Source organism: Schistocerca piceifrons, chromosome 9 (genome assembly GCF_021461385.2).
Source record: "Schistocerca piceifrons isolate TAMUIC-IGC-003096 chromosome 9, iqSchPice1.1, whole genome shotgun sequence".
NCBI lineage: Eukaryota > Metazoa > Arthropoda > Insecta > Orthoptera > Acrididae > Schistocerca > Schistocerca piceifrons.
The window spans coordinates 207,976,234-208,120,412 of record NC_060146.1 but is presented as its reverse complement, the minus strand read 5'-3'; the positions used below and the strand labels follow the sequence as shown (position 1 = coordinate 208,120,412).

Genomic DNA, 144,179 nt, shown 5'->3' with positions numbered 1-144,179 from the left:
AGAAGAACGAATTAAACAGCACGAACTTAACACGCGGTGAAGACAAAGTGTGAAATCTGCATTAGCGGACCAGTAGACCTGCGGTCGACACAGTGATTTCGAGACGTGGTTGTGCTGACAAAGTATGCAACATTTACAGAAGGAAAGTCCGAGAAGAGATTCAGATTTCCAAAAAGGAATGTAACTTCAATAGAGAAGACGGATACAGGCTTCCGGCTTCGTGGTTTCCCGCCATCAGGGAAGTAAACACGCAGCTACGGTGCTCGAGGAACACAAAAAACGAGCAGGAAGTCGCCTCTGCAGCACGAAAATAATATTTCGGTAAACAAAAAATGGTTCAAATGGCTCTGAGCTCTATGGGACTTCACTGCTGTGGTCATCAGTCCCCTGTAACTTAGAACTACTTAAACTTAACCAACCTAAGGACATCACACACATCCATGCCCGAGGCAGGATTCGAACCTGCGACCGTAGCGGTCGCGCGGTTCCAGGCTGAAGCGCCTAGAACCGCTCGACCACAGCGGCTAAGGAATACTAACAGACAGGGAAATCACATCCTCACACTTGTTGTTGTTGTTGTTGTTGTTGTTGTCTTCAGTCCAGAGACTGGTTTGATGCAGCTCTCCATGCTACTCTATCCTGTGCAAGCTTCTTCATCTCCCAGTACGTACTGCAGCCTACATCCTTCTGAATCTGCTTAGTGTATTCATCTCTTGGTCACCCTCTACGATTTTTACCCTCCACGCTGCCCTCCAATACTAAATTTGTGATCCCTTGATGCCTCAGAAGATGTCCTACCAACCGATCCCTTTTTCTGGTCAAGTTGTGCCACAAACTCCTCTTCCTCCCAACCCTGTTCAATACCTCCTCATTAGTTATGTGCCGGCCGGGGTGGCCGAGCGGTTCCAGGCGCTACAGCCCGGAACCGCGCGACCGCTACGGTCGCAGGTTCGAATCCTGCCTCGGGCACTGATTTGTCTGATGTCCTTAGGTTATTTAGGTTTAAGTAGTTCTAAGTTCTAGGGGACTGATGACCTCAGCAGTTAAGTCCCATAGTGCTCAGAGCCATTTGAACCATTAGTTATGTGATCTACCCATCTAATCTTCAGCATTCTTCTGTAGCACCACATTTCGAAAGCTTCTATTCTCTTCTTGTCCAAACTATTTATCGTCCATGTTTCACTTCCATACATGGCTACACTCCATACAAATACTTTCAGAAACGACTTCCTGACACTTAAATCTATACTTGATGTTAACAAATTTCTCTTCTTCAGAAACGCTTTATTTGCCATTGCTAGTCTGCATTTTATATCCCCACTACTTCGACCATCATCAGTTACTTTGCTCCCCAAGTAGCAAAACTCCTTTACTCCTTTAAGTGTCTTATTTCCTAATCTAATTCCCTCAGCATCACCCGATTTAATTCGACTACATTCTTTTACCCTCGTTTTGTTTTTGTTGATGTTCATCTTATTCCCTCCTTTCAAGACACTGTCCATTCCGTTCAACTGCTCTTCCAAGTCCTTTACTGTCTCTGACAGAATCACAATGTCATCGGCGATCCTTGAAGTTTTTGTTTCTACTCACACTAAAGATTGTAAAAATTATCTGGATCGTTCTGAAACACACATGACACAGTGGAATGATAAAATAAAATTTGAACAGTTTTGCTACGTTCAATCTGTAAATTACTTCTGAAGCAAATGAAAAGAGTTCACTAATCTGTGAAAATCTATGCTAGAATAAATTACGCTTTCTTTAATAACAGTTATAAGACTAACGTAGATTTTAGGATTCGGGTTAGGATGTTATCAGACGTAACGTGACTTGTATCAGCGATAGTGTGGATCACACGTAAGTTGTGTCAATATTTCACAAAAAACTTGCATAAAATCGACACTTAGCCCACGTCGTTTTACAGTTCTAGTGAAAACAGTTTACTGGAGGTTACGACGGGAAGTGCTGTGTCGGTGTAGGCAAGTACTGCGTGAACATAGCTTCCACCCTTGCACCGCTCACAAATGGCCCTCCTTCCACTTAACAATTGTCATAGAGCATAATACATGCACTGTATGTGTTTAAACACAGAATCAACATTCAATAGAAGTTCTAATTCTTTGGAAGCGAAGATACATTAGCCTAGAATGCGAGCTGTTCCACTTCACTTCAGACAGCAGGAAACCTTGCATTTTCTTTAGGGGTTGAATTTTCAGTCCTCTAAAGTAGATGTTGAGTTAATATCTTTTGCATTCTCGTAGCTGTGACCAACAAGTGAGTTCGAGTTTAAGGGCCACGCGATTATGAGACTGCCTACCTAAGAGGCGAGCGGTTCTAGGCGCAACATTCTGGAACCGCGCGACCGCTACGGTCGCAGGTTCGAATCCTGCCTCGGGCATGAATTTGTGTGATGTCCTTAGGTTAGTTAAGTTTAAGTAGTTCTAGGGGACTGATGACCTCAGAAGTTAAGTCCCATAGTGGTCAGAGCCATTTGAACCATTCTTTTGATTATGAGACTCGTAGCTCAGAAACTTTACAAAGTAAAAGTATCAAATAAAAGCTCAGTGATTATTCTATGGTTTCAAGTAATATTCACTCGATATCTTAGAACTTAAATTTAATGTACTTTTCATCATGTTTCATATTTTTCCTGCAAAACAATATTTTAAATACACTCCTGGAAATTGAAATAAGAACACCGTGAATTCATTGTCCCAGGAAGGGGAAACTTTATTGACACATTCCTGGGGTCAGATACATCACATGTTCACACTGACAGAACCACAGGCACATAGACACAGGCAACAGAGCATGCACAATGTCGGCACTAGTACAGTGTATATCCACCTTTCGCAGCAATGCAGGCTGCTATACTCCCATGGAGACGATCGTAGAGATGCTGGATGTAGTCCTGTGGAACGGCTTGCCATGCCATTTCCACCTGGCGCCTCAGTTGGACCAGCGTTCGTGCTGGACGTGCAGACCGCGTGAGACGACGCTTCATCCAGTCCCAAACATGCTCAATGGGGGACAGATCCGGAGATCTTGCTGGCCAGGGTAGTTGACTTACACCTTCTAGAGCACGTTGGGTGGCACGGGATACATGCGGACGTGCATTGTCCTGTTGGAACAGCAAGTTCCTTTGCCGGTCTAGGAATGGTAGAACGATGGGTTCGATGACGGTTTGGATGTACCGTGCACTATTCAGTGTCCCCTCGACGATCACCAGTGGTGTACGGCCAGTGTAGGAGATCGCTCCCCACACCATGATGCCGGGTGTTGGCCCTGTGTGCCTCGGTCGTATGCAGTCCTGATTGTGGCGCTCACCTGCACGGCGCCAAACACGCATACGACCATCATTGGCACCAAGGCAGAAGCGGCTCTCATCGCTGAAGACGACACGTCTCCATTCGTCCCTCCATTCACGCCTGTCGCGACACCACTGGAGGCGGGCTGCACGATGTTGGGGCGTGAGCGGAAGACGGCCTAACGGTGTGCGGGACCGTAGCCCAGCTTCATGGAGACGGTTGCGAATGGTCCTCGCCGATACCCCAGGAGCAACAGTGTCCCTAATTTGCTGGGAAGTGGCGGTGCGGTCCCCTACGGCACTGCGTAGGATCCTACGGTCTTGGCGTGCATCCGTGCGTCGCTGCGGTCCGGTCCCAGGTCGACGGGCACGTGCACTTTCCGCCGACCACTGGCGACAACATCGATGTACTGTGGAGACCTCACGCCCCACGTGTTGAGCAATTCGGCGGTACGTCCACCCGGCCTCCCGCATGCCCACTATACGCCCTCGCTCAAAGTCCGTCAACTGCACATACGGTTCACGTCCACGCTGTCGCGGCATGCTACCAATGTTAAAGACTGCGATGGAGCTCCGTATGCCACGGCAAACTGGCTGACACTGACGGCGGCGGTGCACAAATGCTGCGCAGCTAGCGCCATTCGACGGCCAACACCGCGGTTCCTGGTGTGTCCGCTGTGCCGTGCGTGTGATCATTGCTTGTACAGCCCTCTCGCAGTGTCCGGAGCACTTATGGTGGGTCTGACACACCGGTGTCAATGTGTTCTTTTTTCCATTTCCAGGAGTGTAGAATAAAAATTACACTATATTGTCCAGAAATTGCTTTATAAACAATATTAGGTAACATTTTTATGATAGTTTTAACGGAGAGCGCTAGAAAATAAAGTAAATTGAAATGGCTGTAACATCCGTAGATCCTGACGAGGAAGATATCGGTCGTATGCTGTCAATGTTTCAAGGCAGCCCATCACAATCTAAGTATAGCACGAGCTTGAATATTTATAATTTTTTTCCATATTACAGACAAGGATCTCCATAAAACTCAAATCTGGAATCAATGTGTAATAAAAAGAGGTTCAAGCCCATGTAAGGTTAATGTTTATGAAATTTTTGTTCATGCTTAATGGATGAATAAAGTTTTTTTAAATTGGATTAGTAATTGTTATGTTATTGTTATATATCCCCATCAACAACAGAAATTTAGCTTCAAAATGAATCGTAGTTCGCTGAAAGCCGATATAACGTTCTTGAGTCACATGGCAGACAAATCGTCGCGTTCGGAAAATTACGCAAATTTTAGCGAATTTTAATTCGAAAACTAGAAAAATTTTAAAACAAAACTTTTTGAAAGTTGTATTCTTTTACAGTAACTGGCATTTGTAAAAATTATTTAGGACTTAAAAAAAAAAATACGACGTCCATTTTCTCATCTTTCGTGCGGTTTTAAATGTAATACGCCGTCCACACATGGATGTGCACGGTCTGCCTCAGCTGGCGCGTCCTCTTTGTGCCTTCTACGTCGCCTTTGGCGCGCTTTTGCCTCTCTAGCGAAGAGGCACTTCCTTCCCACTCTCCCTACTCCACCGTTACAATTCTACTGGCTCTGTGAATGGATCAGTAAATTATACACTCATTAAAAAAAGAAAAACCCCATTCAGTCAATCGTGATTTTATTTTAATGCACAATGCATTTCGAGTCCTAGGGGCTTATTTTCAAGTGCTTTGACAATCTAGATCAATGTTTTTCTCAGATTTAGTTTAATTTTGGTCCTGGTAAGATTACAGGCGGGTATTATAAAGTGACGTATTGTGAATATATGTTTACAAATCTAAGACAAATTGAAGAATAGCTTACTGTTTCCAGTAGCGAATACACGGTTTTGTAGCACAGTAATGAGTAAACATGTTATTGCAAATACACTGACGCGTCAAATAAACTGGTACACCTACCTAAGATCGTGTGGGGCTCCTGCGAGCACGCAGAAGTGTAACAGAACGACGTGGCATGGACTCGACTAATGTGTGAAGTAGTGCTGGAGGGAACTGACACCATGAATCCTGCATGGCTGTCCATGTGTCCGTAAAAGTACGAGGTGGTGGAGACCTCTTCCGAACAGCACGTTGCAAGGTTTCACAGATATGCTTAATAATATGCATGTCTGGGGAGTTTGGTGACCGGTGGAAGTGTTTTACAGCAGAAGAGTGTTCATGGAGCGACTCTGTAGCAATTCTGGACGTGAGGGGTGTCGCATTGTCCTGCTGGAATTGCTCAAGTTCTTCGGAAAGCACAATGGACATGAATGGATGCAGGTGATCAGACCGGATGCTTACGTACGTGCCACCCGTCAGAATCGTATCTAGACGTACCACGAGTCCCATGTCACTCCAGCTGCACACGCCCCACATCATTACAGAGCCTCCACCAGCTTGAACAGTCAAAAGTGTTCAAATTGCTAAGGTCATCGGTCCCTGTACGTACACACTACTTAAACTAACTTATGCTAAGAACAACACACACACGACCCATGCTCGAGGAAGGACTCGAACCTCCGGCGGGAGGGGCTTGAACAGTCGATGGCTCACATGCAGGGTCCATGGATTAATGAGGTTGTCCCCATACCAGTACACGTTCATCCGCTCGATAAAATTTGAAACGAAGCTCTTCCGATTGGGCGACACGTTTCCAGTCATCAACAGTCCACTGTTGGTGTTGACGGGCCCAGGCCAGGAGTAAGGCTTTGTGTCGTGCAATCATCAAAGGTACAAGAGTGGGCCTTTGTCTAAGAAAGCTCATATCGATGATGTTTCGTTGAATTGTTCGCACGCTGACACTTGTTGATGGCCCAACAATGAAATCTGCAGAAAGTTGCGGAAGTGTTGCACTTCTGTCACGTTGAAAGATTCTCTTCAGTCGTCGTCGGTCCCGTTCTTGCAGGATCATTTTCCGGCCGCATTGATGTAGGAGATTTGATGTTTAACTGGATTCCTAATATTCACGGTACACTCGTGAAATGGTTATACGGGAAAATACCCACTTGATTGCTACCTCGAAGATGCTGTGTCCATCGTCCGTGCGGCGACGATATCCCCACGTTCAAACTCAACTAAATTTCGATAACCTGCCATGTAGCAGCAGTAATGGATCTAACTACTGCGCCAGACACTTTTTGTCTTGTATAGGCGTTGCCGACCGAAGGGCCGTATTCTGCCTCTTAACATAGTGTATCTCTATATTTGAATACACAAGCCTACACCTGTCTCTTGTAATTAAAAGCCAAAACAAGGCAAACAATTTTAAATGCAAAGCTGCTGCATTTCTGCAAACACATATGTGTTATCAGAAATAAAAACAGTTGCTGCGTCAGTCACTTGTTTATTTTGGTACTACGCGTTTCCATGGTTCACATCTCCATCTTCAGGTATATATTTGTTTAATTACATGGCTGGTGTTCGTGAAGAGTACTGACGTCTTTTCACAGACGCAGACCACGGGAGGTGTAGGTTATTTTGCGCCTGTTACTAATGATAAAAATGGTTGATTAAGAAAAGGCACTGCAGAGGTTAATAACATGTATTTCCGACAGTGAATTGTACTTACAGTGACGGTACTGTTGCCTGATGTGTGTCCTCTCAACTGCACATTACATTCACGCTGTCGTTTCAGAGAAGTTATGCATCTTAACGATATGTTTGTTTACATTGGCTATAGAGATGTGAGATCAAATGGTTTCTGCAAAAATATGTTTTTTTCTAAATAGACGTATGGGCTGCACCAAAATACTAACTGAACTTATTTATTATTTTAAGTAGCTATATATACATTCAATTTTATGTGAATGTGCTGCAGCATTGGATACGAAAAATAATGATTAAATATTTAAGTACAGAAATATCTTCTCATTTTGTTTAAAAAAAAATTTAATGGGCTGCTGTTGAATACAGATTGTAAGATGGCAAGAACTATGCCCCTTTCCTGAAGTCATTAAAGATCACCCAACTCACGTTGAGCGAACAGTAGGGCTGAACAAAAATGACTGACAAGGCACAATCCATCTTGTAGAGGGTATAGTATGGAATAATTAATATTGGATGATGGTTTTAAAGTAATTCACACGACATGAAGACTTTGTGGAAATGCATCGATTTACTGGAGGCTAGTTTATCTCAGGGAAGTATTCAGAATTGACTGTGGCCAGCTGGGGAGCGGCGAAGGGAAGCGACAATAGGCAGCTTAGGGCGGCTCCAGCTCTGAGAAAGCGGCAATGGGGCGCGGCCTCCAGCTGCCTTAAGATGAGTGACAGTGAGTGGGTGGTTGACCCCATGCTGGTGTACCGGGAAGCAGATGGAGAACTTGTACGCCTGTTGATTAATGTCCGTCGTCCAGTTTTCTGTGAAACATGCGAGAAAGCCGCGCAAAGCTATGGTGGAGCGGTCAACAGAGGCCAAAATATGCGTGTTCGTGACTATAGCAACTTCACGCTGAATTCATGGTCTGCAGAGTCTGAAGTAAACCAGTTGAAGAGCGACAGAATGAAATAAGCCGGCCTCCGATGGGAACGTAGGACTAAGGAATTTGAAGTACTCTCCTGGAAGTCAGAATTCCGGAAAAATTGGTTTGGTGCAGATGCTAACCTTGATGGATGGCCTGGGAGGAGCTAAATAGCTGAAGTTGAGAGGAAGGGAAATTTTGTGGGAATTTGTTCACTTCCCAGAGCAGGCACTGCTTTGCGCTGGGAAGCGATGCATAATTAACACGACTTGCACTGCAATTGGAGTAAGTGATTTTGCTGGAGGGGAAACCGAGGCGAAGAGCGGACTGGGAGAAGTCTCCGTAGTGGTCTTCCATTCCCAACTTGCCTAGAGTTCGGACGAAGCGTTCTTTACTCAGCTTGCCTGAGACAGAGTGAGCATCTCTGCAGTTTAGGACTTAGCAAGCGGAACGATTGAGCTTGGAGTGAGAAAGTTTTCGTTCAGTTATGTACTGAGCAAGATAGCTAGGAGTGAATAGACGACTGCAACCTTTCAGCACCACGAGGCCGGCCGACGTCCTCACAACCATGACGCCCCGCCATGCTGAATTTAGTGATATTGCGCCCGCTCCAGCTTGAATTAGGCCACTGATTAATTTGTTGGATCATGTCGGCAAAGTTTCCATGAGGCTTTCATGGGCCGTGTGTTGTGGAATTCTTCTCGCACTTCGCATTACGCCGGGGTCAGTCAATAGGAATTAAGTTTGATTATCGCGCTTTACTCCACGTGAATGCAATTTATTACCACTGCCTGTTAGGAGAGTCATGTAATGTGATGACTGAAGTTCGGGAATTAAAATAAATTTGTGCTAATCGACTGCATCTGTTTTCAATCAAGTAGTTGAAATCCCAAGTCACTTTCTTAATTAATTTTATGTTCAACATTTGCATCTGGTGTTCAATAGCTGAACATAACATCAATGTGCACCCCTTTTTAATTAAAAGGGATCAATTCTGAATCAATTAATGTCAACAGTGCCCCAGAGTTCAATCAGGAGTCACAGGGCCTTATTACTTTCTTTGCGTTATCCGACATTGCGGCAGTTTTGCACCCTCTGTTGATCTGTTAGTCAATTACCTGGGGTGAACACACGCCAAAACCAGATAAGTGACGGGTGGGGTGTTACAAGATATACGTACACTTCAATTATATTAACTTCTTACCTATATAACAATTACAAGAGATCATACATATGTACAGTACGTTGAAATTATTGAGGGACGACTAGGAGTATTACATTAATTGCTGTGCAGTGAAACTGTAAATTATGGAAATGCATTAAGTATTGTGAACGCTTTTGAAAAAGTTGATTAATCCTGTTTTTCAGTATTGAGACTGGATAGATGTTCCCCAAGGTTTTTTTCGGTGTATGTGGATTTCTAGTTCTTCATACCTTTGTGTCCTTTGCTCACTGTATGTAGTGTTTCAAGGTTGCTTTCTACATTGATAAATGAATATCCTGTATCTTTTGTATTGGGGGATTCTGCAGATTTGTGTGGTGTGTTTTACCGGAAGGCATTGATGTGTTCTTTGAATATAGTTGTAAGTACATTTCAGTGTCAGAAATTCATGTTTTCCAACATCTAAAGCGCCTTTCTAAATCAATAATTTCTGTCATTAGCAATCTTGAAGAGATTGGCAATCTGCTGAGAAATCTTCCCTAGGAAAGGCAGGCTTATGAATGTGGTCTTTTTCTTTGTGGATGGTTGTTCAGCAGTTCTCACCAAATTTTCAACCTCTTCAAGACATACAACATAAAAATAACCTTCTTCACCGACAACAAAACACAAAATAAATTTACACACTGCACCAAAATACTAAACAACAGTATCAAAAGTCAAGTGTACAGACGCTCGTTTGCAACTAATGTCCAAGCTGCTACATTGGAAAAACTGGTAGAAGCTTCACAACAAGATTTAAAGAACACATAGATGCACTTCGTTTTAACAACCTGAACAAATCCAGCTTTGCCTCACATCTTGCCCAACACAATCATTATGCAAAAAACATAGAACAAAATCTCCAAATACTCCATTTTGCCAACATAGCCATTATACTTGACCTTCTTGAAGAAATTGAAATATTTATCTACACAAAGACAGCATCTGACTACCTACTCATTGACGCAACTGAGCCGGCCGCTGTGGCCGAGCGGTTCTAGGCGCTTCAGTCTGGAACCGCGCGACCACTACGGTCGCAGGTTCGAATCCTGCCTCGGGTATGGATGTGTGTGATGACGTTAGGTTAGTTATGTTTAAGTAGTTCTACGTTATAGGGGACTGATGACCTCAGATGTTAAGTCTCATAGTGCTCAGAGCCATTTGAACCATTCTGACCAAACTGAACTGAAAAAGAAAAAATTATCCTTCAGAACTTTGAAGATTTACTAGTTCAAAACCAGTAATCACTCAACCAACCCTACACTGCCTCCCCAACCCCTCCTCCCATCACCCCTCTACCTCTCTCCTTACATCCAACTTCAATGGTGTCAATGTAAATATCCTACCACGGAATAAAACCTGTAGTAGTCAATTCAAAAAAAGGTTTTGCATCAACTCGGTTCAGAGAGTTCCGAAATCTGTACAGAAAATTGGAATAGAGATCAACATAAACATCATTTCCGCCCTTTTTATTGCTCATGAAAAACAAACATTGCATGTTGTACCACGATACAGGTAGACCCTCAGTGGTGGTGGTCCAGATTGGTGTACACACCGGTACCTCTGATACCCAGTAACACGTCCTCTTGCATTCATGCATGCCTGTAATCGTCGTGGCATACTGTCCACAAGTCTATCAAGGTACTATTGGTCCATACTGTAACATTCCTCAACAGCGATTCGGCGTAGATCCCTCAGAGTGGTTGGTAGGTAACGTCGTTCACAAACAGCCCTTTTCAATCAATTCCAGGCATGTTCGATGGGCTTCATGTCTAGAGAACATGCTGGCCTTTCTAGTCGACGATGTCGTTATCCTGCAGGAAGTCATTCACAAGGTGTGCTGGATGGGGCGAGAATTGTCGTCCATGAAGACGAATACCTTGCCAATACGCTGCCGATAGGGTTGCACTGTCGGTCTGAGGATGGCATTCACGTATCTTACAGCCATTACGGCGCCCTGCATGACCACCAGCGGCGTACGTCGGCCCCACATAATGCCACCCCAAAACAGCAGGGAACCTCCACCTTGCTGCACTCGCTGGACAGTGTGCCTAAGGCGTTCATGCTGACCGGATTGCCTCCAAATCCGATGGTTGTCTGGTTGAAGGCATATGCGACACTCATCATGATGCCATTCGGCATGTTGTTGGGCCCATCTGTACCGCACTGCATGGTGCCGTGGTTGCAAAGATGGACCTCGCCATGGAGGTCGGGAGTGAAGTTGCGCATCATGCGGCCTATTGCACGCAGTTTGAGCCGTAACACGACGTCCATTGGCTGCACGGAAAGCATTATTCAACAAGGTGGCGTTGCAGTCAGGGTTCCTCCGAGCCATAATCCGTAGGTAGCGATCATCCACTGCAGCAGCAGCCCTTGGGCGGCCTGAGCGAGGCATGTCATCGACAGTTCCTGTCTCTCTGTATCTCCTCCATGTCCGAAGAACATCACTTTGGTTCACTCCGAGACGCTGGACACTTCCCTTGATGAGAGCCCTTCCTGGCACAAAATAACAATGAGGATGCGATCGAACCCCGATATTGACCGTCTAGGCGTGGTTGAACTACAGACGACACGATACTTGTACCTCCTTCCTGGTGGAATGACTGGAACTGATCGGCTATCGGACCCCCTCCGTCTAATAGCCACTGCTCATGCATGGTTGTTTGCATCTTTGGGCGGCTTTAGTGTCATTTCTGAACAGCCAAAGGGACTGTGTCTGTGATACAATATCCTCAGTCAATGTCTGTTTTCAGGAGTTCTGGGTACCCGGGTTATACGAAAACTTTTGATGTGTGTATATTTCTAAGTGGTAAAGCCCTCTACTATCAACATTAATCAGTACTTTTATACATATTACTTCTAGCTGGAACAATCAGAATCTGCCTTTACCAATATTTCAGATCACGTTAATGTCAGAACAAAAATAAGTCAACAGTTCGCTTGAACTTTTGTTCTTGGTTTTTAAATATAAAGTGCATGGTCATACAAGCAGCTATTGTCCATTACAAACACTATAATATTTATACCTAGTACCTTCAGCTAAAATAAACACAAGCTACTCTTACTAATATTCCACATGATGTTAACGTAAGAACATTATTTAAAATTTAAATTTACATATAAAGGTGGTGGTCATACAAACAGCTGTTTCTCATTTCAAATACAATAACTCTGTATTATTAACTCCTGGGCATTCATGTTAAGGCCAATCTTGATTAAAATATTTGCTATAAACTGACTGTATTCTACGTTAATATACGAATAGAAATAAGATATCAGGTCACTTGAATTTTGTTCTTGTAGTAATTTACTTATTTATTTTATCTCGTGCTCTCATGTTATCGCCAGTCTGGTTAAAATATTTGCCTTTATATTGACTTTAATAAATGTAAAAAAGAACAAATTACATCTGTGAGCAAACTATGCATACGCCATATCGTTTTGTCAAGATTTTTGTTACAAACAACAGTTGTATAGCACTTGCTAGATGCTGGCAAAATTTCGTTGTCTGAGTGTACATTAATATAGACCGTGTAAAAGTGTGTGAAGTGATATACCAACTGGCCATCAAAATGGAAGTAGAGAGACGGACACTAACGAAAAAAGCCGCCCATACTGTCGCAATAAGTAAAAAACTAGATTTAAATCCATATCGACAGATAAACAATAGTCATGGCGATACATTAAAGCGTGTTCCATCTTATTATTACAGAGCCAGCACCCAGCATTATGCCAGAAATAATGATGTAACTTCCAGAAACCATCTGAAGATGAACCTGAAAAGGTTCGAAAACTGGTTCAGGGAATAAAACATAATTATTCAAAAAAGTTACTGGTTGCGGTTTTATGTAACTTATTTACCGTAAACAATTCTCCACCTGAAGATGATGGCGTGAACCATCGAAACGTGTAGGAGCAAAATAAACAAGTGACTGTTGCAGAATCTGTTTTATTTGTATTGATAAACAGTCAAAGACCTCATGATGGACGAAATATTCACATGAGTTATTATTTGAAAGAAGATACAACGTTATTACAATATTAGTTGTTACGAGACATCATTTACAAAACAAATATTTGTGAACTTGTCAAATGTGGTGAATGTTATCAAATGGTTTGCAGTGTTAAATATTTGTTTAATTAGGGAAAAATGAGCTTTTAAATTTACTGAGAAAACTGTATCTGCTAAACTCTGTTTATTCATTCAACATGTTTTCAGAAGATTTTTCTTTATGTAACATTATTTATGTTTGTTCTTGTAGACCAAGTTTTTAGCATGGTTTTCTGTCTAGAGTGCTGTTAGGCTGTAGTGGATGTCACTTACTCTTTTTTCTATTAAGGTACACTCTTTGACATAAAACTTGACCGGCGGCCGGCCGCTTCAGAGGCGAAGTCCGCGCCGATCGCGACATGGGACAAAAAAACTGGCCAACTCGCTAATTCTCTAAGTCCGGTTATCTGCACAATCTGGCAACACTGTAGACTGCGGCACTTCCTGGAGGAAAACTTGTCCCATGATAGAGAAACTCTAGGCTGATTACGCCTGTGGTCTAGCGGTAGCGTGCGTTGTTTCTGTTCATAATGTCAGTGGATCGAGAGCAGCTGGTATAAAATATTTTTATAGCCTCTTCTGTCTGAATGCTGAAGACGTGAATGTAATGGTAGCGCAGATTCAATCTATTTCGCTTTGTGACACACCGATATCAAAATTTTATCCAGTAACGATTTTGCGGCAGATTTCCTGCAGACTGTCCTCCTCTGGACGCCGTATGCGGCAAAGCTCCGGGATCCATTTGCTGGCTACTGGCAGCGGCCGTGGCGACAGCAGCGGCGCTGCACTCCCCCGTTCTTTATCGAAAGCGCCTGCTACCGCTCATCGCTTTTGATGATTTAAAACGCTTTATTATTAAATGTTGCTCCACAGAAAATTTCTACAATTTCCATTCACGCTCAAAAGCAACGCAGACAGACGCCCTGATTAGTAGGCGGGTAATCGGCACGAGCTGAGTATGGCCCGAAATTAATTTTATAGACTGGGACGAAATTAAACCACCTCACTACAGTCGATGAATTTATAAATGCTTCATACATCGTTTCTTTTCCTTTCTAACTCAATTATTTGTGCAACGTTTGGTCAATGTTTGGATGTTTTCGTCAAGCCAGAGTGAGCGTCTGTGGTGTAAAGTGTATTACAGTTCTTGTTTTATTCCTTATGGTAAGTCTATGCGATAAACTGTGTGAATACCTTGCAATGCATGCTCTGTAGCAGTGCAGGAACACTGCACATTTGGAGTTCCATGTATGGGTTCATGAAGTATTTATTGTTGATCGGAAGTGATAGTTAAGGTCATCAGATTTAAATCAGAAAAATTTGTCGTTTTGAAGGTTTCAGAGAACGGAAAGGAATTGCTAACGCCGGTGTTAGAAAACGTCTACAGTTAAATGCTATTGCAAAAATTTAGAAGAAGGGAACTACATTAATGAGCATGTGCACTTCATAAACAACCTTCTGACATGTTAGACCTATATGACGAACAAAGCTCAAATTTATATCGTTGACAGTCGGTTTGAATCTTTTCAGGGTCTATTTTACAGTGAAGCACCTTGGAATTCGCAAAGCAGAAATCCATGATATTAACTTAATTTACTAAGTCGAAATCGGACGAAGATTGATGTTTAAAGGCATTCTTCAGATTTCGCATAAGAAATTTTTACTAGCTGTTTGCAACTCCATTAATTAAAATGGAAAATAAAAGGTTGTACTCAGCGGCTTCTACCGTGATTCGAACTGCTATGTCTTATAGTACAAGCACTGCAACGCACAAGGGAACCTCTGAGCTAACGACACACTGGCGGCCAGAGGCGGAATATAGTCACTGCGATGTTGCCTGAGCCTCAAAACGCAACCTTAAACACACGAACAGAGGAGGTGGAGATTACTGTTTTAACGTCCCGTCGACAACGATGTCATTAGAGACGGAGCACAAGCTCGGATTAGGGAAGGATGGGGAAGGAAATCGGCCGTGCCCTTCCTAAGGAACCATCCCGGCATTTGCCTGAAGCGATTTAGGGAAATCATTGAAAACCTAAATCAGGATGGCCGGGCGCGCGATTGCACCGTCGTCCTCCCGAATGCACACACAAACAGGTGTTACTTATGTGAAGAACGCCATTCTTGGAGTCCAGAAATTAAATATACTTTCTAATTGTGTCATCTTGTAGTGGATTATATCGTACGAGTCTTCGATGTGGAAAACGAATGTCAAGTGAATTTAGCGAGGTAACGCCGACCTACACCCGGGAGTAAATGCACTATCAGAGTGTTGACAAATACTTGCTACGACGCTGCCATTTCTCGGCTCTCTGACGAGGCAGCTCTTCAGCGAAATGCTTGCCGTGATTCTCCGATACGGTTCTTCAGAGTGGAGACGCGCGCGCACGTTTGGTTTTTATGCAGCGTTCTCCCCTGATGGTTTCTGACGTCGCCTTCTGGGCTATGTATACATATGAGACATTCAATTATCATTAATCCAGAATGATACAAGTTTCAGCTTCCGGTGTGGAAGAAGGCTGTTGACGCCGACATTATATCATTTCAACGTAGGGAAAGCAAAACGGATCATTCAATGTTTCTCATTCAACATAAAGCATGTGAGATAATTTTCCGTAACGTTCATAATCATCTAAAAATACAAACGAAGTAAAAATACACCGGAAGCTTATTCGAATTGAATATAACGCTTTGCACCTCGATGTCGAATTTGTCCACTTGCAATCTTTTGCAGCATACACATAGAATGTCATGATTACCACGAGAATGAAGAAATATGTTGGTAAGGATGGAAGCAAGAAGAGACGCAGTCAACAAATATTCTATTCCTCATGGCATTCATTTCATTTGACACGTAAGAAGAGGTAAAGCGGGAATTTACTTTCGTTAACACGAAAGATATGCCGCACATATTGATAACGAGGAAGTCTGCGTCTTCATACGTTTCCTCCTTGAAATCTGTATGCTCTATTATATACTAAGTAGCCCGATCATTGTTTCAGTAATGTTACCCTCTTGTTTGACCCCGTAACGATGAACAGATTCCAAATGCATGTCTCCCTTCCTGGGTTGTTTTTTGTGTTTTATTGCTTGGAATTCCTGAAGCAGACCACTGTGCCTTCCCCCCTCGTGGGTTAGGTCTCAAAACTAAACCGCTTTGTATCCAATGGCATAATTTATTCAGACAGCATCAGCATAAGACTATCAAACAAAGCCTTCCATTTACAGTTGCAGCACTCTAACCAGCACTGACCAAAGTGTAATCCACGGTCATGGTCCTAAATTACCAGCTGTCTGCTACTGTGGCAAAGTCCGTACTACACTGTCGATTCCGCAGCACCATTTTATCTGGTAACACTGTGTAGTTGCACAGTTGTGCTACCAGGTCTGTCCTCACACTGTCAACTTTATGTATCTCACTTCTCCTGTAGCGTAGATCACGAGGAGCCGAAGTAAATGAGTGTATTCTGCATGACGTAACATTCAGTATTCCCTTCTTTCATAGCCACTCTTCATGTGCATCGATACCAAATAGGAATGCGAAAACTCTTGCGAGTGAGAGAATGACAATAACAATCGTAACAAGAACAAGCAAATAATGAATGATGTTTATTCCAACGCAGAACGAGAATGGCTTTAAATATAAAAATCTGTATCTATATCTATATCCATATCTATTGATCTTTGAGTTGGCACAATGCAAATATATTCTTAGCATTTAGTTACTGAATTTAGTTCTGGATGTTTGCAGAGAAAAGCAAAAGTCGGTACTTCTCGCTAGTGTAATATAATGTGAACCAGCAACTACCCTTTCCTTAGAACACGACTCAAGCAGGTCCTCAAGTAGGTAGCAAGGCACTGCTACATTCTGTTCCCTGACATTGCTCTGATGACGGTTAATGCAGATAGTTCCGATTATGAAATACAAAACGTATTGCAGGTTAGTTCCTAGGATAGTAACATTAAATTTGCGTTGTAGACGGCACATGAACGTGACGACTATCCATATTTACTCATCAATATAAAAAGACAATATTTAGGGAATTTAGCAGGATTACTCAAAATGAATTCTGAAATTGGGTGACTGACTGCACAGGTGCTAAACGTCGTCAAGAGTATACGATGTCCTAATCGCATTAGGAATATGAAGATCGTCTTCGACAGCTCGCAACTTTCACATTGCTATCTCCACCCTACTCCAGACAGCCCTCGGTGGAGTTGCACGACGTTGCCGATGTTATGGAAGGCCTTCAAACGACAACAGACCACATATTGAAAAATACAAGCGAATTCTCTTGCAGCGTAAGCTTATTGTAACTAATCTAAAAATTATTGGAGAGGAACATTGTCCTATTCAAAAAAAGTAAAATGTTATACACTGTTGACGTCAAACGGACATTATCTATGTCCTGTCTTGTGTCCTACTCATCTATAATATCAAGTGTACTATGAAAATGATTATATATAATGGATGATAGGGTAATGCATTGATACCAGATGGTGGGGGCCGGCCGGTGTGGCCGTGCGGTTCTAGGCGCTTCAGTCTGGAACCGCGTGACCGCTACGGTCGCAGGTTCGAATCCTGCCTCGGGCATGGATGTGAGTGATGTCCTTAGGTTAGTTAGGTTTAAGTAGTTCTAAGTTCTAGGGGACTGATGACCTTAGAAGTTAAGTCCCATAGTGCTCAGAGCCATTTGAACCATTTGAAGTATTTAACACAAAATGACATTAAAAATTAAAGTTATTCACGAGCAGCTAGTTGAGAATATGTATGAACATTAAATGACACGACGAACTGAAATAATATGACGAAGAGTTCAGCGCTCACTGGGAATAGAGCCCCACACAAATCGTTGTTGACTACACACAAAGAGACGTCAGCTACCGAATTTTTCTCCACCAGCTGCTCAGAATAGCATCTTGAACTTACAGTCATCTCGCAAATAGTTCTGTGTCTCACTGGGAGTTAAAAACGTCAGATATCGTTAGTGTTGACAACGAATGAAAATACATTAAAAATCAAAATTATGATCCACCAGCAGATAGGTGTTCTCATGATAGAGCTTGATAATACATAATTAAATCTTTAGTGCCGGGCCAGGATTCGATCCCATTCACGCGTAATATGTGAAGGTGTTGAGGAATTTGCAGTTTTGAACAAACAACAAATTGTAGCCGAGCTGTATTGCCACGAAGGGATCAAATTCCGCGTTAAGGGCGGTCTGAGTTGCATTCCCAGTTTAGAACCAATTTTATCGACATACAGAGGCTCAAATAAAAGATGGAATAAGTGTCCTGTGACCATACATAGCGTTTGTGTCGTCACTTGAAATAAATAACTAGTATAAGAAAGGTTACTGGTGATAGAGTTTCTACATGTCGCCACTCCAGACTTTATTGTGGTTCAACCTACCGCCTACTTGGTAAAGAAGGAATATCATCTTTAATGTGAATTTTCAGACCACGCAGCCATTATATCTCCTCACTTGGTGTAGCCAGGAGAGAATGGAATCTGTCTCTCCCTATCTAAAATCATTGACGGAAGTGGGAATCGAACCCAGACCATAGGTATAACAACCTACCATCCGTCCAACAGACCACGAAATCCTCTTCTCTGCGAGTCATTTTTCTATCGTAACGCAGTTGCGCCACACTGGATGAGAATTCTGACACACAGGCTCCCTGTAGTAATTTGCAGCATGTTCAGTAAATTCATTTACTTGGTTGACCGAATCACTATGAACTAGCTGCCTCGGCTACCCAGTGCATACATTCGACTATTTTGTAATCACAGAAATAAAATCACGTAACTGCCACCTACACATAACTGCCAACAGTGTAGGATGCAGAAGTTTAAATAGGTAGTGTTCCTTTCCACTTGAGCTATTCTATTGCGCTATCTGTTACTAGAAAACGTCGTTAAGTCCAAAAGAAAAGCTGTAACTGTTTGTCTCTCAGAAGTCAAGGCCTGGCCATATGCATAATCTCACAGTGCTGTGGAATCCAAAAGTTCTGGAGGAATAGTTACCGAGCTCTGGAGCTGCTGTAGCTACGTGTCAGCTTGTAGCATAGATAAGATGTCGCGAGTTCGAATACATTCAGTGCTACATTTTTTAAAACGCAATTCTGCTCTCTGCTGAAGGTATCAATCTAATGGAACTTTGAACATAATTCCCTTCACTTCTCAACCCAAAGTAGTCGCATGTGGAAAAAGGGCTAACTACCGTGACATTTTGTTCTATTCAGGTTTAATAGACAGCAGGCAGCAGATGCATCTCGAAGTTGTGCAGGGAGAGCGCATCGTGCCATAATATGTCAGAAAAGTAATTTCTATATTAGCCGTCGTGTGGTAGTGATATTTTGTTCTTCTTCAAACTTTGTTTGACAGCTTTAACTCAGAACAAATTTTCTACATGCATGTAATCAATAAACTGCATGTGCATTGTCAGACTGTCATAGGTAACATCTGAGAATTCGTATATATCGTTGATGATTAATTTCTCTCTCATGTTTACTATTGTTTTAACAACACTAAAGGAAACCTTACGAAAATTGTGCACTGTATTATAAGAAATGAAATAAAACTAACCATGGTAACCTTACGACGAAAGTATCTGTAAACAAGCATGCCTCTATCGACACGAATTAGTAAAATACTACTCACTTAGATTTTGATTGGGTCTGTGTTTAATTGGTATGCTTACTCAAGAGGTATGCAAATGTGGCATTTCATAAATATAGTTACGTATTCCTAGAAACCCAAAATTCGCTTGTCAGCAGCGGAAAGAGGCCTTACCTGTTGTGCAGCATTGTAAGTTTTTCAACATTGCACTATGAGCTGAAAGCATTTTCTTGCGATTTCCTTATTGATGTTTGATCTGACTGCTTGTAGCTCTTTCACAGAAGGGATAAAAACGTTACAGTCAGCGAGACTGGAACTGCGAACCGTAACAGACGCTTTTTCACAGCTCAGCACGTTACCACAGAGCTGGCGAGTAGGTATGGGTCTTAGCTTCCTATTACGAGGGCAATAGTAACTAGAACTCGTAAACCGGTATTTGAATGACGAGATTAGTTGCGGTTTCCACCTGCAACGACTTTCCTGGACTGGAAACCGTAAATTTTCAATCTTTTGTTACCCTGCAAGCGATAATAACTCGGATTATTCAATGGAAATGACAGGTAAAATCAAGTGAACTTTGAGGCTTAATTCCGTGCACACCAGGAAGTAACTCGTCGATCACAGAGTTGCCAAACATACGTTGCCTTGTTGCCAAATCTCAGTTACAGTACTAGCAGGAAGAAGACGAACCCATGTGATCCTACAGCGGTCTGGGAAGTGACCATAGCTGGTGTCTCCAAGTCACGGCTGCTACGGCCTGGAATACGTAATGCGTCTGATTCGCTTTCTGTAACTAGGTTTAGGGACTGGAGCGTAGTTACTAATAATACTCAGAACTGACTGCCAACTGAGCATCATAAATCAGTAACTCTCATTGTTGTTTTTATATTTCTTTCGTAAGTGTACTCAAAACTAAGAAAGTCATTCACAGGCGTTTTCGTGCCTTGCCGATAGTCGAGCACAACATACAAATAAAAATAAAAAAGAATGTGTGTGTGTGTGTGTGTGTGTTTGTGTGTGTGTGAGAGAGAGAGAGAGAGAGAGAGAGAGAGAGAGAGAAATAGAAAGCAATGAGAGAGAGTGTAAAAAATTGTTGTAAAGAAATTGAATCATGGTATTTAAAGAAATCTTTCATTAAAATGACACGTTCCATATCATGACCGAGCGAGGTGGCGCAGTGGTTAGACACTGGACTCGCATTCGGGAGGACGATGGTTCAATCCCGCGTCCGGCCATCCTGATTTAGGTTTTCCGTGATTTCCCTAAATCGCTCCAGGCAAATGCCGGGATGGTTCCTTTCAAAGGGCACGGCCGACTTCCTTCCCCGTCCTTCCCTAATCCGGTGAGACCGATGACCTCGCTGTCTGGTCTCCATCCTCAAACCGACCAACCGACGACGACCATATCATTACGAAATGTCGTATTCATGATCTATGGAACAAGAGTTAATCTAATGTAATCTAATCTAATCTAATCACATCATATTGATGATTAGCCATGAAGAGTCATGAATTACCGAAATTTTGGCCAATACCAGTAACCAAATCTAAACTTGAAAATAAAAGACGACAATTTTTGTAATAAACCGTGACTCCTATCAAGACCCTTTCGTCCCTGTTATCGAACCACGAAAGATGTCTGATATACCTCCATTCTGAAGTAACAAAGTGTGCATGCATTTAAAGATGAAGTGCATGATGTGAAGTTCTGTGACGGAGATACGAACCCAACACGTAATCCGATTGTTAACTAAGAAAAATCAAATGTTACGTATCGGTTTTTCTTACGAGCCGCTAGGTGTCTGAATCTAAAATAAGGATACAAACTTTGGTGCCTAAGCGACAATCGAACTGCACACCTACCGTGCATCCACGAATATAGCTTAAGTTTCAGTTGCTTACTCATGAACAGTAAGATGTGTGCGTGTTTGACCAGAAATAACGACACCTGTTGCCATTGTTGGAAACACATGAACAGACATTGAAATTGCGCGTTAATTTTCACTAGCAGGTGGGTGTGCACTTGATAAAGCTAGAAATGAAATTATGAATATTTTTGTACTGGATCAGGTTTCAGACCCACATACTTACCTTTGGAGGAGACCTAGAGAAGATTGCAGTCTTGGGAAAAGGAACGAAATGACTGAACTATACTGTTCCGAGAGATTCAGATCCTCGAAAGAGGAGATACGAATTCGAATCACAGTCCAGCACCAAATTTTTAAACGTCTCAAGTTCAATCAAGTACAAGTAAAATAAGAGCCCAGTCCCTTTAAATGGCTATCGGTTCATCAAATAAAATAAAATTTTCTAATGTAAGTAAGCTTACTGGCGACCGTATTTCTGTTTACCATGACTTCCGCTGTGTCATTTCCCAACGTAAACCGGCTCTGCCCAGTTGGTAATGAAGGAACGTGATGTTTAATGCGGATTCTGGATTATAATGTCTTTCTCTTGAGGTTACCAGAGGTAAAATAAATCAGTTTGTGCCTCTTAAAAGTAAATGCCTGAACCCACGCATTGCACCTGTGATAGCTCGTTCCACCATACCATTGTGGCCACATTACCCAGCCCCAAGAGTGTGCTGTAGCGGATGATGTGCTTAGCTTACAAAATTAGTCACGGTGGAAAAAATGCGAGTCTATTAAATGGTCGAGTAGAAGCAAGCTTCTGACGCAGAGATTATGCTATTCTCATGTCATCAGGATGTAAAGACTCTTCTAGGCATCATAGGCTGGATGTGAAGCCATTTTGATTTTTCACGAATTCAGCAAATTTCATAGTTCGAGAAAATCCACTGGGAAGTGTGAAGTTGCCGGATAATTCGATTATTACTGTTATTATTACTATCATTTTATTCAAACCGCTGCTGGAACACGACCGTAGTCTTCAGGTAAAACGCGAGACCAGCTAATATGACGTCTGGCGACCGAAAGCACATATCGACAGAATATTTATCGCCCCTTTCCTCTCGGTGCTGAAGCTATGAGTGTAATTCAAGCGAATCTACAATATCATGTTACCTGGTCTCGCGTTTTACCTCAAGACTACGGTCGTAGTCAAGAGTAATGTACTAAGACTGGAGTCAAGACTTCCTCTGGGAAGTGCCGCAGTCTACATGTTGCTAGATCGAGCATATTGCCAGACATACACTCCTGGAAATTGAAATAAGAACACCGTGAATTCATTGTCCCAGAAAGGGGAAACTTTATTGACACATTCCTGGGGTCAGATACATCACATGATCACACTGACAGAACCACAGGCACATAGACACAGGCAACAGAGCATGCACAATGTCGGCACTAGTACAGTGTATATCCACCTTTCGCAGCAATGCAGGCTGCTATTCTCCCATGGAGCCGATCGTAGAGATGCTGGATGTAGTCCTGTGGAACGGCTTGCCATGCCATTTCCACCTGGCGCCTCAGTTGGACCAGCGTTCGTGCTGGACGTGCAGACCGCGTGAGACGACGCTTCATCCAGTCCCAAACATGCTCAATGGGGGACAAATCCGGAGATCTTGCTGGCCAGGGTACTTGACTTACACCTTCTAGAGCACGTTGGGTGGCACGGGATACATGCGGACGTGCATTGTCCTGTTGGAACAGCAAGTTCCCTTGCCGGTCTAGGAATGATAGAACGATGGGTTCGATGACGGTTTGGATGTACCGTGCACTATTCAGTGTCCCCTCGACGATCACCAGTGGTGTACGGCCAGTGTAGGAGATCGCTCCCCACACCATGATGCCGGGTGTTGGCCCTGTGTGCCTCGGTCGTATGCAGTCCTGATTGTGGCGCTCACCTGCACGGCGCCAAACACGCATACGACCATCATTGGCACCAAGGCAGAAGCGACTCTCATCGCTGAAGACGACACGTCTCCATTCGTCCCTCCATTGACGCCTGTCGCGACACCACTGGAGGCGGGCTGCACGATGTTGGGGCGTGAGCGGAAGACGGCCTAACGGTGTGCGGGACCGTAGCCCAGCTTCATGGAGACGCTTGCGAATGGTCCTCGCCGATACCCCAGGAGCAACAGTGTCCCTAATTTGCTGGGAAGTGGCGGTGCGGTCCCCTACGGCACTGCGTAGGATCCTACGGTCTTGGCGCGCATCCGTGCGTCGCTGTGGTCCGGTCCCAGGTCGACGGGCACGTGCACCTTCCGCCGACCACTGGCGACAACATCGATGTACTGTGGAGACCTCACGCCCCACGTGTTGAGCAATTCGGCGGTACGTCCACCCGGCCTCCCGCATGCCCACTATACGCCCTCGCTCAAAGTCCGTCAACTGCACATACGGTTCACGTCCACGCTGTCGCGGCATGCTACCAGTGTTAAAGACTGCGATGGAGCTCCGTATGCCACGGCAAACTGGCTGACACTGACGGCGGCGGTGCACAAATGCTGCGCAGCTAGCGCCATTCGACGGCCAACACCGCGGTTCCTGGTGTGTCCGCTGTGCCGTGCGTGTGATCATTGCTTGTACAGCCCTCTGGCAGTGTCCGGAGCAAGTATGGTGGGTCTGACACACCGGTGTCAATGTGTTCTTTTTTCCATTTCCAGGAGTGTAGAATTCTGAGAGGAGCACGACTGTATTGTCCACCTTACGTGAACGACTCGGTGGTCAATTTTTTGATCTGAGACTGTATCTACAACACATATTGCACGCTGAAGACCCAGAAGAATTAAAAGAAAAAGTAGTTTATGAGAGCAACGTTAACCATAGCGTTCGAAGTATTCATAGTATTGTATACGTGTATGTAAACGCCTTCCAATGACCACTCAAGAAAGACAAGGATACACAGTCTAGCTCCAATATTATAAATATGCCTCAGTTTGTGGATGAACTCAGACTTAGGTTGATAATAATTGTGAAAATTTAGCAGCACTGTACCCATTGGTGTTAAACTCGTTTTCAACCAATGATTCCCACAGCTACAAGGATACTACTTGTGATACCTCTTAGACAAAATACTTAAGCAGTGTTATCAGACGAAAAGATCAACCTGACACAAACTGTGGGAAGTTTGTTTTACAACCTTCGTACCTGGATATTCAGCTTTTTCCTATTTGAGATATCTGTGATTGTTGCTGCTTAAGACGATTTAAGCAGAAACTAAATTCCCTCAGCTTCGACAATGTTTAAAGAAATCGTCTTATTGGCACTAAATCGTGGTTTGTGAATTGTTTACCGGCCGTACTCTGCCGTATTTTGCCGGTTGGAAGGCAAAAGCTTACTGACAAATTTCACACAGAAATTACTGTTACAGTGTACTTATGGAGCCAAATGAGTGAATTGCGTATTTTCCGGTGAGAAAGAGCACTGGCTAACAGTCTTCACTACATTAGGTTATTTAAACTGGTGTCACTCTGAGCTGGAATTTATGGTCAGCGACTAAGTGTAAGGTCAACGTTTCGGATGCGAGTTTTGCGACTGTGAAATACTTTCCTACATTATAGAAGCGAATATTAAATTTGAACTAATATTGCGAAAATTTTGTACTTGGGCAGCTTAGAATGAAAATACTTCTGTTTATTTCAAAGGGAAACAATAGATTTTCTAAAACACTGTCTGTCATACACAACTTGAAACAGGTCATGTCGACCAAATCATGTGGAAGAACTAACAGCAACGTATATCGGAAGGCAGTAAGATCTCTTGCCTTTTGGTTTGTCAGTACTCGATAGCCATTTCTAGGCGAAAGTAAGTGAAGAAAGGCAGTGCGTTTTGTTACCAAGTAACGTCTTCGTCAATTACTTTAGTTTTAAAGTAATCTACGAGTAATTGCTGGTGTTTGATATTAACATGAAAAGGATTCCGTAGACAGGGAAAGAACCTGTTCATGGGAAACTACATCTATAGTGACCAAAAGGCATTAAATGATGTTCAAGCACTTGTGTTACAGCAGCGGTATGAATAAAATGATATTAATAATAACAGCAATAATCGAATTATCCGGCAACTTCACACTTCACAGTGAATTTTCTCGAACTAAGAAATTTGCTGAATTTGTGAAAAATCAAAATGGCTTCACATCCAGCCTATGATGCCTAGAAGAGTCTTTACATCCTGTGACATGAGAATAGCATAATCTCTGCGTCAGAAGCTTGCTTCTACTCGACCATTTAATAGACTCGCATTTTTTCCACCATGACTAATTTTGTAAGCTAAGCACATCATCCGTTACAGCACACTCTTGGGGCTGGGTAATGTGGCCACAATGGTATGGTGGAACGAGCTATCACAGGTGCAATGCGTGGGTTCAGGCATTTACTTTTAGGAGGCACAAACTGATTTATTTTACCTCTGGTAACCTCAAGAGAAAGACGTTATAATCCAGAATCCGCATTAAACATCACGTTCCTTCATTACCAACTGGGCAGAGCCGGTTTACGTTGGGAAATAACACAGCGGAAGTCATGGTAAACAGAAATACAGTCGCCAGTAAGCTTACTTACATTAGAAAATTTTATTTTATTTGATGAACCGATAGCCGTTTAAAGGGACAGGGCTCTTATTTTACTTGTACTTGATTGAACTTGAGACGTTTAAAAATTTGGTGCTGGACTGTGATTCGAATTCGTATCTCCTCTTTCGAGGATCTGAATCTCTCGGAACAGTATAGTTCAGTCATTTCGTTCCTTTTCCCAAGACTGCAATCTTCTCTAGGTCTCCTCCAAAGGTAAGTATGTGGGTCTGAAACCTGATCCAGTACAAAAATATTCATAATTTCATTTCTAGCTTTATCAAGTGCACACCCACCTGCTAGTGAAAATTAACGCGCAATTTCAATGTCTGTTCATGTGTTTCCAACAATGGCAACAGGTGTCGTTATTTCTGGTCAAACACGCACACATCTTACTGTTCATGAGTAAGCAACTGAAACTTAAGCTATATTCGTGGATGCACGGTAGGTGTGCAGTTCGATTGTCGCTTAGGCACCAAAGTTTGTATCCTTATTTTAGATTCAGACACCTAGCGGCTCGTAAGAAAAACCGATACGTAACATTTGATTTTTCTTAGTTAACAATCGGATTACGTGTTGGGTTCGTATCTCCGTCACAGAACTTCACATCATGCACTTCATCTTTAAATGCATGCACACTTTGTTACTTCAGAATGGAGGTATATCAGACATCTTTCGTGGTTCGATAACAGGGACGAAAGGGTCTTGATAGGAGTCACGGTTTATTACAAAAATTGTCGTCTTTTATTTTCAAGTTTAGATTTGGTTACTGGTATTGGCCAAAATTTCGGTAATTCATGACTCTTCATGGCTAATCATCAATATGATGTGATTAGATTAGATTAGATTACATTAGATTAACTCTTGTTCCATAGATCATGAATACGACATTTCGTAATGATATGGTCGTCGTCGGTTGGTCGGTTTGAGGATGGAGACCAGACAGCGAGGTCATCGGTCTCACCGGATTAGGGAAGGACGGGGAAGGAAGTCGGCCGTGCCCTTTGAAAGGAACCATCCCGGCATTTGCCTGGAGCGATTTAGGGAAATCACGGAAAACCTAAATCAGGATGGCCGGACGCGGGATTGAACCATCGTCCTCCCGAATGCGAGTCCAGTGTCTAACCACTGCGCCACCTCGCTCGGTCATGATATGGAACGTGTCATTTTAATGAAAGATTTCTTTAAATACCATGATTCAATTTCTTTACAACAATTTTTTACACTCTCTCTCATTGCTTTCTATTTCTCTCTCTCTCTCTCTCTCTCTCTCTCTCTCTCTCACACACACAAACACACACACACACACACACACATTCTTTTTTATTTTTATTTGTATGTTGTGCTCGACTATCGGCAAGGCACGAAAACGCCTGTGAATGACTTTCTTAGTTTTGAGTACACTTACGAAAGAAATATAAAAACAACAATGAGAGTTACTGATTTATGATGCTCAGTTGGCAGTCAGTTCTGAGTATTATTAGTAACTACGCTCCAGTCCCTAAACCTAGTTACAGAAAGCGAATCAGACGCATTACGTATTCCAGGCCGTAGCAGCCGTGACTTGGAGACACCAGCTATGGTCACTTCCCAGACCGCTGTAGGATCACATGGGTTCGTCTTCTTCCTGCTAGTACTGTAACTGAGATTTGGCAACAAGGCAACGTATGTTTGGCAACTCTGTGATCGACGAGTTACTTCCTGGTGTGCACGGAATTAAGCCTCAAAGTTCACTTGATTTTACCTGTCATTTCCATTGAATAATCCGAGTTATTATCGCTTGCAGGGTAACAAAAGATTGAAAATTTACGGTTTCCAGTCCAGGAAAGTCGTTGCAGGTGGAAACCGCAACTAATCTCGACATTCAAATAGCGGTTTACGAGTTCTAGTTACTATTGCCCTTGTAATAGGAAGCTAAAACCCATACCTCCTCGCCAGCTCTGTGGTAACGTGCTGAGCTTTGAAAAAGCGTCTGTTACGGTTCGCAGTTCCAGTCTCGCTGACTGTAACGTTTTTATCCCTTCTGTGAAAGAGCTACAAGCAGTCAGATCAAACATCAATAAGGAAATCGCAAGAAAATGCTTTCAGCTCATAGTGCAATGTTGAAAAACTTACAATGCTGCACAACAGGTAAGGCCTCTTTCCGCTGCTGACAAGCGAATTTTGGGTTTCTAGGAATACGTAACTATATTTATGAAATGCCACATTTGCATACCTCTTGAGTAAGCATACCAATTAAACACAGACCCAATCAAAATCTAAGTGAGTAGTATTTTACTAATTCGTGTCGATAGAGGCATGCTTGTTTACAGATACTTTCGTCGTAAGGTTACCATGGTTAGTTTTATTTCATTTCTTATAATACAGTGCACAATTTTCGTAAGGTTTCCTTTAGTGTTGTTAAAACAATAGTAAACATGAGAGAGAAATTAATCATCAACGATATATACGAATTCTCAGATGTTACCTATGACAGTCTGACAATGCACATGCAGTTTATTGATTACATGCATGTAGAAAATTTGTTCTGAGTTAAAGCTGTCAAACAAAGTTTGAAGAAGAACAAAATATCACTACCACACGACGGCTAATATAGAAATTACTTTTCTGACATATTATGGCACGATGCGCTCTCCCTGCACAACTTCGAGATGCATCTGCTGCCTGCTGTCTATTAAACCTGAATAGAACAAAATGTCACGGTAGTTAGCCCTTTTTCCACATGCGACTACTTTGGGTTGAGAAGTGAAGGGAATTATGTTCAAAGTTCCATTAGATTGATACCTTCAGCAGAGAGCAGAATTGCGTTTTAAAAAATGTAGCACTGAATGTATTCGAACTCGCGACATCTTATCTATGCTACAAGCTGACACGTAGCTACAGCAGCTCCAGAGCTCGGTAACTATTCCTCCAGAACTTTTGGATTCCACAGCACTGTGAGATTATGCATATGGCCAGGCCTTGACTTCTGAGAGACAAACAGTTACAGCTTTTCTTTTGGACTTAACGACGTTTTCTAGTAACAGATAGCGCAATAGAATAGCTCAAGTGGAAAGGAACACTTCCTATTTAAACTTCTGCATCCTACACTGTTGGCAGTTATGTGTAGGTGGCAGTTACGTGATTTTATTTCTGTGATTACAAAATAGTCGAATGTATGCACTGGGTAGCCGAGGCAGCTAGTTCATAGTGATTCGGTCAACCAAGTAAATGAATTTACTGAACATGCTGCAAATTACTACAGGGAGCCTGTGTGTCAGAATTCTCATCCAGTGTGGCGCAACTGCGTTACGATAGAAAAATGACTCGCAGAGAAGAGGATTTCGTGGTCTGTTGGACGGATGGTAGGTTGTTATACCTATGGTCTGGGTTCGATTCCCACTTCCGTCAATGATTTTAGATAGGGAGAGACAGATTCCATTCTCTCCTGGCTACACCAAGTGAGGAGATATAATGGCTGCGTGGTCTGAAAATTCACATTAAAGATGATATTCCTTCTTTACCAAGTAGGCGGTAGGTTGAACCACAATAAAGTCTGGAGTGGCGACATGTAGAAACTCTATCACCAGTAACCTTTCTTATACTAGTTATTTATTTCAAGTGACGACACAAACGCTATGTATGGTCACAGGACACTTATTCCATCTTTTATTTGAGCCTCTGTATGTCGATAAAATTGGTTCTAAACTGGGAATGCAACTCAGACCGCCCTTAACGCGGAATTTGATCCCTTCGTGGCAATACAGCTCGGCTACAATTTGTTGTTTGTTCAAAACTGCAAATTCCTCAACACCTTCACATATTACGCGTGAATGGGATCGAATCCTGGCCCGGCACTAAAGATTTAATTATGTATTATCAAGCTCTATCATGAGAACACCTATCTGCTGGTGGATCATAATTTTGATTTTTAATGTATTTTCATTCGTTGTCAACACTAACGATATCTGACGTTTTTAACTCCCAGTGAGACACAGAACTATTTGCGAGATGACTGTAAGTTCAAGATGCTATTCTGAGCAGCTGGTGGAGAAAAATTCGGTAGCTGACGTCTCTTTGTGTGTAGTCAACAACGATTTGTGTGGGGCTCTATTCCCAGTGAGCGCTGAACTCTTCGTCATATTATTTCAGTTCGTCGTGTCATTTAATGTTCATACATATTCTCAACTAGCTGCTCGTGAATAACTTTAATTTTTAATGTCATTTTGTGTTAAATACTTCAAATGGTTCAAATGGCTCTGAGCACTATGGGACTTAACTTCTAAGGTCATCAGTCCCCTAGAACTTAGAACTACTTAAACCTAACTAACCTAAGGACATCACTCACATCCATGCCCGAGGCAGGATTCGAACCTGCGACCGTAGCGGTCACGCGGTTCCAGACTGAAGCGCCTAGAACCGCACGGCCACACCGGCCGGCCCCCACCATCTGGTATCAATGCATTACCCTATCATCCATTATATATAATCATTTTCATAGTACACTTGATATTATAGATGAGTAGGACACAAGACAGGACATAGATAATGTCCGTTTGACGTCAACAGTGTATAACATTTTACTTTTTTTGAATAGGACAATGTTCCTCTCCAATAATTTTTAGATTAGTTACAATAAGCTTACGCTGCAAGAGAATTCGCTTGTATTTTTCAATATGTGGTCTGTTGTCGTTTGAAGGCCTTCCATAACATCGGCAACGTCGTGCAACTCCACCGAGGGCTGTCTGGAGTAGGGTGGAGATAGCAATGTGAAAGTTGCGAGCTGTCGAAGACGATCTTCATATTCCTAATGCGATTAGGACATCGTATACTCTTGACGACGTTTAGCACCTGTGCAGTCAGTCACCCAATTTCAGAATTCATTTTGAGTAATCCTGCTAAATTCCCTAAATATTGTCTTTTTATATTGATGAGTAAATATGGATAGTCGTCACGTTCATGTGCCGTCTACAACGCAAATTTAATGTTACTATCCTAGGAACTAACCTGCAATACGTTTTGTATTTCATAATCGGAACTATCTGCATTAACCGTCATCAGAGCAATGTCAGGGAACAGAATGTAGCAGTGCCTTGCTACCTACTTGAGGACCTGCTTGAGTCGTGTTCTAAGGAAAGGGTAGTTGCTGGTTCACATTATATTACACTAGCGAGAAGTACCGACTTTTGCTTTTCTCTGCAAACATCCAGAACTAAATTCAGTAACTAAATGCTAAGAATATATTTGCATTGTGCCAACTCAAAGATCAATAGATATGGATATAGATATAGATACAGATTTTTATATTTAAAGCCATTCTCGTTCTGCGTTGGAATAAACATCATTCATTATTTGCTTGTTCTTGTTACGATTGTTATTGTCATTCTCTCACTCGCAAGAGTTTTCGCATTCCTATTTGGTATCGATGCACATGAAGAGTGGCTATGAAAGAAGGGAATACTGAATGTTACGTCATGCAGAATACACTCATTTACTTCGGCTCCTCGTGATCTACGCTACAGGAGAAGTGAGATACATAAAGTTGACAGTGTGAGGACAGACCTGGTAGCACAACTGTGCAACTACACAGTGTTACCAGATAAAATGGTGCTGCGGAATCGACAGTGTAGTACGGACTTTGCCACAGTAGCAGACAGCTGGTAATTTAGGACCATGACCGTGGATTACACTTTGGTCAGTGCTGGTTAGAGTGCTGCAACTGTAAATGGAAGGCTTTGTTTGATAGTCTTATGCTGATGCTGTCTGAATAAATTATGCCATTGGATACAAAGCGGTTTAGTTTTGAGACCTAACCCACGAGGGGGGAAGGCACAGTGGTCTGCTTCAGGAATTCCAAGCAATAAAACACAAAAAACAACCCAGGAAGGGAGACATGCATTTGGAATCTGTTCATCGTTACGGGGTCAAACAAGAGGGTAACATTACTGAAACAATGATCGGGCTACTTAGTATATAATAGAGCATACAGATTTCAAGGAGGAAACGTATGAAGACGCAGACTTCCTCGTTATCAATATGTGCGGCATATCTTTCGTGTTAACGAAAGTAAATTCCCGCTTTACCTCTTCTTACGTGTCAAATGAAATGAATGCCATGAGGAATAGAATATTTGTTGACTGCGTCTCTTCTTGCTTCCATCCTTACCAACATATTTCTTCATTCTCGTGGTAATCATGACATTCTATGTGTATGCTGCAAAAGATTGCAAGTGGACAAATTCGACATCGAGGTGCAAAGCGTTATATTCAATTCGAATAAGCTTCCGGTGTATTTTTACTTCGTTTGTATTTTTAGATGATTATGAACGTTACGGAAAATTATCTCACATGCTTTATGTTGAATGAGAAACATTGAATGATCCGTTTTGCTTTCCCTACGTTGAAATGATATAATGTCGGCGTCAACAGCCTTCTTCCACACCGGAAGCTGAAACTTGTATCATTCTGGATTAATGATAATTGAATGTCTCATATGTATACATAGCCCAGAAGGCGACGTCAGAAACCATCAGGGGAGAACGCTGCATAAAAACCAAACGTGCGCGCGCGTCTCCACTCTGAAGAACCGTATCGGAGAATCACGGCAAGCATTTCGCTGAAGAGCTGCCTCGTCAGAGAGCCGAGAAATGGCAGCGTCGTAGCAAGTATTTGTCAACACTCTGATAGTGCATTTACTCCCGGGTGTAGGTCGGCGTTACCTCGCTAAATTCACTTGACATTCGTTTTCCACATCGAAGACTCGTACGATATAATCCACTACAAGATGACACAATTAGAAAGTATATTTAATTTCTGGACTCCAAGAATGGCGTTCTTCACATAAGTAACACCTGTTTGTGTGTGCATTCGGGAGGACGACGGTGCAATCGCGCGCCCGGCCATCCTGATTTAGGTTTTCAATGATTTCCCTAAATCGCTTCAGGCAAATGCCGGGATGGTTCCTTAGGAAGGGCACGGCCGATTTCCTTCCCCATCCTTCCCTAATCCGAGCTTGTGCTCCGTCTCTAATGACATCGTTGTCGACGGGACGTTAAAACAGTAATCTCCACCTCCTCTGTTCGTGTGTTTAAGGTTGCGTTTTGAGGCTCAGGCAACATCGCAGTGACTATATTCCGCCTCTGGCCGCCAGTGTGTCGTTAGCTCAGAGGTTCCCTTGTGCGTTGCAGTGCTTGTACTATAAGACATAGCAGTTCGAATCACGGTAGAAGCCGCTGAGTACAACCTTTTATTTTCCATTTTAATTAATGGAGTTGCAAACAGCTAGTAAAAATTTCTTATGCGAAATCTGAAGAATGCCTTTAAACATCAATCTTCGTCCGATTTCGACTTAGTAAATTAAGTTAATATCATGGATTTCTGCTTTGCGAATTCCAAGGTGCTTCACTGTAAAATAGACCCTGAAAAGATTCAAACCGACTGTCAACGATATAAATTTGAGCTTTGTTCGTCATATAGGTCTAACATGTCAGAAGGTTGTTTATGAAGTGCACATGCTCATTAATGTAGTTCCCTTCTTCTAAATTTTTGCAATAGCATTTAACTGTAGACGTTTCCTAACACCGGCGTTAGCAATTCCTTTCCGTTCTCTGAAACCTTCAAAACGACAAATTTTTCTGGTTTAAATCTGATGACCTTAACTATCACTTCCGATCAACAATAAATACTTCATGAACCCATACATGGAACTCCAAATGTGCAGTGTTCCTGCACTGCTACAGAGCATGCATTGCAAGGTATTCACACAGTTTATCGCATAGACTTACCATAAGGAATAAAACAAGAACTGTAATACACTTTACACCACAGACGCTCACTCTGGCTTGACGAAAACATCCAAACATTGACCAAACGTTGCACAAATAATTGAGTTAGAAAGGAAAAGAAACGATGTATGAAGCATTTATAAATTCATCGACTGTAGTGAGGTGGTTTAATTTCGTCCCAGTCTATAAAATTAATTTCGGGCCATACTCAGCTCGTGCCGATTACCCGCCTATTAATCAGGGCGTCTGTCTGCGTTGCTTTTGAGCGTGAATGGAAATTGTAGAAATTTTCTGTGGAGCAACATTTAATAATAAAGCGTTTTAAATCATCAAAAGCGATGAGCGGTAGCAGGCGCTTTCGATAAAGAACGGGGGAGTGCAGCGCCGCTGCTGTCGCCACGGCCGCTGCCAGTAGCCAGCAAATGGATCCCGGAGCTTTGCCGCATACGGCGTCCAGAGGAGGACAGTCTGCAGGAAATCTGCCGCAAAATCGTTACTGGATAAAATTTTGATATCGGTGTGTCACAAAGCGAAATAGATTGAATCTGCGCTACCATTACATTCACGTCTTCAGCATTCAGACAGAAGAGGCTATAAAAATATTTTATACCAGCTGCTCTCGATCCACTGACATTATGAACAGAAACAACGCACGCTACCGCTAGACCACAGGCGTAATCAGCCTAGAGTTTCTCTATCATGGGACAAGTTTTCCTCCAGGAAGTGCCGCAGTCTACAGTGTTGCCAGATTGTGCAGATAACCGGACTTAGAGAATTAGCGAGTTGGCCAGTTTTTTTGTCCCATGTCGCGATCGGCGCGGACTTCGCCTCTGAAGCGGCCGGCCGCCGGTCAAGTTTTATGTCAAAGAGTGTACATGTGGGTGGCTATTGTGGGTTTGTCAAAGTGATTAAACATATACGCATCAGTGTGTTCTTCGTAACATGTGTAGAGAGTTCTTTCTATTTTGACTATGTAAAATGCAGGGCAGCAGTTACATTGCAATTTATATATTTCACCATCTTCTGTTACAGAGGTGTTTGTGTTTACTGTGTCCATGTTTTGTGTTTGTTGTTTGTGGAGAAGTATATTTTACCATTAATTTTTCTAAATATGTTAGCAATATTTTGTGATGCTGTGACTAAAAAGGGAATGATTGTGAAAATATATTTTGTGTAAGTTGTTATTCCTGTAGTGCATCAATTACTGGTGTTGTTCTACATTTTGTTCTATAGTTTGTCAACAAATTTTTCTGAATGCCGTTTACTTATTGCAGTTGCCCTGATCGTATCAATTTCTATTTAAAAACACCAATATTAAAATATCAAAGTTTATTTTTTCGTAAATAAACAAATATTTAATAGTGCAAACATTTGACAACATTCATCCGAATTTGAAATATTCACAAACGCTTTGTAAGTGATATGTTGTACAGCTAACGAACTAGTAGCTTTGTATCTTCTTTGAAATAACAAAAGCTTTGTATTTGTAGAACTCCAGCATCTTTGCTTCTAAAATACTTTGACTCGTATTGATTATTGTGTGCAAATGTGCTGTAGAATCGAAAGTGTATATATGTGTGTAAAGATGTTTAGTCATACTGTGCTTCGAAACTATGTATCCACTGATGGAAACAGTAAGTTATTCTTCAATTGGTCTAGTTTTGTAAACTTACATTGACAATATGCTACTTTGTAATATACCTTGTTAAGTTACCATGTCAACAGTTAACCTAAATCTGCTGAAAATCTATGGGGATTGTCAAAGCACGTGATGATAAACTCCTAGAGCTCAAAATACAGCGTGCATTGAAATGAAATCGCGGTTCTGAATGAAGGCGGTTGTTATTTATTTTACGAAAGTAATATGGTAACGCAAGTAACATTGACACCAATGGGTAAAATTATACTATACAGTATTTTACAGCTTATAATACAGATACAGAAAATGTCCATATTCAGTACAAAGTTATAAGTTTACTTAAATACTGACAGAGTATATACAAAATATAGAAAAAAATTATAAACAAGTGAAATTACGAGTGGCATGAAGTGTTGGTGTTACGCAGTCCCGTTCACTCGAAATCCTGATCATGATCAACTGTTTTAACAGCATGGAAACGAACGACACGCACTGTAATCACTTGAGTCTGCATGGAATGGTTTCGAAAAATCCTTGACGCTGCTTCGGAGCTGTGTGTCACGAGGTACGTACGCACAGGTCTCACAGTTCCCCGTAAATTGCCTGTCGGTGGTGCGTGGGAGCGCAGCTAGCGCCTGATAGCGTCTCCAATTGTAAGGTTTCTAGGTTATTTTTGTTATTCAAGAGAAGTGATGTAAGCTCTATTTTCATTCGGTGTGTCATACTTCAAATCTGTGTACTGGATATTTTTCAGACAGAGGTTTTAAACAGTTGATATTTTATATCACAGAGGCTCTGACTACAAACAATGTGATCTCTGATTGCTAGTAGCATTGTCATTGGTGTAACATTCCAGATGTTGGTCGTGCTGAGAAGTTTGGGAATAGTTTTCAGAGCTCGGAGAGAACGATACCGAGAATGATGAATTTTGGAAATACAATTTGGTGACGTTTAATTTCCGAAGTAAAGCTTTCTACCTTCCAAACTATACAGAAGCCCTCCTGCGAACCTTGCAGAACTAGCACTCCTGAAAGAAAGGATACTGCGGAGACATGGCTTAGCCACAGCCTGGGGGATGTTTCCAGAATGAGATTTTCACTCTGTAGCGCAGTGTGCGCTGATATGAAACCTCCTGGCAGATTAAAACTGTGTGCCCGACCGAGACTCGAACTCGGGACCTTTGCCTTTCGCGGGCAAGTGCTCTACCCTCTGTGTTACCGAAGCACGACTCACGCCCGGTCTTCACAGCTTTACTTCTGCCTGTATCTCGTCTCCTACCTTCCAAACGTCGGTAGCTCAGATGGTAGAGCACTTGCGTGGGTCCTTGCCGGATTTTAGAATGGCCACGACCCCCGCGTGTTTCCACGCGGAGAATCTCGTTGAAAACATCGGCAAGTTGCCGGTGCAAGCCCGGCGGAAGGTTCTTCAGCAGGAGGTTTGTGACGCCATCGCTGCCTCCAGCCTTCTCGGGGTTCAGCGAGCGAAGCTGCACAGCGACTTCCTCCTCCGCTATCGGCTCGATAACGTCGCCTTCCTCCCTTGCGGCGCAGAAGGTTGGTAGCTGCTCGTGGACCCGCCGTATGTGATCGTCGTCGATGACGTCGGCCACCGATGTGAAGTTTGCTGCAAATGCGTCAGCCAGGACGCTGGCTTTCGCGTCGGGGTCGCTGGCGAAGTCGCTCCCGACCTGTAAAGGCGTTATTCGCTGTCGCCGGCGTAGGAAGGACTTTACCACCCTCCAGGCACTGCCATCCTCAGGATTGAGGGTAGACACAAGTTCTTCCCATTCCTGGTTCCGGTGTTGCTCGACTGCTGCCTTAATTTCCCGTCTCGTGCGGTTTAAGCGGCGCTTCGTGTCTGGTTGGCGAGTGAGCTGCCATTCACGAAATGGTCGGTTCTTCTCGGTGATCGCTTCCAGGATGGGGCGCGGTAGCTGTCGCGAGAACTCTCGTGCTCCTTGGCGACGTCTCGGCGTGGCTTCCTCCGCTGCTCGGAGTGTTCTTCGGGTGAAGAACGCTAGGGCGGCGTCTGCCCCTACCACAGCGGAGTGTGGGGCGTCCTCGAGCAGTTCGAGGGCTTTCATTCGAAAGCGCTCTGCGTCGAGCCTGCGATAGCTCGGACGGCTGTCTGGAAGAGAAGCTCCGGCCACGTCGAGGCCAAATATAACCGGTACGTGGTCGGAGGAGAGGACGTTACGCGTCTCAGCAGTCGCGCTCGATGCCCTTCAGAAGAGCAATATCGAGCACGTCCGGTTGTCCCCGTGAAGGGAGAATTTTATTTTATTTTATTTATTTATTTATTTTTTTTTTTTGCACGTTTCATTCCAGTCCCTTATGGGGAGAGGCGGGCCTAATGCCATTTTGACGCCTTAGCTTATCTTATTTGATTCTGTTTGGACTGTCTTTATTTCCAACATTGGGTGAATTTCTTATATACTACTCTGACATGCTATTCCTATTTCCTATTTGTATTCTATTGATTTCTAATTCTTTACTGTCGTATTCTGCTGTCTGGTAGCCTAATGGTGGTTTTTTTTTTTTTTTTGGTCTGTCTGCTCATTGTCAGTGTTATTTATGTTCGTCAGTAGATCCCGTGGAGTGTCCTCTGCGGCCGTCGTAGAAGGGTCTTGTGTCCGCTTGTGGTGCGACTCCTTCATGGAGTTAAGTAATGGTTGCCCTGCCTCGCTCAGTTGAAAACCTGTGTCTCGGTTTATGAGATTGTCCGTTACGCGAATTTCAATGGCCTCCTTGAAGATGCTGTCCCAGTAGAAACTGGTAGGGGCAAGAATCTTGTTCTCTTCGTATTTCGCTTTGTGTCCAGTTTCCGAGCAGTGTTCTGCCAGTGCCGATTTGGTGCGCTGCCCTAGGCGCGAGTGGCGTTGGTGTCCTTTGCGGCGGTCTTCGACTGTTCGGATTGTTTGTCCCCTATATCAGTGTACTCACTCCAGGAGTATCGCTGCATTAGCAAACAGAGACAACGCACTACGACATTGGTGGACTGCAGTTGCTTACAACTGAAGAGCGTAATACCCCTATAACAACTGAAGATCGTAATACGGCCTCTAACAACTGAACAGCGTAATACGGCCTCCATCGGTTTAAATAATCCTCATAGGAAAAAATGACATTAGAGAAAAATATTTGTTTTGATGTCCCCTACAACCTCTCAGAGTTTGTCGGTTTAAATACTTTTCACCCTGTATACGCCCAATTTCTTGAGGCCAAATCTGTCTTTCACTGTCCCCAGTAGGGCCCGTATCTCTGATGGTGGTCGGAATACCGTGTCAGTTTTGTGTTGTTTTAGCAGTCTCCCAATTTTTGATGTCGCTTTGCCTGCATACGTTAGAAAGGCAAGGCTTGTTTCCTCATCTTTAGACTGTTCTTCATCTGGGGTTTCTGCAGTGTTTCCGTCGTCTGAGGGCTGTCTGAATCTGTCGTTCGCTGTATCCGTGCTTGTGAAACTCATTTTCTAGGTGTTTGAGTTCTTTGTGCAGACTTTGTTCGTCCGATATCGAGTATGCCCTATGAACCAGTTTGTTGAGCATCCCGTTGAGTTGTGCAGGATGGTGGCAACTTGAGGCATGTAGATATAGGTCCGTATGTGTAGGCTTACGGTACACGCTATGACCCGGAGTGCCATTTGATCTCCAAGTACATCAAGAAAGGGCAATTTCCCTTTCTTCTCCATCTCCATGGTGAACCGCATGTTGTCGTGGACGGAATTTAGATGTCGTAAAAACGTCAGTAGATGATCAGGTCCGTGGGGCCAGATGACAAACGTGTCGTCTACGTATCGGTAAAAACACACGGGTTTCCGTTCGTCCGCATGAGGTGTCTCCTCTTCGAAACTCTCCGTAAATATGTTGGCTACCACTGGTGAGGGAGGGCTCCCCATAGCCACACCGTAGGTTTGCTCATAGCATTGGCCGTTGAAGACGAAGTAGGTGGATGGAAGTACGTGCCTGAACAGTTGTGTGCAAAGAAGGGCAGCTCGTTTCGTGTTATCGAGCAATACGGGTGAGAGTGTCACTGATATGATACGCGAGCTGGGGTGGTAGTCACTGAAACAAAGGCGGTCTTCTTTGCGGCGTGATATATTTACGAAATTTCAATCACCAACTTTCCCTTCTGAATGCAAAAATATTTTGTTGACACCCTTCTACGAAGGGAGAAACGATCATCATAATAAAATAAGAGAAATCAGAGCTCGAATGGAAAGATTTAGGTGTTCCTTTTTCCCATGCACCATTCGAGAGTGGAATGATAGAGAAGTAGTATGAAAATAATTCGATGAACCCTCTGACAGGCACTTAAGAGTGAATTGCAGAGTAACCATGTAGATTTAGATGTAGAAAAAGTCTGTTACTGATGAAGCTTGAACGTGGCAGGGAAGACAGAAAATCTGAAAAGGGAAACGCATAGTTTCAGTCTAGATATAGTAGGGATCAGTAAAGTGAAGTGGAAAGAAGACAAGGATTTCTGGTCTGATGAGTATAGGGTAATATCAACAGCAGCAGAAAATGCTATAACGGGAGTAGGAGTCTTTATGAATAGGATGGTAGGGCAGAAAGTGTTACGGTGAACAGTTCAGTGATAGGGATATTTTTATCCGAATCGACAGTAAATCAACACCGACAACGATAGTTCAGGGATACGTGCCGACGATGAAGACGAAGATATAGAGAAAGTATATCAGGATATTGAAAGGGTAACATAGTACGTAAAGGGAGGTAAAATCTAATAGTCGTGGGAGACTGTGATGCAGATGTAGGGGAAGGAGTAGAAGAAAGGGTTATAGGAAAATATGGGCTTGGGACAAGGAATGAGAGAGGAGAAAGACTGTGTTTTGCAATAAATTTCAGCTACTTATAGCGAGTACTCTGTTCAAGAATCACAAGGAGAGGAGCGATGCTTGAAAAAGGCCGGGCGATTCGGGAAGATTTCAGTTACACTACATCATAGTCAGACAGAGATTCCGACAACAGATGCTGCATTGTAAGGCGTACCCAGGAGCAGGTATAGACTCAGATCACAGTACACTAGGGATGAAGAGTACACTGAAATTTAAGACATTAGACAAGAGGAATCAATACGCAGAGAAATGGGATACGGAAGTACTAAGGAATGACGAGATATGCTTGAAGTTCGCTAAGGTAATGCTATAGATACAGTACAATCGAAGTCGGATGGGCGTCTCTAAAAAGGGCAATCACGGAAGTTGGAAAGAAAAACATAGATAGAAAAAAGGTAACTGTGAAGAAGCCAAGGCTAACAGAAGAAATACTTCAGTTGATCGATGAAAGAAAGAAGTACAAAAATGTTCAGGGAAATTCAGGAATACAGAAACACAAGTCGCTGAAGAATGAAATTAATAGTATGTACAGGGAAGCTGAGAGGAAATGGCTGAATGAAAAATAAGAGGAAACTGAAAAAGAAATGACTGCCGGAAGGACTGACTCAGCGCATAGAAAAGTCAAATTACCTTAGGTGAAAGTAAAAGCAAGGGTGGTAAGATAGTGCAACGAGAATTCGACTGTTAAATGCAGAGGAGTGAGCGGATGGATAGAAAGAGCACATTGAAGGCCTCCATGAGGGGGAAGATTTGTCTGATGTGATAAAAGAAGAAACAGGAGTCGACTTAGAACAGATAGGAGATCCAGCACAAGAATCAAGTTTTAAAACAGCTTTGGAACTCTTTAAGATCAAATAAGGCAGGAGCTATCGATAACATTCCATTAGAATTTCTAAAATCATTGGGGAAAGTGTCAACAAAACGAGTATTCAAATTGGTGTGTAGAATGTATGAGTCTGCGACATACCATCTAACTTTCGGAAAAATATCATCGACACAATTCCGAAGACTACAAGACCGCACAAGTGCGAACACTATCGTACAATCAGCTTAACAGCTCGTGCGTCCAAGCTGCTGATGATAATAATAATACAGAAGATAGGGAAAGAAAATTGAGGATGTGTTGCATGACGATCAGTTTGGCTTTAGGAAACATAAAGACACCTGAGAGGCAATTCCGACGTTGCGGTTGACAGTGGTAGCAAGACTAAAGAAAAATCAAGACACGTTTAAAGGATATGTCGACGTGGAAAAAAACTTTGGACTGTGTAAAATGGTGCAAGGTGTTCGAAATGCTGAGAAAAATAGGGGTAAGCTAATGGGAGAGACGGGTAATACACAACTTGTACAAGAGCCAAGAGGGACCAATAACAGTGGACGACCAAGGATGAAGTGATCGGATTAAGAAGGCTGTAAGGCAGGGACGTAGTCTTTCCCCCCTGCTCTTCAATCTCTACATCGAGGAAGCAATGATGGAAATAAAAGAAAGGTTCAGGAGTGAAATAAAAATTCAAATTTAAAGGATACCAACGATACGACTCGCTGACGACGTTGGTACCCTGAGTGAAACTGAAGAAGAATTAGAGGATCTGCTGAATGGAATGAACAGTCTAATGAGTACAAAATTTGGATTGAGAGTAAATCGTAGCAGAAGTGGCAGAAATGAGAAAAGTGGGAAACATGACATCAGGATTGATGGCCACGAAGTAGATGGAGTTAAGGAATTACGCTAGCTAGTCAGCAAAATAACCAATGACGGACGGAGCAAGAACATCGAAAGCAGACTATCACTGACAAATAGGGCATTCCTGGCCAAAAGAAGTATACTAGTATCAAACATAGGCCTTAATTTGAGAAAGAAATTTCTTAGACTGTGCGTTTGGAGCACAGCGTTGTGCAGTAGTGAAACATGGACTGTCGGAACACCGGAACAGAAGAGATTCGAAGCATTTGAGATGTGGTGCTTCAGACGAATGTTGAAAATTAGGTGGACTGATGACGTAAGGAATGAGGAGGTTCTGCGCAAAATGGGAAACGAATTTATGGAAACACTGACAAGAAGAAGGGACAGGACAATAGGACATCTGTCAAGACATCAGGAATGACTTCCACTGTAGTAGAGGGAGCTGTAGAGGACAAAAACTGTAGACAGAGTTTGCAGTAAATCCTGAAAATAATTGCGGACGTGGGTTCCAAGTGCTGCTCTGACAAGGGCAGGCCACGACGTTTGGAACGCGGATTTACTTCAAACTTCGCACACTCTGAGTACTCCATTAGGACAACAAAATGTGTTACCAGTAGCGAGTACTTCTCAAGCGTTACTGAGAAAATCGCAAGATAATTTCGGTCGTCAAGTATATACCTGTGTGTGGCCGTTTTTACCATGAAGCGGCGGCAGCCGAGTGGGTAGCGTTCAAGCCTCGTAATCACTGGATCGCTGGATCGAGTCCCGTACGTCACTCTTTTTATTTCTAACACAATTTTCTTTACTAGGTACAAGTGATATAACGGGAAAAATACATGTAATCGGATGAACTTTTATTAAATTTACAATGTTATTTGGTAGTATACAAATTTTTATTATCACAAATAATATACTATTCGTAACTATCGACTAGTAAACGACCAAACACATAAAGTGATACTGAAAATATGTGCTTGTCCGTGTCTTCAAAACTGTTCGTATTTAATCGAAAATTGCCTCTTGAAGACGCTATTAAAATACACTCGATACTGCATGATCAGTTATCAGCGCCGATATTTGAGGAAATGCTACGTTATGCATGGTTTTCTTCCAAATTCTTGGCTGAAAGAGAGGTTTTTGAAAATTTTAACGAGGTTTGTTTTTCCACGTAAAATCTCAAAAGACCTTGCGTATGCGGAAACAGCATTTATTCAATGCAGCTGGTGCCGTTTAACTTTGTTTTTTCCATGTTTTTACGAAAAATACCATTCTGCCATTGTACTCGTAATGTCGAAAGCGACGATTAATTGTACATCTTTCGAAAGCCGTCTGTGCTGGTCAAATCTTGGAGGTAAAAAATAGTTTCGGGCTCTTTCCAGGTATAAGTGATTGCTCAAATCACGGACAAGCAGACATTTTCAGTATCACTTTATGCGTTTGGTCGTTTACTAGTCGATAGTTGTGAATATTATATTACTTGTGATAACAAACATTTGTAGACTGCCAAATAACATTGTAAATTTAATAAAAGTTCATCCGATTACACGTATTTTTCCCATTATATCAATTGTAATGTAAATAGTAAAGAAAACGACCGTGTTACAAACAAAAAAAAAAACTGACGAACGGGACTCGATCCAGCGATCAGGGGCTTGAACGCTACCCACTCGGCTGCCGCCGCTTCCTGGTAAAAACGGCCACGCACAGGTATATACATGACGACCGAAATTATCTTGGGATTGTCTCAGTAACGCTTGAGAAGTACGCGCTACTGCTTCCACACTTTGTTGTCCTAATGGAGTACTAAGAGTGTGAGAAGTTTGAAGTAAATCCGCGTTCCAAACGTCGTGGACTGCCCTTGTGAGATGAAGAGGTTGGCACGGGAGAGGAGTTCCTGTTGGGTCGCATCAAATCAGTGATAAGACTGTGACAAAAAAAAAAATCTGTGATATATGTGAATATTGCAGTCAAAATGTGCCGCGAACACAGATAGCAGTGAAGAAGTAATAAAATAAAGTGTTATGGTTTAGGCGCCAGTTTTCCTGAATTAACAACGAAAATTAAGTAAGCGACGAACATCTTTCATCTTTTTGTGGGGGATGTCAGCGAGGAAAAGTTACGTAAAGGTTTGAAATCACGTGTAAAGTCTGCAAAAAGTCACTAGTGCTCTCATTCACAGATGCTGGATGAATGAAGTATGGCTACTTCCGCGTCATGAGGTACACTTCTTTTCTTCCGCACCCGAAACCCTTTTGTTTTTAGAAATATATAAGATGGCCTGTTTTAACTCAAGGTACAAACAACCCTCATTCCAAATTTTATCTATACACTTGCAGCCGTTTCAGCGTGAAAGGGTAACAGACATACTACAACGCACAAAAACTTTCATTTTTATAATATATGTAAGATATAGAGTGACAATTGAACTATGTGAAAAAAAACTAAATTAGTTACTAACTACGGCGTACATACACTTTATTCAACATGTAAACGTCACTACCCCTTTTCGGATGTAGGTTGTGACATGTTCGATATGCGTACCATCATTGGCGATTATGTGACGCAGACGAATAGCGAAATTCTACACTAGCCGGTGAAGTGTCGGAACATCGACGCTGTCGGTGACCTCCTGAATACCTGTTTTCAGCTCAGCATTGGTTTTGGGGTTATTGCTGTACACATTGTCTTTAATATAGCCTCACAAAGATTAGTCGCATGTCTTCAGATCCAGATATGGCGGCCAATCGAGACCGATGCCAGTGGCCTCTGGGTGTCCCTGAACACGAATGCGGTCCTCAAACTGCTCCTCCAGGGCATCAAACACTCTCCTGCTTCTATGGCGGTCGAATTCCGCCTTTCATGAAGCACATATTGTCAAAATCAGGATGACTTTGGAAAATGGGGATGAAACCGTTTTCCACAACCTTCATGTACCGTTCGGTAGTTACCGTGCCATCAAGGTAAATATCGCACCGATTATTCTGTCATTGGATATTGCACACCAGACAGTCACCCGTTGAGCGTGAAGAGACTTCTCGGTCGCGAAATGCTGATTTTCAGTCCCCCAAATGCGCCAATTTTGCTTGTTGACGAACCCTCAAAAATGAAGGTGGGCTTCGTCGCTAAACCAAACTATGCCAGCGCATACTATTTCCCACAGTGCCGCGTGGCCAGCAGTTTGAACATCCTAACACGATTTTATTGCACGTATTTCAATAATATTGTCTCCCTGTATAAGATAACAGGCATAGCGTCAATCACCGGGATGAACAAATTTATTGTTACAATGAGCGGAGTTACCTACAACCTCTCTCAGTTGGGGAATTAGTGTTAAAGAAGGTCAAGCCTCGCAATCCTTATGTCGGAAACTAAACCTTCACTTCTGGGTATCACCCGTTTATCCCTTAGTGGCTCTCTCTGTCGTCCTAAAAACGTGTGGCAGATGTACGCGTAAAACGAAGGAATATCTTTCTGAAACGACTGTGTGCTTGCAGGTTGTTACTGTGACAGGAAAAAAGTATAAGCACGGAAGTCGTCGTCCTTCCTGTGGTTTTCCCATCCTGCGGAAAGACTTCCGCTACGAGAATCCTTATAGTGGGCCCGCGGTGCCTGCGATGCTCACTGCGTGTGATTCCCTCTCGGTCTCAACAACAGCTGACAATGCATCCAGTGGGGGTAGCTGCTCCGTTGCTGGTTTTGCTGGCGGCGAACGGCACTACGGTGCTCGACTGTGTCTGCAATAAGATCTCCACATACAACTTCGAGGGCTACGGTGCAGACTGGATATATAACGCCTACTGTGGAGAATTCAGTGAGTACTTTCTCGAATAGCACTGATTCACACTACTTTAATCACCGTCCAGTTTTGAAGTACTCAGACTAGGCTTTGCTTGCATACATCGTTATCAAACAAGATAAAACATTCACAGTCTGACAGCAAATGATTGTGACACTCACCACACATCAATCGACTTTGTCCAGCCTTTCGCGTGTGACCAGATGGTACGAAGCGCGGTTTGGAAGGCTGAAAATAATCAGTCTACATCTCTTCATTGAGCCCAAGACGTTTTCGAAATGTGTGAGAGTGCGTGTTAGACAGAGGTTGTGGAATGTGATGGGTAGGATGCATAATACTTTTTCGATGGTTTCCAACCATAGTTTCGTCCAACGTAATTCATTTTATGTTACCATCGACCACCTTATTCTCTTTTGGTCACCGCGTACTTACATCCTACGAATGCACTCTTATTTGCCCAGTATGTATAAGCTATTACCTTGATTCTGTTAAAGACCTTTTGGTACCATAACTTTGACCTCATAGTCCTACACATAATATACTAGCTTGTGATGCTACACTACTGGACATTAAAATTGCTACACCACGAAGCTGACGTGTTACAGACGCGAAATTTAACCGACAGGAAGAAAATGCTGTGATATGCAAATGATTAGCTTTACAGAGCATTCACACAAGGTTGGCGCCGGTGGCTACACCTACAACGTGCTGACATCAGGAAAGCTTCCAACCGATTTCTCATACACAAACAGCAGTTGATCGGCGTTGCCTGGTGAAACGTTGTAGTGATGCCTCGTGTAAGGAGGAGAAATGTGTACCATCGCGTTACCGACTTTGATAAAGGTCGGATTGTAGCCTATCGTGATTGCGGTTTATTATATCGCGACATTGCTGCTCGCTTTGGTCGAGATCTAATGACTGTTAACAGAATATGGAATCGGTGCGTTCAGGAGGGTAATACGGAACGCCTCATGGCTGTAACGGATCGTGCAGTCACGTCTCCATCCCTGAGTCAACAGACGGGGACGTTTGAAAGACAACAACCATCTGCACGAACAGTTCGACGACGTTTGAAGCAGCATGGACTATCAGCTCGGAGACCATGGCTGCGGTTACACTTGGCGCTGCATCACAGGCAGGAGCGCCTGCGATGGTGTACTCAACGACAAACCTGGGTGCACGAATGGCAAAACGTCATTTTTTCGAATGAATCCAGGTTCTGTTTACAGCATCACGATGGTCGCACCCGTGTTTGGCGACATCGCGGTGAATGCACATTGCGAGCGTGTGTTCGTCATCGCCATACTGGCGTATCATCCGGCGTGATGGTATGGAGTGCCATTGGTTACACGTCTCGGTCACCTCTTGTGCGCATTGACGACACTTTGGACAGTGGACGTTACATTTCAGATGTGTTACGACCCGTGGCTCTACCCTTCATTCGATCCTTGCGAAACCCTACATTTCAGCAGGACAATGCACGACCGCATGTAGCAGGTCCTGTACGGGCCTTTCTGGATACAGAAAATGTTCAGCTGCTGTCCTGGCCAACACATTCTCCAGATCTCTCACCAATTGAAAACGTCTGGTCATTGGTGGCCGTGCAACTGGCTCGTCATAATACGCCAGTCAGTACTCTTGATGAACTGTGGTATCGTGTTGAAGCTGCATGGGCAGCTGTACCTGTATACGGCTTCCAATCTCTGTTTGACTCAATGCCTAGGCCTATCAAGGCCGTTATTACGGCCAGAGGTGGTTGTTCTGGGTACTGATATCTCAGAATGTATGCACCCAAATTGCGTGAAAATGTAATCACATGTCAGTTCTAGTATAATATATTAGTCCAATGAATACCCGTTTATCAACTGCATTTCTTCCTGGTGTCGCAATTTTAATGGCCAGTAGTGTACTGTCATACTTAGTCCTGTTACATACAAGTTAAGTTTCCAAATCACCATATGCAACTTGGATATAGATGACTTTTGCAATACAGGTGGTCAACGTTATCCCATTCAGTGAATGATTAGTTTACGAGTAACAGTTAAGGAAGGCACTAAGCTAAAGTATCACACTAACTTTCGTGCCTCGTCACTGCGTATCTATTCCTGATACTTCGGCGCTTAAGACTTAGAAATTCACCGCGACATTTAGTGACGTTCAGTACTATGGTTTAATTAATATTCCTTACGGTATATATAGTTCTCGTTCCAACATAACTGACAATATGGTAGACAAACATACCAACGGTGCTGGCACACATTGCCTTTTCTCTCTACCCATAGGCATTAAGACTTATATCCGCCTTTAATTCAAGCTGGCCGATGCTATTTCATGAGATCTTGACGCCAATTTAAGCTAACTTTAATATTTATGGAATACATTTTAAAGCATTCTTCCCTAGGCAGATATCTTTGACCTTGTTGCTCTAAAGAATCTTTTTTACGTGAACTATAGCGTTGCCCGCTTACTCACGCTGTATACATTGTAACCTTTGAGATATTATTCCTATCAAAGGTTAGTTTGCAGACAATATCCTGTAAGTGCTTGACCAATGTCGGTCAACAGCACGTAACCGTGTTGATGAGTGCGTTGTGGGCCCAGTCAGACCCTACTTTAAATACTAGGTTCTGATTAATGCTATTAACATACGTGAGACATTTACACTTTGCTCACTATTAGACCATATCCGTAATTTATGTTCCCGTTCAATAGGGAAGAATACAGCTTATGTTCATAGTATTAGCTTGACCTTTATCGGTCAATAGTACATAAGTGTGTTGGCAGTTGCGTTGTACGTCCTGACACACCCTATGAAACTTCCTGGAAGATTAAAACTGCCGGACCGAGACTCGAACTCGGGACGTTTGCCTTTCGCGGACAAGTGCTCTCCTGCGCAGGAGAGCTTCTGTAAAGTTTGGAAGGTAGGAGACGAGGTGCTGGCAGAAGTGAAGCTGTGAGGAGGGTGCGTGAGGCGAGCTTGGGTAGCTCAGTTGGTAGAACACTTGTCCGCGAAAGGCAGAGGTCCCGAGTTCGAGTCTCGGCCCGGCACACAGTTTTAATCTGCCAGGAAGTTTCATATCAGCGCACACTCCGCTGCAGAGTGAAAAGCTCATTCTGACACACCCTACTTTAAATATTAGGTCCTTATTTCTTGGTAGTCTATGTGAGAATTCCAGGACGCTCACAATAATCCTCATCCTAAATAGTTAATAGCCTTGTAGGCAACATCCTAAATAGGTAATATCTGATACACTAGAGTGTGTATTTCGACAATTAGCGTGGCATAACCTATTTGAATACATAGGGTCTTGAACCCACTGCTAACTAATAATCAATCTTTTCCCTTAAGAGTTTTGTTCCACGTCACCCTTGTGACTACATACAGTGGACGGTCGTACATATTATATTTATAGTTAGTGTATGTTGGGTTAAGTTATTACAGATTTCCTAAACACAACGTTGACCACCTGTGTATAAAGCCATAAATGATGCCCTAAGCTTTACACACCCAGTCAGCCATAAATGCGTAGTAATGTAGTGCCATAATATAACAACCTTGGTCAAATTTCGCGTTAACAAAGTGACGTATTACTCCATGTATAATGGAAATTATTTTATTTGCACCTTCTCCTAACCCTGAGAAGTTCTCGCGCTACTGACATATAACCTTGTTCATCCCCCGCATGAGATCGTGCGGAACCATACCAACATAGAGGTGATCATATGTGGTTTTTAATCTAACAAGCTGAACGTAACGTCTAAGTAAATTTCGTACCAGTTAATAAGGTCTAGGTTTACAGTTAACGCTCATCGGGATTCTATCTACTTAGTGCCTTGTTCCCTCACAAATTTCTACATATACTTCTACTTCTACGTGATGACTGTGCTATTGACAATAAAGTGCCTGGCAGAGGGTTCAGTGAACCACCTTCAAGCTGTCTCTCTACTGTTCCACTTTCGAACGGCACGCGGGAAAAACGAGCACTTAAATTTTTCTGTGCGAGCCCTTATTTCTCGTACTTTATCGTGTTGATCATTTCTCCCTATGCAGGTGGGTGGCAACAGAATGTTTTCGCAATCGGAGGAGAAAACTGGTGATTCAAATTTCATGAGAAGATCCCGTCGCAGCGAAAAACACCTTAGTTTTAATGATTGCCACTCCAAATCATGTATCATGTCTATCGCACTATCTCCCCTATTTCACGATAATACAAAACGAGCTACCCTTCTTTGTACTTTTTCGATGTCATCAGTCAGTCCCACCTGATGCCGATCCCACACCGCACAGCACTACTCCAGAATAGGGCGGACAAGTGTGGTGTAAGCAGTCTCTTTAGTAGACCTGTTCCACCTTCTAAGTGTTCTGCCAATGAATCGCAGTCTTTGGTTTGCTCTACGCATAATATTATCTATGTGATCGTTCCAGTTTAGGTATTTGTAATTGCAATCCCAAAGTATTTAGCTGAATTTACAGCGTTCAGATTTGTGTGACTTATCCCGTAATCGAAATTTAGCTGATTTGTTCTAGTACTCATGTGAATAACTTGACACTTTTCTTTATTGAGGGTCAATTGCCACTTTTCGCACCATACAAATATTTTATCTAAATCATTTTGCAAGTTATTTTGATCATCTGATGACTTTGCAAGACGGTAAATGACAGCATCATCGGGAAACAATCTAAGACGTCTACTCAGATTGTCTCCTATGTCGTTAATAGAGATCAGGAACAATAGATCGCCTGCAACACTTCCCTTGGGGAACGCCGGATATCACTTCTGTTTTACTTGATGACTTTCCTTCTATCTACGAACTGTGACCTTTCTGAAAGGAAATCACGAATCCAGTCGCACAACTGAGGCGATATTCCATAGATAGTTGCCTTACGAGACGCTTGTGAGGAACAGTGTCGAAAACCTTTTGGAAATCTAACAATGTGGAATCAATTTGATAACCCGTGTCGATAGCACCCATTAGTTGTGTTTCGCAAGAATGGTATTTTCTAAATCAGTGCCGACTATGTGTCCATAAATCGTTTTCTTCGGTGTACTTTATGATGTTCAAATACAGTATACATTCCAAAACGCTACTGCAAATCGACATTACTGATACGGGCCTGTAATTCAGTTTATTACTCCCCCTTCCCTTTTTGGGTATTGGTGTGACTTGAGCAACTTTTCAGTCTTTAGGTACGGACCTTTCTGTGAGCGAGCGGCTGTATATAATTGCTAAATACGGAGCTATTATATGAGCATACTCTGAGAGGAACCTGACTGGTATACAATCTGGACCGAAGGCCTTTTCTTTATTAAGTGATTTAAGCTGCTTTGTTACACCGAGGATATCTACTTCTATGCTTCTCATCTTGGCAGTTGTTCGTGATTGGAATTCAGGAATATTTAGTTCGTCTTCTTCGGTGAAGGAGTTTCGGGAAACCGTTTTTAATAACTCTGCTTTAGTGGCACTGCTATCAGTGACTTGGCCGTTGTTATCGCGCAGTGAAGGTATTGATGGCGTCTTGCCACTGGTGTGGTTTATGGTTTAAGGTTATAGGTAATTTCCCAGTACATAACATAAAGGCAGCCAATGGCAGGCACCTTTGACTTTCCGTGATCCGCCATCTTGCTCGGCAGATATCCGCGTGCCACGGTCAGTTCCAACGTAGCGTCCACGGCTAATCGACTGCTTTCCACGAAGGGGCTGTTCCTCAGCTAAGTAACGTAGGTTGACCTGGTACCACGGTACTTCAGCTTTTTATGTTTGACCGTGTCTTATTCTGGCATGTATCAGCTTATTTTATGCTTCTGAGGAAGGCTAGATTAACTGAAACCTGGATAAAGACCAGTAACATTTCGCAACTGAGGCGGATTTTTGAAATATTAATTTATCACAGTTGCTGACTGGGCTGAAACATGTTAAAAATTCCTAGGTGTCTGTCACCATCGCAAAGATTTCGTGCGAATCTGTCCGATCCCCCGTGTGCGGCCCGCCCACAGTGCTGGAACGTGCGGACACTCTCACTGGAAGTGATCGGCGCGTCACACGCACCTCGCTGCTCAACTGTCCGTTTCTTTTGTTAGTGCTGGCACACTCATCTACCCGTAGGGGTACACAGATGTGTGTGCCCACTGGGATCATCTCCACTTAAGAGAAGACCATAAAGATCAACGAAGGACCATCTGTGCGGACCTGTTTGCTTGCTACAAGGCTGATAGTACCATTTCTTATCGAACATCGTCACGGGCGATAAAATGTTGGTTCACCACTTCGCACCGGAAACGCAACTGCAAGCCATGGTGTGGCGTCATATCACATCTCCTCCGTACAAAAAGCTTAAAACCGCAGCCACAGACGATAGAATCATGGTCTTCTGGGCCTCTGAAGGAGTTATTCTCTTTGATACTCTCCCTCATGGTTGCGGGCTTTCAAAGAAATTAATGGTGGCCTTCAGCTTAGAGTTGAAATATTAAAATTACAATGAAATGAACAGCCTGAGCTGCTTACAGGCGTTGACATACGTCAACGGGGACAGATGAAAATGTATACCCCGACCGGGACTCGAACCCGGGATCTCCTGCTTACATGGCAGATGCTCTATCCATCTTTTTTTTCTTTAACCACAGTTCTTTAACCACTTTTTTCCATTTTTTTGTTTTTTCTTCGCTCAAAATGGACTTTCTATTTTTCTTCCCACGGACGTATGTCGTTTTAAAGCTAAAACTTTAAAGACTAAGATACAACTAATTTTAATAGCTATAATTCATTGCTTCACCTCACAACTAAAAAAAAAGTAACAAAAAATCAAAATTTTCATTTTTTCTGTTTTAACACCACCGCCAAGTCAAAAATTGCGTTATATGGAATAATGAAAATAGTATTCCGGTAGAGAGCGTGTTTTAAGCTTCATTTACAAAAAAAAAGAAAAAAATTACACCCGTAAGTCAAACATAAGCGATGAAAGAAACCAAGGGATATCGAACCCGTACAGCGCCGCCGAATCGCTCCGCTTTGAGGAAACGCGCTCCGTCCCGAAAGGGTTAAAAGAAAAAAAAATGTGTCGCATTATTTATTGAACGCCCCTCGTAGCAGTTCCGATTATGTGTTGTGTACCAACTAACACAACGCAGTCAGTAGCCCCAGGTAATGGGCATGTACGAGGAGAGCGACGAATGTAACCTAGTCACGTTCATACTCTTCGGAGTCTCCACACATGAGCATCACGATGCTCTTATCAGAACAGGGACTCGTCTGAAAAATCGATCTGCTGGAACTCCTGTGTAGAGTGTTGTCGTCATGCACGACCACTGTCGGCGCATCTCTCTCTGCTTCCGGACCAATGCAAGCCGCCACTAAGATCCTCGTACTGACTGTCAGCTCATACGCTAATTACTTCTGTGGCGAAGGACGCAGGACACCTCCAGCCATGTTGACGTGCACTAACTGCCGTCTCAGTGACCACTGCTGACGTAGACACACTGAGCTGATAAAAGCCATATCATACCACCTAGTATGGTGTCGGAATTATTGAGCCATGGTGCTTCCATAGCCGTCCACAATTGCGAAGGTGTTGCCGGTACAAGGATTTTGTGCACGAGCTGACCTCTGGCGTCTGTCTGATAAATGTTCAATGGGATCCATGTCGGGCGATCTGGCTGGCCAAATCATTCTGTTGATCTGTCCGGGATATTCTGCAAACCAGTCGCAATCAGCTGTGGCCCCCTGACATGACTCCGTTGTTTCTAAACTTGGAGTTCATGAATGGCTGGCTGTGGTCTCCAAATACACTAACGTAACCATTTCCAGTCAATGACAGGTTCAGTTGGCTCAAAGGAGCCAATCACTCCATACAATCACAGCTCACACCATTATGGAGCAACACACTAGCTTGCACAGTACCTTGTTGACAACTGCGGTGCTTGAATAACAAAACTGGGAGCTGTATTTAGATCCAAAAGTCATCTTCAGGCCCCATACGTAAACTGCCATGCACAACCGTTTTCATGAACAATGAACAAAAATGGTTCAAATGGCTTTAAGCACTATGGGACTTAACATCTGAGGTCATCAGTCCCCTACAATTTAGAACTACACTACTGCACAATAAAATTGCAACACCAAGAAGAAATGCAGATGATAACCGTGTATTCATTGGACAAATGTATTATACTAGAACTGACATGTGCTCACATTTCCATGCCGTTTGGGTGCATAGATTCTGAGATATCAGTACCCAGAACAACCACCTCTGGCCGTAATAACGGCCTCGATACGCCTGGGCATTGAGCCAAACAGAGCTTGGATGCCGTGTACAGGTACAGCTGCCCATCCAGCATCAACACGATACCACAGTTAATCAAGAGTAGCGACTGTCGTATTGTGACGAGCCAGTTGCTCGGCCACCATTGACCAGACGTTTTCAATTGGTGAGAGATTTGGAGAATGTGCTGGCCAGGGCAGCAGTCGAACATTTTCTGTATCCAGAAAGGCCCGTACAGGACCTGCAACATGCGGTCGTGCATTATCCTGCTGAAATGTAGGGTTTCGCAGGGATCGAATGAAGGGTAGAGCCACGGGTCCTAACACATCTGAAATGTAACGTTCTCTGTGGTGAAAGGTAGTGATTGATATCTGGCATTCTCAGCACACGGTCACTGTTGATCTCTAAATACTGAATTCCCCAGCGATATCCGAAACGGGATGTCCCACACTTGGAGCCCAAACTAACATTCTACGTTCAAAGTCTGTTAATCCCCATCACGTCGGAAAGCTTCTCACGTGAGTACAAATGACAGCTCCATCAACGCACTCGCCTTTTATACCTTGTGCAAGGGGATACTGATTTAATCTGTATACAGGGTGGTCCATTGAAAGTGACCAGGCCTAATATCTCACGAAATAAGCATCAAAAGAAAAAACTACAAAGTACGAAACTCGTCTAGCTTGAAGGGGAAAACCAGATGGCGCTATGGCTGGCCCGCGCCACCATAGGTCAAAAGGATATCAACTGCGTTTTTTTTTTCAATAGGAACCCCTATTCCATATGAATTTATTACATATGAATTTTTATTACATATGAATGTTTTAGTTGGACCACTTTTTCGCTTTGTGATTGATGGCACTGTAATAGTCACAAACCCATAAGTACGTGATATCACGTAACATTCCACCAGTGCGGACGGTATTTGCTTCGTGATACATTACCTATGTTAAAATGGACCGTTTACCAATTGCGGAAAAGGTCGATATCGTGTTGATGTATGGCTTCTGTGATCAGAATGCCCGACGGGCGTGTGCTATGTATGCTGCTCGGTATCCTGGACGACATCATCCAAGTGTCCGTACCGTTCGCCGGATAGTTAGGTTATTTAAGGAAACAGGAAGTGTGCAGCCAGATGTGAAACGTCAATCACGGCCTGCAACAAATGATGATCCCCAAGTAGGTGTTTTAGCTGTTTTCGCGGCTAACTCGCACGTCAGTAGCAGACAAATTGCGCGAGAATCGGGAATCTCGGAAACGTCGGTGTTGAGAATGCTACATCAACATCGATTGCACCCGTACCATATTTCTATGCACCAGGAATTGCTTGACGACGACTTTGAACGTCGCATACAGTTCCGCCACTGGGCACAAGAGAAATTACGGGACGATGACAGATTTTTTGCACGCGTTCTATTTAGCGACGAAACGTCATTCGCCAACAGCGGTAACGTAAACCGGCACAATATGCACTATTGGGCAACGGAAAATCCACGATGGCTGCGACAAGTGGAACATCAGCGACCTTGGCGGGTTAGTGTATGGTGCGGCATTATGGGAGCAAGGATTATTTGCCCCCATTTTGTCGATGGCAAACTAAATGGTGCAATGTATGCTGATTTCCTACGTACTGTTCTACCGATGTTACTACAAGAAGTTTCACTGCATGACAGAATGGCGATGTACTTCCAACATGATGGATATCCGGCACATAGCTCGCGTGCTGTTGAAGCGGTATTGAATAGCATATTTCATGACAGGTGGATTGGTCGTCGAAGCACCATACCATGGCCCGCACGTTCACCGGATCTGACGTCCCCGGATTTCTTTCTGTGGGGAAAGTTGAAGGATATTTGCTATCGTGATCCACCGACAACGCCTGACAACATGCGTCAGCGCATTGTCAATGCATGTGCGAACATTACGGAAGGCGAACTACTCGCCGTTGAGAGGAATGTCGTTACATATACTGCCAAATGCATTGAGGTTGATGGACATCATTTTGAGCATTTATTGCATTAACGTGGTATTTATAAGTAATCACGCTGTAATAGCTTGCGTTCTCAGGAATGATAAGTGCAAAAAGGTACATTTGTCACATTGGAGAAAGTGAAATAAAACGTTCAAACGTACCTACGTTCTGTATTGTAATTTAAGAAACCTACCTGTCACCAACTGTTCGTCTAAAATTGTGAGCCACGTGTTTGTGAGTATTACAGCGCCATCTATTACAAAGCAAAAAAAGTGGTCCAACTAAAACATTCATATTTCTTTACATACTACACGAATATGTAATAAAAATGGGGGTTCCTGTTATAAAAAAACGCAGTTGATATCCGTTTGAGCTATGGCAGCGCCATCTAGCGGGCCAAACATAGCGCCATCTGGTTTCCCCCTTCAAGCTAGAGAAGTTTCGTTCTTTGTAGTTTTTTCGTTTGACGCTTATTTCGTGAGATATTTGGCCCGGTCACTGTCAATGGACCACCCTGTATATGCATATCGCCATCACCTCTGTGTAGTACTAGCTAATAAAATCTTGCCTGAATTGTGTACATGCATGAAGATGAGTGAAAACATTGAAGCATCTCTGTGAAGTCGTTTCATAAGTCGCTTGTCGAATTCTGTGCAACCTATTCATTTTACTACCTAATTTTAGCTCAATTCATGAACTCTTCCAGAAAGACTGAGCACTCAAACAAGGCCTATTGATTATTATATGTGTGTCTTAATGTGGGTTTCGGTTTTGTTTTGTGGGAATCGCTGAGTTGGTCATCGTCTGCTGGGAGCAGACGATGTTGTTTCTCGTTCAAAGTAGAGCTCAGGATGACCAACTTAGGTCTCCAATTCCTGAACAGAGAGGTTTCCCCTTCTTAGTCGACGGCTGTGTCGAAAGCTGTATTTGTGTGTGAGGTTGGAGGGCTACCCCTCTGCTAGCTTCCACTGCACGAGGAGCTAGGTAAGAGAAAGGGGCACTCTTCGGTGAAGGGTTGGTGAGCACGGATCGTAGCTGTTAAGGGGGCTTTCAAGTGATAGGAATCAGGTTGAGTTAGGACTTCGTTATGTTTAACTGGTGAAATACTTAAGAACTTTAGCTAAACTGAAGCGTGTGAAGCGAGATATTTTTTAAAATGATTTTTAGTCTTATATATTGTGGAAATTGCTTTTGTCTGTGTGTGCCGATTTTGTGCCACGTGTTTGGCAATCAATGACCCTTCTGGTTCACCACGACACCACAATAGGCTTTGTTTTAACAGTTTGCTTGTTTGATCAGCTACAATTTCTGCAAGAATATCTGTTCTTTCGTGCGCTTTTTACAAAGCAGCACAACAGTTTGAGTCAGAATGCACCACGTGCTCTAGTTCGGCCGTTTGCAAGCAGCAGACGCAGTTAGTATGTTAAATAATGATCGCACAGCCTTGTGTATTGGTTAAACCTCTGTCCAGAATAAGGCATGCGTATAATCGTAATGCAAATCTCACTTAGATATTTTTATGGTATTAATGCAAAGGAGATGATAGTATAATTGTGTCCCACCCCCGTCTGCTGTGTTTCTTCTTGCTGTAGTTAAATTATGCTCTGTTTCATTCTCACGTATTTCTTACTTAAATATCTCGAGTCAGGCACCAGTTATGTGTAGTTAGGATGTGCAACCAAATATTTAGTTACAATAAATAATCTACGTTAAAGATAAATTCTTTGGCGTCGATCTTACCCCCTTACTCTGATTGCCAATCCTGTATTAATCAAGTTGCTTCATGAAACTTCCTGGCAGATTAAAACTGTGTGCCCGACCGAGACTCGAACTCGGGACCTTTGCCTTCCGCGGGCAAGCGCTCTACCATCAATTTTTTTTATTGAAAAACGGAGAGTACATATATATATATACACAAAGCAACAGTTCTTCAAGGTACCAGTTAAACATATACAAATGAGTGTTAGGTAAACAAATTATTAGAATAACATTAAATACAACAAAATATAACATATTCTGTCTTCTTCCTTCTTTTTTTGGTCGATGCATGAGAACGTGGATAAGGGTGTTGTATCATGTGACAGGTAGGCATGGTACACCCCAACTTTGAGGGGGGTGAAGGAAGACGCTGCGGAGATAACCGGCAAAAGTTTGTCGGTAAGATGGTTTTCGGGTGAGGGTATTATGCGCGGTCACAACTTTGTACCAGAAGTCTAGGACTGTATGTGGACCACTCTGAAAGAGGTATTCTAAAGCCTGTCCTCGAAACCAGATGAGGGTATGGTGCTTAGCAAGAGGGTAGTGAAATGTCTGGGGCAACAACAAGAAATCTGGGGTTACCGTCGTTGGCGGGGCACAGAGGTAAAAGCCCACGATTCATTGGATGAGGAGCCATACGTTTTGTTTCAGGGGGCACGTAAGACGGTGCTCGTCGGTGTCTTCGAGCTGACAGTCAGGGCAGAATTGGGAGGTGGCCAGTCCTATGCGATAAAGTCGACTATTAGTCGGGAATTTTCCATATACTAAAATATACCAGAGTGCAGACACAGACGACGGTAAAAAGGGTGCATGCACACACTCCCAAACCGTGCGCCAGTGAATGTCAGGCTGCTGTAGCACCATGGGCTCGCAAGGGTTGGACAGCATAAACAAACGATAATAATCTTTTGTACGGGGAGGACGGGTGACTGGAAGATCGGCCCGAACGTAGCTGAGTTCTATGAAACAATTGGCGACGTGGTACAATAACGGAGAAATAGGTGCCACATTGATCGGTGGGTCAAGAGAAGCTGGTCGGAGGATATCTAAGAGACTGCGTGTTAAGGACGGGACCGGCCCCTGCCAGTGCCGCAACAGAGTGTGGACAAAGAGTGCAGAAGATCGTGCCAGCACGTTGACGAGTCCGAGGCCACCTTTTGCAGGAGGCAGTGTTAGAGTGTTGTAGCGGACTTTGAAAAGTGCCCCTGCTGACATGAAATATCCAAAGGCTGATTGGATGCGGCGGCCAAGGAGTAACGGCATTGGGAGGATCTGGGCGACGTGTACCAGTTTAGGGGCGACATACATGTTGACATAGGACACACGTTGGAGTTGGTTTAAGTTACGGTGCACTTGACCGCGGACATGGTGCCGAATCGAATGCAAAAGCCGCCGGTAAGCCAGGGCCACTGTGCGGTGTGTGGAGCTCGTAAATTCGGTACCCAAGTAACGAAGGGCGGCACTGACTGGGAGTGGGGTCGGCACCATGGCCGGGAGGCCGCGCCCAATGTGCATCATAGTCGATTTACGGACATTAAGAATGCTACCAGAAAGACGTCCATACTGGTGGATCCATTGGATGGCGTCATTGAGTTCCGTGGAGGAGCAGGTGAGAAAGAGGAGATCGTCCGCATAAGCCCTACAGTGAAAGGTGTAGTCACGCAAAGTGAGGCCCTGCAGTCTAGAGGTAAGTCCAGTGATGAGGGGCTCAAGTGCAATGGCATATAGTAAAGTAGACATAGGGCATCCTTGACGCACAGAGCGGCGTATAGGAATCGGTCCTACAAGCCTCCTATTGACTTGTACCATCGAGACCGCGGGAAGTAGTAACCGGCGAATGGCATCGACAAAAAGTAATGGGAACCCCATACGTGTCGCCACCATGAGGAGGAATGGGTGTCGAACGCGATCAAAGGCACTCGTGAAATCGACGGATACCAGTGCTGCACGAAGGCGACAAACCGACACCAGTGCAATGAGGTCACGACATTCTCCTAGGGCTGTTTGTAAGGTGGCCCCACAACCACGTGCAGTCTGCTCAGGTGAAAGGACCGTAGGTAAGACGGTGCGTATGCGCGCTGCTAAGAGGCGTGCATAGATTTTATAGTCTGCATTCAGTAGTGTAAGGGGGCGATATGCAGAGACATGAGACCCTCCCTTCGGTTTAGGCACAGGCAGAAGAATGCCAGTGACGAATTCAGGTGGAATTGGGAAGGACGGAGTAAAGAGTTCCTGAATCATTTCCGTCCAGCGGGGAAGCATTAACGTGGTGAACGCCCGGTAAAACTCCACTGGGAGACCATCTGGTCCGGGTGATTTGTTCTTGGCCCCCTTGCTGATCGCATCTACCACCTCTTCTGCGGTGATTGCAGACATCATGGACGTTGACTCCGCTACGGTGAGGGTCCGATTAGGGGAAGGACGGAGATCACCAGAAATGGGCGTCGCCATCGGTTCATCATCATAAAATTGGCGATAATGCTCAGCAAAGGCAGACACCACTGCCGCCTGTGTTGTGTGGTGAACACCATCGGAGGTCGTGATGATGTTGGGGACGAAAAGTCGACGTCGACGACTATGGTCGGATGCGGCATGGATTGTGGATGGGGTTTCGTCGTGGAGGAGGTCTTGTCGTCGGGAACGCACCACGACACCATGCAGTCGTGCACGTTGAAGAGAGAGGAGACGAGCTTTAGTACGTTGTCGTTCCCTGTGGGTGTCAGGTGATGGAGGGGTTGCATCGAGCTCACGGAGGACGGCGTAGTGAAAATTTGTGGTGTCTCGATGCCATGCTGCTGCTTCCTTGCCACATTGTATGAAGGCCTTTCTGATTGCAGGTTTGGCACATGTGAGCCACCAATGGAACGTGGATGTGTACTGCGGGAGGCGTCTTTCGCAAGACGCCCATGTAGTGGCAATACATTGTCGGCAGTATGGATCATTAAGGAGGGAGGTATTAAGCTTCCAGTAACCTCTGCTGCGCCACACTGACTGAGGTGGCAGAGCCAGGGAGCAAATGACGGCGCAGTGGTCCGAAAATGCAAGGGGCCATCGTTCAGCTTGGGCGACTTCATTGCCAAGGTGGGCAGAGACATAAAACCGGTCCAGTCTGCTCGCAGAATGTGCTGTATAATGGGTAAAACCGGGGGTATTGCCATGAATTTTCTCCCAAACGTCCACTAGATGAAAATCTTCGATTAAGGTGAGCAGCGCCAGGCATGGCGAATAACCAGGCATTTGGTCCTGCGGATGGAGGATACAGTTGAAATCGCCTCCCATGATAAGGCGATCATAGCGTCCAGAAAACAGGGGCGCCACGTCATGTCCGAAGAAAGTGGACCGCTGCCGTCGGTTCGTGGAGCCAGACGGAGCGCAGATACTGATGACGCGCGTGTCGAAGATGGTAACAGCCATGCCTCTTCCACAGGGAAGGATTGTCGTGTCCTTGAGTGCGATTCCTTCGCGCATGTAGAAAGCCACTCCACGCCCTGATTGATCACATGTGGACGCGTATGAGTCGTAGCAGTAGACTGGTGGTAGTGTGGCAACGCGTACTTCCTGAAGAAGGGCGACGTCGACGTCAGAGGCCCGAAGCATGTCGCATAGGAGTTGCAGCTTGGGTGCTGTGCCGATCGTGTTGATGTTCAGTGTGGCAAACCGGTACGTTAGTTTCAGTGGTGGTGGACGCGCATCTACCATCACCAAGGGGAGTAAGAGGAGGGCACCGACAGGAAGTCCCGTCCCATCAGCTGCAGTGCCTCGCTTTTGATGTTAACAGGCAGCCTTGTCCGGCGGAGGCAACTCATCCGGAGGAGGGGGCGTATCTTCGTCAATGTCGTCGGCCCATGCTCCTGTGCCGTGGGTCTGTCCAATGTCCATGGGAATTGCGTCGTGGTCAGAGAGATCTGGAGTTGTCGGCGGGGAGACAGGCGTCTCAACCGGCGCACCGTTACATTGTGCATGGCGACCTCCATAGTGGTCCCGTCCTGCGAAACGTCTTGTTCATCGTGAAAGTTGTGCGCCGACCTCTGTGTGGAAATGTCGGCTGGTTGGGTGTCGTCTTCGTCGTCGCTGGTGGCGACGCTTTGAGAGCCCGTGGGCGAACGGCGACGGCGTTTGCGCCTATGTGGCGAGCGTTGTTTGCGCACGTGTTCCTCAGTGTCGGACGACGGCAAGGAGGAGCGTCGACCTGGTTTCGAAGGCGTCGGTGGGTACAATGAAATTGTCAAACAGGTGTTGTGAAGAAGTACTGTTCTCCTCAGCGTCCGGTGAGGGAGCCTGTTCGCCGGCAAGGTTGTCAGGTGGGACGTCCGCACCGTCCATAGGTGACTGGGACGGTGGGACGTGTCGATCGGAAGGACCGGGCGACGGACTGGACGAAACTGTAGACGTGGCAAGAGCCGCTGCGTAAGTGACCGGCAGGGCGGTCATCGTGGGTGTGACGGACGCTTCCGACAACGGGAGCTGCGCGACACGTCGTTGAATGCATTCAGACCGTAGGTGACCTTCTTTCCCGCAACCGGAACAGGTCCGAGGTTGGCCGTCGTACATTATAATGGCACAGCAGCCTCAGATACGTAGATAGGAAGGCACGCGTTTCTGCAACTCGATGCGGACCCGTCGAACACCGTTTGAAACTGGATAGGTTTGAAATTGTACCCATCGTTCGGCAACATGTTCCAGAACGTTGCCATAGGGACGGAGCGCCTCGATGACGACGCCTGCAGGTAGTTCGAACGGCAGTTCGAAGATCCTTATCGTCCGTGTGCCGAGACCTGCGTGATCGACGGTTACGGGTCCGACGTTGCCGTCGTAGTGACAGAAGCGCAGTCCACGTTTTGCCTCTCGAAGCACCTTGTCGCACGCCGCATCGTTGATCATTTTGACGTAGACGGTACTGGTAACTATGGACAAGTGGATACCAATTAGATCCGTTGGTGGTATTTTAACTTCATCGCGAATAAATCGTTCTACCTCCAGGGCCTTGGGTCGGGCGAAGTCGGAACAAAAGTTGAAACGTAATGTCTTCTTCCGATAGTTGTGCGCCATGGTGGTCTAGAAGGGAAAACGGCACTGACAGCGGCCGAAGTAAACACAAACACACCGTGCGCGCCTCGCCCGCAGCGCTCTGGCGCGCGACCGCCTCGCAGCACTGCCGGCGGCAGACTATCCACCTGAGCTACCGAAGCACGACTCACGCCCCGTCCTCACACCTTTACTTCTGCCAGTACTTCGTCTCCTACCTTCCAAATTTTACAGCAGCTCTCCTGAGAATCTTGCAGAACCAGCACTCCTGAAAGAAAGGATACTGCGGAGACATGGCTTAGCCACAGCCTGGGGGATGTTTCCAGAGTGAGATTTTCACTCTGCAGCGGAGTGGGCGCTGATATGAAACTTCCTGGCAGGTTAAAACTGTGAGTTCGAGTCTCAGGCCGGCACACAGTTTTAAGCTGCCAGGAAGTTTCATATCAGCGCACTCCGCTGAAGAGTGAAAATCTCATTCTGGAAGTTGCTTCATGCACGACACGGAGTGCTATTTTTCTGACTGCTTGAAGAAATTTGCGTACTTGTAATTAAATTATTAAAGTAATTAAACTAATATTTTCGAGCTCCGTTTTATTTTGTAAATGGTTAGGAAGGGCTTGGGATGGTGGCGACCCTGAATTTCTGAATTTTTATCATTATTTGTGTGAGAAAAGCAGCTAGAAATGCAAGTAACGCATATGGCTCGACGAGAAACGTCGTAAAGATAGTAATACGTTACAACGTTTTGCAGAACACACTGACGTGTTGATAGCCTACAAGACCCTCCAGTATCGGCCCATCGCGGTGGGTGCGATGCTTCGTCTGATAACAAGCTGGACGCTGGGACGCTATAGCCTCGGCTACGAGGGCTGCGACGACGGCCTGGCTGCTCTCGCCCGCCTCACTGACGCCACGGACAACGACCAGCTCGCTATGGACCTCGCGTGCTTCGTCGCTGCCGACTGCATCGACTCCTGCTCTGCGTCGGGGTACGTACGCCACTGAAAGCCCCAACCACCAATCTTACATCTACTGCTCTTGTACTCTCCTTACATTTGTTCTTACACTGCCATTCACTTTTCCTATACCTCGAGACAACATTCCATTAGAACTACTGACGGCCTTGGGAGAGCCAGTCATGACAAAACTCTACCATCTGGTGAGCAAGATGTATGAGACAGGCAAAATTCCCTACGACTTCAATAAGAATATAATAATTTCAATCCCAAAGAAAGCAGGTGTTAACAGATGTGAAAATTACCGAACTATCAGTTTAATAAGTCACAGCTGCAAAATACTAACGCGAATTCTTTACAGACGAATGGAAAAACTGGTAGAAGCCGACCTCGGGGAAGATCAGTTTGGAGTCCGTAGAAATGTTGGAACACGTGAGGCAATACTGACCCTACGACTTATCTTAGAAGAAAGATTAAGGAAAGGCAAACCTACGTTTCTAGCATTTGTAGACTTAGAGAAAGCTTTTGACAATGTTGACTGGAATACTCTCATTCAAATTCTAAAGGTGGCAGGGGTAAAATACAGGGAGCGAAAGGCTATTTACAACTTGTACAGAAACCAGATGGCAGTTATAAGAGTCGAGGGACACGAAAGGGAAGCAGTGGTTGGGAAGGGAGTGAGACAGGGTTGTAGCCTCTCCCCGATGTTATTCAATCTGTATATTGAGCAAGCAGTGAAGGAAACAAAAGAAAAATTCGGAGTAGGTATTAAAATCCATGGAGAAGAAATAAAAACTTTGAGGTTCGCCGATGACATTGTAATTGTGTCAGAGACAGCAAAAGACTTGGAAGAGCAGTTGAATGGAATGGACAGTGTCTTGAAAGGAGGATATAAGATGAACATCAACAAAAGCAAAACGAGGATCATGGAATGTAGTCGAATTAATTCGGGTGATGCTGACGTAATTAGATTAGGAAATGAGACTCTTAAAGTAGTAAAGGAGTTTTGCTATTTGTGGAGGAAAATAACTGATGCTGGTCGAAGTAGAGAACATATAAAATGTAGACTGGCAATGGCAAGGAAAGCGTTTCCGAAGAAGAGAAATTTGTTAACATCGAGTATAGATTTAAGTGTGAGGAAGTCGTTTCTGAAAGTATTTGTATGGAGTGTAGCCATGTATGGAAGTGAAACATGGACGATAAATGGTTTGGACAAGAAGAGAATAGAAGCTTTCGAAATGTGGTGCTACAGAAGAATGCTGAAGATTAGATGTGTAGATCACATAACTAATGAGGAAGTATTGAATAGGATTGGGGAGAAGAGAAGTTTGTGGCACAACTTGACTAGAAGAAGGGATCGGTTGGTAGGACATGTTCTGAGGCATCAGGGGATCACCAATTTAGTATTGGAGGGCAGCGTAGAGGGTAAAAATCGTAGAGGGAGACCAAGAGATGAATACACTAAACAGATACAGAAGGATGTAGGTTGCAGTAGGTACTGGGAGATGAAAGAGCTTGCACAGGATAGGGTAGCATGGAGAGCGGCATCAAACCAGTCTACAGGTCATAACCAATAGAATGTGCTCAGTCCACATCTGCCCCTGGAAATGTCTTACAATTTAAAACCTGGTTCCTAAATCTCTGTCTTACCATTATATAATCTATCTGATACCTTTTAGTATCTCCAAGGTTCTTCCTTATATACAACCTTCTTTCGTGATTCTTAAACCAAGTGTTAGCTATGATTATGTTGTGCACTGTGCAAAATTCTACCAGGCGGCTTCCTCTTTCATTTCTTAGCCCCAATCCATATTCACCTACATGTATTTACCTTGTATTCACCTTAATAGTGTCATAATATATATATATATATCAGTTCATGACATCCAGTCTTACAAATTTACTGTCTCTGATGGACACACGTCCAAATCGTCTGCTCTCAAAATACCAGCCACAGACTGCACACAGCACAGCAAGTGATTTTCATACAGAGCGCTACGTGGCGTTACCAATATAAAAGTGGCTCTGAGCACTATGGGGCTTAACATCTGTGGTCATCAGTGCTCTAGAACTTAGAATTACTTAAACCTAACTAACCTAAGGACATCACAAACATCCATGCCCGAGGCAGGATTCGAACCTGCGACCGTAGCAGTCGCGCGGTTCCGGACTGAGCGCCTAGAACCGCTAGACCACCGCGGCCGGCCCGATATAAAAACCTGAACAGCCTACTGACACCTAAACAGCCTACTTACACACAGACCCGAGCAGTGCACTAATCTTAGAAGCTGGACGGAACACACTCTAATGTGTGTGCTTAAATGAGGGACACAGTATGAAATTTGATGAAACTGTAGTAGTTGTCAACATTTCCAGTTTTTGGAACAGTGTCTATAAAGAGGCGATTAAAAATAAGGTTGGCGGATAATTTAATCAACAGTGACAATGGGTCCTCTCTTAGCAAGTCGTGGAATCCTGTATTGTCTCGCATCGAAATTGAACCTTCTTCGGTGCAGCCCTGAGTGCGATATATCGCTGCCAGCAGTGTTCCACAAAGGGAGGCGCCGCCTCCCTGTCTTTGAGGGCAGCAACCGTGATGGGAGGCGCATGCGCCGTGTACTGAACGGTGGCCTATATAGGACGTCGATTTGCAGCCTGGCGTCAGTTCCCATCGGGACTCATCAGCAGAAGCAGCATTCTCCTGAAGATGGCGAACAGTTGGATCGCAGAGATATCGAGTGAAGTTGATTTTAGGATCCGGCAGCAAACCCGAAGAGACTTTCAAGACTTATTACGCCGGGAAAGCCTACATAATCAGAACTGACTGTAGCCTTGATGATGTCATCAATTCGCGCAAGGAAGAGCATCCAACAGGTTTCAGATACGCTACAGCCAGCTGAGGCCGTTCCCTGATGTTTTGAACCCTTAGAGGGACCGAACTGCAGGGGCGTTGAGTCATAAGTTTCAGCCGCTTTTCCAATTACTCCCAGAGATCGTCGATGGCTTTAGATCAGGTGATACTGTATGCCAGTCGAGATGAGATAGTGTACTTGAGTGTTTGTCAAACCAGCAACGTACTCCGCTTTTCTCATCTTGCAAAATGGGACGCCATATCTCCCACGGGAAAGTGCTTGAGAAGCAATAATTGTGACCTGGTAGTCGAGGGAGGGCAGGATTCTTTTACGATTGTGGACGGGGATATAATCAGTCATTATTGGTTGCCCTTTAGAGTTACACTCAATTTATTTTAAGTCAGCAATTACCGGTTCAACAATAAATAAAAAAAATACCACACGCTATTAATGAAGAAGTAAGCAACAGTGTAAATAATAGTGTTTTCAGTGAGTTACCATGTAGCAAATCACCATTAAATGCAGATACAACAGGTAATGATTTAAAAGCAATCCCCTGTGATCTGCACAGAAGGCCTTACTCGCCAAGAATGGCAATAAATTAAGAATTGTTTAAAACTCGCTGCAACTTGCAAATTACAGGTATTGAAATATTAAAGGCAAGTCGCCACAAAAACAGCAGACGGCATCAGACGCCAAGAATGGCAGTAAATAAGTTTTTAAAGGCTTACTGCGTAAATACAAATACCAAATTAGAATTTTAAAGCAAATAACCACAATCACGGCTGAATGCCTTACACGCCAGGAGCGGCAATAATACAAAAAAATTGAAACCTGCTGTAAAACAGCAAATAGCAAAAGTTAATTTAAAAAAACAAGCAACTGATCCCCACGGTGCTCCAGGAATCAACCTCTGAGGAGGTCCGGCAACAAACACTTTCGCGAGCGATAAGATAGCCAGACAAGAGTTGCGTACACTTTACAAGATGGTAACGCAGACTTGTGGCAGTCTAACGAATGACTAATGATAATCTTGCTGAAGCTACCTGACGTACGATAAATCAAATGCAACGATGCAACAATACGCAAAAGCCGGAACCGGCGGTGTGCACTACGACGAGAATAGTGTGTTTAGAGCGCCCAGGACGAGAAAGGAATCAGTACCACCAGTGTAGAAGAATCACCAACCGGCCTACAATCAAGAAAGCTGTCATAGCTACACGCCTTACCGGACAGTAGCAGCAAGGCGAGGAAATGTACACTGCCGTTACATACACTAACCCGCTGGGCAGGTAACTGGGGCGTTAGAGGCCACCACACAAGAAAAATTGCCGTTGGTTGAACTTAACAAATTGTAAGAGGTTGAACGCAGTAAATAGTAATAAGAAGTCGAGGAAAGCTAATAAGATTCTCCTTTCCCAAGCACTCCACTCGCTCCTCCTCGTCTCGCCGACGCTAAGAGCAGCAACACGAATCCAAGTCTCTGGAGAATCGCGAGATGTCACAATGGTGGAGGTTTCTCTACTTGGACTGAAATGCACTCATCTTAAAGCTTGCTCGATCCGGTTTACGACGAAGTCGTGCACTCTGGTGACCACAACCCTTCCATCCGGCAGTCTACATCTACATCTACATCTACATTTATACTCCGCAAGCCACCCAACGGTGTGTGGCGGAGGGCACTCCACGTGCCACTGTCGTTACCTCCCTTTCCTGTTCCAGTCGCGTATGGTTCGCGGGAAGAACGACTCCCGGAAAGCCTCCGTGCGCGCTCGAATCTCTCTAATTTTACATTCGTGATCTCCTCGGCAGGTATAAGTAGGGGGTAGCAATATATTCGATACCTCATCCAGAAACGGACCCTCTCGAAACCTGGACCGCGATGCAGAGCGCCTCTCTTGCAGAGTCTGCCACTTGAGTTTGCTAAACATCTCCGTAACGCTATCACGCTCACCAAATAACTCTGTGACGAAACGCGCCGCTCTTCTTTGGATCTTGTCTATCTCCTCTGTCAACCCGACCTGGTACGGATCCCACACTGATGAGCAATACTCAAGTATAGGTCGAACGAGTGTTTTGTAAGCCACCTCCTTTGTTGATGGACTACATTTTCTAAGCACTCTCCCAATGAATCTTAACCTGGCACCCGCTCTACCAACAATTAATTTTATATGATCATTCCACTTCCAAATCGTTCCGCACGCATACTCCCAGATATTTTACAGAAGTAACTGCTATCAGTGTTTGTTCCGCTATCATATAATCATAAAATAAAGGATCCTTCTTTCTATGTATTCGCAATACATTACATTTGTCTATGTTAAGGGTCAGTTGCCACTCCCTGCACCAAGTGCCTGTCCGCTGCAGATCTTCCTGCATTTCGCTGCAAATTTCTAATGTTGCAACTTGTCTGTATACTACAGCATCATCCACGAAAAGCCGCATGGAACTTCCGACACTATCTACTAGTCATTTACATATATTGTGAAATGTCCATGCGTGCCGCCAGCGGCCCCAGCGTGTTCTGGCACTGCGCGGAACTGGCTCCTCCTGCGTCCCCAACCGAACTCGCCCACTCACACGACCCGGGAAAACAACGACGTCGCCCCAAAAAGGGCTCAATAATAAAACGGAGGTAATCAAGAACAGGTGTTTATTCGGACCACAGCAGAGAAATTTAATAACAAAGGAAAAATTCTCTTCAACAAAAAACTATTACAACTTCTGATACAGGCCAGGAACATTGCAATAACGTAGAGAGGCATGAAGACTGTGCCACTGATAGTCGCTAAAGACAGAGCTGAGCGTTCGGCATTGTTGGCCGACAGGTACGTCTCGCGGTGTCGATGGAAAGTCGTTGGTCCCACCGTGACGGCTTCCGACCGGGCTCTGACTGATGGGCTGCTAAGAACCGTCGCAGTAACTGGCCCAGAGCTCCGGTGCAGCTGACTGCCGACTTGTTGGCTTGCGCCGGGCTGTATACCCGGGACACGGAAGATCCAGTTCCGCACACTTCACATGGCCGAGGAAATAGGTCCCTGGCTCGGAGGACCTCTGGCGACGATTTTCTTGCCGCCTGTCGTCCTTGTTCGACGCCGGCCGGGGAGGCTACGCCTTGCACGTATGCAACCCCGTAATGCTTCAGTGTCTAAGGGGTTGTCGGTCTCTTTAGGCGAACGTAGGGTACATGACAGCATATTCGTCATTAACATGTAGGAGGTAGAACGCCTTCCGTAGAATGTGTAAGTATCGTGAAGCGCACTTTGAATGTCTCCCGATGGCTGAAAGAGCCACGCGCACTTTTAATAAGAAAATGCTATCAGACATTGAAATCAGCGTAAAAGATTTGGTCGCCACCAACGCTAGCCATACAACAAATAAGAGGTTGCGCTGAGTTGGATAATTATTTAATTTATTCATAAGAAAACTCACAAAAGTACATTCATTGTAAAGTAAGTGATAAAAATGGAATTTAATTATTAATATGATCCACGCATTGTTCCGGTCAATAAAATATTGAATAAAGTAAAGAGAGCGCGGACACTGTGCATATGTGCAGCTTGCAGCAACATTGCTGGAAACAAGATCTATTCCAGAGCATTTGTTTTAAATAAGAATAGGTCACTAGTTATTGGACCTGTGCACATGGAAACGCTATGGATGGGCTAACAAGGAAAACAACTCGGTAAATGGCGTAGCTAACTGAGACGTAGCATCGGTACACTGGATAAGATTGGAGGGAAAATTATTTATTCCTTAAAACATTGATGTAATGCATCTATAGACTGCTGTTGCCTGGTAACTAAGTACAATTGCTTGTGAAACGCTATACGTTTCACAACAGACTCGTGTGCCCACGTGGTTCGTGGAGACACAATTTCTACGTACAGTCGCCATATTTTAGTAACATCGAACCACGCAGTCACGAACAATTAATATCTTACAGACGACACATTTGAATAGACAAAGCATAATGGCAGAGGGCCAACGAAGTCTAATAGTAACCCATGTGGATGGTTTCCACTGCGCATAAAGTAATGAGACAAAGAAAATTCACAAAGAAGCAAAAATTGCCAAGATTCGGAAAAGATTAGAATGCGTACACATGCAGTTCCAGGCACACAACCAAGAGCTCTTCAACGTATGCAACATCTTTGTACTACGCTCTTCTTACAATCAACGTCAAGTCTGCGTTAGGAATCAAACTGAAAGTCTGCAAAAGCCTTGCATTTCTTGCTGCGACCCAGCAAATAAATCTTTATAAGATGAATTGCGAGACCAAATTCTAAAAGCTCTCCTCTTGCTATGAGACAACGCACCACGCGGTTAAGTCAACTCACCCTTCTTCGAAGAGACTTCGGCTGCAAACCCTCGGCGAGCTGGAAACAGACTGATCGTCTCACACGCGACCCCGTGGCCAGGAAAACCCAAAGATGAGGCTTCCGCCACCAGCCTAACACCGGTAATTTTACCACACAAGGGGGGGGGGGGGCGACAAACCTCTTTGCCTACCTGAAAACTACAGGGGTTGGCCACTTTGTACGACTACCGCTGATTCTCTGCAGCAGACTAAACTACCGTATAGCAAGATGAAACACTCCCACGTTCATTCACTCGCGCGCATGCCATAGAGTTCTGTATCAGTGGAAAGCAAGTAAAATGATAATGAAAGGGGACCGCAGGACCCTTTCACATGCTTTCCTCCTCACTCCGAATTCCCGGTTCGTTTGATGTGGAGGTGTTATTCTAATAAAGTTCCAGAGCCTCTGTAATGCTGTTTGAGTTTGGAGGGGAATACCAAGTGGGCTGAGGCGTAACTGGGAATTTTGAATAATGAAGGAAGCGTACTAGGATAGTCTGAGCAGTTTTCCAAATCCATAGTGTCATAGTGGCGCAGTGGTTGCAGGAGATCTGGGGTTCGAATCCCGGCCTGGGAATAAATTTTCATTCTCGCTTCAGTCTGCAAATATACACTACTGGCCATTAAAATTGCTATACCACAAAGATCACGTGCTACAGACACAAAATTTAACCGACAGAAAGAAGATGCTGTGATATGCAAATGATTAGCTTTTCACAGCATTCACACAAGGTTGGCGCCGGTGGAGACACCTACAAAGTGCTGACATGAGGAAAGTTTCCAACAGATTTCTCATACACAAACAGCAGTTGACCGGCGTTGCCTCGTGAAACGTTATTCTGATGCCTCGTGTAAGGAGGAGAAATGCGTACCATCACGACTCCGACTTTGATAAAGATCGGATTGTAGCCTATCGCGATTATGGTTTATCGTATCGCGTCATTGCTGCTCGCGTTGGTCGAGATCCAATGACTGTTAGCAGAATATGGAATCGGTGGGTTCAGGAGGGTAATACGGAACGCCGTGCTAGATCCCAACGGCCTCGTATCACTAGCAGTCGAAATGGCAAGCATCTTATCCGCATGGCTGTGACGGATGGTGTAGCCACGTCTCGATCACTGAGTCAACTGATGGGGACGTTTGCAAGACAGCAACCATCTGCACGAACAGTTCGACGACGTTTGCAGCAGCATGGACTATCAGCTCGGAGACCATGGCTGCGGTTACACTTGACTCTGCATAGAGACAGGAGCGCCTGCGATGGTGTACTCGACGACGAACCTGGATGCACGAATGGCAAAAAGTCATTTTTTCGGATGAACCCAGGTTCTGTTTACAGACTCATGAGGGTCGCATCAGTGTTTTGCGACATCGTGGTGAACGCATAATGGAAGCGTGTATTCGTCATCGCCATACTGGCGTATCACCCGGCGTGATGGTATGGGGTGTCATTGGTTACACGTCTCGGTCACCTCTTGTTCGCATTGACGGCACTTTGAACAGTGGACGTTATATTTCAGATGTGTTACGACCCGTGGCTCTACCCTTCATTCGATCCCTGCGAAACCCTACATTTCAGCAGGATAATGCACGACCGCATGTTGCAGGTCCTGTACGGGCCTTTCTGGAAACAGAAAACTTTTGATTGCTGCCCTGGCCAGCACATTCTCCAGATCTCTCACCAATTGAAAACGTCTGGTCAGTGGTGGCCGAGCAACTGGCTCGTCACAATACGCCAGTCACTACTCTTGATGAACTGTGGTGCCGTGTTGAAGCTGCATGGACATCAGTACCTGTACACGCCATCTAAGCTCTGTTTGACCCAATGCCCAGGTGTATGAAGGCCGTTATTATGGCCAGAATCGGTAGTTCTGGGTACCGATTTCTCAGGTTCTATGCACCCAAATTGCGTAAAAATTTAATCACGTGTCAGTTCTGGTATAATATATTTGTCCAATGAATACCCGTTTATCATCTTCTTGGTGTAGCAATTTTAATGGCCAGTACTGTACATCATAGGTTCTTGGGAACTGAAAAAATGTTCGGAACCATTTGGTTTCATTTCATTAAAGCATTTACGCTTCAGATTCGGGCAGGATCCCCCGTTCCGCTAGATGCGGAGATGCTCTTCCAACACAGTTGCGGAGCATCTGCAATGCTGTCCGAGTTTTGAGTGAATGCCAAGCGGACTGAGGCGTGAATGGGAATTAGGACTGAGGAGGGAGGTGCGCTAAGGTAGTCTGAGCTGTTATCCAAAGTCACTATGCGAGGGTGGCGCAGTGGTCTGCCTAGTCGGCAGGAGACCCCGGTTTGAATTCCAGGCTCAGTACAAGTTTCCATTCGTCGCTTCGGACTGCACGACTATATAAGCATCAAGAACAAAAATGTTTCAATGTACACACCGTTGTTATACCGTAACAGTGTTTCGACCACACCACATTCAACAGTCGAGTAGTAGGGAGTGACGAGGAGAGAAGAACGCTGATTGTTGTGATGGCGTGGATGGTGTTTTTGTGGGTAAACAAACAAATAAAACAGTTCTGTAACTATGCTCTTCGTATCGTGTGAACCGCAGAGAGGCTGTGATTAATACTGAGTAAACTACGAACTGCTCGTTCTTATTTTAGCGTGACAGAACTAGGGTAGATTCTCGTGTGTGCAATGGATTACAATCGGTGCGTCACTGGTGAAAGAATGCTTGTGCGCTATATGAGGTTTGAACATTTTCAGGACTGTGCTTAGATGGGAGTAAATCCTGAAAAGTATCGCATCACTCATTGACCTTAAACTATTGGCGATGAAGATGCTGACAGTATAATAGGACCCCTAGATAAGGCTCTCGTAACAATAGCAGAGGCAAGGTTAGACTCGTGACAGCACGCATAGACGAGAATGAAACATTAGAACAGCCCTGTACGTGGTAGTGGAACAAGTACCTTATGCCACGTACTTATCAATGGTTTGTAGAGTATGGACGAACAAGTAGATTTATATGTTATTAAAAGTTTCACAAGTGGCCTCAAAGATATGCACCCTTATTCTCGCGCAACGAAATTATTACTTCAGTTTCTCTAGTATTTGCACCCATCATCTTTATGTTCTGTTACTCCCTTCAAGTAATAGTACAAGATGCGTCTGGAAAGGTCGGTGCATGGTCTCCGAAAATTAAGGAAACGTTAGTTACGAACAGAATACCTTCAGAGTAGTCATCATTAGGTGCAACACACCTCTGACATCGTTTGTGAAGCTGTTGAAAATTGTCAGTAAACGCTTCTTATGGAATCTCCCGAAGTAGCGTGGTCACACCTTGTTGTATACCCGAAATGCCTGTGAAGTGTAAGCAATTCAGCATTAAGTTACAGCGAGGAAACAAAAAGAAGTTATATGTAAGTCAGCAGGCTTAATGTAAGTCTGCAGGCTTTCGTGGACGTTGTCACTGAAGTTAAAATGTTCTGGGTTATTACACCGCGTCATACTTCTTCTAAAAGGATCAATGTTTCGACCCTTCTGTTGGGATCTTCCAGTGTCCACTACTGCTAGGAACAAGTCATACGGCACCAAATCTGGATAATAAGAAGGTGTTCAAGAACTGCTTGCGTTGAGTGAGAAAGTTGAGCCTGCGGATATCCAACAATACGCGACCACGGTGCTTCGATCGATTCCACAAAAAGTGTGAAGTGTTTTTCTGACAGTTTTCAAGAGCTCTACAGCCGTTGTCAGAAGTGTATTGTAGCCAGTGCTGCTTCCTATGAAGACCCGTAAACGTATTTTATTTGTAACTCTTGTTTCCTTTGTTGTTTGAGACCCCTAACCGAACTTTTCAGACACACCTAGTATTATGAGAAATCTGAATAGTTGACGTTGTGCTAGAGATTAAATTTGTCTACCACGAACAGTAATTTATTATTCAAACTTTTTCATGTCTCGTTAATATTAACAACGTCTTCATACTACCATAGGAGTGAACTGCCTGCGTCCCTGAGACTGTCCTCATTATATTCCAAGGTGTTTTGATGTTGCTCTGAGATTTATATATTGTACTCCCATAGTTGATACTCTAAACTTCTCTAATAATATTTCTTATGATATTAAAAAAATGCTATACTCTGTTACTAATGGATCTTAAACGTACTGCAATCTTTGATAATATTTCTGATTTTATTGCATGTTATTGTGATGCGTTGTGTCCTGCCTGTTTGTCGCTAGTTTTTGTTAATCTTGCTTCTTGTATTAATTTGTAGTATGCATTTTACATGCTTACATTTTCTGAATGGATTGTAAAACATTTTATAATTTACATTCATCTGTTAATTTACATTTTATTTTATTGGCGTTTTTATGTAATCTCAATCAAGTTTTATTAGCCTATTGTCACATAATTATTTAATGACAACTTGTTAGGTTTTATCAAGACTGTCATCTTTGACCTAGAATTTCTTTGATTCATTTTGCTGTACTTGTGTCAATGTGCCATCATATTTTTATCATGTTACAATTTTTGATTTTATATTATCTTGGCAATTATGGTTTCCTGTGGAAACCTCTGTTAAAGCATATATGGAATATGGTACATCGGCGGCAATTTTCGTGAGTATTTTGATCAATTTTAGGTTTTTTCTGTTTTTCGTCTTTCGTTTGGCATTTTCACAGTGTCCACTTTTGTACGTCGTACAGCTGCCTTGCCTTTGATGATGGCTCAAAACCGAAACCGGTAGAAAAATAAATTAACATTATTACAGACAGCAGGGCGTTATGCATTTTTCAAAATTAGTTTTAGTATCTTAGTGGACATTAGTTTCTTTAAAAATACAAAACAAACAAAATACTTCTTTATGATAGATTATTATTTATTCAGGTTTTTGTTACGTTGCGTGCTATTTCTTGGTAGTGAGTAATTTCCAATTTAAACGTTCATTCTCAAACCACTACATTTCAGGCGTTCTTTACAGCATAATTCCAATGATATACTTACTTGACATCAACGCAATAAGGATGCATATGAAAAAGGCGTACAATCGTAATACAGAACTTGTACATTAAGCAGAGTGTTCAAATCTATGTGAATTCCTAAGGGCCCAACTGATGACGTCATCGGTCACTAGACTAACACACTACTTAAACTAACTTATGCTAAGAACAACACACACACCCATGCCCGAGGGAGGACTCGAATCTCCAGCAGGAGGGGTAGCGCAGTCCGTGACATGGCGCCTCAAACCGCGCGGCCACTCCGCGCGGTCAGCAGAGTGTAATCTAGCCTGCTGAATGTATTTCCGTGCTATGGTCATACCACATTTTTATATGCATCTGTATTATGTAGATGTCATGAAAGTACAGTGACGGAATAAACGCAAAAGCCAGAAGAGCGGTGCGTTGTACACGAAAGATGGTAGACGTGTTTGTACATCTGAAAGACCACGTCTATCCAAATTCCGCGCCAGTCACATAAGAGTGGTACCACTAGTGCCATTTTGAGGAAGCACATCAGTTTACTTTAGATACACACTGTCGTCAGCGAGTAATATTATTGGGATTTCCGTCGTGTGAAAGCTGTGAGTAACCTTGGAAAGGCATTCACCTATCTGTATATTAAATTATCAACTTATGAGGTGAGACCTATTCTTTGAAAGACGTTTTATATAATTTACGTAACTGTAAAGAAGCGTATCTAGCGCGGACGCTAATACATCGTTTGTGCAGTGAAATAAACATTTTAACAGGAACTGAATGTTCCGCTTCGATCTAAATAAATGATGACAGTAAAAACTTTTCTAGATCTTCAGATTTAATCGTACTTCTGTTTGTAATGTGAAAGCGTAAAGAAGGTCGACTTTAAGCCATAAAAGTGAGCGGTCTTCCCAGCGTGCAGACAACATTATTAATTAATAAAATTCAAGTAATTTATGTTCGATACTGTAAACCGGCAAGTTATTGTTATGAAGGTGTTGATTGGTGCAAGAATTGTCTCGAAGGAAGAAGAAAAGTAATGACTGTAATTTGTGACAAAAAAACGAGAACCAAGAAGCTAACGCAGGACAGGCTGAAATCTGATCGCACCATACAGTTAGAAAATTACTTATGTAAGTTACACTGTTTATAAATAAGCCCTAATTGCTTGTGAGGATTATTTGAATATATTTAGTGTTTACCAGATTTCTTATTCTATTCTTTTCCTTAATTTTTTTTCTACCTCCACATCACGTTATTTTTATAAATGTCAAACAGCCTTTACTACAGCAGAGAATACTGCGGCATCCTGGTCGTAGACAGAAGGCCGCTCCTTGTCTTCTATACAACTCATAGCTGCCCCATTTATTAATGATATCATTTGCAAATGCAATTTTTTTATTGTTCGTTGTTAAAGGTCCCTTAGGTAATTATAGAATTCATACTTATTGTTGGGTTGGCAGGAGAGCCAACACCGTGGTAGTAGAGGAGGCCGAAATGCACGCCGATTTAACTCACGCAGGCGGGCGTGAGGAGGGAAGAACTATACTGACGTGAGGTCTGGAGCATGACAAGGAATGAGAATTCAGAAAGCGGACGTAATTAGTTTCATACTTAACTTTACTCCATTAATGATGAACGTCGCTCTTGACGGTACATGATTCACAATATTATCTGTTCAGATTATAGTAACTGAATATGGCGCCTTGCTAGGTCGTAGCAAATGACGTAGCTGAAGGCTATGCTAAACTGTCGTCTCTGTAAATGAGAGCGTCTGTATACAGTGAACCATCGCTAGCAAAGTCGGTTGTACAACTGGGGCGAGTGCTGGGGAATCTCTCTAGACTAGACCTGCCGTGTGGCGGCGCTCGGTCTGCAATCACTGATAGTGGCGACACACGGGTCCGACGTATACTAACGGACCGCGGCCGATTTAAAGGCTACCACCTAGCAAGTGTGGTGTCTGGCGGTGACACCACGCTGATTACGAAAGTAAATCCGGGTTGTCCTTTTCCGAATAATAGAAGCCGTTGCGTAATCGAAAACTAGCCTCCTCCTGACAACGATCAGGAGCCGACCAGATGACGGACGTCTTCGACAACTTTCGTGTTTCCTGTGTCAAAGCTGTGCCAAACTGGGGACACGAAATTCTAGTATGAAAGACAATATGTTGTTGTTGTTGTGGTCTTCAGTCCTGAGACTGGCTTGATGCAGCTCTCCATGCTACTCTATCCTGTGCAAGCTTCGTCATCTCCCAGTACCTACTGCAACCTACATCCTTCTGAATCTGCTTAGTGTAGTCATCTCTTGGTCTCCCCCTACGATTTCTACCCTCCACGCTGCCCTCCAATACTAAATTGGTGATCCCTTGATGCCTCAGAACATGTTCTACCAACCGATCCCTTCTTCTGGTCAAGTTGTGCCACAAACTTCTCTTCTCCCCAATCCTATTCAATACTTCCTCATTAGTTATGTGATCTACCCATCTAATCTTCAGCATTCTTCTGTAGCACCACATTTCAAAAGCTTCTATTCTCTTCTTGTCCAAACTACTTACCGTCCATGTTTCACTTCCATACATGGCTACACTCCATACAAATACTTTCAGAAATAACTTCCTGACACTTAAATCTATACTCGATGTTAACAAATTTCTCTTCTTCAGAAACGCTTTCCTTGCCATTGCCAGTCTACATTTTATATCCTCTCTACTTCGTCCATCATCAGTTATTTTGATCCCCAAATAGCAAAACTCCTTTACTACTTTAAGTGTCTCATTTCCTAATCTAATACCCTCAGCATCACCCGACTAAACTCGACTACATTCCATTATCCTCGTTTTGCTTTTGTTGATGTTCATCTTATATCCTCCCTTCAAGACACCATCCATTCCGTTCAACTGCTCTTCCAAGTCCTTTGCTGTCTCTGACAGAATTACAATGTCATCGGCGAACCGCAAAGTTTTTATTTCTTCTCCATGGATTTTAATACCTACTCCAAATTTTTCTTTTGTTTCCTTTACTGCTTGCTCAATATAGAGATTGAATAACATCGGGGAGAGGCTACAACCCTGTCTTACTCCCTTCCCAACCACTGCTTCCCTTTCATGTCCCTCAACTCTTATAACTGCCATCTGGTTTCTGTACAAGTTGTAAATAGCCTTTCGCTCCCTGTATTTTACCCCTGCCACCTTTAGAATTTGAAAGAGAGTATTCCAGTCAACATTGTCAAAAGCTTTCTCTAAGTCTACAAATGCTAGAAACGTAGGTTTGCCTTTCCTTAATCTTTAAGATAAGTCGTAAGGTCAGTATTGCCTCACGTGTTCCAGTATTTCTACGGAATCCAAACTGATCTTCCCCGAGGTCGGCTTCCACTAGTTTTTCCATTCGTCTGTAAAGAATTCGTGTTAGTACTTTGCAGCTGTGACTTATTAAACTTATTGTTCGGTAATTTTCACATCTGTCAACACCTGCTTCCTTTGGGATTGGAATTATTATATTCTTCTTGAAGTCTGAGGGTATTTCGCCTGTTTCATACATCTTGCTCACCAGATGGTAGAGTTTTGTCAGGACTGGCTCTCCCAAGGCCGTCAGTAGTTCCAATGGAATGTTGTCTACTCCGGGGGCCTTGTTTCGACTCAGGTCCTTCAGTGCTCTGTCAAACTCCTCACGCAGTATCGTATCTCCCATTTGATCTTCATCTACATCCTCTTCCATTTCCATAATATTGTCCTCAAGTACATCGTCCTCGTATAGACCCTCTATATACTCCTTCCACCTTTCTGCTTTCCCTTCTTTGCTTATAACTGGGTTTCAATCTGAGCTCTTGATGTTCATACATGTGGTTCTCTTATCTCCAAAGGTCTCTTTAATTTTCCTGTAGGAAGTATCTACCTTACCCCTAGTGAGATAAGCCTCTACATCCTTACATTTGTCCTCTAGCCATCCTTGCTTAGCCATTTTGCACTTCCTGTGCAAATACAATATATATATATATATATATATATATATATATCAGACTAAAATTGAAAAAAATTGAAGTATATTTAACTTATTTTTTTTCTTTTATCACACTAGAAGCGTTAGTTACATCTGAGACACGTCATGGTGACTTGACGTTAGTGAAGCCTGCCTTTAGGGTGACTAAAGCCTGTTATCAACACCTCACTGAGTTTGAACGAGGTTGTTTAATAGGGATATGAGAAGCTGGATGTTCCTTCAGGATTTTGCAGAAAGACTTGGCAGGAACGTAGCCACTGCACATGGCTGCTGGCAGTTGTGATCACGAGAATGTACGGTAGCAAGAGGACCGGACTCGAGAAGGTGACGTGGCGCTGCCGAGAGGGAGACCATCGTGTTGGGTGTATGGCTCTGGGGCATCGTACTGCATCTGGGGCGACAATCTCAGCAGCCTTTGTCATCATAGTGACACAAGGAACACTTATAGATTAGTTACTTCAAGGGCAGCTCAGAGCCACGCGCTCTGTAGCGTATATTCCACTGACCCCAAAAATACCGTCATTTGCGGCTTAAGTGGTGTCAACTCAGACAGAGCCCCACTTTCCTGTGCAAGTCTTATACAAATGAAACGCGGCAGGTTCCCTGGAGGTCGCCCGTTAACGACTGTTAATCATCAAAGATAACTATACAGCATTACCCACTTCTTTATATGATTAGTGGGTCCTAATTTGTAAGTTTGTCAGATATTAGTTGCAGCTAATTACAATTTAGTTGATTGTGAGCTACAGATATACTCTAATTACAATGGGCAGCTAATTCTTACAAGTATTGGTATTTAATTTCTAAGATCTTAACTAACTCTACTGCCTGCAGCGACACAGTTGTGTCATATATATATATAAATATATATATATATATAAATATATATATATATATATATATATATATACACTCCTGGAAATGGAAAAAAGAACACATTGACACCGGTGTGTCAGACCCACCATACTTGCTCCGGACACTGCGAGAGGGCTGTACAAGCAATGATTACACGCACGACACAGCGGACACACCAGGAACCGCGGTGTTGGCCGTCGAATGGCGCTAGCTGCGCAGCATTTGTGCACCGCCGCCGTCAGTGTCAGCCAGTTTGCCGTGGCATACGGAGCTCCATAGCAGTCTTTAACACTGGTAGCATGCCGCGACAGCGTGGACGTGAACCGTATGTGCAGTTGACGGACTTTGAGCGAGGGCGTATAGTGGGCATGCGGGAGGCCGGGTGGACGTACCGCCGAATTGCTCAACACGTGGGGCGTGAGGTCTCCACAGTACATCGATGTTGTCGCCAGTGGTCGGCGGAAGGTGCACGTGCCCGTCGACCTGGGACCGGACCGCAGCGACGCACGGATGCACGCCAAGACCGTGGGATCCTACGCAGTGCCGTAGGGGACCGCACCGCCACTTCCCAGCAAATTAGGGACACTGTTGCTCCTGGGGTATCGGCGAGGACCATTCGCAACCGTCTCCATGAAGCTGGGCTACGGTCCCGCACACCGTTAGGCCGTCTTCCGCTCACGCCCCAACATCGTGCAGCCCGCCTCCAGTGGTGTCGCGACAGGCGTGAATGGAGGGACGAATGGAGACGTGTCGTCTTCAGCAATGAGAGTCGCTTCTGCCTTGGTGCCAATGATGGTCGTATGCGTGTTTGACGCCGTGCAGGTGAGCGCCACAATCAGGACTGCATACGACCGAGGCACACAGGGCCAACACCCGGCATCATGGTGTGGGGAGCGATCCCCTACACTGGCCGTACACCACTGGTGATCGTCGAGGGGACACTGAATAGTGCACGGTACATCCAAACCGTCATCGAACCCATCGTTCTACCATTCCTAGACCGGCAAGGGAACTTGCTGTTCCAACAGGACAATGCACGTCCGCATGTATCCCGTGCCACCCAACGTGCTCTAGAAGGTGTAAGTCAACTACCCTGGCCAGCAAGATCTCCGGATCTGTCCCCCATTGAGCATGTTTGGGACTGGATGAAGCGTCGTCTCACGCGGTCTGCACGTCCAGCACGAACGCTGGTCCAACTGAGGCACCAGGTGGAAATGGCATGGCAAGCCGTTCCACAGGACTACATCCAGCATCTCTACGATCGTCTCCATGGGAGAATAGCAGTCTGCATTGCTGCGAAAGGTGGATATACACTGTACTAGTGCCGACATTGTGCATGCTCTGTTGCCTGTGTCTATGTGCCTGTGGTTCTGTCAGTGTGATCATGTGATGTATCTGATCCCAGGAATGTGTCAATAAAGTTTCCCCTTCCTGGGACAATGAATTCACGGTGTTCTTATTTCAATTTCCAGGAGTGTATATGGTGAGTTGACGTTAGTGAACCCTGCCTTTAGGGTGACAAAGGTACCGTTATCAACACCTCACTGAGTTTGAACGAGGTATATATATACAGGGTGAGACACCTAGTTTTGCTAGCACATCTGAACATATAAACAAATACGTAATCAGTGCCGTTTGTTGCATTGTAAAATGTTAATTACATCCGTAGATATTGTAACCTAAAGTTGACGCTTGGGTACCACTCCTCCGCTGTTCGATCGTGTGTATCGGAGAGCACCGGATTACGTAGGGATCCAAAGGGAACGGTGATGGACCTTAGGTACAGAAGAGACTGGAACAGCACATTACGTCCACATGCTAACACCTTTTTATTGGTCTTTTTCACTGACGCACATGTACATTGCCATGAGGGAGGTACACGTACACAAGTGGTTTCCGTTTTCAATTACGGAGTGGAATAGTGTTTGTCCCCACATGTCAGGCCAATAAATGTTCAATGTGGTGGCCATCATTTGCTGTACACAATTGCAATCTCCTTTAACGTACCCCACAGAAAGACGTCCAGAGGTGTAAGATCAGGAGAACGGGCTGGGCAATTTATGCATGCTCCACGTCCTATGAAACGCCCGTCGAACATCCTGTCAAGGGTCAGCCTAGTGTTAATTGCGGAATGTGCAGGTGCACCATCATGCTGATACCACATACGTCGACGCGTTTCCAGTGGGACATTTTCGAGCAACGTTGGCAGATCATTCTGTAGAAACGCGATGTATGTTGCAGCTGTTTGGGCCCCTGTAATGAAGTGAGCACCAATGAGGTGGTCGCCAATGATTCCGCGCCATACATTTACAGTCCACGGTCGCTGTCGCTCTACCTGTCTGAGCCAGCGAGTATTGTCCACGGACCAGTAATGCATGATACGTAGATTCACTGCCCCGTGGTTTGTGAAACCCGCTTCATCGGTAAACAGGTAGAACTGCACCGCATTCTCTGTTAATGCCCATTGAAAGAATTGCACTCAATGATTAAAGTCATCACCATGTAATTGCTGATGTAGCGACACATGAAACGGGTGAAAGCGGTGACGATGCAGTATGCGCATGACACTACTTTGACTCAGTCCACCGGCTCTCGCAATGTCCCGTGTACTCATGTGTGGATTCATGGCAACAGCAGCTAACAGACCAACTGCACCCGCTTCCCCTGTGACGGGCCTGTTACGGACCCGTTTGCGTGCTACGACCATACCTGTTGCATACAGTTGGCGGTAGATGTTTTGCAATGTGCGGCACGTTGGATGCTCTCTGTCCGGGTACCGTTCTGCATACACCCTGCAGGCTTCAGCTGCATTTCGTCGACACTCGCCATAGATGAGTATCATCTCCGCCTTTTCAGAGTTCGAATACACCATGGTCACAGTTCCTACAACACTACACTATCACAGACGTCTGGTAACACGGTGTACTACAGTTGGTGTGCGTGCGGAGACGAATGCAGATAACAATAGCAGCAAGCGCTACATGCGGACACTGCGACAGCTAGACCAAACCACAACAGTGCACTACAGCCACACTCGTAAACACGGTCGTCATCGTAAAGATGTCCCTGCAGATGCTGCTCGCCGACCGTGGACTGTGTTTGTTACAACACGCAACTGAACGTCGGAGGTTTCAAGCGTCAACTTTAGGTTACAATATCTCCGGATGTAATTAACATTTTACAATGCAACAAACGGCACTAATTACGTATTTGCTTATATGTTGAGATGTACTAACAAAACTAACGTGGTTCCATTTAACAAACATAGGTTTTTGTTAAAAAACACACTTCCGTGCATTTTTGTATGGTTTGTATTAAACAATTACACTAGCCCCTCTCCTCACGTTCGGTCTGTGGAATCGGTTCGTCAGTATTTGATGTGGTTTACGAAATATATCCAGTGGTAACGTTAGGTGACTCACCCTGTATGTGTATATATTATTATTATTATTATTCGTTACAGTCAACTTTGGACTACGCTAAGCATCAGTCATTTCTTGTGCTTTTTCTTGCGTTCTTCCCAGTACTTCTTCATTTTTTCTGAGTGGGCTTCTTTACGTTCTTGCGACCAGGTTGTTCCCGTCTTCTTTGATTGCGTTCGGTCTTTGAATCCCTGTATTTTGTTGATGGCATTCCTATATTCCATTCTGTTGTAAACTGTCTCTGGTATAATGTTCATTTCTGCAATGTCTTCTTTTACTTCTTCCAGCCAGTTAATTTGTGTCTTTCTGCTTTCCATGTATTCCAGGATTTTCTTTGCCGTTCTTTCTGGTGCCATTCTTTTGACATGCCCATAGAAACTCAGTCTTCTCTTTTTAAAGGATGTTGTCAGTTTTTCAATTTTCTCGTATAACTCTTTATTGGATCGCAATTTATAATCTTGTCCATCCTTTTTAGGTCCTAAGATCTTTCTCAGTATTTTTCTCTCTTTTATTTCCAATTTCTCCAACAGACGTTTTCTGTTCAGTGGGATGCATTCAATCGCATACAAACTTTCTGGTTTTATTACCGCATTGTAGTGCCTGAGCTTGGCATTGATGGAGATCGACTTTTTATTGTATACATTTCGGCATAGCTGGTATGCCGTTTCCATCTTTATTGCTCTTTCCTGTAGTGAAACATTTGGTAACCCTGTCGGTGTAATCCATTCCCCTAGATACTTAAATTTATGAACTCTCTTAATTATTCCATATTTAGTTTGCAATGTCTGTGTTGGGTCTGTTTTGTCCTGTATCATCAGTTCTGTCTTTTCATACGATATTTGTAGACCTGTCTTCTCAGCGATCTCATGCAGCATTTCTATCTGAATCTTTGCTGTTTCGATGTCATCTGCCAATATTGCCATGTCATCAGCAAATGCCAGACATTCAATTTTTGTTTTATTTCTTCCTAACGTTATCCCATTTTTCACTCCAGCTTCTGCCATCTTCTTTCTCCATTCCCTGACCACTTTTTCAAGGACAATGTTAAACAACAGTGGGGAGAGCCCATCCCCTTGTCTAACACCTGTTCCAATTACAAACGGTTGTGACAATCTACCCAAAAACTTCACTTGCGATTTTGTTCCCGTAAGGGTTTCCTGGATTAGACTTCTGCTTTTATCATCAATCCCAAATTCTTCTAATGTGTTAATCAGGGTTGGTCTATCAATAGAATCATATGCTTTTTTGAAGTCTATGAATGTAATTACTAGATTTTTCGATGTACGTGCGCGAAGTTGTATTATGGAGAGTATGTATGTATATATATATATATATATATATATATATATATATATATATACCTATTTTATTGCCTGACCCATCGAGCTTATCCCGATGGGCATGCCCCTGACACTGGGCAGGCCAGGATGTTATTCGCTGCAGGTTCCTAATACTAATTTCCTAATCTAATTCCTACTAACTAGTTCTAGCCTAAGTCAATTCCGGTGCTTCGTCTACTCCGTGATATTATTCCCCACTCCCCCTAGTCCCGCACGTGGCGGATTCCGGACTACTAAGGTCGGCCTATCCACTCTCATGCGGTATAGGAGTAGGGCGCGTGTTTGGTGTTAGAATATCTCCAGTTTTACTTTAATTTATGTTAATTTATTTCTCTCAGGTATTCCTTTAACACTTTTTGTGATACCTCGTCTACTAGTTTAAGAGTTTGAGAAGTGTTTTGTTGTCTTATGAGGTAGTATGCGTCATGGTCAGGTAGTTGGTCACGTAGTGTGGAAGCAGAAGGGGACACTCGTAAATCCCATGATCGAGAGTACCCTCCAGTTCACCACATTCACATGCGGGGGTGGCCCTTTTCCCGAACCGACATAAGTATGTCGGGTATGGCCCATCTCTAGTGGGAAAATGGATCAGCCCTCTGGTGGGTTCAAAGTATTTCATTTATAATCGTTCCCTAATGTTCCGAATAAGTTCATATGTCCTACGTCCTGTTTCAACCGTCTCCCATAGTTCTTGCCACAGTTGTTCAACCCTTTGCCGAATCTCACCCTTGTCCCTAGCCCCAGTGCCTAAAATCTCCTCTATCTTCGTAACATTTCCTTTCTTGACCCAGAACCACGCAGCCTGCTTTCTAATTTTGATGTCCAAGGGGCAGAGCCCCATTCTGACCAATAAAGCTCCCCCTGGTGATGTCCTGTAAGCCCCCACAGACTGTTACACCTCAACAGCCATGCATCTCACCAGCATGCAGCACACCTCGAGATATAGGCTTTTTTATGGAGGCTTGTACCATCCTCGCGATCCGGGGAAATTATACCAAGATCCCCATTCCCTGTGACGCACAACGTTCAACCACTCCACTGCCACGGTGGTCGCTGAAGCATTCCCCGGAGCCTGCGGTGACAGGGGACTGCCGGCGCTTACCAGTCCCCAGCTCAGAAAACCCGGGATCGCCAACCCATACCCAGCAAACGAATGTGGAGCCCCTGAAGGCCCTCACAATTCTACCTAATATTGCTCTTATTAATCTCAGAATCACGGCTGCCAACAAGCAAATTACTGAGAAGACACAATCTGATAATAAGTCATTTCTAAACAGCGCTTTCCAAAATCCACAATATGGCGATAATGATCCTCATGTACTAGGGCATGTTCTTGTCCTGTCACATTCTTTGGAGCACAGGCATTGTCGTACAGGGTGTCCGAAAAGTCTTTCCCTGATTACATAAATTGATAACTCAGGCTAGAAGTAAGATACAAATACGAAACTGGTGTCTAATTGTTTATAAACTATCAAAGTTTTTTTACACATCAGTAAATTTCCACATGAGCGCCCTTGGTAGCACGTAGCATATCTAGGCGATATTCAATTTCCGTCCACACATTAGCCAACATCACTGGAGGGATCGATTCAACGACTGTATTTATGCATTGCCGCAGGGTTTCAAGATCTGGTACACGTGTTCGATAGACCTCGTCCTTGACATAACCCTATAAAATGAAGTCTAATGGGGTTATGTTAGGAGAGCGTGGAGGCCAAACCGTTGACCCATCACCACCAATCCATCGCCCAGGAAAGGTCATATCGAGATAGGCACGGACGTCCAAACCCCAATGAGGCGGTGCACCGTCTTCCTGAAACAAGACATCGGGGTGATACTGAAGCAGCTGAGGAACAGCATACAGTTGCAACATGTCCAGATACACTTCAGATGTGATGGTAGCCTCAGCGAAGAAGAATGGCCCGATAATTCGATCGTGCAATAGCGCGCACCGAACATTCACCTTTGGACTGCCTCTGGTGCACTCCATGACCTCGCCAGGGGGTTGTGAACCCCAACGCGCACATTATGGCGATTCACTACGCCACTGACAAAAAACGTCGCTTCGTCGGAAAAGGTAATTCGTCTGAGATAACCATCATCGTCCTCAATACGTGATAGCATTTCGACCGCAAAGTCATATCGACGTGTACTGTCATTGGGCAACAAGGCCTGAACGATTTGCACTTTGTATGCACGAAACTATAAACGTTTGTGTACAATGTCACAGAGAGAGCTTTTTGGCATCTGTAATTCACGTGAGGCCCTGCGCACCGATTTCTTCGGACTTCGCAGAAAAGACTGCCTTACAGCTTCGACCCTGTCTGTTGAGGTTCTTGGTCGACCAGACCTCGGAAGGTCAGCAACCGAACCTGTGTTCTTAAACCTCTCATACCAGGCTTTAATGCTCTTGACATCAGGTGGATTCCTTCCACAAGTTTTCTGGAAGTGTGTCTGCACTGTGGTTTGTGATCGTGTCTCATGGTACCACAGGACACACTGTGCCTTCTCCTGATTGGTTAACATGGCTTCTTGGGCGCTTCCCCTCATCCACTACCTACGTGCTGCGATCCTAAAACAGAAAAAAACTTTGATAGTTGTAAACAATTCGTCACAAGTTTCGTATTTGTTTCTTACTTCTAGCCTGATTTTATGTAATCAGGGAAAGACTTTTCGGACACCCTGTATTTCAACAGAGACCAGTCAGTTTTCGAAAATGTGTCAGCAGAACCGCATACCACCCTTAATTTACGCTGGAGGATGATGGTTCAGATGGCTCTGAGCACTATGGGACTTAATTGCTCTGGTCATCAGTCCCCTAGAACTTAGGACTACTTAAACCTAACTAACCTAAGGACATCACACACATCCATGTCCGAGGCAGGATTCGAACCTGCGACCGTAGCGGTCGCGCGGTTCCAGACTGTAGCGCCTAGAACCTCTCGGCCACTATGACCGGCTACGCTGGAGGAGCTCACTCTCAGTCATCTCTTATCACCTGGGCACCTGTAAAAGGAAAACAAAATTTGTGAAAGGACAAGTTGGGTTTAGCTTTAAGAATTCTGTTCCACAAAATACTGGGATGTGCTGAAAAATGGTGTCTCCGAATTTTTCATGTGAAAATTCTTATAGCTTTTTTAATAAAAGAAAATTTAGTAACATTCTACATCTTTATTCTTCATGTCCGTATATTTCTTTCTCTACGTACTCGCCTTGGCAATGGCCTTGCCGCAGTGGATACACCGGTTCCCGTGAGATCCCCGAAGTTAAGCGCTGTCGGGCGTGGTCGTCACTTGGATGGGTGACCATCCAGGCTGCCATGCGCTGTTGCCATTTTTCGGGGTGCACTCAGCCTCGTGATGCCAACTGAGGATTTACTCGACCGAATAGTAGCGGCTTCGGTCAAGAATACTATCATAACGACCGGGAGAGCAGTGTGCTGACCCCATGTCCCTCCTATCCGCACCTTTCCATGAGGATGACATGGCGGTCGGATGGTCCCGGTAGGCCACTCGTGGCCTGAAGACGGAGTGCTTTTTTCTTTTTTACGTACTCGCCTTGGGAACGACCACATTTCTCTCCACGAGAGACCAGTTTGGTGTTACCGTCGCGAAAGTGTTCTTCAACTTTTTGAAATAAATGAATATACGAGGCGTGTTTTTTAAGTAAGTGCCGTTTTGAAATTAAAAAAAGACGTGCTAAGATACTTCAATAATTTTATTTTTACGTCAAAGCCTGTACCTTAATCTACGCACTGACGCCATTACAGTCTGATTCTTCCTTGTTTACATTGTGCACTGAGTGTTTAAGATGCCTCCGATAATCGTGATTCCCGCCGACTGTGAAGTACGGGCTGTTATAAGATTTCTTAGTGCTAAAGGCCTAAAAGCGATCTACACTCCTGGAAATGGAAAAAAGAACACATTGACACCGGTGTGTCAGACCCACCATACTTGCTCCGGACACTGCGAGAGGGCTGTACAAGCAATGATCACACGCACGGCACAGCGGACACACCAGGAACCGCGGTGTTGGCCGTCGAATGGCGCTAGCTGCGCAGCATTTGTGCACCGCCGCCGTCAGTGTCAGCCAGTTTGCCGTGGCATACGGAGCTCCATAGCAGTCTTTAACACTGGTAGCATGCCGCGACAGCGTGGACGTGAACCGTATGTGCAGTTGACGGACTTCGAGCGAGGGCGTATAGTGGGCATGCGGGAGGCCGGGTGGACGTATCGCCGAATTGCTCAACACGTGGTGCGTGAGGTCTCCACAGTACATCGATGTTGTCGCCAGTGGTCGGCGGAAGGTGCACGTGCCCGTCGACCTGGGACCGGACCGCAGCGACGCACGGATGCACGCCAAGACCGTAGGATCCTACGCAGTGCCGTAGGGGACCGCACCGCCACTTCCCAGCGAACTAGGGACACTGTTGCTCCTGGGGTATCGGCGAGGACCATTCGCAACCGTCTCCATGAAGCTGGGCTACGGTCCCGCACACCGTTAGGCCGTCTTCCGCTCACGCCCCAACATCGTGCAGCCCGCCTCCAGTGGTGTCGCGACAGGCGTGAATGGAGGGACGAATGGAGACGTGTCGTCTTCAGCGATGAGAGTCGCTTCTGCCTTGGTGCCAATGATGGTCGTATGCGTGTTTGGCGCCGTGCAGGTGAGCGCCACAATCAGGACTGCATACGACCGAGGCACACAGGGCCAACACCCGGCATCATGGTGTGGGGAGCGATCTCCTACACTGGCCGTACACCACTGGTGATCGTCGAGGGGACACTGAATAGTGCACGGTACATCCAAACCGTCATCGAACCCATCGTTCTACCATTCCTAGACCGGCAAGGGAACTTGCTGTTCCAACAGGACAATGCACGTCCGCATGTATCCCGTGCCACCCAACGTGCTCTAGAAGGTGTAAGTCAACTACCCTGGCCAGCAAGATCTCCGGATCTGTCCCCCATTGAGCATGTTTGGGACTGGATGAAGCGTCGTCTCACGCGGTCTGCACGTCCAGCACGAACGCTGGTCCAACTGAGGCGCCAGGTGGAAATGGCATGGCAAGCCGTTCCACAGGACTACATCCAGCATATCTACGATCGTCTCCATGGGAGAATAGCAGTCTGCATTGCTGCGAAAGGTGGATATACACTGTACTAGTGCCGACGTTGTGCATGCTCTGTTGCCTGTGTCTATGTGCCTGTGGTTCTGTCAGTGTGATCATGTGATGTATCTGACCCCAGGAATGTGTCAATAAAGTTTCCCCTTCCTGGGACAATGAATTCACGGTGTTCTTATTTCAATTTCCAGGAGTGTATATTCATCGTGAGATCTGTGCAGTTTACGGAGAAAACATTATGAGTGATGGAATGGTAAGAAAGTGGGTGATAGCATTTAAAGATGGCGGCACAAATGTGCATGATGAAGAACGGAGTGGGCGTCCTGCGGTCGTTAATGAAAGTTTAGTGCAGGAAGTGGACTATAAGGTGAGAGAAAACAGGCGTTTTAGAGCACTTGAATTGCCGAAAATTGTACGCACGTTGCGTACCAAAAATGTTGAAGGATGTGCACAAAACCAAAGATTTAGACAGTGCATTGACTTTCCTTGAGCGGTACCACAACGACGGTGATGATTTCTTAAGCCAAACTGTTACGGGCGGTGAAACATGGGTGGCCTACGTCACACCAGAATCAAAGCAACAGTCCACGAAAGTTGAGCAAGGGCATCGTTTTGCTGCAAGACAATGCCCGTCCGCATGTGGCGAATCAGACCAAAGATCTCATCACATCTTTTCGATGGGAAACTCTAGATCATCCTCCGTACAGCCCCGATCTTGCGCCCAGTGACTACCATCTGTTCCTGGACTTGACCTCGACGGTCAGCGTCTTGAAGACGATGACGAAATCAAAACAGTGGTGATGCAGTGGTTAACAAGTCGGGCGGCAGTCTTCTATGAGGAGGGTATTCAAAAACTGGTACAACATTATGACAAGTGCCTCAATATTGACGGAAATTATGTAGAAAAGTAGTTTAAGGTACAGGCTTTCATGTAGAAATAAAATTATTGAGATATCTTAGCACGTCTTTTTTAAATTTCAGAACGGTACTTACTTAAAAAACACGCCTCGTAGGATGGCGCAAAGTCCGGACTGTGTGGAGGATGATGGACGAGAGCGAACTCGAGGCGCTGGTCGCTTCAGCGTTCATGTGTGCTCTGCCAGGAGAGGGTGCCCTGTGTCTGGACGATCTCTTAGGATTCGAAACACGATTACAGCACTCTGTTTCTCACGCACTGATAAAGTTACGTCACACACCGCCATCTTACACCCTACAGTTGTGAGCCCTCTAGCGTCAGAGGGCTGCAAATATGTGGACGTGAAGCGCAAAGATGAAGAATGTTTTATTTTCAGAGCGTTGAGAGTTTCACACTAACAATACGGGGGCATCACTTTTAAGCATGCTGCAACGTAGTGTTTACGTGCAAACCGGTGACAAGTGAAAGAATAAGTACAGAGGGCTTGCAAGATATTACTGATCAACAGTTTAACCCAAAGGGCACAGTACTTACACAAAAATTTTGTACAAGTGTATCTTATTCACAAGTCAGAAAATACATTACACAATTCCTCTCTAGTTGATTAGATGCAAACAAGAAATCATTGTAACTTCTCTACTAACTGTAAGCGCTTCAATAATAAAAGGTAAAATCAATTTCATTTAACAAGGGCACTTGAATAATAAAGGTAAAATAAGTTTCTTTTGAACAGGATACACAAGTCAAAAAAATACATTACACAAAACCTTTCTGATTGAATTACTTGCAAAGAACTTCTTATAACTTCTATACTACCTGTAACAACATAAAAAATAAAAGGTGAAATCAGTTTCATTTGACAAAGGGCACTTTAACAATAAAAGTGAAATAAGTTTCTTTTAAATAGGTCACCTGAGCAATCGCAATAGGACAATTCACGTAATTTCCAATTTCCGCTTCCCATCAAGTATTTCTCTTTAGCGTGTACGTATGTTCAACTCCCGCTGCACATACGGTATAATTCAGAACACTAGTCTCCTTCCTTTATGGTTTTGAAGGTAAATGCACTACTGGCCCTTAAAATTGCTACACCAAGAAGAAATGCAGATGATAAACGGGCATTCATTGGGCAAATATATTATACTAGAACTGACATGTGATTAAATTTTCACGCAATTTCGTTGCATAGATCAGTACCCAGAACAACCACCTCTGGCCGTAATAACGGCCTTGATACATCTGGGCATTGAGTCAAACAGAGTTTGGATGGCGTGTACAGGTACAGCTGCCTATGCAGCTTCAACACGATACCACGGTTCATCAAGAGTAGTGACTGGCGTATTGTGACGAGCCAGTTGTGCGGCCACCATTCACCAGACGTTTTCAGTTGGTGAGAGATCTGGAGAATGTGCTGGCCAGGGCAGCAGTCGAACATTTTCTGTATCCAGAAAGGCCCGTACAGGACATCAGGACATGGAACATGCGGTCGTGCTTTATCCTGCTGAAATGTAGGGTTTCGCAGGATCGAATGAAGGGTAGAGCCACGGGACGTAACACATCTGAAATATAACGTCCACTGTTCAAAGTGCCGTCAATGCGAACAAGAGGTGACCGAGACGTGTAACCAATGGCACCCCATACCATCACGCCGGGTGATACGCCAGTATGGCGATGACGAATACACGCTTCCAATGTACGTTCACCGCGATGTCTCCAGACACGGAACCGACCATCATGATTCCGTAAGCAGAACCTGGATTCATCCGAAAAAATGACGTTTTGCCATTCGTGCACCCAGGTTCGTCGTTGAGTACACCATCGAAGGCGCTCCTGTCTGTGATGCAGCGTCCAGGGTAGCCGCAGCAATGGTCTCCGAGCTGATAGTCCAGTCTGCTGCAAACATCGTCGAACTTTCGTGAAGATGTTAGTTTTCTTGCCAACGTCCCCATCTGTTGACTCAGGGATCGAGACGTGGCTGCACGATACGTTACAGCAATGCGGACAAGATGCCCGTCATCTCGGCTGCTACTGATACGAGGCCGTTGGGACCCAGCACGGCGTTCCGTATTACCCTCCTGAACCCACCGATTCCATATTTTGCTAACAGTCATTCGATCTCGACCAACGCGAGCAGCAATGTCGCGATATGATAAATCGCAATCGTGATAGGCTACAATCCGACCTTTATCACAGTCGGAAACGTGATGGTACGCATTTTTCCTCCTTACACGAGACATCACAACAACGTTTCACCAGGCAACGCCGGTCAACTGCTGTTTGTGTATGAGAAGTCGGTTGGAAACTTTTCTCATTGCAGCACGTTGTAGGTGTTGCCACCGGCACCAACCTTGTGTGAATACTCTGAAAAGCTAATCATTTGCATATCACAGCATCTTCTCCTGTCTGTTAAATTTCGCGTCTGTAGCGCGTCATCTTCGTGGTGTAGCAATTTTAATGGCCAGTGGTGTATATAAGGAGTATAGCAAACGGAACAGGCGCCTTGGCGTCCCAATGCAGAGGAAACTTAACTGAATGCAAAATCCCCACTCACTGCAACCCGAAGAACTCAGTGGCCGCCGTATCGGTTGCCATTTTCCCCGCGGCCAAAAGAACCTCCCGTTCCCTCTGGTATTGGTCGGCCAAGGCGTCGTACTCCGGACATCGATTTAGACATGGACTAGGTGGCCGCTGCAGTGCTGAAACAGAATAGCACAAACACACAGCCACAGTGAAAAGAAACAATGTTAACAGCCCCCAGAATATATTAAGATAAAATTCTGCAAAGAGAGATCACATCAAGACAAAGGCAAATTAAAAATGGTTAAGAGCATTATCTGTAGACTTCAAATTTCAAAATGTGTAAAACTGCCCCAGCACATACAGGCTAGTTTTAAAAGGGCAACGATTAGACAAAGTATAATGTTATTACACCAGTACGTTGCAGTTCCAATACAATATTGACACTCATAAGAAAGAAGCTAGTGAAAACACGGGTAAGTCCGATTGTAAAACTAGAAAACTTGAATGTCTACTTCTTCAATAGACAGCTGCGTGGTAGATAATTCAACCCCAGTAGCCGAAATGAATAACACATTGCTCAGCGTCCTGTGTAGAAGACCATGGCCCAGTCACGCCTCAAGAACTTGCAATAACAGGCCCGCTTCCGCACTCCGAGCCACATACACCGGTCAAATCCAGCTAACTCCACGCAAACACTAGTTTCACTCTCTGAGCAGCGACACGTACCGGCCGTTCCGAAGGCAAAACCCAGTCTGCCCGCCACCCCACCAGCACCACCACCGGCCAACGAGGCAAAGATATGCAACACCAGAGGGAAACAATCGATCCGGGTGAATCGAACGGAGAAGGCAACTGGCACCGGCGCCTCCCACGTATCACATCCCCTCTTACAATCAAATTTCAGGATTTCATTTGTTACACCAGCTGATTGCGTTTTGTTTTTAAAGGTCTAACATCACGGAGTGGAACGTGGAAACGCTGACCTCGGATGATCAGAGGGGTCCTGTCCTCTTCAAATTACTGCGCACCCTTCGGCACATCACAAAAGCCATACGCCTAGGCAGAATATGCGCCGGGCGCCGTAAATGGAATTTTCTCGAGCGGCGCTTGAACAAAACAGGTGAGATACATGCGACTGCAGTCTTTCTCGGCGTATTCCACGAATTATTCTCGGGTTATCAGCCGAGTGGTGGCGTCGTCTTGTCGCAACGTTTCAATGAGTTTCGTGCCCATCATCTTCTGGCGAAGATGGGAGGGAGTTGACACACTTCGCCAGAACATGATGGGTACGAAACTCATTGAAACGTTGCCACAAGACAACGCCACCACTCGGCTGATAAACCGAGAAGAATTCATCAGCAAAACAGGTGAGTCCTTGTTTGTAAGTAAGTTCTTTGGGAATGCAGGTTTTCTCGGTGAATTTCAGTGGCGAAAATTTTCGAGGTGTCAACCGAATCGCGGCGCCTTCGCTGGAAGATGACGAGTTAGAAATTCGCAACGTGCAAAAGTTTCATCTAATATGGTATCCATGGCCCGCCCGGTTGGCCGTGCGGTATAGCGCACGACTTTCTGGGCGGGAAGGAGCGCCTGGTCCCGGCACGAATCCGCCCGGAGGATTTGTGTCGAGGTTTGGTGAACCGGCCAGTCTGTGGATGGTTTTTAGGCGGTTTTCCATCTGCCTCGGAGAATGCGGGCTGGTTCCCCTTATTCCGCCTCAGCGTCGGCGGTTGCTGCGCAAACAAGTTCTCCGCGTACGCTTACACTACCATTACTGTACCACGGAAACATAGGGGTTACACTGGTCTTGTGTGAGACGTTCCCTGAGGGGTCCACTGGGGGCCGAACCGCACAATAACCCTGGGTTCGGTGTGGGGCGGCGGAGGGGTGAAGTGGACTGCGGTAGTCGTCGTGGGGCTGTGGACCACTGCGGCTGCGGCGGCGACGGAGCCTCTCTGTCGTTTCTAGGTCCCCGGTTAACATACAATACAATACATACAATGGTATCCATACATATTATAAAAAACTATGTGTAACTGTACGCATGTACACTGATCAGGCAGAACATTATGACCATATACGTAATAGCCAGTGTGTCCACATTAGCATGGATAAAAGCCGCAACGCGTCGTCACATGGAAGCAATGAGGCCTTGGTAGGTCTCTGGAGGGAGTTGACACACATCTGCACACACAAGTCACCTAATTCCCATAATTTTCGGGAAAATGGGGGGGGGGGGCGATGAAATCTGACGCCACATTCAGTCATATCCCAGATTTGTGTGACAACGCGTAATCGAAATTTAGCTGATTTCTTTTAGTACTCAAGTGAATAACTTCAGGTTCAGTTGCCACTTTTCGCACCATGTAGATATCTTATCTAAGTAATTTTGCAATTCGTTTTGGTCTTCTGATGACTTTACAAGACGGTAAATGACAGCATCACCTGCAAACAATCTAAGACCGCTACTCAGATTGTCTCCTATATCGTTGATCTAGATCAGGGACAATAGAGGGCCTATAACAGTTCCTTGTGGAACGCTGGATATTACTTCTGTTTTTCTCGATGACTTTCCTTCTAGAACTACGAACTGTGACCTTTCTGACAGGAAATCACGAATCCAGTCGCACAACTAAGGCGATACTCCGCAGGCACGCAGTTTGGTTAGAAGACGCTTGTGAGGAACGGTGTCGAAAGCCTTCTGGAAATCTAAAAATATGGAATCAATTTGACATCCCCTGTCGATAGCACTTATTACTTCATGAGTACAAAGAGCTAGTTGTGTTTCACAAGAACGATGTTTTCTGAATCCGTTCTATGTGTCAATAAATCGTTTTCTTCGAGGTACTTCATAATGTTCGAATACAGTGTACGTTCCAAAACCATACTGCAAATCCACATTAGTGATATGGGCCTGTAATTCAGCCGATTACTCCTAAATCCCTTTTTGGGTATTGGTGTGACTTGAGAAATTTTTCAGTCTTTAGGTACGGATCTTTCTGTGAGCGAGTGGTTGTACGTAATTGCTAAATATGGAGCTATTGTATTCTAAGTTTTTTTTAATAAATTTGGTGTATATTTCCTGGATTTTGCTTTGCTGACAAGTACCACTGCAGTTTTGCCTACATGTAGCATATTAACAGGTGAAGCCAGGAAGTGAAAGCTGTGTTTCTGACAGAAATCTGGTCAGTTGTGTAGTTCATTAGAATGTCGTCTGTCTTGTCCAGAACTGGAGGCCGAGGTGCCCGTCTACCTGGAACACGTCTCCAGCTACACACGGAATGTTGCCCAGTTGCTCTCGCATGGTGTGAGGCATATATCAGCAGCTTTGGTTCCGTTCGCATTCGACAACCTGGTAAGTGGCGTTTCCCTAACTCAGTTTGTTACACGTAAGATGGGTGAGAAAATGACACACACAGCCGCGTAAGTGGTCAGTTCTGAGCGTCTGCTTCCTATGTCTGATTCACACTGTCGTTATCTTTGCGTGTCCGATTGTGACGTTAATCATCTATAAGAGTTATGACCCTCCCGTACGTCTACGATACTTGTAGCGTTGTTAGAGAGAGAGAATGCAATCCGAAAACGGATAAAGACGGTGAAAAAATTCGACCCTTTCGCTTCCTCGTAATGTGTTAGCAGTCTGCTGAGTCAGAAATTGAATTACTAGTGCAGACTTCACGAAGAATATAATAATTCCAATCCCAAAGAAAGCAGGTGTTGAAAGATGTGAAAATTACCGAACTATCAGTTTAATAAGCCACGGCTGCAAAATCATAACACGAATTTATTACAGGCGAACGGAAAAACTGGTAGATATCGACCTCGGGGAAGATCAGTTTGGATTCCATAGAAATGTTGGAACACGTGGGGCTATACTGATCCTTCGACTTATCTTAGAAAATAGATTAAGCAAAGGCAAACCTACGTTTCTAGCATTTGTAGACTTAGAGAAGGCTTTTGACAATGTTGACTGGAATACTCTCTTTCAAATTGTGAACGTGGCAGGGGTAAAGTACAGGGAGCGAAAGGCTATTTACAATTTGTACAGAAAGCAGATGACAGTTATAAGAGTCGAGGGGCATGAAAGGGAAGCAGGGGTTGGGAAGGAGTGAAACAGGGTTGTAGCCTCTCCCCGATATTATTCAATCTGTTTATTGAGCAAGCAGAAAAGGAAACAAAAGAAAAATTCAGAGCAGGAATTAAAATCCATGGAAAAAAAATAAAAACTTTGAGGTTCGCCGATGACATTGTAATTCTGTCAGACACAGCAAAGGACCCGGAGGAGCAGCTGAACGGAATGGACAGTGTCTTGAAAGGAGGATATAAGATGAACATCAACAAAAGCAAAACGAGGATAATGGAATGTAGTCGAATTAAATCGGGTGGTGCTACGGGAATTAGATTAGAAAATGAGACGCTTAATGTAGTAAATGAGTTTTGCTATTTGTGGAGCAAAATAACTGATGATGGTCGAAGTAGAGAGGATATAAAATGTAGATAGCAATGGCAAGGAAAGCGTTTCTGAAGAAGAGAAATTTGTTAACATCGAGTATAGATTTAAGTGTCAGGAAGTCGTTTCTGAAAGTATTTGTATGGAGTGTAGCCTTGTATGGAAGTGAAACGTGGACGATAAACAGTTCGGACAAGAAGAGAAGAGAAGCTTTCGAAATGTGGTGGTGCTACAGAAGAATGCTGAAGATTAGATGGGTAGATCCCATAACTGACGACGAGGTATTGAATAGAATTGGAGAGAAGAGAAATTTGTGGCACAACTTGGCTAGAAGAAGGGATCGGTTGGTAGGGCAGATTCTGAGGCGTCAAGGGATCACCAATTTAGTATTGGAGGGCAGTGTGGGGAGGGTAAAAATCGTAGAGGGAGACCAAGAGATGAATACACTTAACAGATTCAGAAGGATGTAGGGTGCAGTAGGAACTGGGAGATGAAGAAACTTGGACAGGATAGAGTAGCATGGAGAGCTGCATCAAACCAGGCTCTGGAATGAAGACCACACACACACATATATATATAAAAAAAAGAAGCAAAAGGTAGGCCCGAAGCCTAATGTCTCTGTTATTTCTAAAACACAGTAAATAATTCACCAGTTTCTTTATGAATAGCACATGTCGGATATTAACAAAGACATAGATGAATAAATATATTTATAAGCGCGCTGCAACCGTTTTTTCGTGTAACTGTGGAGTACTTATGGTCTGACGCCATCGATAGTAATCAGCCACTTTTACCTCCAATGACTCCTGTACTATTTACGTTACATGCCCGTAATTCGTACCAATTTAGGTTTACACTAATAGCTTTCTAAAGACATGGCGATCGAGAAAATCGGATGAAGCTTTTATACTTTGGAAATTCGTTGCTGGGTGTTACTTGTATAATTTAGCGTCAGATACTAAACTTTAAACTAACAAAGATATTGAAAAACTGATTACAACATCAGAATCTTAGCGCAAATAATGGTAATCTACATGTTTCTTTTTGAGAAATCATAGTTCATCTGGCTACTATTAATTTCTGTACGAACTGTGAAATGTCTGCCATTAAGGTTTCTCTTTGGCACTCGAGGGCGCCACAACCCGCCCGTTACCTCACTACTTCTCGAGCTTGGACCGTTCACAGTTTCTATTTTGCTTTTCATTTCACTGTACAGTACACCTTCTTTCTGTTTTCGTGCTTGATCTATGTTCAGTTTTTGACAGTCTGTACACTGGGCCCCCTTACCACTGAATCTGAGGGGGATGCGGTGGGGAGTTTCCCATGTAAGAAGCAACGCGAACCATATGTTAATTAGTTGCTCTTCCGCGGTGCACGTAATACTGAGGGAAACAACTGTTTCACACCGACCACGGCACGCAGTACACCCTCATTCCCGTGGCACGACAAACACACTCTCGTTCTCAGTCCAGACTCTTCGTTGATGTTTTTTTCTCTGTCGATCTATCGGTATGTTTCTACAGCTCAACATATCTCGCTTAAAATTACACTTTCAAAACTTGACGAATACATCGATTTACATTGTAACACAAAATTGCAACCTCACATTATTCTGTTCAAGGGAAAAATTTTAAATAACGTGTTAATAAACGTGCGAGTACACAGCACCAGAAAAAATGAAAATAGGAATTACATTCACTACGACTACATCTCGACCTAATGTTTGAAACCATGTATCCAGCCTCGCTTATCCGCAGAACAAACAGGTTATATTCAAGGAAAAGGAACTCAACGTACGACAAGGAATTGCGAGACCTTTGTGTTCTTGTCTTGTCTGCTTCCGTGACTATAGGAAAGTCTTTGACTGCATTGTGTGGGAAAGGTTGTGACAGGTACTCCAGAGTTTGGTGTCTCACCGCACTTGACAGTACTGATCAGAAGTTCACGCAATAATCACCTCGCAGCTTCGAAGACAAGTGCTGGTACATCTGATTTCTTCAGCGTATCAAAAAGAGTCAGAGAGGGTTGAGTTCTACGCCCCCAACTGTACAATATTTATACAGAAAATTTTATGAGGAATGGTGGTGATGGCTGGACTAAAGCCATCTCAATTGCTGGTATAATTTTTAACAAGCTCCGATTTTCTGTGGACACCATACCTGTACACAGCAGCGAAAATGAAGTTGCTGAGCTGTTGACAACAGTAAAGGACATTTGTCTATCATGTGGGTTGGACCTCAATCTCAACAAGTCGAAACTCATAGTAAGTGACCGAGGAGTATAGGTCCAGCTCACAGGTCGATTACAGGAACTGGAAGTCTTTTATCTATCTTTGGTCAAACATCTGTGACACAGCAAGGTGTGAAGATGAGATAAGGAGACGGATCACGCTAGAGCGAGTGACTACGAAGGAAATCACCGTGATTTCGCAGAACAGAACAATAACGAATACCTCAAACTTGCGACTTGTTCGAACACCTGCGTTTTCCCTTCAGTTTTATGGTTGCGCGTAGGGTTGTTGGCAGAATATTGATAATCCCAAATATCGATATACCTCCCAAAATGTTTCGATATATATCGGTGACATATCTTTCCCAGCTGTATCGATATCGCTATGACAAATGGAGTGGTGATATTTTTATCTATACACTACTGGCCATTAAAATTGCTACACCAGGAAGAAATGCAGTTGATAACCGGGTATTCATTGGACTAATATATTATACTAGAACTGACATGTGATTACATTTTCACGCAATTTGGGTGCATAGATTCTGAGATATCAGTACCCAGAACAACCACCTCTGGCCGTAATAACGGCCTTGATACACCTAGGCATTGAGTCAAACAGAGATTGGACGCCGTGTACAGGTACAGCTGCCCATGCAGCTTCAACACGATACCACAGTTCATCAAGAGTAGTGACTGGCGTATTGTGACGACACAGTTGCTCGGCCAACGTTGACCAGACGTTTTCAATTGGTGAGACATCAGGAGAATGTGCTGGCCAGGGCAGCAGTCGAACATTTTCTGTATCCAGAAAGACTCGTACAGGACCTGCAACTTGCGGTCGTGCATTATTCTGCTGAAATGTAGGGTTTCGCAAGGATCGAATGAAGGGTAGCGCCACAGGTCGTAACATTATCTGAAATATAACGCCCGCTGTTCAAAGTGCCGTCAATACGAACAAGAGATCACCGAGACGTGTAACCAATGGAACTCCATACCATCACGCCGGGTGATACGCCAGTATGGCGATGACGAATACATGCTTCCAATGTGCGTTCACCACAATGTCGCCAAACACGGATGCGACCATCATGATGCTGTAAACAGAACCTCGATTCATCCGAAAAAATGACGTATTACCATTCGTGCACCCAGGTTCGTCGCTGAGTACACCATCGCAGGCGCTCCTGTCTGTGATATAGCGTCAAGGGTAACCGCAGCCATGGTCTCCAAACTGATAGTCCATGCCGCTGAAAACGTCGTCGAACTGTTCCTGCAGATGGTTGTTGTCTTGCAAACGTCCCCATCTGTTGACTGAGGGATCGAGACGTGGCTGCACGATCCTTTACAGCCATGCGGATAAGATGCCTGTCATCTCGACTGTTAGTGATACTAGGTCGTTGGGATGCAGCACTGCGTTCCGCATTACCCTCCTGACCCCTACCAATTCCATATTGGATCTCTACCAACGCGAGCAGCAATGTCGCGATACGATAAACCGCAATCGCGATAGTCTACAATCCGACCTTCATCAAAGTCGGAAACGTGATGGTACGCATTTCTCCTCCTTACTCGAGGCATCACAACAACGTTTCACCAGACAACGCAGGTCATTCGCTGTTTGTGTATGAGAAATCGGTTGGAAACTTTCCTCATGTCAGCACGTTGTAGGTGTCGCCACCGCTGCCAACCTTGTGCGAATAGTCTGAAAATCTAATAATTTGCATATCACAGCATCTTCTTCCTGTCGGTTAAATTTCGGGTGCGTAGCACGTCATCTTCGTGGTGTAGCAATTTTAATGGCCAGTAGTGTATGAAGCTGTTGTTTCCAAATTGTAGTAAAACATAATTTTACTTTCACTGTGTGAAGGAGTCTTACTACTTTTCGAGCTCCCATCACCTGCAGTATTTCTCTTTGACTCCCTTCACCGAAGTATAGGTGGCACAAAGAGGAAGTCCGAATGCACTAGGTGATGGTTGGGACAATTAAACAACAAGATTTCCGATGTTGAGAGATAGCACACCAGCTGTGTGCTATTTCTTCACATCGGCATTATTAAAAACAGTTTGAAATAGATGACCACAATGTAAATGACGCGATTGGGCGGAGACGTGTGTGTGTGTTTGGGGGGGGGGGGGGGGGGGATATGCTGACGTAATCGGCGCTCGGCGCTACCAACAGAAACTGCAACGTTTAACTTCATCACGCAAATTTGCTACTGCAGCTGCTAGGGCGCTGGCGTTTGCAGAAATGGGAAAAAAACAGGGCAGTCGACAAGGAGTGTTCTGGGCAAATCCGATATGCGACGAAACCCAACGACGGACCCATCGGTCACCTTTTATTGTGCCTCTTACGTACAGTTAGCATAGTGGTTATCACCAAGCATGAACGTGCATCGTTTTCTTTTTAATTCTCGCTATAAGGGTGATAAGCTGGTAGCTAGCTTGTTGATGTACAGAGTATCAAATTATAAATCAATACTTAAATATATAGATCTAAAACCGGCAATATTTTTACAATATGCACCCGATATATTTATAGGCCAGTACGTATCCACGTTTTCCGTCGATATATCGACACATTTTTCGATAAGTCGGTGGCCTGTAACGATATGTTTTTAATATCAATATATCGGCTTTCCGATATTTTTGAAAATATCAACACTCCTAGTTGCGAGACACGCACTCTTAAAGCGAGAGACTAACAGCGCATCGAAGCGTTTGAGCTTTGGTGTTGGTGCACGATGCCGCACATAAAACAGACCGAAAGAAGAACAAATGAGTACATTATAGACCAGCTCAGAATCTCCAGGTGCCTTTTTCTCGTGTCAACCAAAAAATTCTTTAGTTCTATGGCCAAATTGTGAGAAGAGATGGAGAAAGTCTCGACAAAATAACCATGAAAGGTCTAGGACACAAGACCGGAGGGAGGAGCAACGACCAGGATGAGAGATCAAATCAAGGACATCTCTGGTCTGCCTCCCCAGAAGGTTCTGAGAGAAGCTGGTAACTGGCCAGGGTGCAGACATATCGGTAGTCGGGTCACGACGCTCCGCAATCAGCACAACGATTTGTGATGGTGATGACATGAGGCAAACAGGATCATAGCTGTAGGAAAAAATAAATTTACAGTACTCATCCTGAAATAACTTTTTCGATTTATAAAGAAAGTAAAGTGGAAAACAAGGAAAAAGAAAGCACAGCAAAAAGGAAAAAAAATCTAGATAGTGTTATCTTCACATACTGTTGCTACCTAGAAATAATTGGAACTCTCTTATCTGTTGTTATAGGTTGAAAATTGTCTGTATTTAATAAGACATCGCTAGACACTTATTTTGGATTCATGTTGCAATGGCTGTAGAAAATTGAGTGTTAGTCCATATGCCGGCCACAATTTCAATGTTACGTAATAGCGCTACCTGTAAATGTAAGTTAAGACTGGCTGCTGGTTGCGAATATTATGCCAGTAATTTGAATTATTCTCTGTGTTTCTCAGAAAACGCACCCGAATGATGAGCTACTCAGTACCTGGATTAACCACGTGGAGCATATGAGGGACATGCTACACACGAAATTAAGGGGTTGGGTCCAGGATATGCAATATGTCAGCGGGCAGACAGCGAATTACAAGGTGGAAGAAGACAAGAAGTCGCCTGGGAAGTATATAATAAGGTATAAACCAGTGTACATTGAAACCTATGTTAGACTCAATGTTGTGTTGTGCCGGCCGCGGTGGCCGAGCGGTTCTAGGCATTACAGTCTGGAACCGCGCGACCGCTACGGTCGCAGGTTCGAATCCTGCCTCGGGCATGGTTGTTTGTGATGTCCTTAAGTTAGCTAGGTTTAATTAGTTCTAAGTTTTAGGGTGATTACCTCAGAAGTTAAGTCTCATACTTCTCAGAGCCACTTTTTTTTTGTGGTGTGGTCTTCAGTCCAGAGACTGGTTTGATGCACCTCTCCAAGCTACTCAATCCTGTGCAAGCTTCTTCATCTCTGAATAAGTAATGCAACCTATATCCCTTTGAATCTGCTTAGTGTATTCATCTCTTGGTCTCCCTCTATGAATTTCACCCTCCGCGCTTCCCTGCAGTACTAAATTGGAGATCCCTTGATGACTCAGAACGTGTCCTACCAACCGATCCCTTCCAGTCAAGTTGTGCCACAATTCTATTCAGTACCTCATTAATTACGTGATATACCCATCTGATCTTCAGCATTCTTCCTTAGCGCCATATTTCGAATGCTTCTATTCTCTTCATGTCTAAACTCGTACTTATGTAAACTATTTTATCAAACTATCTAAACTATTTTATCATACTCATTATGACTCTTGAATCAATTTTTGCTTAACTGTTACACAAACTGCTGAGATTATTTAATTCGGGATAGAGCAAACAAACGTTAGTAATGGACGATATTGAAGGAGACGGTTACAGCAACTGGTCATTACGGGATTCCGTTTGGTCTTCAATTTTTGATATTGTATTTTGTCTTCAAATGGGTCACATGATACGCAACAGATGAGCAGAGCAAACTATTATAGTGAACGGTGTTACTACTTTTACTAGAGGGAGTACTGTGCTTTCGTGTACTACCTATGTTTTTATAATTCATCTAAACAATGATATCTTGGGCAAACCTCTGGCTACACTGGCAGTCGTAGTTTGGTCAACAGTAGAGAGGAATCGACGTTGCTTGGCTGCTAATGTTGGTCATTTTAAACACGTAAAATAACCCTCCACTCGTGCAAGAATTGTAACGGAATGTCATTTTGTTTTGTTAATACTGACTATCGACGAGTGTCTACATTTTTCTGGACCACTCTGTATACATTTAAAATCAGTTCAGACTATACAGTGAGTCACTAACTGTTGCCACCAAGAATAACTCCGAAAGTATGATACGAGCTGGAAACTTTGTGGGACAAATGTTGCATGGGACAACGGGGGCCATACTATGACATTAGTTTTTTGTTGCTAGGTGCGGCTGCTGTGGAGGTATGAAGATCCACTGTGTGTTTTTTTTTTTTTAATGGGATGCCATAGTCCGGTACTTATTTTCTGACAGCGGCTATCGAGACGAATCCAGTGATGTGTAACAGTAAGGTTCTTGAAAGTCAACGAGGGTCACAAAGGGGGCATGATCCTCCATTTACAGAAGGTGTTCGAAGTGATGACCATTGGTATCAGTGCACTGCTGCGATATTCTTATGATGGATTGAGTGGTATTCCTTATCACATCGGGACTTACCGAAGCACATGCTCTGACAATTCTCTCTCGCATATCTTCATCTGTAGTTGGAACGTATTTATAAACAATGTGTTTTACGATTCCCCACAAGAAAAAATCCAGAGGCGTCAAGTATGGCGAACGAGCTGGCCACGACACATCTCCTCCGCGTGCAATCCAAAAGTTTCGGAATTCTCTCTGCAAATCATTTCTAGCCATCAGCGAAAATGTGTCGGACACCCATCGTGTTGATACAACTTTCTGTTCTTAAAGGTATTTCTTCCAATAACAGACGTAACACTTCTAGCAGGAATGTGGTGTACTTCCTACCATCAAGATTACCTTCGTTGAAATAAGTCTGTCGTCCAGAATCCCACTCCATGCATTCACCGACCATGGTTTTTGGTGTGCAGCTTGTCGCAGCCAACATGGATTTTCAGTTTCCCAATAAGGCATGTTATGCAAATTATCATTTTTAAGGTTCGTGAATGTAGCCTCGCGAGTAAATAAAAGAAGTTTAATAAATGTGTCATCCCTCTGAATCTGAAGTTGAGTCCATCGGCAGAATTCAATGTGACGCATACAGTCTGTAGCAGTTAATTCTTGGTGGAGACTGATATGGTAACGTTGATATTTATGGCGATGCAGAACATGAACAACACTACTCTGGCTCATGCCACATTCCCTTGCGATTTGACGCGAAGGATCTCGAAACCACAGTTGCAAGAGTACCAATTTCCGTTCCCTCGTTAGTAACTACCCTTTGCCGCATATGTTCCTGATCCGTTGAAGAACCAGTTGCATGTGGCCGAGCGGTTCTAGGCGCTTCAGTCTGGAACCGCGCCACCGCTACGGTCGCAGGTTCGAATCCTGACTCGGGCATGGATGTGTGTGATGTCCTTAGGTTAGTTAGGTTTAAGTAGTTGTAAGTTCTAGGGGACTGACGTCCTCAGATGTTAAGTCCCATAGTGCTCAGATCCATTTTTGATCCAGTTGTTCTCAATTAATCATACACACGTGTAGGGTGAGTACGTTGGGGACATCTTTCAGCGAATAACTCTCTAGATTTCACTGAATTTAGTTGGCAGTCTCTGTAAATGAGAAGCATATCGACGTTTCTTCGAAGGAATACGTCATTCACATTCGCTTGATTCGACGATACTAGTCATGTCGTTCCCATTAGTGATGTATTGTGAAACCGTCGAATGGTTTTTACATATCGATGGCACGTTATATGGATACGCCGTATTCGGCGAATATTTACTATTTGCATGATATACGAGAGAGAATTGTCAGAGCATGTGCTTCGATAAGTGCCGAAGTGATAAGGAATATCACACAATACATGATAAGAAGATTGCAGCACTGCATACTTACCAATGGTCATCACTTCGAACATCTTCTGTAAATGGTCGCTCATACCACATACACGTGAGGCTATACTGACCCTACGACTTATCTTAGGCAAACCTACGTTTCTAGCATTTTTAGACTTAGAGAAAGCTTTTGACAATGTTGACTGGAATACTCTCTTTCAAATTGTGAACGTGGCAGGGTTAAAATACAGGGAGCGAAAGGCTATTTACAATTTGTACAGAAACCAGATGGCAGTTATAAGAGTCGAGGGACATGAAAGGGAAGCAGTGGTTGAGAAGGGAGTAAGACAGGGTTGTAGCCTCTCCCCGATGTTATTCAATCTGTATACTGAGCAAGCAGTAAAGGAAACAAAAGAAAAGTTCGGAGTAGGTATTAATATCCATGGAGAAGAAATAAAAACTTTGAGGTTCGCCGACGACATTGTAATTCTGTCAGAGACAGCAAAGGACTTGGAAGAGCAGTTGAACGGAATGGACAGTGTCTTGGAAGGAAGATATAAGATGAACATCAACAAAAGCAAAACGAGGATCATGGAATGTAGTCGAATTAAATCGGGTGATGCTGACGTAATTAGATTAGGAAACGAGACTCTTAAAGTAGTAAAGGAGTTTTGCAATTTGGGGAGCAAAATAATGGATGATGGTCGAAGCAGAGAGGATATAAAATGTAGACTGGCAATGGCAAGGAAATCGTTTCTGAAGAAGAGAAATTTGTTAACATCGAGTATTGATTTAAGTGTCAGGAAGTCGTTTCTGAAAGTATTTGTATGGAGTGTAGCCATGTATGGAAGTGAAACATGGACGATAAATAGTTTGGACAAGAAGAGAATAGAAGCTTTCGAAATGTGGTGCTACAGAAGAACGCTGAAGATTAGCTGGGTAGATCACATAACTAATGAGGAGGTATTGAATAGAATTGGGGAGAAGAGGAGTTTGTGGCACAACTTGACAAGAAGAAGCGATCGGTTGGTAGGACATGTTCTGAGGCGTCAAGGGATCACCAATTTAGTACTGGAGAGCAGCGGGGAGGGTAAAAATCGTAGAGGGAGACCAAGAGATGAATACACTAAGCAGATTCAGAAGGATGTAGGCTGCAGTAGGTACTAAGAAATGAAGAAGCTTGCGCAGGATAGAGTAGCATGGAGAGCTGCATCAAACCAGTCTCAGGACTGAAGATCACAACAACAACAACCACATTTTTTATCTTCGTTGACCTTCAAAGACCTTACTGTTACACATCATTGGATTCGTCTCGATACCCGCCGTCAAAAACAAGTGCCAAACTATAGCATCCCATTTAAAAACGAAGGTGAGCTTCATATCTCTAAAGCGACCCCACCGAGCAACAAAAAACCTACGTCATATTGTGACCCCTGTTTTCCCATGCAACATATGTCCCACAAACTTTTCAGCTACTATCATACTTTCGGATTTATTCTAGCTGGTAGCACTTAGTGACTCACCCTGTACACAGGGTCGTCAGGAAAAGTCTGAAAGCGTCTAAGTGTGTTACAGGACAGGTTGCACTCAGAAATAAATGTCACAAAGAAAATTAGAGACATTGCGCTGTTTCTGAGTTAATTAGCACTGAAGTTATCCAGTAAAGTTACTGAGTGTGCAGCTTCAAGAAACGGGGTTGCCGATCGTGTTCTTGGTTTGCTTTCCCGAAAACCAAGAAAATCATATAAAAATGGGACACCGACTCAATATCGAACAGACTCAAAGGTTGAGCAGTTTCGTGTGCTGTCATCTACGGTGACACCAACTGACAGTAATTATTCCTGGCGGCGAGCTTGAAATTTGATCACGAAACGGTCTGATTGGTTAAATTCAGTGCTATTTATCTCGGAAACGTCGCTAGGTGTCGAATTTTTTTTTTAAGAATTATTTCTCACGACAATATACCTTGCAACACCATCACAAACTTTTCAGACTATTTCTGACCACCCTGTGTAATAGCACAGAAAGAATAGACATAATTTACATAATGGCGGGTAATAAAACAGAAGACACATAAATACAAAACCACGGAGCCGTTCACACTCGACCATAATCCACACTACAAACTGTTGACACGACGCACTGACGCTGATGATGTCGATGGCACATGTGAACGATGGAGTGTGATGGTGAACACTGAACACAAAACACGACGGCACACACGAGAGACGGATGGCGATGACTTCCGGCGCGCGAATGTTCACGTAACGTGTGCGAGTCCGGGGACCTGCCAAGAGGGAGAGAAGGGTGAGGGGGAGGGAGATGGGAGACCGAAGATGCCAATGGCAGAGGATATGGGACGAGGAGTAGAGGGACAGGGGTAGGGGAAGCCCGGGGGAGGAGTGGGGAGAAAGGGAGGAGGGAGGGAAGGGGGAGAGAAGCGAAGGAGGGTGCCCAGAGGAACAAACACAGGAAGAGGGGGGGAGGATCAAATTTGGTAGGAGGGGGAGCTGGCGGAAGCCACCTTGGGAGAGGGTAAGGAGGGTGGAGAGATAGAGAGCAGGTGGGACGTGGGAATACAGGCGCGGCAGCGGACAGGGGTGGGAGAGGATAGGTGAGACAAGCGGGTGAGGAGGATCGAGTTTATGGAAGGTGTAGAGGATCCGTATCTGTTCGAGGAAAAGTAGGAAGTGGGGGAACGGAATTAGGTCGTACAGGATCCGCGTGGGGGAGGGGAGACGGATGCGATAGACGAGGCGGAGGGCATGGCGTTCAAGGATCTGAAGGTAGGGGGGGCGGAGATCCAGGCCAGATGGGCGTAACAGAGGACAGGGCGGATGAGGGATTTATAGGTGTGGAGTATGGTGGAGGGACCCAGACCCCACGTACTGCCGGAAAGGAGCTTGAGGCGACAGAGTCGGGAGCGTGTCTTGGCTTGGATTGTCCGGAGATGGGGGGAATAACACAGAACATAGACATTCGTGTACGTCTTCTGCGGATGAAAAATGTATGCTGCTATTGTCGTTCGTTAAAGTTCCATGCTTTATGTAGATAAATAGCAGAACCTGTTGGCAAAGATAAAAAATTACATCAACATTTGTTTAACGTTATGCATGGTGCTCCATTGATAATGACTGGGCCAAATATCTCACGAAATAAGCGTCAAACGAAAAAACTACAAAGAACGAAACTTGTCGCTTGAAGGGGGAAAGCCGGCCGGAGTGGCTGAGCGGTTCTAGGCGCTATAGTCTAGAACCGCGCGACCTCTACAGTCGCAGGTTCGAATCCTGCCTCGGGCGTGGATGTGTGTGATGTCTTTAGGTTAGTTAGGTTTAACTAGTACTAAGTTCTAGGGGACTGATGACCTGAGAAGTTAAGTCCCATAGTGCTCAGAGCCATTTGAACCATTTTTTTGAAGGGGGAAATCAGATGGCGCTATGGTTGGCCCGCTAGATGGCGCTGCCATAGGTCCATCGGACATCAACTGCATTTCTTAAAACAGGAACCCCCATTTATTATTACATATTCGTGTAGTATGTAAAGAAATATGAATGTTTTAGTTGGACCACTTTTTTCGCTTTGTGATAGATGGCGCTGTAATAGTCACAAACGTATAAGTACGTGGTATCATGTAACATTCCGCCAGTGCGGAAGGCATTTGCTTCGTGATACATTACCCGTGTTAAAATGGACCGTTTACCAACTGCGGAAAAGGTCGATACCGTGTTGATGTATGGCTACTGTGATCAAAATGCCCGACGGGAGTGTGCTATGTATGCTGCCCGGTATCCTGGACGACATCATCCAAGTGTCCGGACCATTCTCCGGATAGTTACGTTATTTAAGGAAACAGGAAGCGTTCAGTCACATGTGAAACGTCAACCACGACCTGTAACAAATGATGATGCCCAAGTAGGTATTTTAGCTGCTGTCGCGGCTAATCCGCACATCAGTAGCAGTCAAATTGCGCGAGAATTGGGAATCAAAACGTCGGTGTTGAGAATGCAACATCAACATCGATTGCACCCGTACCTTATTTCTATGCACCAGGATTTGCATGGCGACGAGTTTGAACGTCGTGTACAATTCTACCACTGGAAGCAAGAGAAATTACGGGACCATTACAGATTTTTTGCACGCGTTCTATTTAGCGACGAATCATCATTCACCAACAGTGGTAACGTAAACAGGCATGATATACACTATTGGGCAACCGGAAAATCCACGATGGCTCCGACAAGTGAAATATCAGGGACCTTGGTGGGTTAATGTACGGTGCGGCATTATGGGAGCAAGGATAATTGGCCCCCATTTTATCGATGGCAAACTAAATGGTGCAATGTATCCTAATTTCCTACGTACTGTTCTACCGATGTTACTACAAGAAGTTTCACTGCATGACAGAATGGCGATGTACTTCCAACATGATGGATGTCCGGCATATAGGTCGCGTGCGGTTGAAGCGGTATTGAATACCAAATTTCATGACAGGTGGATTGGTCGTCAAAGCACAATACCATGGCCCGCACGTTCACCGGATCTGACGTCCCCGGATTTCTTTCTTTGGGGAAAGTTGAAGGATATTTGCAATCGTGATCCACCGACAACGCCTGACAACATGCCTCAGCGCATTGACAATGCATGTTCGAACATTACGGAAGGCGAACTACTCGTTGTTGAGAGGAATGTCGTTACACGTAGTGCCAAATGCATTGAGGTTGACGGACATAATTTTGAGCATTGATTGCATTAATGTGGTATTTACAGGTAATCACGTTGTAACAGCATGCGTTCTCAGAAATGATAAGTTCACGAAGGTACATGTATCACATTGGAACAACCGAAAGAAAATGTTCAAACGTACCTACGTTCTGTATTTTAATTCAAAAAAACCGAACTGTTACCAACTGTTCGTCTAAAATTGTGAGCCATATGCTTGTGACTATTACAGCGCCATCTATCACAAACCGAAATGAGTGGTCCATCTAAAACATTCATATTTATTTACGTACTACGCGAATATGTAATAAAAAGTGGGTGTTGCTACTTTAAAAAACGCAGTTGATATCCGTTTGACCTATGGCAGCGCGATCTAGCGGGCCAACCATAGCGCCATCTGGTTTCCCCCTTCAATCTAGACAAATTTCGTTCTTTGTAGTTTTTTTCGTTTGACGCTTATTTTGTGAGATATTTGGTCCGGTCACGATGAATGGACCACCATGTTTATCACTGTAGCTCATCACAAGGAAATACCTTTACTTAAAAAAAAAAACAAATACACGACGGTTCTAGTCGCAGTCCAGTAAGCAATTTTAATCTGCCAGGTAGTTTCAAATAAGCGCACACATTCCGCTGCAGAGCGAAAATTCCACCATGCACATTTTTACGTTCTTGCTTGCACTGTACATGATTTGGCGTGTTTGTTTTATTTGCTTTTAACGTTCAACCTCGCCGCTCGTGCGTCAACAGGCTGCCGCTGTTGAATGATCGCCTGCTGTCGTATCACGGGCAGTACCTCGCCTTTCGCGAAGACTTCAGCGCGCAGTGTGAGAAGCAACAGCCAGAGGCGCCGTCAATGTTCGCTCTCGCCGACGTGCTCCACAGCTTCTACTACCACGTGTGGTTCAACGAAGCTGCTATTTTCCTGCCGCTTTACGAAGTTCGTTACTCTACGTTCAGCTATAGTGGACTACCAAATGAACCTCCTATCGACATCAAAGGTAAGTTTGATTCTGGGATACACGCGCTTCACGTTTATGCACCGAAGGCAGTTGACTCTACTGTCATTCGAGGAATCAGGTACAAAAAACACCTGTAGATATTCACTTTTAGATCTTCCGTGATTTTCTACACCACATAAGATAATTGCGATAGTTGCTCGTGTACTTTCCATCTTCGATCTTTCGACTGGCTGGCACCTCTCCATCTCTATTTGTCTCTAGCTTACACTTCATTTCCACGTGACGTAGGTTAGAAAATTTAAAAAGGGAAATGGATAGGTTAAAGTTGGATATAGTGGGAATTAGTGAAGTTCGGTGGCAGGAGGAACAAGACTTTTGGTCAGGTGAATACAGGGTTATAAATACAGAATCAAATAGGGGTAATGCAGGAGTAGGTTTAATAATGAATAAAAAAATAGGAGTGCGGGTAAGCTACTACAAACAGCACAGTGAACGCATTATTGTGGCCAAGATAGACACGAAGCTCACGCCTACTGCAGTACTACACGTTTATATGCCAACTAGCTCTGCAGATGATGAAGAAATTGATGAAATGTATGATGAGATAAAAGAAATTATTCATGTAGTGAAGGGAGACGAAAATTTAATAGTAATTCGAGAGTAGGAAAAGGGAGAGAAGGAATCATAGTAGGTGAATATGGATTGGGGGTAAGAAATGAAAGAGGAAGCCGTCTGGTAGAATTTTGCACAGAGCACAACTTAATCATAGTTAACACTTGGTTCAAGAATCATAAAAGAGAGTTGTATACATGGAAAAATCCTGGAGATACTAGAAGGTATCGGATAGATTATATAATGGTAAGACAGAGATTTAGGAACCAGGTTTTCAACTGTAAGATATTTCCAGGGGCAGATGTGGACTTTGATCACAATCTATAGGTTATGAACTGTAGATTAAAACTGAAGAAACTGCAAAAAGGTGGGAATTTAAGGAGATGGGACCTGGATTAACTGACTAAACCAGGGGTTTAACATTAACAGTAGAAATCCATTATTCTTTCGGAAAATATCATGTAAGTGTAAAAAAGTTGTGGAATGTTTTCAAAGAGATAGTATCGACAGCATTTGAGAGACATATACCACATATATTAATAAGTGATGGTACCGACCCCCCACGACACACAAAACGGGTCAGATCGTTGTTGCAGTAGCAACGAATAAAGCATGCCAAATTTAAAAGAACGCAAAATCCCCAAGATTGGCCAAGTTCTACAGAAGTTCGAAATACATCGCGTATTTCAATGCGAGATGCTTTTAATAATTTCCACAACGAAATTCTGTCTCGAAATCTTGCAGAAAACCCAAAGAGATTCTGGTCATATGTAAAGAACCAGTGGCAAGACGCAATCAATACCCTCACTGCTCGATAACAACGGTGAAGTCATTGATGACAGTGCCACCAAAGCAGAGTTATTAAACACGGTTTTCCGAAACTCTTTCACCAAATAAGGCGAAGTAAATATTCCTGAATTCCAATCAAGAACAACTGCCAAGATGAGAAACATAGAAGTAGATATCCTCGGTGTAACAAAGCAGCTTAAATCACTCAATAAAGGCAAGGCCTCCGGTCCAGATTGTATACCAGTCAGGTTCCTCTCGGAGTAGTTGTTGTTGTGGTCTTCAGTCCTGAGACTGGTTTGATGCAGCTCTCCATGCTACTCTATCCTGTGCAAGCTTCTTCATCTCCCAGTACCTACTGCAACCTACATCCTTCTGAATCTGCTTAGTGTATTCATCTCATGGTCTCCCTCTACGATTTTTATCCCCCACGCTGCCCGCCAATGCTAAATTTGTGATCCCTTGATGCCTCAAAACATGTCCTACCAACCGATCCCTTCTTCTAGTCAAGTTGTGCCACAAACTTCTCTTCTCCCCAATCCTATTCAACACCTCCTCATTAGTTATGTGATCTACCCATCTAATCTTCAGCATTCTTCTGTAGCACCACCACATTTCGAAAGCTTCTATTCTCTTCTTGTCAAAACTAGTTATTGTCCATGTTTCACTTCCATACGTGGCTACACTCCATACAAATACTTTCAGAAACGACTTCCTGACATTTAAATCTATACTCGACGTTAACAAATTTCTCTTCTTCAGAAACGATTTCCTTGCCATTGCCAGTCTACATTTTATATCCTCTCTACTTCGACCATCATCAGTTATTTTACTCCCTAAATAGCAAAACTCCTTTACTACTTTAAGTGTCTCATTTCCTAATCTAATTCCCTCAGCATCACCCGACTTAATTTGACTACATTCCATTATCCTCGTTTTGCTTTTGTTGATGTTCATCTTATATCCTCCTTTCAAGACACTGTCCATTCCGTTCAACTGCTCTTCCAAGTCCTTTGCTGTCTCTGACAGAATTACAATGTAATCGGCGAACCTCAAAGTTTTTAATTCTTCTCCATGAATTTTAATACCTACTCCGAATTTTTCTTTTGCTTCCTTTACTGCTTGCTCAATATACAGATTGAATAACTTCGGGGAGAGGCTACAACCCTGTCTCACTCCTTTCCCAACCACTGCTTCCCTTTCATGCCCCTCGACTCTTATAACTGCCATCTGGTTTCTGTACAAATTGTAAATAGCCTTTCGCTCACTGTATTTTACTCCTACCACCTTCAGAATTTGAAAGAGAGTATTCCAGTTAACATTGTCAAAAGCTTTCTCTAAGTCTACAAATGCTAGAAACGTAGGTTTGCCTTTTCTTAACCTTTCTTCTAAGATAAGTCGTAAGGTTACTATTGCCTCACGTGTTCCAACATTTCTGCGGAATCCAAACTGATCTTCCCCGAGGTCCGCTTCTACCAGTTTTTCCATTCGTCTGTAAAGAATTCGCGTTGGTATTTAGCAGCTGTGACTTATTAAACTGATAGTTCGGTAATTTTCACATCTGTCAACACCTGCCTTCTTTGGGATTGGAATTATTATATTCTTCTTGAAGTCTGAGGGTATTTCGCCTGTCTCATACATCTTGCTCACCAGATGGTAGAGTTTTGTCATGACTGGCTCTCCCAAGGCCATGAGTAGTTCTAATGGAATGTTGTCTACTCCCGGGGCCTTGTTTCAAGTCAGGTCTTTCAGTGCTCTGTCAAACTCTTCACGCAGTATCTTATTTCCCATTTCGTCTTCATCTACATCCTCTTCCATTTTCATAATATTGTCCTCAAGCACATCGCCCTTGTATAAACCCTCTATATACTCCTTCCACCTTTCTGCCTTCCCTTCTTTGCTTAGAACTGGGTTTCCATCTGAGTTCTTGATATTCATACAAGTGGTTCTCTTCTCTCCAAAGGTCTCTTTAATTTTCCTGTAGGCAGTATCTTTCTTATCCCTAGTGAGACAAGCCTCTACATCCTTACATTTGTCCTCTAGCCATCCCTGCTTAGCCATTTTGCACTTCCTGTCGATCTCATTTTTGAGGCGTTTGTATTCGTTTTTGCCTGCTTCATTTACTGCATTTTTATATTTTCTCCTTTCATCAATTAAATTCAATATTTCTTCTGTTACCCAAGGATTTCTATTAGCCCTCGTCTTTTTACCTACTTGATCGTCTGCTGCCTTCATTACTTCATCCTTCAGAGCTACCCATTCTTCTTCTACTGTATTTCTTTCCCCCATTCCTGTCAATTGTTCCCTTATGCTCTCCCTGAAACTCTCTACAACCTCTGGTTCTTTCAGTTTATCCAGATCCCAACTCCTTAAATTCCCACCTTTTTGCAGTTTCTTCAGTTTCAATCTGCAGTTCATAACCAATAGATTGTGGTCAGAATCCACATCTGCCCCTGGAAATGTCTTACAATTTAAAACCTGGTTCCTAAATCTCTGTCTTACCATTATATAATCTATCTGATACCTTTTAGTATCTCCAGGATTCTTCCAGGTATACAACCTTCTTTTATGATTCTTGAACCAAGTGTTAGCTATGATTAAGTCATGCTCTGTGTAAAATTCTACAAGGCGGCTTCCTCTTTCATTTCTTCCCCCCAATCCATATTCTCCTACTATGTTTCCTTCTCTCCCTTTTCCTACTGACGAATTCCAGTCACCCATGACTATTAAATTTTCGTCTCCCTTCACTACCTGAATAATTTCTTTTATCTCGTCATACATTTCATCAATTTCTTCATCATCTGCAGAGCTAGTTGGCATATATACTTGTACTACTGTAGTAGGCATGGGCTTTGTGTCTATCTTGGCCACAATAATGCGTTCACTATGCTGTTTGTAGTAGCTAACCCGCACTCCTATTTTTTTATTCATTGTTAAACCTACTCCTGCATTACCCCTATTTGATTTTGTATTTATAACCCTGTATTCACCTGACCAAAAGTCTTGTTCCTCCTGCCACCGAACTTCACTTATTCCCACTATATCTAACTTTAACCTATCCATTTCCCTTTTTAAATTTTCTAACCTACCTGCCCGATTAAGGGATCTGACATTCCACGCTCCGATCTGCAGAACGCCAGTTTTCTTTCTCCTGATAACGACGTTCTCTTGAGTAGTCCCCGCCCGGAGATCCGAATGGGGGACTATTTTACCTCCGGAATATTTTACCCAAGAGGACGCCATCATCATTTAATCATACAGTAAAGCTGCATTTCATCGAGAAAAATTACGGCTGTAGTTTCCCCCTGCTTTCAGCCGTTCACAGTACCAGCACAGCAAGGCCGTTTTGGTTAATGTTACAAGGCTAGATCAGTCCATCATCCAGACTGTTGCCCCTGCAACTACTGCAAAGGCTCATTGACCCCTCTGCCAGGCACTTTATTGTGAATAGCAGAGTAATCACGTAGATGTAGAAATAGAGGGTGTCCCACTCAAATCTCTCTGATTTCAAAGACTCAGGAAGAGAAGACACATTAGATACAATGAAAAATGCACCACATTGTAGAGCATCTCAAATAAGTTATTTGTTTATCATGAATACACCTCTACATGTGAACCACTTGTAGCACGAAGAATATCGAGTCTACATTCAATTTCTTGCCGAGTTCTTTGTAACATTTCCTCTGTTACTGTTGCAATCGCATTAGTGATACTATGTCGCAACGCAGGAATGTCGTCCGCTTTGGTCGCATACACTCGGTCCTTCACGAACCCTCACATGAACAAACCAAGTGGCGTAATGTTGGGTGGACGTGGTGGCCAGGCATTGGGTCCTCCATGTCCGATCCAACGATTGGGAAATTTATTATCCAGGAACTTGTGAACAACCGTTGACCAATGCGGCAGAGCTCCATCTTGTTGGCCACCACCAGATGTTTAGTTTAGGGCTATCACGAACATGTTCAATGACAATGTGCGAATTTGCAAACCCCAAATCCGAACAATATGCCTATTAACCTTTCTTGATAGATGAAAGGTTGCCTCATCTGAGAATAAACATTTTTCCAGGAAGCTGGCATCCATATCAATAAGCTGCAGTATATCCACAGCAAATTGTTATCGGCATGATTTGTCGTTCGGCGTCAGATGTTGCAGAATTTGCACTCAGTAAGCACACATACGAAGACGCTGGTGAACTACACGATGCAATGTTGATCGAGGTACATCAAGTTGCCTAGATGCTTGACGAATTGACTTATGTGGGCTTCTGAGAAACGTTTGTCTGATGTCCTCCAGCGTCTCTTCTGAAACTCCGTAACGTGCACCGCCAGGATGTTTCCGAATACCTCCTGTTTCCAGAAACTTCCTATACCATTCCTTAACTGTTTTCACATCAGGTGGATCACATTCATACGCACGACGATAATTTCTTTACACAGTAATCGGCGATTTTGTTTCTGCAAACCACAGTACTGCTTCCGCGCGCTGCTGTGGAGTCGCCATTTTCACTTCATGCGACCATGCTGCACTCTGGCGACGATACTTTGCACTTCTGACGCGGGAATACAAATTCTTTGAGATGCTCTACAATGTGGTGCATTTTTCACTGTCGTATCTACTGTGGTTTATCTCTCCTGGGGCCTTGAAGTCTGGGAGGTTTGAGTAGGACACCCTGTGCATCAAGTACGAGGTGCATTCAAGTTCTAAGGCCTCCGATTTTTTTTCTCCGGGCTGGAAAGAGATAGAAACATGTGCATTGTTTTAAAATGAGGCCGCATTCATTGTCAATACGTCCCAGAGATGGCAGCACCGTATGGCAGATGGAATTTTACCACCAGCGGCGAGAATGAGAACTGTTTTAAATACTTAAAATGGCGACTTTTCCTTACTTGAACAGCGTGCAATCATTCGTTTTCTGAATTTGCGTGGTGTGAAACCAACTGAAGTTCATCGACAGTTGAAGGAGACATGTTGTGATGGAGTAATGGACGTGTCGAAAGTGCGTTCGTGGGTGCGACAGTTTAATGAAGGCAGAAAATCGTGTGACAACAAACCGAAACAACCTCGGGCTCGCACAAGCCGGTGTGACGACATGATCGAGAAAGTGGAGAGAATTGTTTTGGGGGATCGCCGAATGACTGTTGAACAGATCGCCTCCAGAGTTAGCATTTCTGTGGGTTCTGTGCACACAATCCTGCATGACGACCTGAAAATGCGAAAAGTGTCATCCAGGTGGGTGCCACGAATGCTGACGGACGACCACATGGCTGCCCGTGTGGCATGATGCCAAGCAATGTTGACGTGCAACGACAGAATTAATGGGACTTTCTTTTCGTCGGTTGTGACAATGGATGAGACGTGGATGCCATTTTTTCAATCCAGAAACAAAGCGCTAGTCAGCTCAATGGAAGCACACAGATTCACTGCCACCAAAAAAATTTCGGGTAACCACCAGTGCTGAAAAAATGATGGTGTCCATATTCTGGGACAGCGAGGGCGTAATCCTTACCCATTGCGTTCCAAAGGGCACTACGGTAACAGGTGCATCCTACGAAAATGTTTTGAAGAACAAATTCCTTCCCGCACTGCAACAAAAACGTCCGGGAAGGGCTGCGCGTGTGTTGTTTCACCAAGACAACGCACCCGCACATCGAGCTAACGTTACGCAACAGTTTCTTCGTGATAACAACTTTGAAGTGATTCCTCATGCTCCCTACTCACCTCACCTGGCTCCTAGTGACTTTTAGCTTTTTCCAACAATGAAAGACACTCTCCGTGCCCGCACATTCACCAGCCGTGCTGCTATTGCCTCAGCGATTTTCCAGTGGTCAAAACAGACTCCTAAAGAAGCCTTCGCCGCTGCCATGGAATCATGGCGTCAGCGTTGTGAAAAATGTGTACGTCTGCAGGGCGATTACGTCGAGAAGTAACGCCAGTTTCATCGATTTCGGGTGAGTAGTTAATTAGAAAAAAAATCGGAGGCCTTAGAACTTGAATGCACCTCGTAAATTAGCAAAAATTTAAATTACAGATTCTGTAACAGGACACAAATTCCATTTGTCTTTTAACTAAAACCAAACGAATTCTTTGAACTCTATAAGCATTATAAATTACCCCAGAGGCACTTACTGGAATCGACAGTAGTTTTGTCTACCCAGAAATCGGTATTACAATAAGAATAGCACTTCAAGCGTCAAAAGTCTTTCTATATACACTGAGGCGATGAAAGCCATGGGGTGCCTCCTAATATCTTAGTGCAGCAACTCGATGCGCCATGAACACAAATATTCTTTGGGAGTCCCCTGCAGAAATATTGAGCCATTCTGCCTCTGTAGCCGTCCATAATTGCTAAATTATGTGCAGAATTTGCAGAATTTTGTGAAAGAACTGATCTCAAGGTTACGCCCCACAAATGTTCAATGTGATTCATGCTGGGTAATCTGGGTGCCCATATATGCACTCCAATTCTCTTGAAAGTTCTTTAAACTAAGGGCCATCAGTTGTAGTCTGGCGACATGGCACATTGTCATCCATAAAAACTGCATGATGTCCATAAGTAGCTGCAAAAGGTCTCCAACTAGCTGAGCATAACCAGGACCCAGTGCATTCCATGTAAACACAGCCCATACAATTATGTAGCCACCACCAGATTTCACAGTGCTTTCATCTATTTCATCTACATCTACATCCATACTCCGCAAGCCACCTGACGGTGTGTGGTGGAGGGTACCCTGAGTACCTCTATCGGTTCTCCCTTCTATTCCAGTCAGTTCGTGGAAAGAAGGATTGTCGGTATGCCTCTGTGTGGGCTGTAATCTTTCTGATTTTATCCTCATGGTCTCTTCGCGAGATATACGTAGGAGGGAGCAATATACTGCTTGACTCCTCGGTGAAGGTATGTTCTCGAAACTTCAACAAAAGCCAGTAGCTTGCTACTGAGCGTCTCTCGTGCAGAGTCTTCCACTGGAGTTTATCCATCATCTCCGTAACACTTTCGCGATTTCTAAATGATCCTGTAACAAAGCGCGCTGTTCTCCGTTGAATCTTCTCTATCTCTTCTATCAACGGATGTGACTATCATCTCTTTGGGAAACTGAAAGACTCTCTTCGTAGAACAAGGTTTGAAGATGATGACTCCCTTGTGCACGCTGTCAAACAGTGGCTCCAACAGGTTGGTCCAGAATTTTACCGTGCGGGTATATAGGCGCTGGTTCCAAGATGACGTAAGGCAGTTGAGAGGGATGTAAATTATGTAGAGAAATGAAAATATTGTTCCTAAAGAATGTATCTACACACTGTGAAACTTTCAGACATGTAGAATAAAAGATGGATTTAAAAAAAAAAGTAGTGTGCATTTGTTTTGGAGTGACCCTCATATTAGGAACACTACGAATGTAGGTTGTGGACAGTTGGGAATATGGGTCTCAAGGGAAGCGTGCAAGGGATACGTCCCTGCATTCGCACTATCCTCTGTGCCCTCGGTGGCTCAAACGGATAGAGCATCTGCAATGTAAGCAGGACATCCCGGGTTTGACTCCTGGTCGGAGCATATATCTTCAGGTGTCCCCATTGATGTAGATCAACAACACCTATCGACAGCTAAGGGTTTCGATTTAATTATCATTTTATTCTAGAGAAGCTGCACGGTCATCAGTGGTAACTGTTCTTTCGGGAACAGATACCAGCTTCATATAATCATCGTAAGTGTCTGAGAATACTGAAGAACACTTATTCAATTCACACCAGCTGGCAGTGTAAGAATGACGTGCTTTGTTGAGATACTCATAAATGGGATTGTTTGGTAGCGACATGCATAATACGATAACCGTTTATGGTGGAAAGTTGTCCGCATTTGTGGCACATTCAGCGTACGACGAGAACCACCACCCAACTGCTGTCATTGATCTTGCAGGCGAGGAGTGGCAGCTGGAGGACAAAAGCAACACTACGCTGTCCGTGGACACTGGCTGCATGCAGCTGTTGGTCAACGCCCTGGACCACCCCACGTGCCCACTGGAAGACCTGCCTCCGGAAACCACTAAGCGGCGCGAGCAGTGCCGTGTGCAGCTGTGGCACGACCTGTCACAGGGGTCGCCCCACATACCCGTCACCAGCTACCTGGCCTACACGCAGAGGGCCAACGTCAACCTCTGCCTCTTCGCCTGGATGATTGCCAACTCGGTCAGCATTTGCCAGGACGTCCCCTTCAGTATGATTCAGTCTGTGCGCGATGCCCGCTGCGTTTTCGGTGGTCCTGACGACCAACCCTGCCCGCAACTCAACGCAACCGACGCCGTCTGCTCTGTTTGCAGGGCTATTCTCCTGCTCAAGTGTCGCGATTTTGCTTCCACAAGTTATCTCGAGGCATGTCGCGCCCCCATGGACCACCGTGGATTTTACTCACCGTACTGTGGATATTATATACAGGGCAAAGACAAGCCGACAAACAGAATACTGACCTACAAAGACAGTCTAAACAGCGGCACCTTGAAGTACAAGGATTTTAAAATCGAGGGCTTAGAACCTTTAGAAATAACATTTGTAGCAGTGAATATTCTTTTCCGATTTTTGACTGCCGCAGTGTACGTGTACCTTCCCAATTTACATAACTTGCCCGGAAAGATATTCTTGTCCTTTCAGATAACAGGTATGGTCCAGATCTTGTTTTCTGAGGTCTTGTATCGTATGGCAGGTGTCCCCGACTTATCTACGACGGTGCAGATTGATAGCGCACTAACTCTTCTGAACTGTATCTGGCTCAACTCATTCTGCTACCAAATGTACGCATGCGTTCGTCACCTCAGGCTTCCTAGCGACCTAGAACGTGCTGAAGTAAGGAAGGTATTCTGCCGTCAGCTGTTGTGTTCGCTAATACCCTGGAGCGTAGTACTGGTGGCAACCATTGCTTTGGAAAGAACGAGCGAATATTACCTGTTGCACAGTCGTATAATATTCATCGTGGGAATTTCTCTGTCAGTAACTTACAATATGGTTTGTCTTGGACTGGTGGGATACATGTACCGACGTACTCGTAATTCCATGCGGCAGCTCAAAATTTATAGTAAAGAGACGTTTGGCTCAAAGAAACTAATTCTTTACATGTCAGCTAAGACTGTCACTTTAAGTGGCATAGGCACGATTGTTAGAATTGGCTTCCACCAGGCACAAGGCATAGCACAGTACGTGTACTATGTCCACATTGCTACGATGGTACAGGGTCCACTGCTTTTCGTTTTATTCGTTTGCAACAATGCAACTCTCCCTCTACTCAGGGAGAGACTATTAGCACGGTGGAACCCCGATGTCATCGGTCCAGGACAAGAATTGTGTTCATCTGCCGAGAGAAATCTGGCAAAGAGAGTCAATGTACAGGCCGCGGCTGCTGAATCCACATTGTAATCTCCACGAGTGTTTTTTTTTCCAAGGATTGTCTTCGTTGTGCTAAACCCTGTCATAAGTTATCAATGTAGAAGCTAGCTGGTTTGACAAAATTACTGTGATTCATGTAAAACTGCTTCCCTATTTTCTAATATGATCTTCATTTCTGCAATGACATTAAATAATTAATAAATAAAATTAAATCTATTTGAAAATAAGATGTAAGTCTCAATTTCTTCTACCCAACAGGTGAAAGATTTACACATATATACCTTATTAACGAGCACTTCACAAATTAAACAAGAAAAATTTTGTGATATTAGACTATGTCAAAGACGAAGATAGTACAAGAACTTACTGTTAACCACGAATTACTTTAAGTGCCGATCTGTAAAGTGAAGGCAACAGAATCTACTCTTAGCATACACTTACAAGAACTTCGTCCTTTCTGCAGATTCTTGCGAAGCTTTTAACGCACGCCTATTTTTATCTTATGTTTAAAATTACATTGAGGCTTTGTAAATAACTGATTGCCCAGTCATGGCTCATCTGATTTCTCTCACTGTATATGGAGAAACCTGAGATTCTGTCTTCGACTGTCTAGAAATTACCCTTTTCTGTCAGTTTCTTATAAATGTTGTGTGACATGAAAATCAAACTTGAAACGAAATTATTCTTTGCGTGCCTGCTTGCACTGATATGAAAAAAATCATGGGATACCTTCTAACACCGTATCGGGCGTCTCGATATAATGCAGCCACATGACCTGGCATGGACTCAACAAGTCGTTTGAAGTCCCCGCAGGAATACTGAGCCATACCGTCATAGGTCTGCCGATGACATTGTAATTCTATCGGAGAGAGCAAAGGACCCGGAAGAGCAGTTGAACTGAACAGTGTCTTGAAAGGAGGATATAAGCTAAACATCAACAAAAGCAAATCGTGGATATTGGAATGTAGTTGAATTAAATCAGGTGATGCTGAGGGAATGACACTAGGAAATGGGACACTTAAAGGAGTAAATGAGTTTTGCTATTTGGGAAGCAAAATAACCGCTGATGATGGTCGACGTTGAGAGAATATAAAATGTAGACTGGCAATGACAAGGAAAGCGTTCCTAAAGAAAAGAAGTTTCTTAACATTGAGTACAGTTTTAAGTGTGAGGAAGTCTTTTCTGGTAGTGTTTGTATGGAGTGCAGCCATGAAAATGAAACATGGATGATAAATAGTTTAGACAAGAAGAGAATAGAAGTTTTCCAAATGTGGTGCTATAGAAGAATGTTGAAGATTAAAGGGGTAGATCACGTAACTAATGAGGAAGTACTGAACGGAATTGGGGAGAGGAATATGTGGCACAACTTGACTAGATGAAAGGATCGGTAGGTAGGACATGCTCTGAGGCATCAAGGGATCACCAGTTAGTATTGGACGGCAGCGTGGAGGGAGACCAAGAGATGAATACACTAAGCAGATTCATAAGGATGATGGAAGATGATTGCACAGAATAGAGTAGCGTGGAGAGCTGAATCAAACCAGTTTCTGGACTGAAGACCAAAACAACAACAACTGTCTCTATAACAGTCCATATTTGCGAGAGTATTACCGCTGCAGGATTTTGTGCACGCACTGACCTTTCAATTATGTCCAACAAATGTTCAATGGGATTCGTGTCGGGCGATCTAGGTGGCCAAATCATATTCTCGAATTGTCCAGAATGTTCTTCAAACCAATCGCCAACAGTTGTGGCCCGGTGACACTGTGCATCATTGTTTGGGGACATGAGGTCCAAGTACGGTTGTAAGTGGCCTCCAAGTAGCCGAACATGACCATTTCCAGTTAATGATGGGTTCAGTTGGACCAGAGGACCCAGTTCATTCCTTGTAAACATAGCCCACACCATTTTGGGGGCACCAATAGCTTGTCTAGTGCCTTGTTGACAACTTGTGTCCATGGGTTCGTGAGATCTGTGCCGCATTGTAATCCCACCATCAGCTCTTACCAACTGAAACCGGGACTCATCTGACCAGGCCACAGTTTTCTAGTCGTCTAGGATCCAACTGATATACCCAAAAGCCCAGGAGAAGCATACTATTACCAAAGGCACGTGGGTTGGCCGTCTGCTGCCATAGCCCATTAACACTTTTCGCCACGCTATCGTAACGTGTCCATCCGTCGTAGATCTCACATTGATTTCTGAGGTTATGTCACGCAGTCCTCGTTGTGTGTTAGCAGTGACAACTCTACGCAATCGCCGCTGCTCTAGGTCGTTAAGTGAAGACATTCTGCGTTCAAAGTCTATTAATAACCGTCGCGCGCCCTAATCACGTCGAAAACCATACGAATTGCCTGAGTACACACGATAGCTCCGCCAGTACACCGTCCTTTTATACCTCGTGAACGCGATATTACAGCCAAATGTATATGTGCATATTTCTACCACATGACGTTTGTCACCTTAGTGTACTTACGTATTTTTTAAATTTAATTTACTGATGTTATCTGAAAGGAGCAACGGCCTTGCCGCAGTGGATACACCGGTTCCCGTGAGATCACCGACGTTAAGCGCTGTGGGGCGTGGACGGCACTTGGATGGCTGACCATCCAGCCACCATGCGCTGTTGCCATTTTTCGGGGTGCACTCAGCCTCGTGATGCCAAATGAGGAGCTACTCGACCGAATAGTAGCGGCTTCGGTCAGGAATACCATCATAAGGACCGGGAGAGCGGTGTGCTGACCCCACGCCCCTCCTATCCGCATCCTCCTTGGCGGATGACACGGCGGTCGGATGGTCCCGGTAGGCCACCCGTGGTCTGAAGGGGGAGTGTTTTTTCTTTTTATCTGAAAGAGGTGCATTTTACACATGTCTGAAGAAGTTGTACCTGTCGATGTTTTTCATTTTAAATGCTGAGTCCAGAGAAATTAATATCATTGCAAAATGAGAGGTACAGGGAAGCGGAGACAATTAGTCGGTAGTGTGTTGAGGAAGGTGTAAAAGCTTGACCTGCTTGAGCTGGTTAGTGGTTCGTTTCGAAAAGCAGACGCACTTCGTCCCTTCCTCTCTCATTTAAAAAGAAATTGTGTGAAACATTTTACTTTTTTATGTTGTGTACGACATTCCAATAACTTGGCAAGCGCCATTCTTATCTTTTAAAGAATCAAGCTATGTCGGATACAATAAAGAAAAAGAATCTGCTGCTAATTTCCAAGTCAGTGCTTGAAATAACCTAGGAAGAACCTTAAGATAAGAACGACAAACAGGAATTTTAAATAAAACGGAAGCTACGGTGATAATTTTAAGTCAGTGTGTGAGATACGATAACTTGATGGAAAAAACTGCTTTTTGTAATTCCGTTTAAAGTGGTATATCTAAAATATAGCATCCTAGCATCAAAATGGTTTTCTAAGAACGAGCGGGATACTCACCTTGCACTCTCAACACACACTGGGTCATCATACGCACTGACACATCACAGGCACTTTAGGGATTGTGATGACAGAAGGTGCCACCAATTATGGATGTGGAGAATGGCGTTAGGTGGAACATTGAATGATTTACAGGAGATGACATGTCAGTAGCATGCAAACAGGGAGACCAAGAGATGAATACACTAAGCAGATTCAGGAGGATGTAGGTTGAAGTAGTAACTTGGAGATGAATCGAATCGTATGACAGTCCGTCAGCCAACTACTTGAAGTTAGATGTATTCAAATGTGCCAATGGCATAGGAGTCTCTGTTCTTAGTTGATGTCTTGTTTTGACAGTTCCAGGCTGTTCATCACAAGGGTGTAACTGGTTCATCTCTGACTCCTAAATGGCTGGGGATGTCACTAGAGAGGCAACTTGTTATCCAGACTAGGCTGTGCATAATGCCATACACTGAAGACATGCAACTCTGTGAAGTCAAGTTCCAGTAACACAGCTTGATGATCGCCTGGGAGTGGACTTGTATCTAGACTCGCCATCAGGCAATCTACCTGTTATCATTCTTATACCTGGAATGGAGCTTCGCTAAGGAATACCTGTCCATCAGCTATTTACTGTTCTCAGTTTGTTGTCGTCAACGTACCTTCTGGTTGTGCGTTTGTTCGTTCTCATTTCTTCATTTCCCTTCGTTCTCCTCTTCCACATATCATGCAGCAAAGAAACAGAACTATTAAGAGCAATTACTCAGTTCTAGTAATAATAATGTTGTCCCAATACTTCACACTAGTATATTTTAATAAATGGTCAATAGAAATAAAGTAAAATACAAGTGAAGGTAGGACTGTGCCTGGCACTACCACTGAACGTGCACGTCCCAACTGTCTCACAAGTTTCACTGTAATGATTCGTTCCTGTTGTACCCAAATAAAAACATCTAACTTCAAGTAGTTGGCTGACAGCTTAAATATTACACGTGGAACGAGCATTACGTGCCACTTATTGTAAACATGCTTACAACACAGCTAACAAGAGGCCATTACCCAGAGCAATCTGAAGTGATTCAACATATTCAAACTAACCAATGGTGGAGCACAGCTAACTACATAATTATTTACACAAAGCAATTTCAGTATCATTGTTCGCCCTTCTAACACCCATTGTTACTCACTGTAGCCTCTAGAACGATCAGGGCCTGTAAAGAAAAATCTGTATCTGGTATAGTAAAGTAGAACAAATTAAACGAGTCATTCCTCGATCTTTCGGGAAGAAAACAATCATTGAGCACATAGTATACATAAAAAAATGTCACCACCTATCTATGACTCTTAGTCGTAATAAGAGAGTGTCAAGCGATATCAGAGTACCATAGTACTCGCTGGGTATGTCAACAAAATGTGTTCTTAGTAACAAAATAATTTATATAACACCATACATAGGTGACACATGTATCATCTATATTTTGATAGCCATAGAAAACAAACTACACTGCTAAAAAAAATTATTACTTACGCATAAACCTACAAAATTGTAGCATTATCATTTCAGTACACCCGATTATTATATAGCTGGTAAATGGAGGAACGCAATTTGACATCACTGTGAAGATAAGTATCAGGAAACTAATCAAGATCAGCAAAATATCTATCATCACCTTTGATTTCAAATCATTAATTAAACACTCGAAATTTCAGTAAACTAGCTCATATTCAAAGAAGGAGCAAACTTAGTCCAAGCAATTTACTCACTCAATTTACTGCACTCATCAAAACATTGCACACCTTCACTTGTCTTCTATCCACATGTTGGTACTTTAAAGTGGTGGCTCACAGTGGGTGATCACTTATGTAAGGAATCTTTATAATTTATACATTTTCTCAGTGCTCCAGCTTCTGCCTTTTGCTTGTCTTCAAACACAATACTGATCACCAAAATTCTCGCTAGCCTCGCTTCATCTCAACTAATTCATTTGCCTTACGACTTCAAAACAATCAATTTATAGTGCACCTCCTAACATTTTTAAAGTAAAATAATATGTTTCCACTCATACTGGGTTACATGATGTAAATATCTTATCATGACCAGTATTAGGGAATGTATTTTGTTTATCATTATTAGGCTATCAGTGTCTTTCCTTTTACTGATCCCAATTAACCAAATGTGGGCCCACTCTCACGCATCATCAAATCACAATACCTCATCTAATGGCTCGGTGCTCTTCTTCTAGAAACTGGAAAATCGCAATGTCCTCATAACCATTGTCAATGACTTCATTTCAGTGATATCCATATAAACAGGTCCTCACGTAACATGGTGCTCCCTCACATCAAACAATCCCATACTGTTCGAAGAAGGATGTTACTTCCACCACTAGTTTCACGCACTGCCAATTCTCAACTGCATCTAAAAATATAACAACACACCATACTAAGGTAAGAGAGCTACATGAACGTACTACAACGACATCAGATGTAGTGTTAAACAAACACAGTAGTTAGCTAAGATACAGACGTGGATACATCATCATCGCTGCATTAAAAGATCGCATGCTATGCATACTTGTGCACAGCACCGTCGTCAGTGGTCATTATCTCTAACATAAGGTACGTGACATGAAAGTGATTTCGAGTGCAACAGCGCTACTGCGTTATTAAAATGTCACATACGGACAAAACACCAAAGAAACGAACCTTGTAATGTTGAAGAAGAATGCCTTGCCAATCAGAATAAATTTCAGAATAAATTTAAATGTTGGTTAACCTTTTCTTTTCAAGTGCCCCACTTCATCAATTACAACCATAACACGAAAATTACTCTGCAACAGCAGCCATCTGAAGGCTACCAAAGTATAAGAGAGCTCACTTCTAAACAGTTTACAAGTAATTACACACTACAGCCTGGAGAATTCAACCATGATGAGTAAACATAAGAACTTCAAAGAATCTGTGTGATAAAACATTGCTTCCATGATATTCATTAACGTTAATCACCCATTATAGTTCATAACCAATCTTCATATCGTTTAACCATTTAAACAAGCACTAATAGTAGAATGGCTGTGGCAAAGCTGTCCAACAGTTCAAGCAACCACCAATAGCGAAATCGCCAAAAAAATATGAGATGGCAGTAGTATGAAATTCAAAAATATTAAGTGGCATTATGGGAAATTTAATAAAATTGCAATACGGCACGGCAGGTAATTAAAAAACAGATAATGGTGAGATGGGAAATTCAAAAAATTGCAATATGGCAGAAATAGCTCAATTGTGTTTGTGGGAAATTAAAAAAAAATCTAAGGCAGTGAAAACAACAACTTGTCTGCCAGTCATTATGATTACATGCTCAAAAGTACATAAACGATCTGAATTTAGCACCATGTTCAAAAGTACCTAAGCGATCTGAATTATTTACTAAAACTATGTAAAGGGTGTTACTTAATAATATTTCATCCAAATTATGCATCTAAAATATGTAAATTTCATCTGAATTGTGCACCATGGCGTCATGCTGAAAAATATTGGAACAGCTTTTAGTGCAATGATTAAAAGTATCCAAACAAGTGGCATTTTGTCCCATGTTCAAAAGCATAATTATCAGAAACATTGTAAAAATATTGACAATACATCTGCATTTTGGCGCTAGTGATCTAACTTTAAAGTTAATCACCATCTGTCAACAAGCTTATTTCAATCCTTTGTACCACACTTGATGTAAGGTGTAATGGAGCCCTCAAATTAAATATATTCATAACAAATTGTCCCTATTATTTATCAAAAATATGTAAGTGCACACACACACACACACACACACACACACACACACACACATACACAGTGTTGTCAAGTGTTACAATTTTCATTCCACATCTAAAGTGTATGTCAAAATATATGACAGCAACACACATACGCAGTGTATGCGTCAGTCAGGTCTCACAATGTTTTTTCCACATCTAAAATACATAAAGGGCGTAACTTGCAGTAATTCCACGTCGAAGACATATGTGAAGAATCCATCAGCAACACAATATTTATGTCAAGAACACGATGTGTAACTTTTATGTCTAAAATATCTCTGATAACATGTAGTGTCTAACTTACATTATTTCCACCAGTGCATGTATGTACAATTGTACAAAACACATGTGTTTTACTTAAATAAGATACTAAGCACACAGCTGATGTTTCATCTTATGCCTAAATGGCACTACACACAAAAGTAAACATGATCATAAATAAATTTAGCAGTAAAGAAGATAAAGACACACACAATGTCTATGTCAAGCGTCAAAGTGTTATTTTCACGTTTAAAATGGCCATCAGAAATGTAAACAGTGTAACTGTCAGTATTTCCATGCCTAAAATATGTATAAGAAACTACATTAATAACACACACAATGTTTATGTCAAGTTCCAGTGAGGAATCTCACAGTAACTGTTATGATGCGGAATGTATCAAGTGCATAAGAAATGCACACATGAATCAAGTTTCTTTTTTTTTAAGCTTAAAACTTTTATTACCTAACCCATTCTGTTAAATGGCACAAAAAGCGTATATTATACCTATAGATTTATTTATTCCTGTTCAAGAATTCATCTATGGTATAGGAGGAGTTGTCAGAGAGACAAGATTTTTGAAACTATTACTGCTGTCTGTCAGATATTTTATTTCATCTGGTAATTTATGGAAAAGTTTTGCAGCAGCATGTTTTTACCTTTCTCGTGTCAAAGATAGGTTAAGTAGAGGATAGTGTAAATCTTCTTTCTTCTGGTATTATAATCAGGAATATCACTGTTGTTTTTAAACTGGTTCATGTTATTGAGAATAAATTTCATTACTGAGTAAATGTACTGTGAGTCTATTGTAATAATTCCTAATCTTTTAAACATATGCCTAAAAGATGTGCGACTATGAGCCGCAAACATTATTCAAAGCACTTTCTTTTGAGCAGTGAATACTTTTTGCCTGAGTGTTGAGTTGCTCCAAAAATTATTCCATTTGATATCACAGAGTGAAAGTATGCAAAATATCTTAGCTTACTAATTTCTATGCCCTCAAAATTAGAAATTATTCTGATTGCAAAAGTTGCTGAAAATAGTCGCATTGTTGTTGTTGTTGTTGTGGTCTTCAGTCCTGAGACTGGTTTGATGCAGCTCTCTATGCTACTCTATCCTGTGCAAGCTTCTTCATCTCCCAGTACCTACTGCAACCTACATCCTTCTGAATCTGCTTAGTGTATTCATCTCTTGGTATCCCTCTACGATTTTTACCCTCCATGCTGCCCTCCAATGCTAAATTTGTGATCCCTTGATGCCTCAAAACATGTCATAACAACCGATCCCTTCTTATAGCCAAGTTGTGCTACAAACTTCTCTTCTCCCCAATCCTATTCAATACCTCCTCATTAGTTACGTGATCTAGCCACCTTATCTTCAGCATTCTTCTGTAGCACCACATTTCGAAAGCTTCTATTCTCTTCTTGTCCAAACTTGTTATCGTCCATATTTCACTTCCATACATGGCTACACTCAATACAAATACTTTCAGAAACGACTTCCTGACATTTAAATCTATACTCGATGTTAACAAATTTCTCTTCTTCAGAAACGATTTCCTTGCCATTGCCAGTCTACATTTTATATCCTCTCTACTTCGACCATCATCAGTTATTTTACTCCCTAAATAGCAAAACTCCTTTACTACTTTAAGTGTCTCATTTCCTAATCTAATTCCCGCAGCATCACCCGATTTAATTTGACTACATTCCATTATCCTCGTTTTGCTTTTGTTGATGTTCATCTTATATCCTCCTTTCAAGACACTGTCCATTCCGTTCAACAGCTCTTCCAAGTCCTTTGCTGTCTCTGACAGAATTACAATGTCATCGGCGAACCTCAAAGTTTTTACTTCTTCTCCATGAATTTTAATACTTACTCCGAATTTTTCTTTTGTTTCCTTTACTGCTTGCTCAATATACAGATTGAATAACATCGGGGAGAGGCTACAACCCTGTCTCACTCCTTTCCCAACCACTGCTTCCCTTTCATGCCCCTCAACTCTTATAACTGCCATCTGGTTTCTGTAAAACTGTAAATAGCCTTTCGCTCCCTGTATTTTACCCCTGCCACCTTCAGAATTTGAAAGAGAGTATTCCAGTTAACATTGTCAAAAGCTTTCTCTAAGTCTACTAATGCTAGAAATGTAGGTTTGCCTTTTCTTAGTCTTTCTTCTAAGATAAGTCGTAAGGTTAGTATTGCCTCACGTGTTCCAACATTTCTACGGAATCCAAACTGATCTTCCCCGAGGTCCGCTTCTACCAGTTTTTCCATTCGTCTGTAAAGAATTCGCGTTAGTATTTTGCAGCTGTGCCTTATTAAACTGATAGTTCGGTAATTTTCACATCTGTCAACACCTGCTTTCTTTGGGATTGGAATTATTATATTCTGCTTGAAGTCTGAGGGTATTTCGCCTGTCTCATACATCTTGCTCACCAAATGGTAGAGTTTTGTCAGGACTGGCTCTCCCAAGGCCATCAGTAGTTCTAATGGAATGTTGTCTACTCCCGGGGCCTTGTTTCGACTCAGGTCTTTCAGTGCTCTGTCAAACTCTTCACGCAGTATCTTATCTCCCATTTCGTCTTCATCTACATCCTCTTCCATTTCCATAATATTGTCCTCAAGCACATCGCCCTTATATAAACCCTCTATATACTCCTTCCACCTTTCTGCCTTCCCTTCTTTGCTTAGAACTGGGTTGCCATCTGAGCTCTTGATATTCATACAAGTGGTTCTCTTCTCTCCAAAGGTCTCTTTAATTTTCCTGTAGGCAGTATCTATCTTACCCCTAGTGAGACAAGCCTCTACATCCTTACATTTGTCCTCTAGCCATCCCTCCTTAGCCATTTTGCAATTCCTGTCGATCTCATTTTTGAGACGTTTGTATTCGTTTTTGCCTGCTTCATTTACTGCATTTTTATATTTTCTCCTTTCATCAATTAAATTCAATATTTCTACTGTTACCCAAGGATTTCTATTAGCCCTCGTCTTTTTACCTACTTGATCGTCTGCTGCCTTCACTACTTCATCCCTCAGAGCTACCCATTCTTCTTCTACTGTATTTCTTTCCCCCATTCCTGTCAATTGTTCCCTTATGCTCTCCCTGAAACTCTCTACAACCTCTGGTTCTTTCAGTTTATCCAGGTCCCAACTCCTTAAATTCCCACCTTTTTGCAGTTTCTTCAGTTTCAATCTGCAGTTCATAACCAATAGATTGTGGTCAGAATCCACATCTGCCCCTGGAAATGTCTTACAGTTTAAAACCTGGTTCCTATATCTCTGTCTTACCATTATATAATCTATCTGATACCTTTTAGTATCTCCAGGATTCTTCCAGGTATACAACCTTCTTTTATGATTCTTGAACCAAGTGTTAGTTATGATTAAGTTATGCTCTGTGCAAAATTCTACAAGGCGGCTTCCTCTTACATTTCTTCCCCCCAATCCATATTCTCCTACTATGTTTCCTTCTCTCCCTTTTCCTATTGACGAATTCCAGTCACCCATGACTATTAAATTTTCGTCTCCCTTCACTACCTGAATAATTTCTTTTATCTCGTCATACATTTCATCTATTTCTTCATCATCTGCAGAGCTAGTTGGCATATAAACTTGTACTACTGTAGTAGGCATGGACTTTGTGTCTATCTTGGCCACAATAATGCGTTCACTATGCTGTTTGTAGTAGCTAACCCGCACTCCTATTTTTTTATTCATTGTTAAACCTACTCCTGCATTACCCCTATTTGATTTTGTATTTATAACCCTGTATTCACCTGACCAAAAGTCTTGTTCCTCCTGCCACCGAACTTCACTTATTCCCACTATATCTAACTTTAACCTATCCATTTCCCTTTTTAAATTTTCTAACCTTCCTGCCCGATTAAGGGATCTGACATTCTTCGCTCCGATCCGTAGAACGCCAGTTTTCTTTCTCCTGATAACGACATCCTCTTGAGTAGTCCCCGCCCAGAGATCCGAATGGGGGACTATTTTACCTCCGGAATATTTTACCCAACAGGACGCCATCATCATTTAATCATACAGTAAAGTTGCATGTCCTCGGGAAAAAATACGGCTGTAGTTTCCCCTTGCTTTCAGCCGTTCACAGTACCAGCACAGCAAGGCCATTTTGGTTAATGTTACAAGGCCAGATCAGTCAATCATCCAGACTGTTGCCCTTGCAACTACTGAAAAGGCTGCTGCCCCTCTTCAGGAACCACATTTTTGTCGGGCCTCTCAACAGATACCCCTCCGTTGTGGTTGCACCTACAGTACGGCCATCTGTATCGCTGAGGCACGCAAGCCTCCCCACCAATGGCAAGGTCGATGGTTCATGGGGGGGATAGTCGTATTAGGAGACCCAAAATATTAATTTCCCATTTAAGGCTCTCATCTATATGTACACCAAAAAAACTTAGTATGCTCTACCCTGGATACTGACTTCTGTTGATGTGTTATATTTACTGAAAAAACTGTACTCCTCGCAGAAGAAAATTGAATGTGCTGTGTTTTTCGATGTTGAGAGCAAGCCCATTCACAGAAAACCAATTAACAACTTTTCCGAAGATATTATGTGTATCATTTCCTTGTGGAGTTTCTTTTACTCGGTTAATAGTGATGCTTGAATCATCAGCAAACAGTGACAGTTTAGCTTATAGCTTCTTGTTTCAGATAAGAAGGGAGGCCATTCACATATATCAAGAACAGATGGGGACCCATGATCGAACTGTGTGGCACAGCTACTGTAATTTCAACCCAATTAGATGAAGTGAGAAACTTCCTTATCTCACTTAAGCCATATAAAGAAACTTTTTGGTTCCTGCTCTGTGGATACGACTTAAAACACTCATTTGCTGTTCCATTTATACCATAGAATCGTAATTTCTGTAACATAATCTCATGGTTCTCATAACCAAATGCTTTGGATAATTAACAGAAAATTCCTATTGCTGACATTTAATTATTTAAAAACTCTGCTATGTGGGCAGTGAAATTGTATGTATCTGTTTCAGTAGAACAGCATTTTTGAAATCCGAACTGTGATTTACTAAATATCCGATTTCTGTTGAGATGGCTAACAACGCTTGAGTACATTACTTTCTCAACGATTTTTTAAAATTCTGTAAGCAAGGATACGAGCCAGTAGTTACTGACATCTGTGGTGTCCCCTTTTTTGTAGAGAGGCTTTAGTTAGTGTCTAAAATATGTGTCCCAGTATGTAAAATGTGCTGGCATTTCGATCATTGTCTTACTTGAGAGTATGTTTTACTGCATGTACATTGATCAAACTATCGTCAATTGATATTCTTAGAAGTTTTTCAGTAATGTTTCACCTTACCAAGTACTATTTTATGGGGGAAGAAGAAAATAGATCATGTTCTACTATAGGAAAACATACTAACTGGATAATATAGGTTCTTTAATTATGTTTTGATCTTCAACACAATTGTGCTTACATACAACATGTGCTCTGTACACCGACGTCACATTTTAAAACACTTTATAACAATAACCCAAAATAAAAAAGCTGTTTTGGTGAAATGTTTAATGGATTGTGTCACTTAAACTACATATTTTCATAATAAGCAAGGATAACTTCATAATACATGAAACATGATTGTAAACACAACAGAACATGGCCAAAGACAATGATGGAACAAGCTTCCTCACAGATAGGAACGTTGTATATGTTGAATATACTATCTTCACACCAAACTAGAACTATTTATCAAAATTCATAAAGATTTCAAGTACAAAACACATATAGGTTGTGTATTGTAGTACATAGGTGTAATTACAGAGTTTTATTATAAATGAAACTTGTATCTTTACACCAATATGAAATTACTTATCACAAATTACTTATCAAAATATACAAAGATTACGAATATAGAACACACATGACACACATTCACTACAGCTATAAGTTACTGTTCTGTAGCACTAAAAGTATATAAGGCAAGAATAGTGGCATAGTGGCACTGTTGATCTAAATAAGGGCTTAAGTAGCACGTGAACATATCAATGAGCTAGATTGTTCCTTGTACGACACATTAAAGAAACCAAAGTTGTTTGTATTATTCATCAAAATATGTAATGGCTTGTCCTATAACACTACAAAATACATGTAGCACTATTGTTAATCTAACTTACACTTACACTTATCAATAAGAAAAGTTTTATCTTTGTGCCAAAGTAAACAATGTTATTCTCAGGTCTAAACTGTATGTATTATTGGTCAAAAACTCGTCTTACGTTGCCTATAACTGATGCCATAGTCACCTAAACTTTATAGTGACCCTATCTTGGGATACTGACATTACCTTGCAGTACACAACGGTTTACCTTTGCTGATAATGCAGTGTAGACTACATGTACGTCACCATCTCACAGCAAAATTCTAAAAAAGTGCTCCGTACATCGAAATGTTACAGCCAAACCATAACAAATCATTTCATACAACACCATGTCCCAGAAAAATTGTAATAAACTGGTCCATACATCACCATGTTAAAGCAAAATGCGAGGGTTGGAACATAAACAGTGGCGAATATTTTTTCACAACGGATGCAAAAGAGTTACATGTTTGCTCCTGTTAGTGTCCTTCAAAGTAGTCACCAGCGTTGTGTAGAACCCGTTGCCAGCGATGTGGGAGGCGTAGTACACTGTTAGCAGAGCCTGTTCTGTTGACGGTGCGAACGGTGTGGTCTACAGCCTGTTGAATATCTGGAACAGTTCTGAAGCGAATACCACGAAGTGGTTACTTCATCTTCGGAATCAAATCAAAGTCACAAGGACTTAAGTCCGGATGGTAGAGTACTTCCCAGTTCTATCGACCGAACAGAGAAGCCACAGCTTGCGCTGTATGCGCCGCGCATTGTGGTGCAAAATGATGGGAGGGTGGCGCAGAACGTGTCCCTGTAAAAATCGTCGGATAGTTCCAGACCAAATGAGGGAGCATTATGGTCTGCGGAATGTTATCTTGGAATTCCCTGGATGATGTCGTCATTCTGGAAGGCACGCTGGATCAACATAGGTATGCGTGTGTCCTTGTGTCCACTCCTATATGCAGTTTGTTTCTCCCTCACCTCGATGCCAGCTACAAGCAGGACAACGCAATGTGAAAAATCGCTTGCAGTGTACATGCGTGGTTCTACACACAGGATAGGTTTACTCCCCTACACATCGAACTGCCGAACTTAAACCCAATCGAAAATCTAGGCCCCCAGTTAACATACAACATACATACAAAAATCCACTCTGAAGTGTTGTAGTAATCCACACTGACAATTACGAAATCCAAAGTATTATAACTTCTTGGCTGAATATATACGATGCCAAATCAGAAGATTTCTGATGCAGAAACTGATAGGTGGATTTATGACGGAATACAGCTTGTACAGGAATGTGGAGCAATGTGCAAGCTGATAACCTGGCTAACAGAACAGCCAAATCGTGGAAAACAATAAGATGCAACAAAATACCTCACATGGAATAAAGGAAATCTGACAGAAGGGTTCAGCATCAAATAGCAGATTTAGTGGAAAAGGAGGGAAATACGAAACCGAGTTTTCCAAGGATCCTCCGACGTTTAACGATTAAGCTACCACAATCAGCGAACTTTGGAGTCATCTAATGGGTAATGGAAAACTAAAACTCTATTGTAAATGGTGCTACATAATTGATGACGCACTGTGCGCCTGTAATGGAGGAAACAACCAAAATATTGACCATATGCTTTTAGACTGCAGTAATTTTATGACAGACAGGACACTATCAGAAAGCAAATAACTGAAAAGTGTGAAGGACGGCCGATCAATAAATCAGACTTAGTTAGTAAATTCATAAGATACACTTACAACTTTTGTAATTCAATCAGATTCTCAGTTATATTGATCCTCTTTGGTATCAATTGTAATTTTATACATATCTTTAAACACCCGAATGTATGCTAGATGGCTTACAGATTGCGAGTCATAAGTCAAGATGAAGATCTGTACAAGCAAATATAATTTGACATTTCAGTAAACAGTTCAGTCTTGATGTAATCTTATTTTGTATTTGCATGAGCTGAGTTGTCTCATTTTTGTTAATCTAAAATTCACAGATTTGATATTACAATGTAATGGAACATGTGAAATAAATAAATAAGATGGTAAGATGAAAAGATAAGCATTTAAGACCACATACTTTCCTCAAGGTGGTGGGATCGCGAACTCAGTGCGAGGTATTGTGTTATACTGCTGGAATATGCCACGCAATTCAAAAGGCGTTGTGATGTGGACTGCAGTGTGGGCTATTATGTTATACTGCTGGAATTTTCAACACATTCTACAAGGTGGTATGGTGTGAACTGCATTGTGGGTAACTGCATTATACTGCTGGATTATGCCACACATTCCATGAGGCGGCGTGGTGCGAACCGCAGTTTGGGCTATTGCTTTACAGTGCTGGAATATTCCCTATATTCCACATGGCAGTGTGTTACGAACTGCAGTGTGAGTTAGTGCATTATACTGCTGGATTCTGCTGTAAATTCAACAAGTCGGTGTGGTGCCAACTGCAGTGTACATTACTGCGATATACTGCTATAATGTGCCATACATTCGTCGAGCTGCTGTGGCGGAAACTGAAGTGTGAGGTAATGTATTGTATTCCTGGAATATGCCATACATCCCTCAAGGAGTTATGAAGTGAACTGCAGTATGGAATATCGTGTTATACATTACTCAAGACGTTGCAGTGCAAACTGCTGTGTGAGGTGTGTATCAGTCATGGATTTGAAAATAAAATTAATCGTTTATAGAGACTGTTGTCCTAGATAAGAAAAGAAGTGGAATTTGCGTAAGGTTAACATAGTTTTTCTTCTAGCATTGTGAATGGAATTCAGCCATATTTCATCTTGCACAATGTCTAATGAATTTTACGTCACAAGTTCACCTCTGATATAATTATAGCTACATGACTGCTCTGCAAATCGCACTTGCTTGCAGGTGTGGGAATTATATCTATACCATTCCAGTGTCGAAAAGGGTGTGGCAGGAGTGAATACCTAAATCATTCCGTGCGAACCCTGATTTCTCTTATTACGCTATTATCGTCCTTCCATGCTGCATAAGTGTTTGGCGGAAAAATATTTTGACATTGGGAAAAGAAAGTCGTTGACTGAAATTTGGTACAAAGATTTATAGGCAAAGAAACACACCTTCACAATTTATGACTACCATGCCAGTACACTTACTATATCCGTGACTCTCTCTTCCCTATTTAGCGATAACACAAAAGTACCAAATTATGCGATAAATTGGAGAGGGCCTTCGAAGTTGCAGTATTCATTTAATTCATTACCTGGTGACTACTTTCGAACCTAAGCTCGTTAGCAAATCCTCCACTAAGCTACGCAATAACAAACATTACAACAGCCACATGACTCATCATTCCAGTTATACATATTTTTTAAAGTAGTGCAGGAAAGAACTTCATGCCCCCCATACGTTTTTTCGCAGCACTGACTGAAAACGTGATTTCTTGTCAGAAGGGTCACACTATGTATTAACAAATGGAATCTCATCAAGCGGAATTTAATATTTGTCATTCCCCAATGACACATGACTGACCCTTTCCTATTTTTGATGTTTATAAATAATTTAGAAACATCTGAGCAACGCTCTCAGATTTCTTACATTTAACTCCTTCTTTCAAAATTTGTTGAAGTCTACACAAGATCAAAACGAACTGCAAAATAATTGACAGCATATCCAAACATCTGAAAAAACAAGGACTCTAAAATGCATACCCTAAGAGCTATGAACACTTGTTCAGTTGAAGATGAACGACATAGCTCCTCGGGTATATACACTCCTGGAAATTGAAATAAGAACACCGTGAATTCATTGTCCCAGGAAGGGGAAACTTTACTGACACATTCCTGGGGTCAGATACATCACATGATCACACTGACAGAACCACAGGCACATAGACACAGGCAACAGAGCATGCACAATGTCGGCACTAGTACAGTGTATATCCACCTTTCGCAGCAATGCAGGCTGCTATTCTCCCATGGAGACGATCGTAGAGATGCTGGATGTAGTCCTGTGGAACGGCTTGCCATGCCATTTCCACCTGGCGCCTCAGTTGGACCAGCGTTCGTGCTGGACGTGCAGACCGCGTGAGACGACGCTTCATCCAGTCCCAAACATGCTCAATGGGGGACAGATCCGGAGATCTTGCTGGCCAGGGTAGTTGACGTACACCTTCTAGAGCACGTTGGGTGGCACGGGATACATGCGGACGTGCATTGTCCTGTTGGAACAGCAAGTTCCCTTGCCGGTCTAGGAATGGTAGAACGATGGGTTCGATGACGGTTTGGATGTACCGTGCACTATTCAGTGTCCCCTCGACGATCACCAGTGGTGTACGGCCAGTGTAGGAGATCGCTCCCCACACCATGATGCCGGGTGTTGGCCCTGTGTGCCTCGGTCGTATGCAGTCCTGACTGTGGCGCTCACCTGCACGGCGCAAAACGCGCGTACGACCATCATTGGCACCAAGGCAGAAGCGACTCTCATCGCTGAAGACGACACGTCTCCATTCGTCCCTCCATTCACGCCTGTCGCGACACCACTGGAGGCGGGCTGCACGATGTTGGGGCGTGAGCGGAAGACGGCCTTACGGTGTGCAGGACCGTAGCCCAGCTTCATGGAGACGGTTGCGAATGGTCCTCGCCGATACCCCAGGAGCAACAGTGTCCCTAGTTTGCTGGGAAGTGGCGGTGCGGTCCCCTACGGCACTGCGTAGGATCCTACGGTCTTGGCGTGCATCCGTGCGTCGCTGCGGTCCGGTCCCAGGTCGACGGGCACGTGCACCTTCCGCCGACCACTGGCGACAACATCGATGTACTGTGGAGACCTCACGCCCCACGTGTTGAGCAATTCGGCGGTACGTCCACCCGGCCTCCCGCATGCCCACTATACGCCCTCGCTCAAAGTCCGTCAACTGCACATACGGTTCACGTCCACGCTGTCGCGGCATGCTAACAGTGTTAAAGACTGCGATGGAGCTCCGTATGCCACGGCAAACTGGCTGACACTGACGGCGGCGGTGCACAAATGCTGCGCAGCTAGCGCCATTCGACGGCCAACACCGCGGTTCCTGGTGTGTCCGCTGTGCCGTGCGTGTAATCATTGCTTGTACAGCCCTCTCGCAGTGTCCGGAGCAAGTATGGTGGGTCTGACACACCGGTGTCAATGTGTTCTTTTTTCCATTTCCAGGAGTGTATTTCAGAGCCCCTGTTTAACAAACTTATTTTCATGTTTTGGTCCAGCACTGAAAAGTGTCTACCATACAAACTCCCCAAAAAAGTCATGATACACAAATGCGGACTTTATTTACATATTATTCCGACCGGTTTTGGCCATAAACCATGTTCATGGTCCTGTATGAAATACGAAGCAAAAATCATGTCAATTGCAGAAAGGAAATGACCTACAAGGTTACAAGATTATTTCGAATGTAACAACAGAAAAATTACTAATATCGAAAAATTAATCTGCAGCAAACATTACACGTAAAAACTAAAAGTATAGTTCATTTCCAACACTACAAGTATGATATCAGTGTGAAGAGCAACAAACTGAAGAGAACCAAAACGAGACAGTACAGGGCCAAAAGTTATAGTAAACAACACGAAGATTAAGGACTACAAAGATAATACATTTGTAGCCAGGATGAAGAAAACACTAATCATACATCTCGCAACGAAACTGTATCCAGACAAACATTTTCAACAAAACAAAGTAATAAAAATTTTAATTATATTACATAAGTGTTTTCTTTACACACGATAACAACACTCTTTATTGTAAAGACTAAAGGGTCACATCTTTACAATATAATAAAAAACTTATCAAAGTTGGGTAAATAACATACTGCAAATATCCAATTCGTGCTGACATGTATATCTAAAAGGTATTACTTCAGTTTACATATTTTTATGGAAAAGAGTACCATCTAGCAACACAGTAGTTATTAAACCCAATATCTGATGCATCTACAGCAAAGGTAATCAGAAACTGTCACAGTCAAACTCATGAAAAACGATCAGAACAGATGAGACCCGTTAGTGGGCTACGCCATGGCATACTTAGGATCAAATCCTTCAGAAGTGATATACTAATAGCATACCAAATCAACAGAGAGTATACGTTCACAATATCATATGTGACAACTTTCAAGGATACAAAGAATTGTCATAATGTTTCTGTCAATAGTTCCTTACTAACAATGCCTTTTTCGCAAAAAAAGTGTACGAAAATGAAGCACAAATACAATTTGCTAAGTGTAAAGTATAAAAATACTAGCTTAGGATAACATAGAGTGTAATTAATTATTTCATGCTGACATGCTAAGCTAGAAATTAGAAGACCTACACATAGAGCAATAAAATTTAAGTACCTTCAATCAACGTATTTGCCACCTAAACAAAAAGTCAAATACCTACATCTAAGGCAATCAGAGAATATCATATGAGGATCAATAGCAAAGTATGACCATTCGAAATAATCTTGTGACCTCTTGGCCATTTCTTCATGTAATTGACACGATTTTTGTTTTGTTTCATACGGTGCTGTGAACACAGTTTATGTCAGAAACCTGTCACAGTAAAATATAAATAAAACCAGAATTGGTGTGTCATGGATTTTATAAACTATTTACGAGCTGATAAGTACCTTAACAAGATATTTACCCTAAAATCTTTGTTATAATAGTAAAGGTATATGTATTCCACTGTCAGAGGTATCAGAACGATTATCACTTATAACTCTTGACCCAATCGTTTTAGGACCAGGGTC

At 43.5% G+C, this 144,179-nt stretch overlaps 1 protein-coding gene across 1 annotated transcript; it reads left to right on the top strand.

The window, feature by feature from the left end:
- Positions 1-45,715: 45,715 nt before the first annotated feature.
- On the top strand, positions 45,716-123,956 carry LOC124717196. The gene is made up of 7 exons (XM_047243974.1): positions 45,716-45,887; positions 63,636-63,873; positions 95,120-95,292; positions 97,397-97,524; positions 104,345-104,520; positions 112,863-113,113; positions 122,385-123,956. The coding sequence occupies exons 1-7, from the start codon at positions 45,737-45,739 to the stop codon at positions 123,869-123,871; spliced, it is 2,604 nt and encodes an 867-aa protein (XP_047099930.1). The 5' UTR covers positions 45,716-45,736; the 3' UTR covers positions 123,872-123,956.
- Positions 123,957-144,179: the final 20,223 nt, after the last annotated feature.

What these genes read in the sequence shown, in the direction of transcription:
- LOC124717196 (XM_047243974.1), top strand. Translation starts at nt 45,737, where the DNA reads ATGCATCCAGTGGGGGTAGCTGCTCCGTTGCTGGTTTTGCTGGCGGCG. An exon ending in GACTCCTGCTCTGCGTCGGG is followed by an intron (nt 63,874 to 95,119) that starts GTACGTACGCCA and finishes TTGTTTTTAAAG; the next exon opens with GTCTAACATCACGGAGTGGA. An exon ending in CGTTCGCATTCGACAACCTG is followed by an intron (nt 97,525 to 104,344) that starts GTAAGTGGCGTT and finishes TGTGTTTCTCAG; the next exon opens with AAAACGCACCCGAATGATGA.